This window comes from Manacus candei, unplaced genomic scaffold (genome assembly GCF_025592945.1).
Source record: "Manacus candei isolate 608988 ecotype Guabito, Panama unplaced genomic scaffold, ASM2559294v1 h1tg000046l, whole genome shotgun sequence".
In the NCBI taxonomy this organism is placed as follows: Eukaryota; Metazoa; Chordata; class Aves; order Passeriformes; family Pipridae; genus Manacus; species Manacus candei.
Window position 1 is genome coordinate 4,930,722 of NW_026138094.1, and position 144,179 is coordinate 5,074,900.

Consider the following 144,179-nt stretch of genomic DNA (forward strand, 5'->3'; position numbering starts at 1 on the left):
GTTTAGATCTATATTGAACTCCCATGAAATATGTACCATGGAGAAAGTGGATCATCACCAACAGTTTCGTTTTACAGATCTGCTCCCCTTGTACCACTGTGTTTGCCAATGCTGATATAGACTAACAGGAAAACAGTACCTTTGAAAAATTAGTTGAGTTTAATTAGTTCTAGGCATATAAGTATCTTGCTGTATTGGGATTATAACATTTATCACAGGATGAGAACTGTCTGATCCTTAGCTGCATGTCAGACCTCTTCCATAGAGCTCATGTTGAAGGAGTTTCATACAATTACTTTTAAGTTGCCTTTAAATTGTGGATTTCATTGCAAAGTCAGAAATTCTTTTCCCACCTGTTGAATATGTGGAACTACTGCAAAATTTGTTGCATTTGCATTGAATCTATTATAAGAACAATTTTAAAAAGTCAAATAATCTATGGGGTTTTTTTGTGTGGTTACATTCCTTTCAAAGAATTAATTTGAAGTGGATAATTATCATCAGGTGTAAAACATACATCACATCCTTGATAGAATGATTGTCTTGCCTTGAAAGTCTGTGGGGTTTTAAGCTGAGAACACCTCAGAAGCCTTTTCTAAACTTGAGTGCTTACCATTCCTTATAAACTGAGCAGTAAAATTACTCTGTAAGCATCAGATTGCATGTTTGTTTGCTACCTGGTATTCTGTGGTCTCTTCTAATGCTGTAATTCTCTCAGCATGCAATGGGGATGTCACAGAGAGCTTTCCATCACAATTTATTGCTTATCTGATATTGCATTATGCTTGTGATTTTTTTTTTCTTGGATTTGTAGTATTTTTTTCTTAATTATTTTTCACTTGCTTTGAATCTGTGTTTTAGTGACCTTATCCTTTGCTCCAGGTGGCATCTGTCACATTATATATGGGTTCATTTGCAATCACAGTGTGCAGAGCAGCCTTTTGAAAGTTAGGTGTTTATATTACTCTGTTTCTGAAAGCACTCTGGCTTATAGTTTAGGTCTATTTTCTACTTTCAACTCAATCTTCTGCAACTCAAAGGAAAGATAAATATGGTAAAATGTGAAAATTAGGGAATAAATCTCTTTTTCAACCATTTTTAGAGTTGGAGTCAGTGGGTTGGAATTTGTGTAGTTGTAGAGCTCTATCACATCTAATTACTATGGAAATGTATTCTAGCAGTGTTGAATGGTTATTATAGCCTTGAGGAATAATCCTGTACCACTTGATTACTATGAAATCTAATCTAAATAGTACTTACAAATTTATCTGTTGTTTAGGTTAGAAGAGGAGGAGGAGGAGGAGGGGAGGAAGAGGTGACAGCTTTCAGCAGAAGCTTGGAAGTGGGCATTTAGTAACAATTCTCCTGGCAATCTAAAGGGGCTCTTGACAAGTGAAGGAGGAGGTGGGAGCCTAATATTGTGTCAGAGGGCAAGTGAAACAAAAATACAGAACATGCCATTGTTTGTGGTGTTGAAAAAATATCTGTACCATGAGATAAGAAAGATCGTTACGTTTTATACCTCTGCTAATTTGGAATTGTGGCTTTCTTCATTTTAGTGAGCCTTCTTGTGACAGCTTTACTTTGTCTCTCAGCTGATCAGGATCTATCCCTAGAGGACGCTTCTCTGAGTTTTTAAATTCTGTCAGCTGCCTTTAGTAGCACTTACAAAGTGCTGCTGCATTGTTACGTGTTGGTGGTGGCTACAACTGTATCTGCTTTAGTGTCCAAAACACTTGATTTCTTGTCACCCCTCCAAGTGTACAGTGAGTTTCAAGGTGCAGAGAAATTTGGAGTTGCAGAACTTTTGTAAACATTGACACTCCTGTTGTCTGGAGTCAGTTTGGTCAATTAGTTTTCTTAGCACCACTTCTACTATCATGTGAGTGGGACTTCGCTGGTCAATGCAGAATAAACTCTTTGCCAGGGAAACAAATACATCAAAAATACCTTCTATAAGTGTAAGACTCCATTTGAATATTACTATTTGTTTGGATAACTGTAGTAAAGGTAGTGCCTCTTTTTTTGTGATTTACATAGTAGTTGATGTGTGATTTGGAAAAATCACTTGCCAGTTTTAGTGCCTTTTACAAGAAGTCTCACTGCTGCTTAGAAACTACCATAATGTCCATGAAAAGTATTATCTACGTTAGATGGTAAAGGAGTTTCATCTGAAACATTTCATCTCCTGAAGCAGCACAGGTGTGTCAGTGCTTGTGAGCCTCAGAAAGAGCTGTGGAGATGAGCAAACTTCTGCAGTATTGGTAAGACTGGATTTTACTGCCTGTCTACCTCAAAGTTTCCTTAGAACACCATAAGATCTAATTAACTCAAAACTAAACTAACCAGTTGTGGGAAGAAATTTCTCTCTAATCTGCTTTTTATCAGACACCCTTGTTGTGACCATGGCAAAGCAAACCTGTATGGGGAGGGTTTTCTGTATGTGGCTGCTATCAGTTTCTATTGCTGCTGGGTAGGGGGTTTTGTTTCTGATTTATCAAGTAAAAGGCAGCTCTCTCTACCATGATTATGTCTCTGCTATTGTAATTTTATTGCTAGCAAATACCTTGATCAATTGAAGCAACAATTTAGTTGACTTAGAAGGGATGACTCTCTAAGAAATATAAATTAATTTTTTTCAAGTATTATGTAGGATATTTAAATATCAATTATTCTATCAAAGTATGTCAATCGATTCTTAAGAAAAATGCGTCTGGGTATTTGAAAAAACAAGACTAAGGAGGAATGCATGACTACTCTCTAACCATTCTCCCTGCAAATGACTTCATTAACCAGAAATAATTGTTAACTAAGATACAGTAGCTAAAAGAAAGACAACACTTTTCTACAGCAAGCACCAAGAGAGATCAAGCTATGACAGAATAAAAAACTTCTCCAAGTCAGTTCCAGACTTGTTTTACATGATGGCCTTTTTTTGACCTCACTTACAATCCATTTTTTCCCTGCTGTGATAATGATGCTTGGAAATGTTGACTTGTCCAAATTCACTCACTTTCCAACCAGTTCTACATTGCTATACAGCAGCAGCTGGCAGTGTCCATCCCATGATATGTATTCTACCCTAAGTTTGTTGTGATACACACCAACAAAATTTTGAGAGTCAAAAGAATTAAATCAGAGACCACAGAAACAACGAATAAGTTTGGGGTTTTAATCAGGGGAGCTTGTATCTATAAAAACTAAAGTGATTTAGTATTTCTTAATGTAATATAAACAGTTTGAAAGGTTGAATGAAGTGGACACTTTCTAAGGATGACTATTCTGCAAGAACATTGTGCTATTTTTTCTTAAAATAAAACTTTGTAGAATACTTACAAAATACGTAACATATTACTGTTGTTTTAATACCAAGAATTTGGCTGAAGACCTGCAGATTTTCTACTAAAAAAAAATAAATCTCTCTTTAAATAGTGACAGCATGTAATTTACACAAAGATAATTACAGTAACTCAGATTAAAGCAGCTCCAGAAGGTGCACTTCCCACTCAGAAGCAAAATAAAAACCATTTATGTACTGTCCCACTGTCCCTACTGTTTGAAGAAAAATGTTATAATATGAATTGAAAATTTACCTGTGTCTTCTTGTTACTTCTGGATTTTAACCGGTGGAGAGTGCTATCCTTGTTACTGATGTGCTCCTTTTAAAGATCTGAATAGGTTTTCCGGTGATCACTCTCTGTAGCATCTTTTATGCAGGTGCTTCTTGTTGCTAAGAGATCAGTTGCTTGGAGATGGAAGTTTGTTTATTGTAATAGATCAGGGGCTGTTGCTTTGAAAAGAAAATGTTGTAATTTTACCTCTACATCTCAATGTGTCTGCTGCAAAATAGCCAATGATAGAGACACACATGCCTAATGCTGATGAGAACTGTGACTGGAGAGTAAAACAGAAAAGTAAACAAAGTTTATAATTACGTTTGTTGCCTCGGAACAAGGAAAGAGATCTGTCATTTAACTGGAGGTGCAACTAGCAGAAATTATATTAATTCTTTGCTTAGCATATTTAAATGTATTTTTAATTTCCAACAGCAAGGAAGTCCAAAAGTTTTATTCTAAAATTGGGATGCATAAAGTTGTCAATAACGTTGTAAGATACAATCCTGCACTGACACAGGAAAGGACTAATTGACTATCCTTTTTTGCTGTTTCCTTTGTGTTCCCAGTTGATTTGATAATATAGTCATTCAGAATGACTATACTAAACTAATAATGACTAAACTGTAGTCATTCAGAGTGACTAATGACTAAACTAAAGGCTGTTTTCTCTGCTTTGTGATGCTTCATTTTTATTTTTCTTTTTCTCTAGCTTTGGACAACTAACAAACTTAACTTACGAAAATCCAATTGTTTTTAAGAACTGCACTAAATGATTACAGGAAATATTAAAGTAATGATCAAAGACCTATAGGAAAAGGTGTTGATGTTATTAAAAGAGGAGACTAACACAGAAGCATGAATAAGGTACTTGTGCCTGTTACTTACTGGTTTGAAGCACCAAGAGAAGTCTAAATTATTTCAATGTCTGTTATGGGAAATCCTTAGCTGGCTCAGATGCCTCTTCTATAAATTTACTCCTATGAGTTCAAACAGACTGTTTTGTGAAATGGGTCAAAATCATCTTTTTTTTGCTTAGTACTCTCAAGTTTAGAAAATTGAGTCCCTCAATTCTGTTTTCAGCAAGGCTGTGTTACATCCTCTGGCAGCAAGACACGGGACTTCCTTGTCTCTCACTGTCAGGACACAAATGTAAAAGATTTCTGTAAAATGTTTTCATTCTTCTTTTTCTGAATTCACTCAAGGCTTTAGCATTAGCATGTAAAAAGAGTGAATGAAATAAATTAGAACAGTGTTAATAGGAAAAACCATCTAATGGGGAAAAGGGTCTTACATTTAGGGAACTATGATCTCACTTGGAGCAGAAAGTATTTAAGGTTATGTACAATAGTTCTAGTGATGGAATATTTTTAACTTGGGGAAGGATGGAAGAGCCCTAGAATTTTATTGAATGTGAAATCTCTTTTGAGAAGCCTTTCTTTAATTAATAAAATAAATTAATTAAATAAGTTTGGGGAGAAAAAGGACTGAATTCATGCAGAAATTCTTGTGGCATTACTGCAACCCTGCTGAAGAGACACAGCTTACACAACCACAAGCCAACGTAATTTCAATTTGACAATTGAACTCTTGTTCTTATTCCATGTGCACACACTCTTCCATATCTATTTATCATGCAGGGATTTGTTTACAGTACAAGAAAAATGGGCAGAACTTCAATTCTATTGTGTCCTGTATTTAGAACTAGGCACAGTAATAGCTGAAACCTGTTGCATACTATCTGATGTTCTGAAAGTGTTAAAATTACTTTATTTCAAAAAGAGAGGAGAGTTGGTTTTAATTTTTAAGCCTACCTAAATGTTTAGGGCAAAGTCACTCATTAATATTTTTTTGTTTTTACAAGTCACAAATGTATGGTTTTTTTCTGCTTGTAGACTGGGGATATTTACATTCTGCAGGAGCTCAGTGTTGAGGCTGGTTTAGGTCCATTTCTCAGGATGTTTCTTTTCAGTTGTTAATCTGGACCAACTATGAAGGATCAGTTCTGAAGCAGATGGGTAATTGTTTCACAGATACCAAACTAAGAAAGCTTTGTACAGCAGTATAAGAAAACCACCATAGAAAGTTTCCAGCTCTTTCCCATGGTTTGAAACTGTTCTATGGCATTTAGTGTTGCTGTGGTTTGAACTGGTGAGAGGAATAACAGCTTGTGTTGATCTTTCTGTGATGGTTTTCTTGTCGTGTTTTTCCTTTGTGTTCCCCACATATTTTTATCAAAAGCCAAACACATCGTTGTGTTTATGTTCTCCCTAGGAAGAATATAAAGGAAGTTAAGATGCTTCAAATTCCTGTGTGTGCAGCCATCCCTCAGTGACTTTGGAGATGATGTGTTGTTTTATAGGTGTTGAGTCAGGCTGTAGCATTAGAAAGTAACATGGCTATTGGTAAAAGAGCTCTCTGAGGCTTCCTTATTGCTAAATTGCAATTAAAACAAATAATAGCTTTATTTGGAAGCACCTTTATCCTTAGATATTCTTTATTATCCTTAGATATTTCTTATTACTGTATATATTATTACACTTGATAACACTAAATTACTTAGGTACTCATGTTAGTTTTAAAAGCCTCACAATGATAAGTTTCATAAAATAAGTTAATATAAGGAATGTGAAACCAATTTCTTTCTTTGTCAGCAAGTGTTGCTTGAGGTTTAGGGAGACCAAGAATAGCCAGTTTCTCACACAAACTCATTTTTATTCCTTGCTCCATCATAATTTATTTAATCAAAACTACACTTCTGAAATGAAGAATCTGGTACAGTTTTTGTTGGAGCTCCTTCTTCTGACAGTGTTGTTTATCTATTTACTGATGTAAAGAATTTGTGATTCAGAGGTAAGAAGCCAATTGAGTTGGTCATGAAATAGTCACAAAATGGGTTTAATAATGTGAAAATACTTGTTTATAGTTAAACTACGTTTGCCAAGACTGACTTCTGTGGGATATATCTTTAAATCAAGTACTATTTCCGTATAACAGAGAAAATGTATCTAAGTTCTTTCATGTCAAAGAATTCCTGGAACTTTGCATAATGCAACCAGAATGATTGGACTTGTTGTTCACTACAAAGGTCTATGGGTGAATGCTACAAATTCTTCAGAGCCTGAGTAGGCATTCACTGAATTAACAAAGTTGTTTTTTATACCATTAAAAAAAATAAAGCAGGATTTTTTGCTCTTCATAGTTGAGCTGAAGGGTACTCTGTAGGAACCCTGTGGCTTATATGATAAAATTGATTAGAGTTCTGTTTTAGTAATAAGGACTTGGATCTCACCTATTAACTGGGTTGAAAGAAAATAAAATCAATTAAATCAGTAGAAATTAAATCAGTGTAAGAATCAGTATTGTGAAACAAGTAGGATGGAATCAGGCTCAGATTTTTATTCTTTGTATGTCCTGGTGGTTTCACTGCAGTCTTGAGGGTATGAGAGAAATGCCTGCCTTTCTCCAAGGATAGATAGCCTCTGGTAAATCTGTCCCTAATATACTCCATGTTGTTTTAGGATTAAAGGAAACAAAGACATCTGTATGAACACAGACTGCCAGAACAAGGTCATGCTAAAGATCCATTTACCTTGGTGATCCATCTTGGATATTGGCCAAAACCAGATGCCAAGTGGGGAGTTTAAACTGGACAAATGTTTATGCTGTCCTCTCTGTGCCTTCCCTTCCCTACATAAAGCTACAGGAATTTGAAGTGACACTCTCAGTCATCCCTGTGTTTGCAATGATGGCCACCTGTCTTTTCAAGGAACTTGAAGAAAGACATTGTAGTAATTTAACCAGCCATTTTACCCCTACTGTTTCTTTTAACCTCCCATATGTGCTGTTTTCTGTTCCTCTTAACAAGTCAGTTGTCAAGTACTAAGAGACCTGAGACTACTGCAAGTATCTGTCTTCAGATAATTCCTGTACTACTTTATAATTTGGAAGTGTGTATCAGCCATGGGAACAGCTAATGTTCAAACTGTCAGGGTCTTGAACTCGTGAGCAAAATTGTCCAACAAAACATACACTATATATGTAAAAACTTATGAATCCCTTGAAATTGTATCAGTGAACTGCTTGCAGTTTTTGCTTATTTTGAGTCTGTTTCAGCCCCCTGTTAAAGTAGTAAGAACTAGTAAAGTACAGCAGAATGTTTGCTGGCAATCTGCTTTTAGCCATTGCCTTCATGACTTGCAGCAGTGCCTTGGTGGATGCCTGAGTGCTGCTTCTAAGCAGCTCCTTCACTTGGCCAGCATCCAGTGCCCTCTGAAATCTGTTCATATCTCCTCCATCAGTGTTTCTGTGAGTTACTCTTTCATCCATTTACAAGAATATATCTATTCATTGCCATAAATTCACCTGTTCAAAGAACAGTGTGTACATAGGCAGGTGTATTTGGAGGGATTTAGTAGCACACAGTACTGGAAATCACTCATTTCACATTTTGTGCTCGCATTTTTCTTTTGCAGTGTCTTGTAAGGAGCTGGCCTGTTTGGCTTTTCTAATATTACACTCAATGTAGAGACAATCTTTTTTTTGACTCCCTAGCAAAATTTTCTTAATGCAAACTAGAGTTTGACTTCTCTAGATAATGTCATTTTTAAAAAAGTCCCCTAGGTACTCTTACATCAAGGTAGTTGGTTGAATCCATTTATACTGCCCACGTTTTATCTTTTATGCCCACCTTCAGGGGATCCATACTGTTTGCACTTCTAACACTGGCCTGATTTGGCAACTGTTTAACAGATCTTCACAATTTGCTTTCTAGCTTATTGTCCAAACCCCCAAACTTTAGAGGGTGTTGGAATGTGTGGATGCTCAACATCTGGAATGTCGTGCTCATCAAAGTTTCAGTAAAGTGCTGTTATAACTTCAGCTGTTATTCTGGGTGTTAAAAGAAAGAAAAACTTCAGGAGAAGCTCCTCATACTGCCAGGTACAAAACAGTCAATAAGTGCCTCTTGAAAGTCTTTCTGCCTATACTGCCTGGAGATAGGTACAATTCTTCAGACAGTGTCACTTTTGGGGACTTGGGGTTTGGTGTTTATGTTTTTGTTGGGTTTCTTTGGTTGCATTTGTTGTTGATGGAAGGTGCCTTATAAAAGATATCTGTGTGGGCTTGAACAGTCAAAAAGATCTCTGCTGTAACTTCTTTTTTCTGGAACAAATGCAGGCAAAACTGTAAGAGGTATGACCAAATGCAGCCTCTTAATTAACGTACATGTGTTTTTATTTTCTTAAAATCAGGTCTCATATGATGTTGGTGTTCTCTGTGCTTCATTACAACCATTCTTTCCCTTAATCATACATTTGTGTGTAGGTGCACAGGAGTCAGTGGGCTACTTCAGCTTGGCTTTTGAGGGCAATTGTCACACCAAACCTGTAAGGAAGGATCTCCTAGTATTAGGTAAGGAAACTCTAATCTTGAGATGTGTCCCTGCTCAAGGGGAGACTCGCTTGGAGTGTAGTCTGAATTGGAGAAAGCTTGAATTGGGCTCATCCAAAGATCTGTCCTTAGCAGAAGGTCTCTCTGTCTTGAGGAGCAGCCTTGAGAAGTGTCCCAGCTCAAGGGGAGACCCCTGCCATTCAACCAGGCCTATATTCTTGGAATAAAGTGTTTGGCTCATAGTCAAATTGCTCACAGCAGAAAGGTGTGCATGAGACTCCTTATACCCACAGCTTGCTTTGTTTCTTGATAATGAGCCTTGGAAAAACCACCTGCCATTTATGTGTAAATGTGCATTGGTGCTCCCTGGGTCACTCCCCTCCTTTGTGGGTTTGCTGGAGGAGATCTGGGTCCAGCTTTGGTTCAGGTCTTTACCTCCTTCAGTGTCGGTAACCAAACTGCCTCTTAAGGGGTCAAGTGCATCTGTCCCATTTCCCCCAAAATCACTCTTCTCATTTTGTCCATATCAGATTGATAGAATAGCATTAAAAAAAAATTAATCAAAGTCAAAATGGAAAGAGTTAACAATATAGATATTTTTCTCATCTTAGTCTGCCTACACGAGTTCAAATCTTCAGACTATGGTAGACTACACTTGTTAGTTCAAGAAGTACTACCAATTTTGAAGATGAGGACAGTGTGTTCTTGTCCTAGGCAGAAGCAGCTCTAATGCAGCATTATAGGAACAGGTCACGGATGTGCCATCTAAAACTAACTCTGGATTTATTAAGTGCCTGAGCATCTACACTTTTCGCTTGTTAGCTGGTCAACTTGTCTACAATTTTCCTTCTGAACTGGCATTTCAGCTGGTGAGAAAAAGAGATGTGTAAAGGTTTTTGTCCTTGATGTGCAGGAACTAGTGAGGACACCTCAGATTTTCTGTCGTTTTCCATGGACATAAGACTAATTTGAGAGCAACTCATCAGGATAGGATGTGGAGAACTGTGCTTTGAGAGACAACCTGTTCTCTTGTCCTGGAAAAACGTGTGAGCTATTCAGAGTGGTTTAGGATGAGTCTTCAGATTGTCACAGGATTCTTTGTCAGTTAAGTACTTTGTTTTTCTCTCTTTTTTTTTTTTGAGTTAGCTCTGCTGCCACAGCTGTGTCTCTGAAAGTCTCATGCAGTGTTCTTTTACTCAATGTCTGCAATAAAGAGGATATCAAACTTTTACACTTCTAAACTACTTCTCCCATTTTTTTCATTTTAATTTATTTGAAGTAGTTGGTCAGGTGCTGTCACTACCCCCCTACTGCCTGGGATCATTCCAGATGCAGAAGGAGGCAATGGCTCCACTAAGGTCACTATACTTTTGTGCTCTTGTGGGGATTTCAGCAGCTCAAATACACCTGCTGTATATTGGTACCACTTTTAGAAAAATGCTTCAGTATCCACTTAATTTTCCCAAGCATATTTCTGTTATTTGGCTATTACAGCAGGAACATGAGTCCACTGGACTTTTGTTGTTTCACATAGAATTTTTTCTAATGGTCAGTTGGATATATTGTGGGATGTTTAAGGCTTTTTTTTTTTTTAACAAGTGTTTTGCATGAAAAGTTCAAAACAAATACGTTAAACTTCTGCTAAAAGGAAAGTATAACCAAACCTCTAGTGTATGTAATCCCAGCCAGTCAAAACAGCCACTGCAAGAGTGCAGAACAGACCATATTTAGTGCTGAAGGTGCTGTAGGCATTTCCTCAGTAGAATTAAAGCACTAAATACAATATTAAAGTTTTGCTTGGAAAAAAGGTATGTGGCAATCAAATGAAAATACTGCTAACTACTTCTAGTTGTTCTGAATCCTCTAATCTGCTTTTTCAAGTGCTGCTCAAACTCTGAAGTGAAGATGCTTCAGAGCAACCTCTTTGCACCTGCTTTTGAATCATCCAAAAACTACTTCTTGTAGGCTCGTGGTGCAACAGGTTTCCAAAACTATTTTCTGTGCACAGGACTCGTGGTTTATACAAAAGGGTTTTTCAGTGAGTGTTTTTGTAATGCTAAATAATTCTGTCTGTATATCAGACCAAGTTATGAAGTATTTTGTGGCTTATCAGCTTCTCATAAAATTCTGTGTTTTTTTCCATTTGTGCTGTTTGGGCAAATACAAGAAGCAAATGTTTTGAGATGGTCTGTGGAGAAAAAAATACCATAAGCATTAATGAATCCAACTTAAAGATGAAAATGTTCCTTTAAAAGAATTCTCTCTGTGTTGAAATGTATTGTTATAACCTCCTGTGTTATTAAGGCTTCACCTTGTACAGGTTGAAAGTCAGTTTTGTAGAAACACACATTATATGTTTAGGCCCTCTCATGTAAGTGATGGAATATTATATCTTCATGCTATACAACACAGTGTGATAATTGTAATCATCTGATGAAGAAACTGCTGTCAAAACCAAAATAGTTACTTGTGATTATATAGCAAAACAACCAAAATTGACTTTGGTTGTTGAGCTCAGAATTCACAATGCAGAATATATCACAAATATTGTGATCTGTAAAAAAAGTTATTTTTTACTTTAAAGTTACATGGGGAAAGTGTGTTTAATCCAGGGCCTTTCTGATAAACTCTGAAATGCAAACCAAGCAGGATGTATCACAGCCTGCTCAGGAAAGACTTCTGAATCACCTGTAATTATCTTTATCACCTACAATGAAATGTTAAGTTGTCCATTACAAAATTGCTTACAATTATGGATGTGTGTACACAAGTAAAAGACCATGTGTTTTCTAGAAACCTACTTATACCAAGCTAAACTCAAACTGAAGCAGTACTGAAATTTATTCACCTGAAGACACATGTTTGCAGAAGATTATGTCTAAGACAGCAGCATAATGGAAATGGTGCAAAATTCAGTTATTTTATTACCTGAAATGCTCAGAATTACTAGCAGTTCTGAATTAAGCTTTTGTAAATAGTCTCACAACATCACTGCACAGTGCAGTAGTCCACAGTAATAGCTAAGCTAAGGCTGGCAGGGCTGGCAGCTTGGCAGCAGAGTAACTGTGCTAGTTTAGTGCTCTGCCTGCTGGTCTGTATTTTTCTTAATGACTTAGATTATAATCTCAGGCTCAGGAGATTCCAGGTCCAGCAGATCTTCCATAAAAACTAGAAAAATAGTTGATCAAAGGCTTGAGTGATAAGCAGTAAAAATCAGGTTAGAGTGTTCTAGACTATGAATGTTCTTTTTTTAATGGATAACCAAACCAGTCATTGTGGCTTTGTTTCACATAAATATTTATATATTAAATAATCCTCATCTCTACTTGTCAGACATGTAATAACCACTGATCTAAATCTGTAGCACGTAAATCATAATGCATATGAGCATGAACTTGAAAATTAGTGTCTAAATAGGCAAACTGGGCAGCTTTGCATGCTAAATCTTTTTCAGCAGTTAGCTGTGCAAAAACACTCAACAACCTGCAAATAATATCAAAAATGGAAGATAAAAAAAAAAAATAAATCCTAGGGTTAACCCACAATCAGACTGCATCTCATCTCAGCTGCAAGAGCAATGGAGTGTGGTGAATCACAGTAGAATTGTCAATTTTTCATTATTTTTTCTTAGTAGCTGATTTGGCCGGGGAAATGCTACAGTTCTGCCTGACTGCTACACTTCCTTTAGTAACTTAAGCACTGATATCCAGCCTTCCCACCTGAAGGAGCTGGAGAATCATGCATAATTGCATTGAGATTAAACCTGTCCTAACATTAGTTGTAAACTCTACATTCAAATACACTAAATTTTGTGCTCATTTATGTTATGGAGAACAGGCTAAAACCTTTTTTAAGGAGATGTGGTGATCTTTTTTTTTCCCTTCAACTGTAGTTTGTGGGTGTAACAGGTGACAAGCAGGACATAATCCAAAACTGAGTGGAAAACAGTAAAGGAAAACATAATCAAATCTGTTACATGAAAATAGAAATCACTATCTGGTAGTAGTTTAACACCCATTTTACTTTTTGCATCATATTTATCCATACAGAGAAACAGTATTGCATCCCATACACCTGCTTTGTTTAAACAAACAGGAAAAACCAACCAAAACCAGAGTGGGACATGCTTGTGCTAAAGAGGGTTTATTGCAGTATGTGCATATGCCAGTTTATGCAGGAGCAATGCAAAATTTTCAAAGCTACAGTGCAAAAATAACCACACAATAATCAAACTGCGGGAACAGAGGAAACAAATAGAAGGGATAAATATCCAGGGCACTTCTTGTTTGCGAGGCAGCTCCTTTTTTTTTCTTCAAGAAAAAAACTAACCAACAGCAACAACCCTGATTAAAGGCAAGCAATAAAAAAGAGCTTGGGAAGTGTTTCTGAGAGGAGAATACTTTTTTTAGATCTATTTGTTATTTTTTACATAAGGATCCAAATCTTGATTTAGGAGTAAGAACAAAAGCAGAAAGAGCATGCAACTATATACCATAGGGATATAAACTATCAAAGAAGGGAATTCAAATTACCAATATGTTTCTGAGGATCATATACTCACTTTGCAGTGATTTCCACCAAAGTAATTCCTGAATGATCTACTAATTGGCTGTTACATTAGAAAATATAATTACAGTACTTAGGTGGAAATCAACAGGAATTGTGTTGCTGTGTCAGTTGCCTTTGTCCTGTAATTAAGTCCTTAGTTAATAATTTTTTGTTAAACTGTAAGTACATCCATTTTGCATCTTGGTTATTGAGATGCTGAACTAAGACTGGCAACTATAATTATGTCTCTACTGGTTCTTTTATGGAAACACTGAATAGCACAGCAGAGGTTACAGAGCAAAAAATGTTACCTTAAGTCTAAAAGACCACGTAGCCCAAAAGGCTGTAGAGCAGAAAAGTTTGAGCTCAGCTGCCCAGATTTTGCTGTTGTCTCTAATGTAAAATGTACCTGCCAGTACAACTTCTTACTGCTATCAAGGATATTGCTAGATCTGATTATTACATCCAACTTATTCCTCATATAAGAGGGCCTCTGCACCTGCAGAAAGTGCAGATGCTCAGCACCTTTGAGAATGCAGTCCTGTAGCATCCAGTCTGTCATTCACATTCAAAAGTCTCATAAAAATTACCCTTTTCTTGAGACTCTTGACTTGTTTAGAAAATTAGTGGGGTTTTCTTTTTTGAGTCACAAGTAGTGGCATTTCTTATCCTTTTGTGGTATCTTCAGATCTTTCACTGTGGAGACAAGGAACGTATATTCAGACAGCACAATCCGAGACGCTTCTTCCCAGACATGGAATGTGCCAAATTGCTTACTTGTTGACGTGGGCTGCAGCTACAATGCCTGTAAAGGAACTGAGTATTCTGCCAGTGCCCCCTCCATCCTGTATTCCCAGAACAATTTGAATGGTGTGTCATAGCCACGTGCCATTTCGAGATCTGCATAGACTTGCACATTTTCTGCTCTGAAAATTAAGACATGCACAGCTCTGAAACAAGGCTGCCTGGGGGAAGGGAACATGCCCCTTCCTTCACATGGGAAAACCTGAGTGCCTTCCACACTTTCTCCCTAAATAAGGCAAAATATGGAAAATATAGTTTGTACATTCTGTTATTGTTACTTGTGCAGCTTTTCTGAAAACTGTGCTTCTAGATAATTTCTAGTTTAAAAACCCTACCTGGAGTTAAAGAGTAATAATAAAAATCTAATATGTATTATCTCTTGCTTCTTGTCTTGATTCCTATTTCTGTTGTGTTATGGCTTGAGATGAGACAGTCATTTACAAAATGCATCTGAATAAGGTCTGGTTTAGTATCATGTTTTCCCTGAGTGGTAACAGTTCTATGAATATAATTTAGTTTCCTTAACTCTTGACCTATAGGTCTAAACCTTCCTTCTGGACTTGCTTTGTTAGCAGTAGAGGAAAAGCAGCCATTTCTAGGATGTTCTCAGGTAGAAGTCTGTGTGCTCACCTGGCTCTCATGTCTGTCTGTAAGAGGCACTGAGGTGTCATGCATAAGTTTGTTGAAGGTTCCTTTTTAGTTAATCTAGTGTATGTGATTTTTATCCTAATTATGGATAAATAGGTGATAATTATTTGGTTACTCATGGAAACCATAACTCTTCTAGCTCAAGAAAATCCAAATCTAGATTACTGGTAGACTTTAAAGATGAAAACAGAAGATTAATTAAATTGTTTTAATAAAGTTTTTTAAATGTCATTCTAATGCATGATTTTACTGTTCTCTTTAATCATCTTTCAATTACCTTTCAGTTATCTCACTATGTCTTTAAAATTACAATGGATTTTTCAATCAGGACCTCAAAGAATATGGTCTGTGGTTTTGATATGAGTTGACATAGTCAACTGCAATAACCTACCTAATATAGGCAACAGTTCTCTTGTGAATGTTCTGAGATCACATGCCATCCTCTCCATTTATAAATTATCCCAGTGCAGCTGGTTAGTTTCTTTTTCAGCTGTGTTTGTGGCTATTACTGTGTTCAGTTTTCTGAAAGTCATAGATACCAGTAGTAAATTCATTATTTGACATTTCTTCTGTATGATGTATTAAACAGATTATGTAGTGCTATTTCTTTCTCTTGGCTTTCTAATCTTACAATGTATATTTATGGTGCGTACAGTTATATATCAAATAAATATGTTAAAAGTGCTCAAAGAAGTTTAATTCTCTGTGAACCCCAATAGTAAATATGAATGACAAGAAGTTGAGGGGAAACAAGCTGGAATACTCTTTGTATTTGATGCTTCCTGATTGAAAATTACCAAGAGCCACAGGCAGTGCAATCTAACAAAGTGCTGACTAAAGCTCTGTGCAATAGTAAGGGGAATGGATGCAATGCACATATGACATAATGGAGAGGGAAGTTTCTGAAGTAGAGAGGCAATCTTACTGTTGCTCTACTCTATATACAATTATCTTTCTTCTTCCAGTCTGGTATACTGGGGCCACAGAGACATCCACTCTTTCTCCTTGGAGAGAATTCTGAACAGTGGATGATGTAAGAGAGTTTCCATAGTATACAAGCTCCAGTTTGTTTTCTCTGTTGTTGGAATACCTTTACCAAAAAATATTCTTTGTTGTTTTGCATCTCAATATGAAGAAAAATTTGAGTTTCATGGTTTGTTTGAAAATGAATATTTAGTATTTAGTTCCTGGCTGGGTTTCAGTTCCTTACTGAACTGCAGGATCCTTGGCAAAAAGCAAAGATTGATTTTCAAGGGTAGCTGTCTGTGGATTTATCCAGTTCTACTCATGGTTTTCAGATTTCAGTGATGGTACAAAGATCTGATAGATCTGTTGAGCCACTTACCATTTGTGCTGTGTTTTGATCAGTTGCTTTTGTTCTCATACTTTAAATTATGAATGGGTGGTTGCAGCCATGGTGTTTTCATAGGTTTCTTTGCTCCTCAAGTCATCTTTGTCTATGGTACAGCTTTGACTTTTTTCCTAATGTGTATTGGAGGAATTCTGAGCAGTTTTCTGGGAAAATATTCTTTAGTTGCCAGTGCCCTAATGATGCATCTTTAAGGCATCTTCCTCCAATGTTATTGAATGTTCATTCAAAGACAATGAAACATTCTGCTCATGCCATTGAATAGTGCTCTTTGTGCTGCACCATAAGCAGATATTTATGGGGTTTATTTTGAACTTTAAACACCAACTTGGCTTACCTACTAAGAAACATTTTTTCATTGGGTCTTAATTTATGATTTATCTTAAGACTGGATATTCCAAAATAACAGCTGGTATATCTTTTGCTCTGCATAAACTTGTTTACTCTTGCAACTCTGTATTAAGTAGGAATTTCCTGAAATCAGAGGTAGTTCTTAAGCTGTCTTTTGTTGATTCCTTGAGGAGCTTTATGTTCTTGTACCACTGGAAACATGTTAAGGAGTTGGGGCATAACTCCAGTTTTTCCAGATAGTAGTAGTCAAGCATTATCTAGCAATTCCAACTCTTTTCAAGCAGAATCTTTATTTGTCTGTGAAGTACTGCTTGAAAGGCTGTTGCCTTATCTAATTAAATATTCCAATCATTAATTTCACTTATTTTTGAATTTGTGTTTTAATTGCCTGCTGTTTTGGTAATAATACGCAATTGTTTAGGGCCCATCCATTTGCTGGAATTGAATTAATGTTTAAGCCTTCCTGCCAAAGTATAGTAATAAAAAAATAATCCCACACACACCTTTCTTCTCATTAATACCTTTCACCTCATGTCGACATACAAAACTAATTTTCTTAACCTTTCTGCAGTATTCCATAGGAGTATCCAAGGCTTCTTCCATGAAAAAACACATCTCCTCTGATATAAAATTGAGTTATGCTATTTTCTATATATTTTTATTTTCTTCTAGTTATTATTAATAGTTATTTTTTCCCTTGAAAAGCAAGCCTGTATCCAATATGCCAGAATCCGTGTGGAATGTACGTGCAGAAATGGCGTGGGTTGCATTCTGGTGTGTGTCACTGCCACCAGCCTGCAGTAATTCTGGGGGGTGATGTTGATCACACAGCTTAGTGTGCTCTGAATCACCAAGTCTGCTCTTCTGTCTGACCTACAGCTGCTGCAAAGGCATTTCAAACCTACGTGTTCCATTTTTTCCCAAACATGAATATACTGTGACCTAATATGAATTTCAAAATCAAGCCTCTCTTTTTTGCACGTGGTCAGGAGCCTCTTAACGCTTTAAAGCTAAGTCTTTGCTGCAGAAACAAAGTTGATTTCAGTGCCAATATTGAATTGCAACTGTGATTTGGATGGAGCAGGTCTGCAGCTGCTCAGCTGCTGGTGCATCACATGGTTTGAGCACTGATAACAGGGATGAGGAGAAAGGGCATTTGCAGCTCTTACTATGACTTGTCTTCCTTAGTACACCCACCCTGAAAAAAAGGTTGCAGCAGTTACCAGTATCAGCTGTTGCAAAGGAAAGCACAGGAAATTTACTGAGAAACATTAACTGTTCATCAGTTTGACAGTGTAAAGAATGATCTTCCCCTTCTACTTTGTAGGTTTGGAGAGTAGAGTAGGTTTGCAATTGTAAAATGAACGTATTAAACCTTTATTATATTTTCTGAGAAGAAGGGGTATTAGACAAAATCTGTCAATTACCATGGGAGGTTGTGAGAGTTTTAAAAGACCTTGTTTCCACTTCAACTAGTTCATGAAAAGAAATTACCTTCTTTCTAATAGCATTCATAAAGATTATAATCTGTATAATCTTGTCATGCCATGATCAGAGGCAGTTTGGTTAACTGTCTTATAAAAGCATCATCCGCAGCAACGTAGTCCATTGTTCAGCATTAGTTACCAACTCAAAATAAGGTGCCAATCTCCAGTGTGTTTTATCACTGGGGCAGCTGCCAAAATAGATGAGATTTCAGTAATAATTTCTACAAAGTAAAACATCAGTGGGAACATTAGTTAAGTGTGACACCATCTGAATGAATACATTCTGAGCTTCAGAATAATCAAGTGATATTCTTTATTATACACATAGTGAGCAATTTGGATACAAAAATATCTCTTGTGGTAAAGTTCTGTTGTATTTCCTAAAAATTCATTTCAACTGCAGAAAGCTGAAATTGTGAAAAGCATAAACATGATGTTGTATCTGCAGTTTGAATATTGATAGTTCCTTTCTAGTTCCCATGTTACTTGGGCAGATTTACATCATCTTTGTATGCCTGCTTCACTGCATGTCAGTTATGAGGGACACTTGTGTTAGGGCATCCTTTAGAGATACAGATTCTGGAAATGCCAGGAAATAATTGAAGTACTACTTGCTGGCATTGTGCCTACCTGAAAAAAAACCTGATGGACATAGGGGATAACAGTTTTCTCACATGGGTTTAAATAGCTACTGAGTATATTCTTTCTGTCCTTTTGGTAAGGAAATAGGATTTATCAGGAACATTTTCAAGCCTCAATTCTGCTTTGCTGCTCATCACTCTACCATTGGGACCTTTTGATTTTCATCATGAAGAAGGAACAGAGCCACTGAATGTGAAGCTGATTTGCAACTGATGACAAGTGTTATATGGAGAAGCCAAAATTTCAGGGGACAAGAGATCCAGAAGGTGACATAGGATTTTTGGGTGGTAGCAGAGGATGAGATATTTGAATGAAGTGCTGTTTCTATGGGATGGGGGAAGACTCAGTAGAAAGCTGGGACAGTATGTCCACAGTCCAGTAGGACAGCTGCTTCTGCCACTAGAGCAGCAGTAGAACTTCCTAAGAAGTCGTGGGAATGCCTTCACCACAAAATCGTGCTGTTAACTGGTGCCTGAATTTTGAGAACTGGGCGATTTCTTGCCAGAGGTGTAACTGCATCCTAGCAAACCAAGCACAGCACTGCACACACCTCCATTGAACCTGTGCTGCAGGGAGTGGCTCTGGAGCAATTAACAGCCTGGGAAAGAATCCTGCTACTCTGCCATCTAAGCAGGTTCCCTACTGCAGCCTTGGATAGGATGTTCATGATCCAATGGCCTGGGTTTTTTAATGAAAAATGGTCAGTTGTTTTTTGATTGCAATGCAGAGAAAACCTTGCAAGATTAGACAGAAGGGGAAGCAAGAGTGCTGTGTTGCTTTTGTTATTCTCTAAATTGTAGCTCATTATTATTATACTCTATTTTACTCAATCATTATGCTCTGAAATGGACAATAAAGATGAAGAATTACTGTTTGTTATGCTGTATGGTCTCCAGAGTGCAGTTCTATTTGTTTTTGTAAAGAAAGTTTTAGTTTGCTGGTGTGATAGATCCTTACTAGTTTTGTTATATCTCTGAATTATAAACTAAGCTTGCTTAAGATATACTGTCTTCTGCAAGGTCTTCTTTTTTTCTTCTTTTTCGTTCACAAGATTAATATTATAAGCAAAACTTAATTATGCACTTCTATGTTAAGCTAGGACATCAACAGCAGTCTCCTGGTTTTGGTTGGGATAAAGTTGATTTTCTTCCTGGTGGCTGGTGCAGTGCTGTGTTTTGGATTTAGTACGAAAATAATGTTGATAACACAGAGACATCTTGGTTGGTGCTGGGCAGTGCTTACCTGAGGTTCAGGACTTGTCAGATTCTCATGCTCTGCCAGTGAGCAGGTGCACAAGAAGCTGAGAGCCGGGACAGCTGACCCGAACTGGCCAGAGGGATTTTCCATACCATGGAACATCCTGCTCGTTGTAGATATTGGGGGAAGTGACTGAGCAACTGTGTGTTACTTAGTTTCCAACTGTGGTTAAACCACAATACATAGTAAACAATTACTCTTATAACCTTCATTGACATCAGAAAGGCTGTTTATGTATAGGTAGAACTTTGTGATAGTGTCGGGGCAGTCTGCCAAGGCATCAAATGATTTTTCAGGAGGTTTTACATATTTGGTTTTGTTATTATTCTTTAGAATATCTTAAAGTAGACTTAGACTAGATATAAGGAAGAAAGTTTTTATGATGAGAGTGGTGAAACACTGACACAGGTGGTAGATGTTCTGTCTGTGGAAACATTCAAGGCTGGGTTGGACAGGGCTCTGACATCCTGGTGTAGCTGAAGGTGTTCGTGCCCATTGCAGGGTGTTGGACTGGGTGACCTTTAAAGGTACCTTTTAACCCAGACTATTCTTTGCTTCTATGCTGGTGAGCCTTACACCTTTGGATGTAGGATGATTTTCTTCTATCTCATGGGATGGGGTGGAATGATGTTTGTTCCCTCTACTTTCACCCTGCTCCACTCACACCTCCCGTGACAGTTTCAGAAGGAGTCTCCAATGCAATCAATGCCTGAGGGCACCAACACTTTTTGCATAATTTTTTATTTTAGAGAGATGAGAACTTTATTATGATGAAATTGTTTTCTTGGCTTCTCTACTGTGTTTTACCAACTGCAGCAGAACTGTGTGTATGAAATTCATGTTTGATTTGACCTAATAGTTCATCCATCAGTGCACTGTGGGATTAGTGTGAATTACAGGCCAACAGAGACAAATGGAGACAAAACATTGTACTTGATCAGTTGCAGAGAACTGTCGTGTTGAGGATCAAGAACCCTCTCTTGTAGGAAAGCTGGTATTCAAAAGCTGTGAATTTCTTGAGGTCGATTTGAAGTGGTACCGATGTAAGAAAACACTCAGCTTTGGTTTGAAATTTAAATGTCAGCTTTTAAAATAACTTTTTAGAAGAAAGTTTCTGATTTCAGAAACTTCTATATTGCTAATGAAATCTTTATATTTGGTCTACTTCTGCTATTCCTTATAACAGTGAAATTCTGGATAATTAATCTTGGCTATGAATTATTCTGTAGCAAAATTTGTTGTCTTAGAGATATCCCATGTCACAGAAGGGTTAGAAGGAGTAAATGGGCAAAAGCCTGTGCTTGAACAACTAAAGCAACAGGTAAAGTGTTATTAGTGAAATACAAGTGATATTCTTACCTAATGAGTCAATATGATCTTAATATAGCAAAGTGTTGGTATGAGCTACAGAGTGACAGGATCTGTGTAATGGAGGGGCTTTTACCAGTGACTGTCACTGCTCGCACCACCACTTTGGGGGATGAAGTCAAGGAGAATCCTGATAGCTGGAAAAGGCCATGTGCAATGTAAAAGTCACGCCTGACCACGGGCTGTGACCGAGAGCAGCTTCCCAGTCCTGCCCGGCTTTGCGGGACGGATGCCAAGCCCTGGTGTGGGAGGGGACGGTGGCGGCCGGGCTTGGTGGCCCCGTGCCCCCTTCCCCTGCCCTGGGCCCCCTCCCGCAGCACCCCTGGGGATAAATGCTCGCCGGCGGCGGTCCGCCCGTGCCCGTGCGATGGAGGCGGCGGGTGGGCGGGCGCTGCTGGCGGCCGTGGGGCTGCTGTCGGCGCTGAGCGCGGCGGGCACGCTGTTCCTGCTGGCGCAGTGGCGGGAGCTCGGCGCGGCGCTGCGGGAGCTGGAGGCGGTGCGGGGGAACGGCTCCGTGCGGGGGCTGCCGGGCGAGCCCGGCCCCGCCGCCCCCGCCGCCCGCACCAAGCGGAGCCGCCGCGGGGAGCGCGGCCGCGGCACCGTGCGAGCCGAGAGCGACGAGATGCTGATGATGCTGACCTACTCCATGGTGCCGGTACGGCCCCGCCGGGATTGGGGTGCCGCCGGGGGATGGGGGATTTGGGGCAGTCGCTGGTCCCAGCTGTAGCCGGAGGATCCCGCCAGCCCCGCGGTTTGCCCTGCCGGGGCCGTCCCGCTCCGGCCGCGGCGGGGTTTACCTGGAGCGAACACACCCACCCGGTGCTTGGAATCTCGCACCAGAGGTTCCTACTGTTGTCTGTAAATGCTGAGACGACAGAGCTGATGGGCCACAGAGCTGAGGTTGCCCTTAAACTTTACAAGTCGAAGTTACACAGACAAATGGAGGGAACTTTTGGATTTCGTGTAACTTCAAAAACTTAGTTGCAATAAGTCAGTTTCTAAGTTATCAGTTTCCAAGGTTTCAGGTTTTTAAAACTAACACCACAAGCAGAACCCCCCTGTGTTTTCTGCTGTTCAGCATCTCACTGCAAGGTACAGGACATCACTTTATCAGTGAAATTTCATTTGATTTGATTTTGATTTCTTTGAAATTGATAGTGCTCTTTCAGTAAGGGTTAAATTTAGGGTGGTATTTGATGGGTCAGGAGAACTGTATGTCCTTTCTCTCTGGCAAAACTGGCATAGTTTTTTGCACGTCATTGAAAAGATTATCTTTTCTCAGTAGGAAACAGGTCACATAGCTGAAAAATTTTAAATAGATTGAAAAGCTTTTACGTTCTGAGTTAGAAGAAATGCAAGAAAAATATTGCTATTGAGAGAACCTTAATGGAAATTCTGTCCCAGTAAGGGCTGCAGGCATAGGTCCACAAAAAAAAAGCAAGAGAGGTTAACTCAGGCTCTTACTCGTGTCATTAATATTACTGGTTTTATAAATTATGTGCAGAAAATACCTCTTCAGTAATGTTTTGTTGGTGTGCTTTGTTAATAAATTATTGTAATCATCAGTTCATAATGATAACTACTCCTTTAATATTAGAGTTTACGAGACTGTAGAGCAGAGAGTTTTGATAGTGACTTTTTTGGATTTTTAGTGGCACTTGAATTTGACAGTGGCCATTAAATGTGCTATTTCACTGTCATTAGGTACCACACACAGATTACATTAATTTTATTACCCTCTCCAAATAGAACCAAGCACGTGCTGTGTATTTTAACAGCATGTGACCAGAATATGCACTTGTGCCTTTAAATGTCCACTGTGACTACTGCTGTGTGCATGTGCTTCATTTAAATGTATCCTGCAGGGAGTTGTTGGGGGGTGGTGGTCATGCCTTTTTGTTCTTACAAAGCTCCCATCAAACATTTTTCTGGCTGCTGCTCAGAGGAGTGTGTGACTGTGTGCAGACTCACTTGCTCAAGGGGAAAAAAGGTGCCCTTAGAAAAATTTTCAAGCACCCCCTCCTCCCACTCCTGCATTTCTGTGTTTTGAATATAACTCCCACTAAGTTAATTTCAAGGCTTGACTACTTTTGTACTGTGAGACAAAGTTCCTCAGAGTTGGTGAGATGACCCCTGTTACACTGGTGGGTCTTGGAACAACGTTCCAGCCCCTGCTGAATGTGGGCCCCGAATGGAGGTTTTGCCTGAGCGGGTTCTCTCTTGTGGTGGAAGCACCAATTTCTGCAGGTGTCAGTGTCCCACTGCTCACGGAGATCTGCTGTGGCCACTGCTCAAGGATCTTTAAAATAACCTTAGGCATCAAGCCCCATATTTTAGCTTTGATAACATGAGTATATTTTTCGTTCTGGGCCTATTGTTTCTGTATTTGTGTTTACATATACTTATTTTGTAAGAAAATAGGAAATTGGCAAATCTGTTGGTGCAGAAAGACTGACACAAAGGTAACAGTCCAGTAGGTTTCAAAGTGTGATTTAAGACAGTGCAAGAAGTGGTGGCTTATGGGGGCTACCAATTATCTGAGTAGTTGTTGCATAGTTTAGTCTTCTTTCTTTTTAATTTTTTTCAGTTTCTTTGTGAGAAAACTTAATTTCTAGCATTTGAATAAGCTACTTTCATTTGTAGCTTTTCTTAGTGATGATGCTGGCTGATTGAACAGTCTACTCATCTCTCATTGCTAAGCTGGAGGTTCTGATATAGTCTATTTGCACTTCCTGAGTGCCATGTCCTTTTAATTGTCACCTGAGTTGCACTGAATGGTAAAAGTAGTGCTGCTGAGGTAATTGGAGGGCCCCAAAGCAAGTTGTGATCACTTCATCAACCTCAACAGAGCTATTTTAATTAAAATGCAGTTAGAATTAGAGTACACATGGACAATGTATATTTTACAAATTAGAAGGTAGGAGACAAGTATTTTTGAGGAGTGTGAGGGGAAAGAGAACAAGTCTGATATTCAAAACTGGTTAGCACTTTTCAGCTAATTTAAATTGAATCTAAATTTCTAAATGTAAGAGCTTTTCCAGTCCAGTCTGGAATCCAGTACCTTCACAGTATGTGTCAGGCAGAACAGGAACCCATTCTCAAGTATGGTTTGGTTTTTCAGGAAAAGAATCCTTGCCATCAAAATAATTGTCCTTTCTTTGAGTCTGTTAGATTTGTCAGCTGAAACTAATGATGCATTAATTTTAAAAATTATGATTGACAGTGGCAAATAACCTTTCTAGGATTAAACTTCAATCTGCCTTTCAGATTGCCTTGCACTTATTTGTTCTGTCCTTTGGGACTAGTGTATTCCATTATTTGTAAATAGAGTAATTGTACAAAGATGAATAAATGTGAAACTCTTGGTAAATGGTTCATAAATTATTATATATTGCACAACCCTGAAGTAATGACCTTTTTATTTCCTGGTTGTAAACATTAGACTTTCCCACAAAAGAGCTGAGGCACTGTCAGTGCACATGTTCACGATATCCTTATTTCTGCTGGTTGTTTTGATGAGTTGCAAAATATTTTAGAGTGTTGACTCTCAGCATGCAGGACATGTAAAGTGAATATTTGCCCAGCCAAGAGCCGTGTATTTTGTAATGATGACTTTTTAATTGATACATTTTATTCCACTCTAGATTAAGAACATCTTTATGAATGTGTCTTCCAGCTTGGTTTTATAAAGTCTGTCATGGTTGTGATGAATTATTTTGAGTGGATGAAGGTCCATTTCAAATTTGCAGATCTTGGTTATTCAAAGATAGGAAATCACTTATTTGGAACATAGGACACCTTTCTGCCTTAATGTGCCATGTTGAAAAAGTTTCCATCATTTGATGCAAATATAAAATAAAATTAATGCAATTTTTATTGGCTGATGTTGGCTTTTAATACATGTTTTAATACATGTTTTACAGTAATGTGTGAAATTTCATGACTAGATGATGTACGGAGTTGTCTGGCCAATATTTTATTCATATTTTCAGTAAGGATTAATATGAGGTGTACTGAACAGATGCCTAAGAGAGAAACAATCTGATGAGGTGGATGGTGTTACAGTGTTAAGGTAATTCTGAAAAGTTTATTCTTATTAACAAAGTGGCCAGTTGTATCTTTGTTTTTGAAATTATTTCTGTAGGTAAAGTGAACCAGACACTTTTATGAAATACATTGTTTTCAACTTTACTTTCTTTGCAATATTAGGTCCGAGTGATGGTGGATTTATGTAACAGCACAAAAGGGATATGCTTAACAGGTATGTTTTTTGCCTTAAGCACTGCACCTCTGTGACCTTCAGGAACACAGAAATACAGTGTTTTCAAAGAACCTGAGGTCAATAACTGTGTCAAAGAACTATGCTATTTACTCTATCAGAATTTTGAAAAAAAGGTACTAGGTGACACTTTGGGACTTATCTGTACCCATTTAATACAAATGCTGGAATTTAAGGAGCTCTGCTGATGTTACTTGGAACTATTTCTTTTCCATGTAATTTTCATAAACAAATCTCTCAGACTTGGGTGTTTAAAATACTAACTGAGGTTTAATCATGGTATTTTTGTGTATGCCACACTTGAAACCTAACATGGGATGAACATAGGTGGTATAGAAACCCACTCCTGTTGTTGAAACTGCAGTGGAGCAGTGGGACTTGGATGAGCACCTTGTCTCAGCTACATTGGACCCATGGCTACAGGATGTTTCACATCTTACCAGGGAGGAGTGGAGCAGCTCATGGTTGGGACAAGAAAAGGTGTGAGAAGTTTTGATGTGATTTGGTGAGGAGCTCAGGGAGCAGCCAATTTAAGAGCAACTGTCCAGCTTTGAAGTCTATCACAGAATCAGTCATGTTATTTTTGAAAAGTAGATTAGGAAGAAGTCAATTTTTTATGAGTTAAAGATGCTTCATTTGCTGTCTGATTTGAGTTTTCAAATGGCTATAAGGTCCATTTGACTCCACTGATTCAACACAAATGAGAATTACATAGTACACACAGACATCAAATACTGCTTCTGAAGCTGTAGGTCAGTTCTGATTGTAACAGACTGAAACACAAACAGTCTAAAAGTTTGCTTCTTTGGGCTTAGGACTTGTAAATTCACATTACTGAGTGCCTTCTGTACCTTCTTGTCTCTGAACACCATTAAATGCTTGGCTTTCTCTGCTATAGGCCCTAGTGTCATTTGCTGCTTTTCAAGCACCTTTCTTATCTATTTTTTGCTTATACAAAGAGCCTCAGTTTTGTGGATGAGGAAGTAAGTGAATGCACTAATAGGATGTAACACTGTAGTGTGGAAAAAATGGCCATTTGCTAGAGAAATGGCAACGATGTTAACTGATGTTACTGCTTGTACTGATTAAAAGGGATAATTGTTATAATGGTATTGTAAGATGGTTTTCACTTTACTTTGTAATTAATGCTGAAAATGGTCATCTTTAGGGAAATCTAATAATTACTGTTATTTTCTGTTGTAGACAGTTTTGCTGAAGCAAGAGTACTTTGGCTGGATAACAATGTTCACAGAACTAATTTGGTTCTTTAATTGCAACTTCCACCTTTCTTCGTATTCTGCTAAAGCTTTTTTTTTTTTATAATGTGTACTGAGTATCATGGAAGATAAATCTTATTACAGAAACATCAGAAACATTTTCTCTTTTAGTCTTGCTTTACTTTTGCCTGCTATGCTTGCTTCTCATTAGGGCCCTTTATCTGAGCTATGTCAGAGACATTAAGACATTAAGGTTTCAGTGTTGTTGAATACCTGAAGTGAGTTCCAGTTCTAATGCACCAAGCAGTTTCTGTGGGAAGCTCAATCCAGGCTGGAGAACAATCACATGTGAAAAGCCTGATTGGGATTTAGATGTAGTTAATAGGAATGATGCAATCTCCCCTCCCCAAACATTCCCTTCCCCCTGCCTTTTTTTAAAATTTAAATAGCCTGAGTCCTGAGTGGCAATGAAATATCTGTAAAACACAGAGCAGTGTGGCATGTGGTGTATTTTTAACAAGATTTTTAATCGTCCCATTCAGCAGTATTGCAAAGCTACTAATCTTCTGCTATAACAGGTTGTTGGAGAACACTTAAGTGAAGGAAATGTAATAACTGTTAAGTGCCTTGCATCCATGGCTTTGTGCAGGCACTGAAGCCCCTGACAGTGAGATTTCACTGTAGAGGTTTTTTGTCAAACCTTTATCAACTGAAATCTGAAAAAAGCAAAATGTGCATATGTAATTGTGTTGAAGGATTCTCTTTCACTAAGTCTGAGCTACTGCTAATGCTCAGATAGTTATTTATAATACAAAGCAGTTAAATAGCTAGATGTTAATTTTGAAATTTGAGGAGTTTTCCTCCCCTTTTACTGTTCTGATCTAATGGTAATCAGTTCAATTTGGAATTGCTTTGTTTTCTTGGTGGGTTAAATTCACCATTTCTTCCTGTGTTGTTTTTTTTTTTTTCTTACTGCAGGCCCTCCAGGTCCCCCAGGTAAGATACTTGGATAATTTCAGTAACATTTTGAGGTAATTAAAACAGTTGCTGCTACAAAATGTTGAAATGTAGAAATGCATCTTTCACAACATACTTTTCCTTTTCTATTTAGCATGAGGGAAGGTTGAATGCCTGCCTTTATAGTTTTTGTATATAGGTCAGCTCGTGCCCCTTCTGAGGCAGGGGAGGTTTTAGAAATTCTAATTTTCTAGTGAAGGGAGTAGAATATTTAATCAAAACCAAATGGAATTAAGAGTGCTTAAGTAGCATTTAGTTGAAGAGAGGAGGCTATATATTAAAAAACTCAGAATAAACAGATATTGTAATTTAACATCTCTTTAAAAATATTGATTACTGACTACACACTTCCCCCATAGCTTTTCCTCCTTTCTTATTTAATTCTCTCTCCCTGTTCTCACTCAAGTGTTGCTGTATGAATGTGTACTTGCTTTCTTTGTGTGCTGCTTTACCTGTGAGTCTGCTTAGAGTAGTTCTCTGTATCAGAAAAGTATGAGTTATGTTTTTCCAGGTTTCAAGTATATATATAAAAACATACTGCATGTAAATATAGTAGATTTGAGGATAAATTGCATTTAGCAGTGAAAATTCAGTTGTGCTCTTTGGTTTCATCAGGGCCTCCTGGACTTGATGGACTGCCTGGCTACAATGGATCAGATGGAGTCCCAGGCATACCAGGACAAAAGGGAGAACCAGGACTAAATGGAAAAAGAGGAAAAATAGGTATTTTTTAAATGGTTATTTTAAAAAAAAAATCATTTTTTTTTTTACTGCTATATTCAGATGTTCTTTCTTGTAGACCTTTGTACAGGGAGAAGGGTTTCAAAGTTTACAAAGAAGGTGCATGTTACAGAATTCTGTAACATTCATTGTCTCATACTAAGCTTTGGCAGATTGTTCAGACTTACTCTACAGTTCTTGGTACTAAAATGCTTTTTATTTCTAGGTCTGCCAGGACCAAAAGGTGATCAAGGACAGAAAGGAGAACCTGGAGAAATGGGTTTACCTGGCAAGGATGGTATGCCAGGAGTAAAAGGTGCAAGAGGAGCCAAGGGGGAAAAGGGGGATGCAAGCAATGATGTGATATTAGAAGGTATGAAGAAGTGCTCTTGGGAGTTCTCTTGCAACAGTGTGCTTGACAGAAAAAGATACCTTCCACTTCTGAAGCGTGAATGTGATGTGCAAGAGCAGGGCCAACCAGTGTAAATATGGTATACACACACAGTGAAGTTTGAGTATTGCTGTGCCCAGGAGATTGTTCTCTTTGTAATGCAAGTCTTCACAAAAACTTTTCTGCTTGGGCTTTAGGCTGAGGTGTTTGTGAACTCCACCCTTTCCAATACACTTCCAGACAGCTGACCTTCTCCTGCTTTTTCTTTCAGTGTGGTTTTATTTCTCTATTAGAAAATGAGGATCAGATATCCACTCAGGAATACATGAAGCAGCCAAATATAAACTGTGTAAAATTATAGCAATGTAGCATCTGAAGTTGAGGTCTTAGAATACAGTGAGTAAAAGGCAGCAGTGCTTTACAGCTCTCTAATGTGCCTGTAATCCAGACAGATAAAATGCACTGATGACCTACACCTTGTGAAATTCTTTATGGTTCAGCTTCCAACAACCAGCATTCCAGTGTGTATTGCACCGTATTTCTGTACTCAGAAACCTCTTAAGAAAGAGAGAGGCTGTTTTAGAGATGTCTCCAAGTCTGCCACATGGTTCTCTGCAGGTTGCCTGTTGTCTGTGCAAGGCCTGTGACAGGACTCTGTTTTGTACACAGGTGCAAAAGGTGAGCCTGGACCACCAGGGCCCCCTGGACCACCTGGACCCCCGGGGCCTCCAGGTAAACGTAAAGGTAAAGCTAAAGCAGAGCTCCAGGAGAACACATGCAGCAGCACATGCACAGGTTAGTTCTCCCCAGTGTTCTTTTTTTGTATTATGAACTAGTTCAAGATTAAAACATTGCTTCAAGTGTCACAAAACAGTAAGCACAGGTTTAATTTTGCTTGGCATCAGTAAAACTGCAAACTGAAAGCTGAATATACATTTAAGTGTTTTACTGAAATATGGCTTGAATAAGGCAGCAAGTTACCACCTGTACAATATTAGTCTTTTCATTGTGCTATGCTAATGGTCAGGCAAAGCGTTTAAAAATACTGTTTTTCTGTTAGATGGGATACATATGGAAAGTATGAGAAATGCAGTCAAAATTTTTGGCTTTTAAGTGCTGACTCTTTAATTTTACATGTAAATACATCACCCTGATTCTGGATATTGAAGTATCTGAACAGAACCCAGAGGCACTCCCTACAACAGAAAGTAGAGAGCTGGAGCAGAAATCTCATCCTATTTGAAGTTCAGAAAGGCATGAAGTACTACAGGAGATAATTGGGCCATTTGCTCATGTGGCCTCTTCTCAAGTGTTGAAGCAGCCTGAAGTGCTTTGCAGGATAAGCCTTCTGATGGATTTATGATGGATTTGAAATCTCAGTGTGCAAATGGGAGTTACAGTCAAATACCTCTGCAAAGATGAGATCTTCCTCAGAGCTTTTATGTTTTATGACTTAGTAAGCCATGAGATCTTATTACCAAAATTCAAAGAATAATCCAGTTTTTATAATTAAATATTCATATCCTTTTCAAGGAAAGAGAATACACATACTGATTTACAACTGTAATTAACTTATTACATAAGAATACAAGACTGGTTTCTTCAAATTAAATTTTGAATTGGGTAAAACTTTTTTTTCTTCAAAAAAGAGAATAATTAGTTGAAAGCTCGGGTGTATTTTTTCTCAATGGTACTGTTAGTGAATTCTAAAAGAAACAAAACATCTCTACTCCAAACTGCCTTGCTCCATCCCTCCTCCAACAGACCAAATCAATAGTTTTAATGTCTTGTAAACTCCACTAACTCTCAACCAGAACATTTTATGATAGGAATCAGTAGGACATTTGTCTTGTTTTTTTGATGGAAAGAAAGTAATGAAAATTTCCCATAGGAGTCTCTGATTGAAAACTGTCTTTTTAATTTGAGTTGCTGTCTGATTGATGCAGCTGAAAGGCCCTCAGAGTACTGCAGCTATTCTCAAACACAAACAGTACACTCAGCTTTGCTGCACTGACCTGCTCCCTGACTGCTCTGCAGCCTTGGATAAAGGGAACCTGTACAGGGAACCGCTCATCCAGTCAACTGCATCTGTCAGACTCAGCCCAAGAAAATTAACTTGTGCACTGCAATTGACGATTTCTGCTGAGTGGGTTCCTTTTTTGAGATATTCTGACAGTATTTTGTGATCAGAAGCTGGAAAGGATCCAGAGGGATTGGTAGATTCCAGCTATAGGGCACTGAGCTTACCATGGTTGGGTTGACTGTTTAGGCCTTTTTTGGAGATACACTGTGATCGCTTGCAAACTTTCAATGTCATTTCACCAAATGCCTTAGATAAAAGGATGGGAGAAATACATCTTGTTCTTGCTTCATGTTGGAGTAGTTTTCTTCTGCATGAGCAAAGAGAGGACACAACCTAAAGGAAAAAACAACAATTCAGTATAATCTGTCCTTTCTTTCCTCAATGTCATGGTGCCCTTTCAGCACTACTTTATTTCATATTTTTACTATCTTTCTCACTTAAATTTCATCATGGATCTGTAAATCCCAGAAACATGTGGCAAAGAAACAAGAAGAATATGTGTCTAAAAAAATTTGCAACCTGTATATCAAGCAGTGTGCAATATGTAAGGAGATGAAAGTTAAGAATGGAATTAGAAAACAAGGTTACAACGAAATAAGGATATCTTCAGCAAAAAGCTGAGAACTGTTCTCTGTGGTTATTCCTGCTAAGCAAACTGAAATGTGTCGCGTTGTTTTAAGGGCAGAAGACGTACCTGGTTTTACAGAAAAAGGTCCATAAATAATTCATTTCAGGCCTTGTTTTAATGGTAAACTCAAAGGGAAAATCCAACCAATGCTCCTCATGCTGTTGAGGGGTGGGCAAAAATGTTTTCAGGTCTTTGTTTCTAATGTGAAACATTTCTATGCCTGTAAGTATCATAATGCATCATTTCCTTCAGTCTTTCACACTGCTGCTTCTGTGGCATGGGTGGCTGAGCTGCAATCTTATGCATCTTTGTGCTCAGTGTATGTGTTAGTGCTTTATTGCTGTCTTGGGCTGGAGTGTGGCTATCTGGGAATGATGCTTTTGAGTTTAACAATCACTCATTCCAAGAAAATGTTTTTGGTATTACTGTGAAAACAGCCGTTTTCCAGCTACCTCAGTTGTGTAAAGTTATCTAAGGAAAAAAGGGCAACTGTCTTTCTAAGCAGCTTCTCAGGAATTCATAGCTAAGGAATTAAATCTGTTGTTTTAATTAGTTACTCCTCAAAGTTCACTGTCAGCCCGACAACCTCAAGGAAACAAACCAACCCAAACATTTCATTTCCTTGAGAGGAGTGAGAGCAAATCTTTCCTAATCTCACTTTTTGATCAGACCAACCTAAGCAGACTTTTTTCTCAGGTGAAACAAAATCCCTTTATTTTAGTGGAGTCACTGATGTGCACATCTGTCATATGCATGTCAAACAGAGAAATGTCTATTGTCTGTCATGTCAAATAGAGAAAAATGACATATTTTACCATTTCTCCCTCAACTCCAGGTGAGTGTGCTGTACCAAATGATGACACCCTGGCTGGAAAAGCTGAAGACAGAACCCCTGGTCCTTCAAAAAAACCTGGTAACCTGCTGCAGAGCATGACTAAGTGCTACTTGCTGTTTTAGTGTCACAGATCATGGACATGTGCTTTTTTTTCTATTAGAATGCATCATAACATCTGTGGGAAGTCCTGTTCACTTTGTCAGCGTTCAGCAAACATTTGGAACTTGGATGCGGGAGCCTGCAAATATAAGTGATGAAAGGATTTGGCTTACCATGCATTTCTTAGGTATTTTTAGTAGTAGTCATAGTCAAAAATCCATTGTTATACTGGCACTGCTTCCTTAATCCCTTCAAACTAAAGTAATAAGTGTAATGGGGTTTTACCCATATCTTTTTCAGAGTATTTTCCATATTACCTGTATAAAACTTGACTATAAATATGGTTGTAGGCATTTGTAGTTTCAGACATCTTGAGAGCCAACGTCAGATTTTAAAAATAGTTTGAAGTTTTCAGTTTATTTTTTTTTTTAACAAATCCAAATAGAAATGCCTGTTGATCATGGTGTTTTATTCTTTTCTTTCAAGAGTTTCTCTTTTCTATGGCTTTACTTCCCTAAATTGTAGCTAGGAGTTTTGCCCTTTCATTTAGCCAGCATGAAAATGAATCAGTTTCTGCAGTAGCTACATTAAGAGCATGAAAATGCCCAGGACCTAAGTGGAAAAAGGAAATATTTCTACATATATATCAACTGTGTTTGGAATGAAGGTCCATTAAGTCTGTGGAAAACAGGCTCTTGCTCATCTCCTATATAGTTTTTTTTTTGTGTGTCTCTGGATTACTTCTTCACATTTCAGCAAGATGAATCATTATTGAAAACACACATACAATTGTTACCTGTCAGATTGATTGAGACTGACTTTTACTGAAGACTGAATTTTAGAATAGAGATTTCAAAATTAGATGAACCAGATGATAGTCCTTTATTTTTCTCATGTTTTCCCTTTTGTTTAGGAAACTCTATAAAAGAATATGAGAATTCCAATGCCTTGCTGAATGACAGCTACAGGATCATTAACATCACGGGATTCTTTTATGGATGTGGTCATGCAGTACAAAACAATCATCTGTACTATCAGAAGGGAGGAACCAATGTCATTCTGAAGTAAGTCAAACATAGTTGTCTTAAAGCAAGTGATGGTGTGGAAGGAGGAGCAGTGGGTTAAAGTGACAGAGGTGAACCTCAGAAAAGCAGACAACTTTCCTTGTACTGTTTTGTGTTTCTTTTTGATCCTAACTAGAATAGGAAGAATGGTGGAATGGCTCAGAACTCTTTCCAGAATAGAAAAACTCATTCTTTACAATCTGTAACTACAGTGTGGGCCACCAGCCTTCCATTTGTGTGTGCAGATGCAGCAAAAGGAGGGAAATTGGGAGGGTAGCCCAGGTCCACTACTCTGCTGTGACAGTTCTTTGGGCATCAGAGCTGAACTGTGTCTAAGGGGTTCACCTCTGCAGTTACTATGTGGAAGGGCAACTGACAACAGATTTTTCTCTTGGCTATCCTGGGGTCCAACATGTTTCTATTATACATTACATTGCTGTGGGTGTTCTTCAACTTGGATTCTTTCCTGTGTTCATAATTGCAAGAAAGAAATGAAACCTGACTAAGGAATTTGGATATCAGAAAAAGGCATTTGATTTAGAAAAATAACTTGTGCATCTACCTGCACCTGAGTAAGAACTGGTTCAGCTGCAGTCTGGGAGGCACAGGGGGTGGCTCTGCAAGCTGCTCTCCGGGCTGCCGTGTGCTCTGCTCTCGGCTGGCCCGGGAGTGGATGCTGCTGGATGCTGGAGCAGAGGAATGCACTGAGGCACCAGCTGAGGACGTGGTGACCTGGTGAATTGTACATTCCATTGGGGAGGAGTGGCTCCAATGTTTGATTTCCTTGTAATAAGAAGTTCCTACAACTCTCCCGATGTGTGTCCCTGAACTGGAACTGGGAATTACGTCTCTGTTTCGGTTTCTCCTGAGGATAGAGACAGACAATACAAATCAAAACCAAAATCTCACCTTGTGGGAAGAGCCAAAGACAGACAGTCCAAGGGCAAGTGAAAGATTGCGTGTGCTTTCAAGTTCTTACACGACCCTGATGTTTAAGCCAAGAACATTTACTATACTTTGATGTCTTTTCCCAAGCAGGTGTGAGTGCTGCCTTCCTATATTCATGTGGATGCCAAGGAATGTGAGCAAGCTCTGTGGATTCTATAATATTTATTCTGCAAAGACAAGCTCACTTTCTGGCAACCTCCTTTAAATACCTTTAGGCTTTTTTTCTGTAAAAGATCATCACAGTCTAAGCAATACATAGTGATAGGGCAGAGATTCCTCAGCTTTGCTTGGGTACCATTAATTGAGAAATGCTTTCATGTACAGAAGAACACAAACTATTTGTGGAATTTTTAAAACCTCTCTAAGGAGCTGCTGAGAAATGGCCTTTCTGTTCAGTTATTCACTCTGAGATTATTTGTCTTCAGCACAGATTGAATGAGGCACTATGAATTCTATGACAGTGAATTTTATGACAGTGAACTCCTTGAATTTGGGCTACGTAAAAGCTTTCTTTGTATTGATTTAATGGAAGGAATGGGTGAGGATCGGGTTGGCTCATCTTGCAAATGTTGAAAAAATATTTAAAAGGAGTTTCTTGTAATATTTAAAAACTAGCAAAACTAGGTTTGTCTGACCTTTGGCAGATTTTCTCATGATGGTCAGATCCCTGACATTGTTTCGTAACATGCTTTCTCACCTCTGGTATTTTTGGTTGACTTCACTGCTATTAGTGATCAGAAAAGTGTTTGCAGCTTGAGTTCTCTGCAGTTGATGAAAGTGTTACACTGTATGTTGTCATTGACCCCAAGGTGTCAGATGATTAAAGAATTTTGCAGACTGTCCTTGACTGGGGAGCCCAAGAGAATCCCAGGAATGAAACTTCACTTTTCTGCTCCTTTCAGGATTTTCCCATATAACAGGAAAAGACAGTTGTGTGTTGCAGATCTCGCACCTTGTACTTTTCTAATGAATCTTGAGGTGGGTTTTTTCTTGTTGGCTCTTTATAGAAAAAAATCCTGAAGAAAACCTCCATTTCTGAGTGACTATTCCTGTCAAGGCCTGTCCTTCTAGTCCTTGCATGAGGTTATTTACAAACAAGAAGCAACTAATAAGATTAACTGGGTTGACACACATTTCTCAAATCTTCTCCAGCCTTGAAGAGTTCTTTTATTGCACATAAATGCTGCTGGAATATGGAGTTGCTGTAGATGTGAGTTTTCCAAAGCTGAGGGAAAGTATCTAAGTTGGTCATTCTTTATTTTTCTTATGATGATTTTTCCAGTATATGCTATCAATGCCCTTTAGACTGAAAAATTATCCTTCCAGTATTCTTCCTTCTATTATAAGTTCCTGGATCTGAAATGTTCCTGTGATTAAGCCTGTCTTTTCAGAAAACTTGTAAGTGTAGCAGATTCCTGTATTGAGTAACGTTTTTCCTTCCTCTATTGGAAAAATGGAGCTATACAGTTAGATAGAAGTCAGACATGAAATGTGCTTCTTTATAGAGGGCACTATTTAAACAGATTAAATGTTCTCCCCCTGCCTTTGCTAAAGCATGGTGTTATTTGGTGGTTAAATGCTAACTGCAGATGTGTCTCAATGGAAGCTGATTAGCCTCTAGTAGAGGAACACAATTTAGTTGCTCACTGCTGCTGCCCTCAGATTATCATCATCCTAAGGAATTTCAAGGAATGAAAACAACTTTATAGAGATGAAGCATTCAGGCTGTCCTGTTGAGGCCAGCATGAGGTCAGAATTTTGGCTCTGCAAAAGTAGAATTTTTATTCCTTTGATGTCTATTTGACCAAATCACTGTGTTATCTGAACTGTTTTCAGAAGAGGAACTCTAAGACCAGGTGAACCTGCCCAGAATTTAAGCTGCTTTCATCACTCACATTTTCTCCCCTTAGTTCTAGTCAAAAGCAAACTTAGGTACAGATTCCATTTCACAAGTCTGGGCCTTCACTTGGTGTCCAATTCTTTTTCATATCCATTCCTTTTAGTTGCTTCTTTCATCCAAGTGATAATACAGCTCACAGACTAAATAAAGTGAAACCTACCAAAGCAAGTCCATGCTCTTATGCACCTCTCAGATTGGTTATAACTTTGGAATTTTCTCCTAGTGTTTTGGAAGGTTCTTTGAGAACTTAATCTTAAAAGACATCAGAATGGTCCTTGAACTCAAGTGCTTTCAACAACACTTCTATCAGTAGTAACGCACTTGGAATTGCTTCAGCCAACCCGTGTGCATGGCAATGAACTTTAACCCAGTGCACTGAGTCCTCACTGTATCTCATTGCAGATTTGGGCTCGACAGAGCATCGCTGGGCACTCTGCTCATTGAAAATGCCCTACACCACGGGCGCAACTACCTCTTCTCGAACTCCAAGACGTATTTCAACATAGCAGTGGATGAGAAGGGGCTCTGGATTATCTATGCCTCGAGCACTGATGAAAACATAATGGTAGCACATATTGATGAAGAAACGTTTTCAGTCATTCAGCACATCAACACCACGTATCCAAAGTCCAAGGCTGGTAATGCATTCATAGCATGTGGCATTATTTATGTTACTGACACTAAGGACATGACAGTAAGTTTTGCTTTTGATTTACTGCAAGGGAAGCAGGTTGATGCAAGGTTTGAATTACGGTCTTCACAGTCTGTTCTTGCTATGCTTTCATACAGCCTACGAGACAAGAACTTGTACACGTGGGAGAACGGGAGCTTAATGGTGTACCCTGTACATTTTGGGAGATGAAAATATTTTAACATGCCATGTATGGGAGCCATGCTTGTCTAAATAATCTATTTAAAGCTCTGTGACATACACATGTGGGTCTCTTCACTTGGCATCATTTTCTGTTTACTGATGGCGGTTTGTGAGTGTGTCTAAAAGTGAGATCAGGTGCCTTTGTATAAAACACACTTCAGTTACACAGGTCATCTTCATCTTTTTAAAAAATAGCTGTACACTATTGCAGCTGGCAAACAGTTAGCACAGACTTGCTTTTGTTTCTCCCCATTATTAGCTGATAATTGTATCTAATGTACATCGATTATTCCATGGTCATGTGCTCAGCAGGGACTATTTATAACTTTCAGTTGTGATCATCTTCTCTGCATCATTTTCTAGTCAGTGATTATGGTCTAGTATAAATATCTAAATAATGAACTTTTGTGTACAAATACCTTTGTCACTTTCATTTAATTTCCATGGATTCTCAGTGAAGATTTTTTTCTGAACAGAGGCTTACAGCTGTTAAAAATAAGGGGGATGGAAAGAGTTATTTAAATAGAAAAAAAAGCTGAAAAGCTTCCCCTTTAATGAGCTCAATCAACTGTTAATAATCAAAAGCAAAATCCAGCCAAAGTACAAGGAAAATAGGAATAATGACACGAAGTACTGAATATACATTTTGTTTCATAAATGAAGAATTGGCAGAAAAGTACCAAGGTTTAAAATTGAAGATGTAACATTTATGATTAAATTTTCATTTTTAACAGTGTTTGCATTTTGAATGTTGCTGCAGCCTCTTCCTTGCCCCTCACTGTCATGTAAACTATACCATTATAAGTTGTTTATAATTGTATTTAATTATAGTAAGGCATATTTCTAAAATAAAATGTCCCCATATTCATCCATACAAATGAAATCATAAAATGAAGGGTATATGTTTTTGCTGCTATTCTTAGAAAAATAAAGTAGCTTAAGCGGGAATACATGTATTCATCATACTGCTTAATGGCTTAATTTGTTGTTAACCTTAAGTCAGAGACCACATATTCACACTGAAATTTTTGAGAGCTAGAGCTGAGAAATAATAGGAACTTTTTAATTTTGTTCTGGTATTTCAGGTTTCTAAATTCAACATTGGGACATAAATCTCTACTGTTGTTTTGTGTATCTATATTCAAAATCGTGCTCTTGGGAAAACCCCTACTTGAATTTCTAAGCTGTCTGTGCATACTGCTGAAGTTCATGGAGCTCATCCAAATATTTAGAAGCAAAGTGTAATTTAAATCCTGAACTGCACTGAAGTGTTTAATACCTGTGTGACATCCAGACACTGTCAAAGGGATTAATGAATTTGGGAATGTCTGTGCCTGCAGAACCTTGTCTAGCTGAAAAAATTCCTCTGCTGCAGCTAAACTTCAGTGTGTGATACAGTGATGGTTGGGTCTCTTCTCAGCATACCTGCTGTTTTCACTAAGGCCTTGCAGACAAAGAAGAGAGAGATGCAGACAAAACAAAAAAACATAATTAATATTTTGAACTAGTATATGCACAAAAACTCATAGATTAACAGTTCTGTTTATACCTGTATAAAGAATGTGACACTTCACACTCCAGAGCTACAGTTCTATGGGCTGCTTTTGACTTCTGTGGGGTGTGGGTTTTTTTGGTAGTTTTTTCATGTTTATGTTTGTTTGTGGTGTTGTTTTAAAAACTGAGTTGTGGTACTAATAAAGTAAGCTTTTTTGGCTAACCCCTTCTCTAAAAGTCAGCAATATACTTGGGCAAACACAGTTCTAGATAGTGTGCCTATCTTAAAACATTGTGAACTTCTGCATGACGTTGTTGATCAACCTCTTGGAGGAGGAAGGCCAGGAAATTCTGCCTCTTTTCTCAGTGACAGGACCAGCCTGTGCTTCTTGCAGCTATGGAACTAAATCCCGTTAACCTTATGCTTTTCTAGAACAGCTGAAAATAAAATAGTTTTTAGCTCAGTACAGTTTGAGGTCAAGGTAAAGCTAGCTTAGGCAGCATCCAGTCAATCTACTGGAGATTTAGATAAATCTGTTTAAATATAAGCAAGAGTTCTGGAATGGGCTGTTCCATGAAATAAAAGTAATTTATTTAACTTACAAAGGCAAAACTAAACAATGACACTTACTCTTCTTTCTTCTCATAATTCTCATACTTCATAGGCTGCAATTTAAAATCACCTTTGGAGAAAGGTGCTTTTTATTCTAGAATATCTTACAATACAGCACAGACATCAAAATTTTCATTGGAGGAATAAGACAGTTTGTTAACATTTAAATACGCAGACATCCGTTCCAGTCATTGAAGAACATGGGTTTTGTTTACAACAGAAAAATACATCTGACAACAGTAGCTAGTTATATTACAAGCAAACAATATTGAACTCTGCATAGTTTATACAATATACTCTGGTAATAATTACCAGTTTTATCCACTATTTACTAGCTGGCCACATAAAGCCTGACATTCATCTGAAATGTGGCATTATATGTTCCATTGGTATTCTCTTAACAGCTTCATTTAATGAAGTATTTTCTGGACAAATGACTTCAAAAACTAAAAGCTGACTAGAATGATGGATGTCTTCACTACAAACATTTAGTGCTTACAATACATTCCTAAAGTAAAGGCAGGTGTCCAATAGAAAACATAGCTCTCAGAAAGAAAGGAAAATAGTGTGCAAAATTAAAAACCATCGCATTTAAAAATATGCTGATGTGCAAGTTACAGTATCAGCTGTGCAATAATACTAACTGGAAAAAAAAAATCTCAGCATAAAATGATACATCTCTCACAGTACGTCCTTGATTGCACATGTTCCACGGCATTTGCATCCATTACACTTTCTGGTGAAAATCAAATACACTGAGTACCCTTAATTAAAACTAAACTATTTTACAATGAGAAGTTGTACACATGCTTCAATTAGTGAGAAAAACTGGAATAAAAGTAATCAGAATCATGTCAGAAATGCTCACTGACTTGTAGAGCCACAGTGCTTGTTAAGTGACTGACAACTGTCAGAATCTTTGCAAGACACTTACTAAATGCAGCTTGTGGGTTACTGAAGTATAACCCCTCTCTGTCCAACTGTACTGAGTTGAATTCTTTGCTTTCACAATATAGTACATGCATTTCCACCCCACAGATCCTTATGGGCACATTCAAAATATACCCATTGTAAAAGCGTTGGTTTTCTTGGGTTTTTTTGTTGTTTGGGTTTTTTTTTAAATATCTTTTCCCCCACAATACTTAATGCTGCAGTAACTGCTTTGAAAGGAAACACGTTTTCTTTCCACAGTGCATATCACTGTGTTTTTAGCTACTTAAAGGGACATTATATAAAACCAGGATTAGCTCACATAACGCTACAGAATGTCAAAAATGCCTGAAGGTACGTTGAAAGCATTGGGAAGAACCCTCATTTTCAGAGTGCCATCTGCTCCACAGGAGAAGATTCGGTTGCCTTGCACAGTTTCAATCTGGGTGACACCAGCACCAATGTTTCTGAAAAGGGACTGCTTTGCGTGTTCATTTTTAAATGAGTGAATTAAATTGTAGCCAGTCAGTCTCCACACCTGTATCAAAAGAATGACAAAAGGAGATGAAAATTCAAGGATTTGTATTTTTCCCCCCTAATGTTTCAGATTCGTGGTTGTTCTAAATGCTATTTAGCAAAGATAAAGGATATTTATTGTTGTCTAGTAGCAACAATCACTACAAGTCCAAGACTCTTGGGAGGCTCTTGATGCAGTGTAAGGCTACCTTAGCATGGACCAGCTGGTCACTGGGCAGGGTGAAGCTGCCCTGTGGCACCTGATCAGAGTCCTACTCCCAGCTTCCCCCCATGAAAGCTGCAGAAATAAGGTTGCATTTTCATCCAAGATGTCTATGGACAGCTTTCCAGCTGCTGGAAGTGCTTTCCTGCTAAGGAATGCTGCAGGGAGTAAGCTTCACAATTATTAAGCATGCAGAGTCATAGGAAGCATGGCTGTGTGTTGTATCCTAAGCAGCAGGAGCCCTCATCAAGGCCAGGCCACAATCTGTGCAGAGGCACAGAAAGCACCTACTAAACACTTTGCAGCCCAGCTAAAAGGAAAGAAATCTTTTTCTCCTTCTCTTTATCATGTTCTTGTATTTCCTTCCTTTAGTATTCGTGAAAAGAGCCCTTTAAAACAGGGACTGTATTTCTGGTTAGTTTTTTTTGTTTTGATGTTGATGTTTGTTTCTTACTACTCTGACATCTTAGTAGTTGTCTGGGGCATCAAGAGAAAAAATACAACTTGGTGTTACAGAAACTTTATACAATGTTGAAGCTGCTGAGCGCCCCCTGTGTTACAAAGAATTGTCCAAAGGCAAAACCAGAACATTTTTAAGAGAGAGGGAAAAACAAACCTAGGATTTCAGAACCATGCACTTTGTTTATCCACTTAAAATTCAGTCTCACAACTTTAAAAAGACTAATATTTAGAGGAGGACAAAACCTACTTGCTTTAGAAGGCTACTAGTATATTTAAGTTTATATTATAAATGTAAGGCAAGCATCCTGTATATCAAGTGTAGCTTTGGGTTTTTTGGGTTTGTTTTTGTTTTGTTACTGCATTTATCTGGCTATTTGCAACATGCTGATCAACATATACACTACTTCAGCTCAACCCTCTCCTATAGAACCCAGCTTCTCCAATCCCTTACCTTCATGTTGCCTTCTGCTGAGCCTGTGACAAAATAGTCCTCAGAAGGATCCAGGGCAAGGGCCTTAACAGCTGACTCGTGGGCTTGGAAGGTAAAAAGGATTTGCCTCTGCCTGATGTCAAAGATGCAGATATATCCCTTCCTACCTCCAGAAATTAGCAGTTGATGCTTGGGTGCATACTGAAGTACTGTGGCACCGTGGTCATGACAAGTGAAGGCTGAAGAAGAAGGATGTCAGAATTTAATAGACTTGAAACTGTAAGTAGCTTTCACACTTAAGAAGCATTTCTTCTATAAATTCTTATCTGAATATTTTTTAATTTTACAGATACATTCCTTCATATAGGTACTGCCTTATCAGCTGATGTAAGAGCTATCTAGATCTAATGCACAAGAAAATATGATATGCAGTCTAATTTATTTTAGAATACAGATACACAGCTGAACTTATAATTTGAGATACATTAATTAAGTGCCAGTTTAAGTGAAAGCATAAGAGTTTGATAATGTAACCTTAATTAGTCTGCTGTTAGGTTTTGTTTTCAGGACTGTACCGAGATATTTTAGACTTTATTAATACTGTCATAAAAGGAGTTTTATGGATGACCTTATGGACTCTCCCATCTCTGGAAGTGTTCAAGGCCAGGATGGATTGGGTGCTTAGTAACCTGGTCTAGTGGAAAGTGTCCCTGCTCATGGTAGGGGGGTTGGAAAGGGATGATTTTTAAGGTCCTTTCCAAGCCAAACCTTTGCATGATTCTATGACCTAAGACTTTTCTATACAGAGGAGATTAACATCATGCTAGAGAATGTATAGTACCAGTTCTGGTTCATGCTTCCCTATGCAGTACATACTTAGACCTGTTCCCCAGTAAAGGTTTTTTCCTTTGCACTAAATACTTTCACAAACTGTATTTCCTTAGTCAGTAAGAAGCAGAGGTTTAATTTTCACTGCAGTACTTACCATGGATAAGACTGTTACCAGATGAAACCAAAGTGTCCCAGAGGCACACATTTCTGAGGGTGAGAAAAGAAAGTCATTATGGCCTGTTACTAAGTGATTCGTGGGGTGACATGACTCAGAAAAGGTTCACATTTAATGTCAGTCTAGAAAGTAAAACTGAACAAGCAGCTCTTGACACTCTGCAGTCATTGTAGAACATATGCAAAGAACTAAGAACTTTTAATTCCTTTCTCTGCTCTTTTATGCTTTTTAGTGGAACTATATGTTCTACCTTTAAGATGTGTACCAACCCCAGGTTGTACCAAGACATTACAGAAGTTTTTCTTTTTGGACAAAAAGAATTGTCCTCTTTGCTGAATATATTTGTCCCTCCAGCAACGGCATCACATCACACTGCATTTGGAATACAACTTGAAAAAACTGGTTAACTATTGACCCCTCCTCACAAAAATTAATTTTGAGAAGGAAGTAACTGAAAGAATGATGTTCAAAGAAATCATCTAGCAAGTTCAAGCTGTAACAAAGCTTAGAACACTGAGCCTTAGAATGTCAGTCACATGAATGCCCAAGAGCTATCACGTTAATGGAGATGCACAGGTAGTTTTGATGAAATTCCTCATTGTTTCTTTAAACACACCTGTTATCATTGGATTGTCCCGATGTAGCAACGAGGCTTGAAGAGGTTATAAATGCAAAGTCACTTGTGGTTTTACTGTGGCACTGCCAACTCTATTAAAATACAAAACAAACAAAAAAGGTGCAATTTTATCAGATGTTGTTTGCATCAAAAGTTACTACTATGACTCTGATGTCAGTGATAGCAAAACACAAGCAGTCTTTTACACAAAGCTCAAAACTGACAGTTTGAAACCTCAGAGAATGGAACAATGGATGAAAAATCCAGTATAAAATAAAAAGATACTAAAATTAGTGACCTTTAGCAAATCCACAATATAGTGTATGACAACAGCCTGAATTTCAAATTAAGCATGGTTTTCATGGACGGTTAAGAAGCAGTGAAAAGAATTGAAGAGTGTATTTCCACTAAGTTTTGGGGTTGTAAAGTCATTACCTGTAGCTCTGATTTTTAATTTAATCAAGGGTAATGCTGAAGTAGTATTTGTAATTACACTGCAGCTTACAGTTATTGTGCAATTAGTTTTCCAAAGATGTACTACTGGCACTCTACAGTTGTTTTGACAAAGTATGCCAAGTAAAAAGCAGCAAAATAAAAAATGTCTCAGTAAAGTCATATGCTCTTAGCCTTCTTAGTCTGAAGTCTCAGAGACTTCCCTTTCCCCTGTAATAAGAAAAAAATTAATTCTGTTTACTTACCAGATAGGGCTTAGGATTTGAGGTGGTTTGGTTTACTTGCCAAATACTTAGAAAACCTTCACCATCAGCAACACCACACTGTAAGGAATGAACTGCATTTATTATCATAATGTACTGGTTACTGGATGTTTACTTCATAATAATTAATAATAGTAAACTGCCAACTTCAGGAAAAAAAACACCTAAACCACCAAACCTTCACCTGTAAATGGAATATCAACAACAGTGATGGTCAGGTACAAAAAAATAGCGTAGAAGCCAAGTGAGTTCAGTGCTGATTGTTTAATGATTATTTAAGGATTGATGCTCTCCTGCATATGCAACTCTTTTCTGGAAATGAAGGCTTTGTAAGCATGGAAGCTTATCTTTCAAATCCTAATGTTAAATGCTAAGGCTTACAGAGGCATCATTACTCCATGGCTCTACTTGAAAGTGCTTAGAAAAGGAAAATGCATGACATACCATAAAAGCATGATGAGGACAATTGTGGAAGGACTGGGCTCTATCATGAATGGTAAAATGACAGAGTTATATTAATACTGTATATCCCACACAGCATATTCTGTATTTTACACAATAATTTTAGAAATATTTAGAATTATTTTTTATATTTTCTCCTTTTAGTTGGATTTCATGAGTCCCACCTGAGTGACCTTTGTGTGAAGCATGGCGACAACTAGTACATCTGAATTTCTGACTTAAGATTGATTCCCATGTGATGGTAAGACTGTAATATCTCAAAACACAATTTTAAAATCAGTTTAAATTACATTTTATGCAACTTGACAATCTTTGAGGTCTTTTCCAACCTTAACAATTCCACAATTCTATTACTGATACAAGTGTGCTTCTGTAAAATAAGGATGCCCAATAGTTTTTTTAAATATTTAATTTAAAAAGGTTACCACATGGGAACACAGATTTCAGAACAGAGAGAATAAACAGTGTGAAAATGCAGCAAATGGGATATGGGATAGCAGTGTGAAGTGACAGAAGAGAAAGGAGAACAAGGGTCAGTGTTTGTTACAAAGCTCCCACATGCAGACAAAATGAATGATACTGCTCATGTCCTCATTGGAGGACACCATAACAGTTCTGCATGCCACCAGTTACAACTGATTTAGAGGTCACAGCACAATCAAATGTTGCCTTATGAATAAAAACCCAACATCCCCCCAAAACCCCTAAACGTTGTACTTACCTTATTGCCCTGGGAATTGAAATACATCCTGGTAACCCTGGCATTCCCAGCCTGTCGGAAGCAAACCAGCTGCTGTGGTCTTGTCCATTCGAACATTCGGACACTGCCATCCTGTGCTCCTGTAAGGTCTAAGATGAAAGATGTTTATTAATACTACAGTATTTTGTAGAAAGTTGTTTATTCCATACTAGTAAGCGTGATTCACTTACAATACTGGTGGACTGGATGTGAAGCCATTCTCTTGACGTTATTCAGATTTCTTTTAATAAGCTTAATATAAAACAAAGAAAAATCAGAATAATTTTGGAAAAAGACACAAATGCACTCTTCAGTTTTGTTTATACTACTACATGGTGAGTGTCCCCCAGCTAAAAAAAGTTAAGCTAACGTTATTTGCGTGGTCCTACATCAAAGCTCCCATAAGAAAGAAAAATGATGTATCATTGTTTTCTGTATCACAATAATTCTGTGCCACAGTATACAAGAAAATGCTTAGTTTGGCCTTATTTTTGGCCAGTTATTGGTCACCATTGGCCTTTTATGCCAACGTTAAATTAACAGTAAGATGACTAATATGCACTAGGTCTCTCTACTAAACAGCACACAAAAAAAGTGATGCTCTCCTGAGTTGAATGCACAGAAAAGTACCTACCACACCAGCTCCAGTGCTGGTTTGACCAGTGCCCAACCATGGCATAGATGGAGATGGTTGTATCTGACTCACTCCAAACGACGGGGCAGTTGACTGAGTGAGTGTTGTGGTGGAACCACGGAAGTCAATGTCATCAGAACTGTGAAAGAACAGCAATGTTCTGCTTTAAACAATGTTTCTTTGCTTCTAATGCTCTTTGCTTATTTGTCAAGAGCCTAAGGGCAGTGGGTAGAGAAGTGATTATAATAAGACTATAAATTGATAATTCCTCCACTTATATAGTACAAATTCCTTCCAAATGCTCCAAAGCTATTCATTTTTAATCTCAAGAGATGATCCTAATATAAAGATATAAGCTCTCTTGAGAAGAATATTGTTGTACTATTCCTGACCTGTGTGTGCAGCGTGCAAGGGAATGTGGTACAGAGGAGTGCTCACAGATCTCAGCACAGTAATGGAGCAGGCAGTAATCCAGGCTGTTGTATTATACAGCCAGCATCAGCTACCACAACTACCCTCCACACTGAAATGATGCAAAAGAACTACAGTGTTTCTAAGGTATTCCTTTATTAGCTTATGCACCATGGAATTTGACTTCACTGTGCAGTGCAAACATGCCTAAAGACACTAATTATTCTCTTGCATTCCCTCACCCATTTGTAAAGCAACCTGAAACTTACTGAAGAAGAATAAATAACTTTTTTGGTAGGCTCCATTTGTGCCTACACAGGTATTATATATTCAGCCTCACAGTAAACCAATACTCTTATTAATATAACCACAAAGAAACAATCTTACCTTTTAGATTCTCTGTCATATTCTTCCCCAATCCATATAAACGACTGAGCAGCCAGTAGAGCTGAAATATCAAGTTCCTGAACATCATGTGTAGATGCCAAAACAATTTCATTGCTGTTTGCCTATGCAGCACAAATACAAAATTTATACTAACTATAATTAGGATCTTTTTATTACACTTCTTGTAGTACTTGAGGCTTACCTTGTTAACTGCAAATGCCATTATCATATCTGATTCTTTGTGAATGATTTTTGCTTTTCCTCCAGGGTAGCCAAGATCTGCTTCAACCTACAAAACATTTATAAACAACTTCAGTTAGTACGAAAATCCATTTTGTAGCGGTACATTCAGAGCGCAAAAATCTATACAAAATTCATGCAAGAAAAGTTCAGTGGCCTCAGCATTGTTTCGGAAGCTAAACTTTAGACTTCTCATACTCTTTGGTGTTCTAGAAGCCAAAAGTTGTGTTTGAGCGTAAGAAACAGAAGTTGTGTGTGCAACACTATTTACGAGGTGTTCACTCATCCCAATTATCAGGACATCTGAAGTTAGTTCAGTGATTAAAAGCCTGCCACACAGACTACACAGAACATACAGCTTCTGTTAGTCACATTAGAGAAAGAAAGCCAGTTCCACAGAACTTTTAAGAATGTGCCAGAGGTTTGGGAGAAGGGATACTACCTTGTTTTTGTGATCTTCTGCTACGCAGTTTTGTTTGACCTGCTCCACACGATCTTCTACAGACTACATAACATCACACAGTCACAAACACAAAACACATGCACAAACAAATATAAAAAAAGAATGAAACATTCCAAACTAGATTTTAAAGGCCACTCTGTCAGTAAATGATGACAAATGTATTTTTAACTTTTTATAAAAGGCACAGAAACTAAGACAGGAATCTAAACAAACTCACTTAAAATGTAATGCCTCCTAGATGAACACAAGATGTATGATATAGTAAATAAATGGAGGAGTAATACACACACAAACTCCATACTTACAGGAATTCTTAAAGATACTACATCATATACTTATTTCCCATGATAGTTATGTGATGGTTTAAGTTTTCAGTTAGAACTTACAGCAGCTGTAACTGGTACAATTTGTAAAGCCCCATATTATATATTACTATATAATATTACTCTTATATGTATATATTACTCATGCATATATACATATACACAAATTAATAGAGCATTTAAATTTCTTTTCCTGTATGACACACCAAAAAAATATTACATGAATATTCAAATTCATTTGCTTATTACCATTATCACAAATGTTCTGTTTATTAGGACAGTATTCAGATATACAAAGGTGAGCTATGTCTTGTCTAAACATATTCTGTTCAGTTGATATTCCAATCAACAACATGGCAGTCATGTTGATTTTGAAAAAAAATCCAAACACTTTTAAATGAAAGAAGGGAAACTGAAATGTTAACGAAAAATGGAAAGAAAAAATAAAATTAATACTGGGGAGACTGAGGAACAGTTATAATTGAAGTTTCTTTTAAAAAAAAGTTACATCCTTTGTTTACCTCACTCTGCTTTCTTTTCTTTGTGAATATATATCTTATAAAAGTCTCCTGAAGAAGTTCTTGCTTCACAAGAAAATGCCAGAGCCTTTTTGCTGGAAGAGCTGAGTAATCCTTTGATCTGGATAAAACAGAAGGAGGAAAGAAACAGAGAATATGCTAAGTTGGAAGGGACCCATCAGGATCATCGAAGTCTAACTCCTGGCCCTGCACAGGACAGCCCCAAGAGTCACACTGTGTGCCTGAGAGCATTGTCCAAACACTTCTTGAACTCAGACAGGTCTGGTGCTGTGACCACTGCCCCGGAGCACCTGTTCCAGCACCAAAACACCCTTTGGGTGAAGAAACTTTTCCTGATACCCAACCTAAGCCTTCCCTGACTCAGCTTCATGCCGTTCCGTCGGGTCCTGCCTCTGGTCACCACAGAGAAGAAATCAGTGCCTGCCCCTCCTCTTCCCCTCACGAGGAAGTTGTAACAGCAATGAGGTCTCCCCTCAGTCTCCTCTTCTCCAGGATGAACAGACCAAGTGCCCTCAGCCACTCCTCATATGGCTTCCCCTCAAGGCCCTTCAGCATCCTCGTTGCCCTCCTTTGGACACTCTCTAACAGCTTTATATCCTTTCTATACTGTGACACCCAAAACTGCCCCAATATTCCAGGTGAGGCCACCCCAGTGCAGAGCAGAGTGGGACAATCCCCTCTCTGCCCGGTGATGCTGTGCCTGATGGCCTCCAGGACACAGTTGGCCCTCCTGGCTGCCATGTTTAACATTAGTAGGAAATACTCTTTAGAATTTCTGTGATCAGAGAAGGTGTCTTTGCTAAGAAAAGAATACTTACTTGAACGGTGTGTTTTCAGGTTCAATCATTGCTTTGTTGCGGAGAATAGCTGGTCCTGCACCCACACCAAGGTCACTGGGGTAAGTATTGATGTAGTTTGGTGGTGGGCCTTCAAATTGGTCCATTCTGTCTTGAAGAATCTGTTCCCAGTGTTCCAAATTTTTTATTACAGCAATGCCCAATGGTGATGTTACAGGCAGATCTAAACAGAAATATTACTCAATTAAGGCTTAAGAGACAAAAAATAATCTAAGTTATGGTGTGTATAAAAACCCCAGAATAATACAGCCATCCAAAAAAATAAACCTGAAAGGAAATGTATGTGTTGGCTATTGTAAAATATAAGGTATTTAGTTATTTAAATTTTAAAATTAAAATTAAAAAGCAAAGTCTTACAGAGCCACATATACAGAAAAATAAAATGTAAAGCAGGATTTAACATACCAGTGAATTCCAGACCAGCAATGGGAAAGAAATTCTTAATGTTGTGCAGAACTAATTTTACCATTGTCAGATGTAAAAGAGCCCAGCTGTATGAAAAGAATAGATTTAGTTATGTTAAAATAACATTAAGAGCTATCTACAGAATATTTTTCTTCAATCAGGGTTAGAGTAACAGTGTAGATGTGTTATATTTAATCTACACCTCGTTCAAAACCTACATGCTTGAATCAGTAGCCTAAAACATTGTTTTGGAGCTGGCATTGGGGTACCTTATGCTCTTTGTGTCTTAAAAATGAAGATAGGGGATTCTTATTTGTTTTCCCTTCCCCAAAAAACCGCAAACCACACAGCTTTGACTTCCCAATCTCTTTTTTTGGCAAGCAAATGGGAAACTGTGATGAGAATCTGTCACTTCAGAAATCCTATTGCCACAGATAAATCTATCCACAGTACTAAAGTTATTTGACTTAAAACTGGATGGTGCTGAAGACCTGTATTTTTTTTTTAGCTTTGGAAGCAAAGATAAGCACATGACATAATTGTTCTAAAACACTGACAATTTCTGCTAACCTGTAAGAATTGGCATCTGTGTGTTCCTGGATCTGTACATCAGAGAGGAAAGCGTCATCCTCCTCCTCATCACTGTGAATGCTTTCATCAGAATCATATATAACACCACTGTCTGATAAAGGAAGAAATGGCTGCAATGCAAAGTAAAAGTCTGCTATGAAAGCTATTTTCTGATTTCTTAATATTCAACTCTTATTTCAATTATCACTGTCATTGAGTTTAAATGACAGCAATTTAACCTATAAATAAATTTCCCTATACTATAAGCAAATAGCAAAGGGAAAAGTGTTAATCTGTACTATTGACAAGAGACACATTTTGAAGGTGAAGTAATAGACTTGTAGGCTCTTCATCTTTTATTAACAAGATAATATTCTGCATCTTACAAGAAAGAGCACTCAGAATTTTCACATTATTTTTATCCTTTAAAACTTAATGGAAGTAATATCCTGCTACGAACTGTAACTTTCGTTTTCCATTTTAAATTACCTTTGCCATAAAATAGTCCCACATGCTGAGTTCTGGAGGAATAAACTTTTCTTTGTAAGAGGGTCTTTCTGCAGGTACAGGAGGTGGTACATTGCTATCTTTCACTGGTCTTCCTGGCACCAGCATTCTCATATTAAACCGGCGGCGATGTTTATCCATTTCTTCGGATGGAAGAGGAGGTGCTAAATTCAGGTCATTAAAAAAGCTGATATTAATATTGCATCTTTAAAATGGCTGTATTTTGTAACTGAAGCAACTAACACCACTGTTATTGGTACTAATTTCTACTGACTCAGAATCAAAGGCAGCCTAAATAAAGTAAGTGTGATCATAAAAAAGTTCACTTACGATAAATTCAATAACTGTGGCATTTAGACACTGGACATGTTATGAGAAGTACATTTTATTTTACATTTATATACTGGATTAAGTTCTCAGGAGATGTACCTTTTAAGAAAAAATCTTTTATCTAAAAATTTCTCAAGAAAGAAATTAAGAAACTCAGAAATTTTATTGAGAAAGAAAGCAATATATAAAATATCACTAAACAGTAAGCTGCACTACTAGCAGTAGTTATCAAAATATAAGGCAAGGAATTCCTAGGATAGAGAAGAAAATTTGAATAGAGACAAGCTTTTTGACACCTGAAGTCTGTTTTAAAGTGTTATGACTTAAACTGCCATAACACTTATCAAAATTTTACTGTGGAATTTGTTCTTCGAAGTCTTATTGGCCAGGCAACATTGAAGATCACACTTACTTTATTACAAGGGAACTAGATACTTAAAAACTTTTTTTTTTTTTCCAAAAAGCCACTACCAACACTCATCTACACTGCAAGTCTTTACAAACCTTCGTTACCATCCTCTGAAACATCAGAAGCTGTAGCAGCTTGTAGGTTAAAGGAAAACAGAATACATCTCAAATAAACACAACTTATATAACTTATTCATATTAACACCTTGTGAAAATAACTGCCCTAAATGAGTTCAAGTTATTCCATGAATGACAAAAACCTGTTGTGCATACTTATAATGGTGCAATGCCTTATTACTATTTGGGTTTATATCTTGGATACGGAATGTCTAATTTTTGCATAACTTTCAAGCCTATTGTTGATATGAAAGTTTATGTGACATGATTTGCAGTATTGCTGCAGTGCGAAGTCCTATGACAAATGGTTGTATTTTTCTTTGTCTTCAGAGCCTGAATTCAATCTCCACTTTTGCTTTTCCTCAAGCAGTATATTAAGACTTGCTCATCTGTCTTTGTAAAAATCCTGGGGTTAGCTGGAGCTTACATATGCATAACCTGTTTTTCTGACAGATGAAGTTGATATTTCTCCTCTGTGGTTTGTGCTAGGTGAAATCCTACCTTGCTATAGAAACTGGTTTCAGAAATACTGTTTCCAACTTACTGCAGTCATTAAACAGTAACACTCATCTCACAAACAAAACCCCAGAGGTATTAACACTGATTTATATAGTCTGTTTTTCACTAAAAATCATGGCTGAATGTCCTGAAAAGGTTATAAGTAAGCATTTAATAGTAATATTAGTAATATAACAACTGTGCAGTTTTTATGGCAAATTTAAAATGTGCTGGGTGCCATTACAAATGACAACTGCAAGGCTAATATTTCTTTCTGCTTTTTGGTTAATGTAACAGTTTTCTTGCCAGTACATTCTTAAATCCTGCTTGCTTGGTTTTGGTCTTTAAAAGGAAAGAAACCTTTCCTACCAGGCTACTAAAAGGTATAAAATGCAAATCATTAGTATGACCTTCAGAGAAGGATGTACCTGGAATATTTTCTGACTGCCTTCGAGGTTTGACAAGAAGCTTCACTCCCCCGCCAAAAACAGCCGCCCACATGCGACTGTTCAAAGGGTGGGCGGCCAGTCGGAACAACTCATTGCAGGAATTGGTTGCAAGGGCGTGGATGAGGAGGCTCAGGTAGACAGCTACCACAGCTTCACAAAGGAGGATGTTGAGCTTTGGCTGATCTTCATCCTGAGCTGAACTTAACAGATTGATAAGCGAACTCACGCCTGCAAAGAGAAAAAGAGGAAAAATTCTGCGTTAAATGAGTAGGAGGACAAATGGGGGAAAAAGGAAGTGTTTCACCTCTACATTTTATGGTAAATATCCACTGATACATGATGCTTTTATTCAGACAAAACATACTAAAATATACTTAGTATATACATATATATATATATACACACATACTAATACATTATATGCTAATAGTTTTTTTTAAATAATAAAGATCAAAATGACAAAAAGTCTTCTTGGGTCTGGGACTTCTGCATTGAACTTCTCTGCCAATACTATGGGCAGCTCAGCATACCTATGAAATTCCTGCACTGTTTCTACAGTTCACCTTAAAAAACTAAATTTATGTTCATACATTGGAATTAGCTATTCTGATAGCTATACCAGCTACAGCATATATTTAAGACAGTACTGCAGAGACAGCTAACAGAAATAGCTTTGCTAGAGGGTTAGGCAGGCTGGAGGAAAACATTTTAGAATGACAAATGATCATTGATTTTATCCTGAAGATCACAGTTTCTTCTTCAAGCAAGATGTCTGCCATATAGAAAATTTATTTTAATTAGTTTTGATACGTGAAAAAGTTAAAGGTTGTCATTAATTTGAGAACTAAATCAGAAACATCATATTACAGGACAGTGAAGTAATTTTGAAATGTGGAGCTGGTCCAGTGGTGCTAAAAATAACCTTATATTTGTCTCACCAGGCCACTGAGCAGGAGATGAGTTTGGAGTTGCATGCTCTTCGATACTTTCTGTCCTCAGCCTGCGTCGATCACTCAAAAGCAGTCCTTGGTAAACCATCCCAGTAAACTGATTGGCTTCTGCTTGACTGCTAAACACAAATGCATTTTTTTCTGATGAGAAAGTGAGTGTCCCAAGTGACAGTGACATCAGGTTTTCCTATTGTTTATTGACAAAACCTGAATGGCTGGTGTTATTTGTGTAAAACTGATCGTGGGTATCAAAGCTAGCAGTGTGTAAACTGTGTAAGTATATCCACACACAAACATTTAATCCCTTTTTTAGACACATGCAGGAAGAATTTCCATTTAGGATTTATAAAGTATACTCCAAAGGTAGGACTGTAAGAAAATTTCCCTCTTTACCTGTAGCTGTGGCTGTCACATAGTGCTTGATAAATGGATGCAGAAAGTGAAGCTGCTAAAGAATGAAGTGTGTACACCTAAAATAAAAAGAACCAATAAGCTACATGTTTTATATAAAATGTGATCAAACTACAATTCTTTTTAAAGAACATTGGAAATGTGTTCTGCAGGGCTGTCCTAGTTTTAAACCAAGTGCAACAAATAGTAACTGAACATTACTTTAAGTTTACAGTGTAGTGCTAAGAAAATCACAACTGTTTGTTCGAGATAATTTGATGGCAGTCACAACCTTCTAGTATTATGTCAAGATAATTAACTTGATTATAATACAGAACAGCCGCAGTAAATGAGCACACTGAAGGAGTGATTAAGTATGTCCTCTTATGATAATGAATTTGATGGAATGGTTCCTGGAAGCTGTACTATATAACATTGCAGTTCAATGTAGTAATAGTTGCTCAATATGCATAAAATACAAAAATTTGTGTAGTCATTATATAATTATTTTATCTAAAATCTCTTTTTTACCTCAGTTATGTGCTTATAAATTTCCGTAAGTCTCCAGGAGTAACAAGAATAACTCCATTTTTGCCTCACAATGCAACAGAAACAGTCCAGTTCTTAAACAGAAGAAATGCAAGGATTTCTTGGAAAGCTCAATGAAATCCACAGTGTGAAGAAAATGGTACTGTCAAACTGTTAAAAAAGTAAACTTTTTTAAACTCACCCTCTGTTTGTTCCTATCTTTCCTACTATCTTTCCATTTAATCAAATATTAGGTCCTAGATTAAAACTATGAATTATTTAAATGGCTGTCTTGCAGTTAGGAAGTGTCAGCTCTTCTTTCTGAATTCTCTTTTAAGAATTTATGAGTTTTTAGAGTAAGAAAGATGCTTGCTGTAACATAATGCAGAATGGAGAAGAAGTCAAGATGTAAGAGAGAAAATGAGATGTAAATGAGCTTGGGTTACAGTTTTAGAACTTAACTGCCTTGCAGTGGGACATCCCATTTACTTTCCTGTTTTTCCTTACTTTCATTTAGTCAAATTAATTTAGATTGGTAGTCATGTTCATTAAATATACAAAATAATGATTTAGGTTCTTGCTAATTAACTGTGTCCTAGTCTCATGCTCTTTGGTTTTTTCCCCTCCTGTATTTACTGAATTTGAATAGAATTTATTCATCCCTAAGTACACAGTTAGATAAAGTATTTCACCACAGTTCTGTAAAAAACCCTTGTACAGTTGGGGAAATCTGCACTACAGTAAGGTTTATAGTATCTATATTAATAGAATACTATAATATAACTTACAGTCTCATCTCTACTTTCATTAGTCTCCCTACAGGATTCGATCAGAATGAGAATAATTAGTTAACTTCCATGATCATGCTGTTTTAAGAGCCAAGAATTTGTGTTTCAGTGAACATTCAAATTTGGAATAGTTTCCTGAGAAAAACCAGAATTTGGATGAAAGGGAACTAACTAGACCCAAAAAGATGTCAGAAAGCAATTAGTTAACCAGCATGTTCACTTCACCAGACTTAAAGGAGAAGGTCAGTATTGTAAAAAGGTAAGTGCTGAAAAATAAACACTACATTTTATTTTTCACATGCTCACTCCCCATTTTATAAAAAAACTCATTCAGCATCTCCTGAAAGCTTTTCATTACCTTGACATCTTCAACATTAGGATGTGGTGGTGATTTCATCTGCACGATAGTGTAAAGAATATCATGAATGTGGTTGTTTAAATACAGCACAGGATTAGCTATCACAGTTTTTGTGGATGCTATGCTTGCAGAAAGCAGGGGTAGTGTTGTGGGTAGTGGAAGTGGAGACTGAAGTTGTTTCACAGTAGTTTCCTGTTTAAGAGAAAAGACTGCATTTAAAATTATTGCTTTGAGAAAAACAAGTTTAGAAATAGATATAATTTTACATATTTTATTTATGTAATTTATTTATTTACATAATTTTACATCTTAAATATATTTCCCAGGTTATTTGTCCTCTTCCACTGCTGTCCACTCAGTACAGATGGAATTTTACTGTCAAAAGTAAGTTCTTATTTACTATAATAACAAGGTTCAGACCTGATAGCCATGTTTGCTTTTTGATTAAGTGCAGGAAGAGTACTTTCATGTAGTTCATGAGGAAGTGTTGAGATTGTCTATTAAGGGCTATTAACTAAAACTGTACTTGCATTAGCATAAATTGACATGATACTCACTGATCTGAGTTTAGTAACAAAGTCAAATTTGCACTCATCTGAGTTTCTCAAGGGGAAATGAACAGAACTTTTTTTTATTCTTAAAAGTACTAAGAATGTACTAAAAAATACTAAAATGCTAAGCCAAGTACCACCAAAGCAGCTGTCTATTGCTTCTATTTGAAATACGAGAAATCTAGCATTAGAGCATGTTAAATTACTTGCCCAGTATCAGATTATCTGCTGTAGCTCAGGTTAGTCATTAAAATTTGCTATAAAATATCTCTTTTTGTATGAAATAAATGTAGAAAATGCCATAATATAGTACCCTGTCTGACTTTATATTATTTGTTGAACTTTGCAGCTAAAACCCCATTTCTTGTAGCATCCTTGGATGATTTGCAGAGGTGTAGGGAATGAGATTTTATTGTATTTCAGTAAGTGTGAATTTGATTTATTATATAGGTACCTAGAATACTGTGACCAAAATGATGCCATTGTAACACAGATATAATGCTGCAACTATAATATAAACAGCAACTTTTATATTCCACAATCATAAGTAGCCTGATCCTCAGTGTCACCTAACAGGTTCTTAAGAACCAAGTAATCAGGATGTGGAACAGCAGCACACTTAGATACAAAGTTCTTTCTCCGAGAACATTAAAATGACCTTGATCATTAGGCTTGCAGAACACAAGCAGCATCTATCTAGGCACAAACTCAGGCATTTGACATAACTGACAGTCTGGAACTGTTCACATTCATGAATAGAAATTAGTTGAATTCGTTTTACCTGCTGTGACTCTTGCAGCAAGAACTTCAGCTCCATTCTTACAGATGCTAAGCCTCCACCTTGTGCCCCATGAAGACTACAGTAACTTAGAAAAACTCTCAGCAGAGCTTGGTTCTTCTGCAGCCACCACTTCCTTCTTTCAGCATGTTCTCGTTTTGCCTGTAACCTCCGTCTCTCTATCTGGTGCCGTTCATAGGAACCAATATCTGGCTTATCCATAATATCTTCGTGGTCAAGTAGATCCCCATTTACTTTGGTATAGGTTTTACAATAGTCTTTGTCCCCTGCATCATGGTTGCATATTTCATGCATAGCAGCAATCTCTTTTTCCAGCCAGTTGTACAGCTGAAACCTGAGCTTTCCTCCGTCCACTTCGTAACCTGTAGCCAAAGTCCTCAGCTCAGTCATAAGGATCTTCAAACAGGCTCTGAACTTCAATTGTTCAGCAATAACATCAACCTCAGTGTCTCCTGCATCAGAAACCTCCCCACGTGGTGTTTGTGCCATGCTTGTGTCTGGGGTTCTCTCATCTTCTCCACTCTTAGAATCGGATTTTTTCATCATTAAACCAACATCCTTGTCCTCTTCATCTGACCCATTTTTGTCTTCACCCCAATCAAGAGTAAGGGGCTCATCATCAAATTTTACTGCTGGTTGACTCCAGTCAAATTGTGCTGAAGATTCAGCAGTATTATCCAAAGCAAAGGAAGTTGAAATGGGCTTTGACCAGTCTATATCACCAATACCAGCACCATCCTGTAGGGCTTTGGAATCTGAAACACCATCCTGTATAGGAGGACCGGATGAATCTTTTTCTGCATCTACAGTAGACTTTTTTCTTACTTTTGGAATTTTGGAAAGAACTTCAAGAGCTAGCACAGGGCAGCCCACTTTGAAATGAGCATTTGCAGTAGTGAAGAATAATTTTCTTTCTATAAGATTAATTTTATCCACAAAGCTTTTCTCAGTTGTTAGACCTAAGGTGGCCAAGGTTCCTTCTGGGGAGCTGAAATATCTTCTGATGAGCAAAGGGTGGGTCCGAAGATAATTGTAAAAACTGAATACCATAGGGTTGCATGATTTGACGATAACTAAGGAATTAAACAGATAAGACACCTTTTGAAAATGGCTTTAAAATGGTATTATTCTGTTTTGCAGTATTTCCTGCATTAGACATTTGCCAAAACACAAGAACATAGACAGCTTTGGGTCTAGTTACCAAAACAAAATGAAAGAATTACTTACTCCCCACAAAAAGATTAAGGGTATGAGCTGAATGAGTAGAAAGATACTAAATTCTCTCATTTGTCTCACTGTTATATTGCATTCACTAAGCCTAAACACAGCTGAGATTATCAGCCAAATAGAGATTTCCCCAAGAAAATATGAAACCTATCATTTAAACATTAATCTTGAAGACATGAGATAGGAAATCCTGCTAGAATACTGCTAATTCCTAGAAGCAAGAACGAGAATTTAAGTCCACTGGAATAAAGACCAGCCAGCATTCAGTACTAGAGAAGTATTGTAAGGAAGTATGAAACAAAGACAGCCCTCCCGAGCTTAGCTGACACCAGGAACCAAGTCTGGTGTTAGAGGGTTGGAGAGAATCCTCAGAAAAAAATTGGAAAAAGATTTTTATATTTTTCTTTAGTATTTCTCCTTCTCCTCTTAAAAAGTTTGTCCCAACACACTAATGTTATTCCTTACCTGGGTTTTCATCATCATCTTTAGGTGTTTGTTCCAATAATGTATCCAGGGCTCGTGTGTAATCTTTCATTATCCAGTATGCAATGCTTCTCAGAAACGGATCAGGATGCAGTTTAGTACAACTAAACCCGGTTCCATCCTTCTGGCAACCCAAAATCTTTTCATAAAGGATGGAGGTGTATGTGACAGAGGTTTCAAACTCTGATTCATACAGACGAGCAATGACCATAGCCAGCTGGATGTCTTCCATTTTCTCAAGGCACACCTATGATAAGCAGTAGGGAAAAAGTTGTTTTATGAGGAAAAGGTTGTTTTATAAAATAAAGTGAATAGCAATATATGTTTACAAGACAGATTTTTTTTTTTTCTCATCATATCTGTTCTTTAAAGTATAAATTAATCTTTGGGTCAAAAATGTGACAAGTACTCTATATCCAAGTAAGATATTTTCTTCTGTTTGGAAAGAGGTGTACTTTTCCCTATTTCAGGAATTGTGACAGGTGTAGTGGTACATCAGCATGTAAAAAATTAATATGGCAGAAGTAAAAATGTCTATTTTTATTCTATCTACTATTATAATTGTACCCTCCAACTTTAATGTTATTACATCACTGGTAAGATATTTTTCACACTGTCTTGTGTGCAGAATTACATCTCAGAGGAAAATACATTCTCCAGTGAAAACAAACATACTGCATAGAAATAGGCAGGATAACTAAAGATTCTCTAATTGCCATACTCTCCTGAGAGGTACTGCTTAGCTTATGATCCTGGTTACAGCTCCCACCTCCCACGCGACAAGAACATCACAGCTGCACTGAAAAGGGATCCCTGGGCTGCTTCAAGAGAACTCTTGACTTCTTTTTCTACTCAATGTAGTATCAATAGGTCATGCAGAATAGCTGGAGGCTGAACACACTGCCACAGTTTAACTGTGTTGATCAAACTGAGTTTTGCCAGAAAGGTCACTACTAGTATTCCCAAGAGTGCTTCCACTGAGCACTGATGTATCTGAACAATTATTCCGGCCTTCAGATCGGCTTCCATGACACTTTTCACAGTAGTGTGGAGGTAAATGGTATGTCTGCAGGGCACAAGGGGCTCCTGTGTGGACATACCATCCCATTTTGTGCTGCTGCAATTTGTGAAAACTTCATCAGAGAACAGCGTGCAAGGATGTAGCTACACAGGTCAAATTAGAAATTGAAACTTAATTTCTCAAAAGCAGATACCTCTATAGCATCTTTTAGTGAACCTGCCAGCAAGAAAAATGCAGCTGACTGCTCAAAACGTTGTTTTCCCAACAAAGCAAAAGCATTTTTTAAAGCAGCTTTACGCCATCGATCTTCATTGAAGTTGTGGCTGAAAAAGGCAGTCATCTTTTCATCATGCTGGGACCTGCATAGAGAAATGCAATGTATACAGCTATTTATTACGTAACCTTAGCATACTATCACTTGAGCAACATTACTTGAAATTAAACTCTAATCTTGAATGAATTCTGCTTTGCATTCCTGGTTCCATTAAGATTTTACCAAACTTACAGTTAGCAGAACTCACCTGAACAGACCCCACACCACTGCCTTTTTCTTCATAGCAAGGTAAAAAAGTGCAGCATCTAAGGCATCATTGTTCCTCTGGAATGAAGCTTTTGCAACCTGTAGTAAACAAAGCCTACTATTACTAATGGAAATACAAAAGGTTGCCTTTACCTACATAACTCGTGTTCTTTAGCTGTTTAACAGGGAGGATGGTTTAGTGACTGCATTATCTCTACAAACCAACAAAGTAACTTCTGTGAGAATGTTTTACTCACATGTAACAGAGCTCTCTACTGTAAATACTTTTAAGAGTCAGAAAACCAGCACTATTGCAGAGAGCAATAGTGGGATATGAATGTGCAAATAAAAATATTTTCTTCAAAAGTGTTACAGTAACTAATACTATTAGGTGAAATTCATCTGGCAAGGCATTATTTAAAAATACTTAAGCTAATAACAGTATTAGCTTAAAGAACAGTTTGGGTTTTATACAGGAATCAGATGTAATTGCATTTGATTTGGAGTACTAGGATAATTGTTTTGCTCCTGGATTCTTTGATTTCCTGTAACTTAAAAAAATGTATTTTTTTCATTAGATGAACTTGCAAATTTAATAGAGTAGTAAGTAGTGTTCCACAGATATTTTAAAGATTGCATTTCTTGCTGTAATTCAAAGCAAATGTAGTAACTGTACAAATCCATCAAACATCAAGTTATAAGAAAGCTGAAATTTGTATTATTTAATGAGATTTCAACTTTGTTGGTAGCTGTGGGAGGTGGTTTTAGCTATTATTTCGAAAATACATTACACTTTATCCATTTTAGACCTCTCACAAGAAAACTCTGCACACAAATGAGATTTAGTGTTATTTTGGTTTTACATAATATAGGTATATATTGCCAAAACCCAGTAATTTTGTAACTCTTCAGAAGAGTAAAATCTGTATTTATTTGCAGTTCAGTTATTTTATGTTCTATAGGACTTCATTATAAACAATACAACACTTGCAAAAAAATCCTTTATATAGGTTTTTATTGACTAATATTTTTAGATAGATACATTTCTCATAGAAAACCTACTGCTGAACTGAAAGCATTATTACCTGTTTAAATCTGTAGACTGTCTCATACCTGAAAGCAAGATTTTTCTTGAAACAGAGTACCTAATATGATCTTTAACATACTATAAAATATGTGGGGGAGAGAATTTAGGCGTTTCAAAAATGGCTTTTCCCAAGATCAGTTGAATTTTATCTTACTACTGAATAATGACATTTGTAAGGCAGGACTGCCAACATCAGCTGGCATAGAAAAACTAATTATGTAGTCTCCTGCTGGGCTGGAGTACAAAGGAACCTGCTTACACAACTCACCATGCACACCTGTGAAGGCACAACTAACAGCATGTAAGGAAAATTTGTGAGCAATAAAAAGTACCTTCTCAATGCACCTTCGGAGCGTGTTGATATTCCTGACCCACCAACCAATACCCATAGCTCTTAATTCAGACCACTGTGGGTCTCCCTTCTGGATAGCAGGAATCATATTGATCAACTCCTCCTCGGCCTCAGAGTGAAAAGCCCATGCAAAATGGCAAGTAGACAGGCCTAAACAATAACACAAACCAATAACATTCAGAAGACTGACTTGTTAACAAGCAAATGGAATATGTCAGAGAGGAAAAATGGGATCTCCAGCCCAAGAGTTGGGTAGAGTTGAGAGAGACTGTTTTCCTCAACAGGAGGTAGAGCTGTTAAAGGAACAGCTGAAATATCTTTTTTGCCTGTTAGGGATAACCTCTCTGCAGTGCTTCTTTTGTAACCTTCCAGCACCCCACTCATAAATGTACTAAACTTACATGTTGAAAGACTGAAGGAAAAGCATTCTGTTATCACAGAAGCAGACCCATTCTGGGCCAGAAATGCTTGTATCTCCTTTTTAGGTGGTAACTACTTTTCTTTCCTGTATTTTACAACAGCGTTTACTCGTATTGAGCAAGGGAAAAAAAGGCAGTGATGAAAATGATAAAACAATCTTTAAGGTAAGATAAAACCAAGCTAATGTAAAGAAGTGTTCATTCCTCCAGCACAAACACTGAATTACGTACACAATCTGTATTTTCTCTGGTTGGAGAACTTATGCCTCAAACTGAACAGGCCAGAATCTGCTCTAGAGTTATCCTTTTTTTGCTATTTACAGTGCACATAGGGAAGTCTGTACTAAGCCTTTGCAAGATAATGGCCTTAACGAAATAGAAAATTAATATGCAGATAATATAAATATATTATAAATAAAACATTACCAGAGCCTGTCAGCTCAAGGGGATCAAATGGAAGCAATACTTTCTCTGAGGATTACCTTGGTGAAGCAGTTGAACTCGGTACAGAGGTGGCAGCGATGTCAGAAGGCAAGTGTGCAAGCGCATCGCCAACAAGTATCGTAAGCCACATTCATCTAAGGTATCTCTTCCTGTGAAATACAAAATACTGACTTTTGAACTACAAGAGACATATATACAAGTTATCATATACAGTGTATGAGGAATGTATGTTTCTAAGCTTGCCAAGAGCCTGAACCACAGGTTATTTATTATGCATGAAATATAAGTAGAGATTCGTATTTTATTTTCTTTCTTACAGTATCTAATCTGAATAACTGATGCTAGATTTCAGGTGTGTTATCCCCAAATACCCAAGGACTAAGTTTACCTTTGCTGAGGTTTATTGAATTAACAAGAATGTTAATTCAATAATGTCAGTTACTAACCTGAGTAATTTTTATCTCTGTTCTCATCTAGTTCAGTGCTCGTTGTGGCCACAGTGTCTGCCAGAGCTACAAGGAACATCTGCTCCAGTCGAGTGAGGCCTGGTAGACTGGAGTGCATCAGGTGGCTTGAAAGGACACTCGCGTGTTCTCGGCCAAAGTAAGTTGGACCGTACTGTGACAGATTAATAACTTTGGATTTACTCTCCCTCTTCTCAGGCTCAAAATCTATGAAGTCTTCGGTTGTAACAGGTTGAATCTGGAACAGATCCGAGTACTGATCCTCTGTTTTTCTCTTAGCCTGGTCTTCAGAGCCCTGAGGTATTTTAGAAGTTTCTTCAGACACATAGGTGGCATCCTGATCTGCAGCCAGCAGTGCATACAGTGGCAGTGGGGGGATCGAGTCTATCTCGGTGTAGTCTCGAGTGCCATCTTTGCCAGCAGTGATGGTGTCCTTTGCAGTACTGCCACTGACGCTGATGGTGCGAGACAGGTGGCGTTTAGTACCAGTCCCTTCTCCAGCTTCTGTGTCTTTAACTATTGCAACTTCTCCCGCAATACATTTAACTAAGTGGGATAGAATGGCTTTGGCTCGGCGAACTTTACCCAGATCCATAAGTTCTAATAACTGGGTTGGATGATACTGGGGTAGAGTAGGTGAAAGAACATGAGCAGCTTCAAAGAGGCCTCCATCCTGAATTACTGTTGGAGTGCCAAAAACATCATCCACAACACCTGCCCCATCAATTACACTGGTCTTCTTCATTATCAAGCTTGTTTTAAGTGGATCTTGTGTTGTTGAGTCTTCAGCAGTAAAAACATCACTTTCTCCATCACCAAACTTGACAGCGTGTTTCCACTGGGCATAAACGTGCATTTCACAGTCCATCCCCACTACCAGGATGCCATCTCTCACCCAGGACAAGGAAACAGGCAGTGAAGGAGTGCCATCCACAGATGATACCAAATCAATGGACCTAAGCAACACCCACTTTGACTTTACACCTTGTTTTATGCTCCCACCTAGTGGCAAGGTAATGACAGCTACTCCCTCTTTGCTGCTCGTTTGATCTGTTACAATTCCTGAAAGTCTTCCATACATGAAGATGTTGGCACCAACTCCAACTGTCAGTATATGTGAACCATCTTCTTTTGAAACCCAGTCCAAATGCACCAAATGCTTGATACTGGGCACCAGGTATCTGTCTTTATTCAAAAATGCATCTGATTTACTGTAAACAAATAAATTACTATCTACACTGATCCTTGAATCAAGTACACTTCCAACCTTAACTAAATCATCCAGATGAATTGTCTGTTCCAAAACCCATTCTGATCCTCCTGTAGACTCACATTCAAGTATACAAACATGCATGGAAAATTCTTTGGAAACAAAGCCATTATGCTGTATGGGCTGTTTGTAGGCTACTGCGAGACGTCCCGTGTAAGAACAGCTCACAGCAACCGGCCTTCCTACTAAGCTCACTGTGCTGCTGTTGTCTTCTCCTTCATCATTCATCAAAGGCCATTTTCTCCAGTGATATGTTTCCTTTTCTTCATTGTTGCTGTTCAGGTCTGTCTCTACAGTGCATCTCCAGAACCGCACTTTGTTGTCTGAACACGACGTTACTATCAAATAAGGTGCAAGGCAGACTGGGTATATTGATGAAGAACTCAAGTGACCTGAAGTTGGAACAAACACATTTACTTTTAGTAATATATAGTAGGATGCCTTCATGAATAAGGCAGACATAACACTGTCTACCTACTGCAAGAGATCTTACAACCTGGTATTAGTTTTTTAATTTGGAGTTGGGTAAGGGCAAGTAACATTAAGGCTGGTAATAGTCTTGCAGCTTGAACAATACTTATTGTCTGCATTTTTGGTCACTATTCAAATATGATAAATTGGAATTGAACAACAAAATGAATACAAAGCCTTAATCAGATGAGATTAAGGATATTAAGATTAGTCTTATATAGCCTACCAAAATGGAACAAAAGAGGGAAAGGGAAAAAACCACAACAGGAGAGACAGAAAGACAGACAAACAGAAGAAGCTGTAAGTGTATCAGGTGAAAAAAAGCACTACCTACCAAACACAGTAACGCTGACAGATGAACAAGCAGGTATAAATTGTTTATTAACAAATTAAGGTTAAAAGTTACTTTTCTAACTATTAGAGCAGTAAGTTTCAAGAATAGCTCTCCTGTGGGGTCTTGAAACCTTTATTGAAGAAGAACATGACATGGGCACAATGATTTGAAAGCACATTTTTAGTCCTGAACTTCCTGTATCAGTAACTCAGAATGTGACAGGCTGGGGAGATACAATCCTATAAACTAGGAGGTAAATCAGTGGATCAACTGGATAGAAAAAAATGTTAAAGCTACCTGCTGAAGGAGTTGCTCTCACTACTTCTACACCAACAGGAAGATCCAGAGGTTGGCTGTACACGAGTCTGGAGCTCAGGATGAGTTTACTAGCAGTCTGAAGATTAGCAATGGATGAAGATCGTGGAATGGGACTTATGCCAGGTGATACATCTGGAGAAGAATCCACAGTCTTTTGCTCAGGTACACTAAGCTTATTATCTGATGAAGATGTTTCGGTTGGTTTTGCTGTATAAAAAAAAAATGCTAAGAATGTTAAAAAAATTGTTTATAAGGACAAGACATGAATACCCTTTAATCAAATTTATTTGTTTTTATCAGTGCTTGAGTTACACAGAAAATTATATGATGTGTGCAGGCAGTGTCAGTTTTATTGCATGCTGTGACTAATAATTCTAAGATATCCATAACATTCTGAAATTCTGATAGTCTGAAATAAAGATTTCAGTGCTTAAGTACATTACTCACTCCATCAAAAAATTTACAGATTGTCATTGGCATAGAATGCAATCAGTGTTTGTAAGAAATCTCATTGCTTCTACTGCATTGATTAATGGTTTTAAAATAAACCACCAATCTTTAAGTTTTACTTGAAATAATATGAAAGAAATGTCTCTCTAAAAATATTACAGTCACTCCCTCACCTAAACAGGCTTGCACAGACTTGAGATGAAGATGCCACATCTGAAGAACAGAACAGCCATTACTATCTTTTTCAATTACTACAAGGTAAAACTTCTCTGAGAAAGGTGGTGGACGATACCCTGTAATTTAAACATATTATCACTGTCATGAATTTTACATTCAACCTAAATAATTTTTCCATAACAAAAGATTCTCTACAAACTATTAATAATAAAACCCCCCTGTTTTCATCTTTGAAAGAAATTGTTTGATTATAAAACTAAATACTCAAACAGTACCATTAGTAATGTACTTTAATTGACATTTTGTTTGCTTATGGCCACAGAAGAATTACAAAAATAGATACTGACTTACAGACAATCTGAGTATTAGTGACAAATCTAATTTATTAGATATTTGCCTTCCCGGTCAGTTTGAATTATTTTGCCAGATTGTAAAGACTCCTTTCACCCACCTGCTTTCTTCCTTTTTCTTTTAAAGTTTTAAGTCTATAACCAAATTACCCAGTGACTTTCTATTGCATTAACTCGAAAGTCAGATATATTCCCATCATGACCTGGAACTACATATTGATGCAGAAAATATGCTTCTGTTCTATTTTGTTCCTATTTTTGTATAAAACATACAGCACTTCGAAAAATGTACTTTTTCATACAGGTTAAAATGTTCTTAGAATTCAAAATTCTTCAATTAGAATGCTTTTGTTTAATTCCATGTAAACAGTAATTCATATGAAAAAGACAAAACAGCCATTTTACTGAATTCTACAGATCCTCATTAAAAAGTAAATTAGCACATGCTAGCTAGATTTCAGTATTCTTTAAGAACATTTTTGGTACCTCCTTAATTCATATTAGTTATAGTTTATGCTATACCTTGTGATGGCTGGAAAAATATCTCAGTTTCCTTCCCTTCCACATCTTCCTTATGTGGCTTGTATCCCAAAATGAAGTCTTCTTGGAAGACATGAAGCAACTGTGTGTTTGAGCCACACTGAAACATTGAGCAATAGTTATGCTTCCAGTACAGTACAGAAACATTTTGTACTCATGCAATTATTTCCTTCGTGCAATCCAGCTAATAATGAGGAACACTTTCTTTTATAATGTTGAAAATTATGTTAATGCATCAGAAAAACTAAACATTTTCATTTTATATTAAGAATGTTCTACGTATATTCTAGAACCTATTATTTGTATATTCAATTCCACCCAGATGTACCGTGCCAGATGAATTTTGTAATAATACTTTTATCAAAGTTATTGACAGATTAATTAGTATTGGTTTGGTTTTTATTCTTTGGCCTTGAAGAAATGACAGTGGCAAAAACTCTTAGACTTTTATCCCTCTTCAGTAGGAAGACATGTCTGCAGTGAATTGCTTGGGAAATCTGAAAAAGGGAACAAATTGCAGATTTTCTTTCTGTCAAATATCTTGACATCTGTCCTTTCTGACAGCAACAGATTTCTTTGCAGTAACTCTAGCTCCCTACAAAAAGGCTGCTCACACTGAAATCCTTCCCTGCTGGCAAGGAAAAATATGCTCCCCAAAAACAGTGATGACGAAGTTTTCATGTTGCAAAACACCCTCTATTTTCCAGAGAAACAAGGGTAGACAATATTCCCTGTACTCATTTATAAAAATTCTAGGAAAATATTTTGTTATTAGTACTTAAAAGACATGGAAATTTATTGACAATAGAAAAATATACATGTCAAAACCCCACAGCTGTGTAATTAAGAAACGGTAAAACTCATTGTTTTCACAGGCTGCTTCCTAACACGAAACAGCACTGGAAATGTATGATCAAAATAACTGAGTATGAACAAGGTTTAATTACACCTGTTCACTGTTTGAAAAGTATAGCTGTATTAGTTAATAGATATAAATTTGTCTTACAAGACAAACAAAAAAACTTAAGTCATATCTGGCTAACATTCATACATTTTGGAATAGTTAGATCTAGTTTTTAGGTTTGGGCTTTTTAATGTTGTTATTTTTTTGTTGTTGTTTGTTTGGGTTTGATGGGATTGTAATTATTTTCCTTTAAATTATGATGGCTTGGAAAACAGTCTTTAGTTAAGTTTTGCTTTCATCAAGACTTGTGCTTAGAAAATATTGTCAAACTCTAAAAATGAGCTTTGAGCTCTTAGCAGCTAACAGGAAGTTGGCTTACCAAAATGTTCAAAGTATCTCAATATTCACAGAAATTCAATGCAGTCATTATCACCATAAAGAAATGTCATCTCTTTTACCTCTTTCCAACAGATTAGGTTAATTAACAAAGGTATTAAACACCTTTATGTGATACTCTTAAAGAGTTAACCATTTATTTACTTTGTTAGTTATTGCATCGAGTTCAATAATACATCCTGGACGAGCAGTTGATTGTTGGCTCACAATATTAAACACCTCCCCAATAAGTTTCTGAAACAGAGGAAAATGTGAAAAAATTAGTGTATTTTTCCTTTGGACAGAAGAAAATTGCAGTCACTTATGATAAACTGATGCTTCAATTTTCCTTGCTGGTAGAAACTGTAACAGACTTCTTCCTGTTGTCACTTTATCACTCAAGAATAATATGTTTAGACATTCGCACTGTTGTGAGTTGGCAGCTCCTCATGGGGATGATACATCAGTTTTTATGGAAGCTAAGTGTTATTTACTTAAAGATTTATCCTTTCATAACACAGTATAAAATATCTGTGCAATGAGAAACAAATATATTGATTCATTTCTTTTTCAAGCTTCAGGTTTTGTTGCCACATATGAAAAAATAAATGAGTACAGCTCATATATAAGCTGAAGGCTGTATTGATTTTTGCTGGAATGTTCATAGTCATTGCTCCTAGAACAAATTTCTCAGACTGATCTAAATGCTGACAGGCTCTGTCTTGCAGGATGGCTTATAAAAGAACAGAGAAACGGGGGAAAAGGGATAAAGATGTGTTTATACAATAGCAGTGTAAGGTCAGGTTTTGCTTAAAGTCACAGAAATTAAAGACAAAAAGGATGAAAAATTGCTTCTTACAGAAAAAAAATAACAGCTAATATTACCCTTAGCAATAACCTGCCAATTTCTTTATATTCCATCATCTCTGTCCTTCCTCATATATAGATGTAACTTAGGTGGATACACTTTTGTCTTGCTCATCTGTCCTTCACCTTCCCCCTTGCTCTAGGCTCCTCTTTTGAGAAGTCAAAGAGAGAAATTCTATTTTTCCTTTCCCCTCCTGCCACAGGTTGGGAAAACTTGTCTGGGAAATTTTGTTTCGATCCAGACACTATTAGTAGCAACAGTTGCCTTTCTGTCTGCTAATGCTTACCCACAGTGCAAAACCTGCAACTATGCAAGGTATAACATATATGATCCTGTACATGGAATGGTACAAAAATCACACACAGCTAACTGAAGACAAACCACTGGAAGGGAGGGGGGGAAATAAGTTAACTTTAGTTTTATTTTAATACTTTCAAATCATGCTATTTTTGGATTTTAGATTTCTAATGTGGCTCAAACTGCCACAAACTTACAGATGATTCAGGGTCAGATAATTCATCCAGAAGTTTTCGTGCATCTACAACAGCTTGATAGAGCCTGAGGTTTTTGCCATCTGATGCAACAAAGCAAGCACTGGCAGAGTTGCAATATGTACCTGACAGAAAACACAATATATGCATAAAGAAAAAAGTGCCAGTCAGTGACATCAGGTAATCTATTACAATCCACAATATCTGAGTATGATTCAGATATAATTTTCATGAAGTACTGAAGCAAAAAACCTAAGCAAATGTGGTATTAAAACACCATTATTTAACTTTGAAATAACTCCATTTCTTCTCATTTATGTAAATGAAACTCCTCATTAAAGTTCAATAACCTAAGCTGAATTCACATATGTTACTGTTCACACATGCAATGCCCAGTCTGTAATACACCTAAAGGAAGGGGCTGTCAGAGACAATTCAGAGTATGACTCTAAAGGTAAAGTGCTCAGAAATGTTACATCAGCCACTGCTTTTTTCCTTGTTTATTGTCTCTAGGTACTTTCCATAAAATTAACCTCTATGAATATTCCCTTCTGCCCTGCAGTTAAAAGTGCAGATATAAAAGTAGAGGGAGAAATAGATTTGTAGTTCTGAATAACATATGAAAAATTGTGTATTTTTTGCTTCCCTACAGCAAATACGACAGGCTTGACACGAGATTGTCTATTCTGATATACATTTTCCTCTAGAAGAAAGCAGCTCGTTATTTGTGTTTAGAACACTGTGTGGGACTCAGACAGCACAGAATGTTACTATGTAAGCAGAGAAAACCAAATATATTTATTTTAAATCAGAGATATGTTATGCATTTATTAAGCATATTTAACATATTTAGGATTTTTGGATTGTATATCATCTTTGACACCCATTTAATCATTGCAAAGGCAAGTCTGGCCTGAGCATAACAAAATCACCTGGCATTAGTATAAAATGTAATATTACATCCACAGCGCAAATGGCATTTAGTACTGTCTACAAAGATGACAACTACTATAACAACATCTTTGTGATAGTTAATAAGTATGTGAGTGGCTGAATAGAGTAATGAGATAGTTTTCCTAACTGCAATGGAAAGCCCCAAAATTAAAACCAAAAAGTAAAGAATTGTCCTGGGCATCACACATCAGATGTACTGTCGGACATCTGAAAAAGTATTGCTTGCAGTTCTGTAAAGTTAATGTAGTCTATTTATTTAAAAATATTCTGTGTTCTGACTGGGCTTTTGTAAACCCTTGATGGTCTGAAGAATTTCAGTGTTGTTTCAGGATCTTCTAAGCAGAATTTTTAGTTGACATGATAAAAGAATTTGATAATGCAGATTTTGGCTGAAAATCTTTCTCGATAATTCTGATGTTCAAATGGTCCAACTACAAATTCTGTTCAACCCAGTGCCTCCTGCAGCTGCATGTGGTCAGCAACCCAGACACCTAAGCCATCAGAAAGAACATCTGCATTTTTAATACTGTGTCAATGCAGAGAACACTCAGGGAAGCTGCCTAAAGCTCTGAGGAAAGGCATCATCTTGTTCTTTGCGAGAGTAATGAGTGCTTAGTCACAGAGAGGAGTTACTGAATGTCAGTAACTGATCCACAGTGACTGCAGACACACTCAGACCACAGGAAGTGTTTTGCAGTATCTTAGCCTCAAATGAAATAAAAATACTTGATCTGCACAATACCAGGAAATTTTTGAAAAGTTAATATAAACATAGTCCAAATAAAATAGTAATTTATTTTAACAAATTAATTCTAGCAACTGCCAATGTTAACCCTATACAGAAACATGCCACATATACTCACCAAGGCAATAGCTGGGAATGAGTGTTGGAAGCCAGGCTACATTAGAGAAAGCAGAGGTGTGGAGAGAGTTAATTCGAGCCAATTCAGACACTCCTCCAGTGTAGGATAAAGGCCCTATGGGGTCCACACGCCACAGAATCAGCTCACTGTAGATGGCATTTGGGTCATGGAATGTACGGGTTGCTGCGTTTTTAAGTTGCTGCTTAGAAGAACCTTTCTTATGTTTGATGGGATCCATCATTCTGGTTATCCTGTCAGAGTCCCAGGAACTGTCTGACTCAGGAGTTAACAGAGCATTATGGTGAGAAGATGTGAGCAGCAAAGGTAACACAGAATGGCAAGCGAGATCATTGAGATGGAAGCGGTGTCCACAGTACCTAAATTTATGGGATACAGTGAGCACAGTAGTGAAGGCTGATTTATCAGCAAAAGTAACTGCCCACTGATTTAGAGAGCCATCTATATGTTTGGAAATCATCATTACTATGGGAGAAATTATATTCACATTTGCACTGTCCCGGGAAAAGCTTTTACTTGCTAGAGTATTATCTGGAAAGTCCATTGTCTTCTGTTGTGCAGCACTACTGGCATCTTTTACAAAGATAGGGCAAGCATACATCATAATATTTTTGCTAAGGGAACTAGCATCTCCTGAGGGAAATGCAACAGGAATCCTAGAAGAAAATGAAACCTAAAAAAGAAATAAAAAAGGAAAAAATTAGAATATACAAACTCAGGAAGTACTTAATTAAATTCATACTGATGTATGAAAGGACACGCTGTTTGTTGATTAAGATCATAAATAATAAAACCATCTCAAATATATAATACCTGAACTTGTCGGAAGATGCCTGGATTGTATTCATCTAAATATTTCACATGCCACACCAGAAAGGTCCCATCAACAGGATGGATAGTAAAAAGCATGTCTGGATTCCTGTTCCATTCCGTCAGGAGCAAATCAATTTTCCGATCTAACAAAACTGTTGGAAGAGGCATTCGTGGCCCTGCCAGCAGGGAGGTTTTGGGGCTTCCCTCTCTTTCTCCATCTTCATGTTCTGAGGAGCCTGTACCAGTTCCTGTCTCTGATTCTCTGTCTATAGACAAGTCTGCAACAGAAAAGAATTGTGCCATTTTATCCATTGCAAAGATTTTTCCATCACTTTCCATCCAAAACACAATATATTTTTAACCTGTGAGCAGGACAATCTGATAAGAACTAACCATGGTCTAATTTCATATGTAAACCTCTTTCTTTTTCTTCCACTTCTTCTTCCTCTTCAACTTCAACATCAAAATCTTGTTCTAGTTGTTGTTCAGAAATTTTTCTTAAATGCTGCATAAATACTTCAATGGAGGATGTGAAACTAAATTCTTTATTATTCAACCAGTGGACAACGAAGCCATTTCCTTCATCTATATTAAAAGCTGTTCCAGCCAAGACTGATGGAATATCTGTGGACATTTTAAAACAAATAAAAAAGCTATATATTAAACTGTTTATCTTTTATACATATATATATACACACAAACACACATTTAACTTATTTTAGGTATAACATCATTTGTGCCCATAAGATTAGAATAGGCAGGTGGCAGATCAAGTTTCTACATGCAATTGTAATAAAAAAAGTAAAGGTATTTTAATGGCAATAAATTTACATGAAAATTTATTTTTATGTGAATGGTAAATGATATTCAACAGGCCTAATTGCTCAGTTTCATATTTTGCAGTGTTGTCATTCATGTACAGATTTTTTAAAATATTATGCAATATTCTATAAAACCCTACTATATATTCTGTAGAATACAATTACTCTATTCATCATATACCATGGGCTCCCAAAACCCAAGAATCAAACACCAAGCAAATTGGAAATTTAGGTTTCTTTTCCTTCTGACATGCAAAAATGAATTTAATTGTCTTGTAAAAGTGCTGAAGGTATTCAGAATAAATTCAGCTTCATTTGTCTTACAAAACTCTATGCCAAGTAACAGACTTGTGAAATAAGAGTCTTCCTACAAATTCTCTTTATTCAGTTAGGCAAAGCAAAGAATGTGCATTTCAATTCCCTTTATTTTTTTCATTTTGTGCAAATATTTTAGAGTTTAATAAGTGGTTGTATTTCACCTGTGTTAGGGTTGATGCTTGCTGCTATGTGGAAGTGACCCAGTGCATTTGCATGGTGTGAAATGTGACGCTGAACTTCATGAGTCCCCTGCTGATCTGGCAGCACATCCGTGTGGGTAACAAGAACTGAAGATCTCCTTTGTCCTTTTCTCATATTTTTCAACTGGTGAATTGTCTGTTATAGTTATAAAAAATAAACTGAGAAATACTGAAAAAAAAAGTAAGGTAAAAATTCACACTTACGTAAAGCTAAAGCTTTTTATGTTTCTTCTACGAAAGAAATGATGAGTGAGTTCAAAAAGATTATTTTAAATAGATTTCAACAGAGATTAGTAACACTTAATGTACATTGTTTTTGGCTAAAGGCAAAGCTCTTCTAACAGTCTCCAGGAAATTTCTTTAATATCAGCTCCAACAACAACATAAAAATACCCACTATTTTGCATAACATTAATAAATATGATTAGAACAATCTAAAAACAGTAACTTTTGCAATATAATTTTATAATGAATTATTTTTGTACAACTGAGAATTTCTGAGAGCACGTGGAGAGCACAACTGTTTCAGCAGCCCAAAGTGTACTTGATTCCAATCTTCCTATTTGTTGATGACCATGACATGTAAGAAGTAAAACCTTGGTCTGACTGTAATAGTTACAAATAAGGGGTGACTGTTTTCTTTTCTTTTCTTGTTTTTATATTCACAGGTTTTCTCTTACTGTAAACTTAATAGTCTTGATAAAACTGCCACTGAAACGAAATTTAGAGCCCCATAATACCATTTTTTTGAAATGCAATTATGAAACGAGGTAACTAAAAGTTCAAAGAGTTTATTTACTCCTTCCACTGTTTTTATAATTACAGACCTTCAGACCCAATCAGAATGAAACTATCACTACTATTCCATATTAATCATTGTCTCTTCCCATCACTGTTAGTTAGCTAAAGAAAAAGTAAACTGAGTTTTAAAACCATGGAGCTTGAATGTAGAGTTGCAGTCTCAGATTTTTTCAATGTTTAGTAACAGACTTCAAAAACTGATACGAAATAATTCAGCCTATTCTATTATGCACGTAAAGACTACGTAATACACATTCTTAGAGTTTTACATCCTTAAGTATTTAAAGTTTTAAGAATCCTGAAATTAAAACTCGACAAATCCAGTATTTACTTGTACCTCTAGTGCTTGTTGTATTTTGTCCTTTTGCTTTCCAGACTGAGAGACGGTGCTGCTAATGCTGGAAGTGCTCGTTTCACAGATCTGCTCCCCCAGAAGAGTATCTTCTGGTAACAGCGTCTCTGCCCACAGCCGACAGATGCCATCGAGACACGACGTGAGTAACACATTGCACACCAAACCCCTAAGGCAGACACATCCAGATTACTGCCAGTGGAATTAATTTAGCTATGTGAACACAGCAGAAATTAGGGGAGTTTACATGTATTGAGTAGTTATTGTTTCATCTCAATTTCTGCTTCTCCCCCAACTAAATGTTAACACGACTATCACTGCTGTAAGAGGTAATACCAAAGCTTATGGGAAGCTTGACAGAAGCTTGTTTCTTGACAGAATAAGAAGAGAAATGTCATGTTCTTGATGGCAAAACATTAATCAGAGTATTAAAAAAAAAATTTGATCAAAGGTTGCTTGTTTTTTTTAAAAAAAAAGAAAGCTTTCAAACCTGGGCATGTACTTGCTAATGTTCCGCCACGAAAACCCCGTCACTGCTCGAGGATGTGCCAAATAAACAAATGAGAATTGGACATCCTCTGAGCATCTTCTCTTTTCTTCATTCTCTTGGGGCAGAAGAGATGATTTCCAACCAGTCATAGGATACCAAACCTTTAAGAGGCAGTCATCCTAGAAAAAGCAACAGAACCACGGGGTTAGCTAGCTATAATTCAAAATGTTACAAAAGGAAAACCTCAAATAATAAGGAAACTGCCATTCTGGTAGCATTCATGAAAACTTGGCCCAGAACTAAAATTCATCTCATTGTTTAACTAAGATTAAGTGCAAGCAACATATGCTTACCTGTCCAGACTTGTAAACCAACAGGAATCATTGAATGAGAGGGTGGTATTGAAGAGAATTATTAATTGAAAACCTTTCTTGAATAAAGGATTTGACAAAAAAACATTGCAAACTGAAATAGAAGTTAAGAATTGACAATTGAACCCAGAATTCACTAAATAGAAAACCTTATCTAATTTATCCAGACATCTGCATATTATACTAGTTTAAATGTGTATGTGTTCTATCATAATGATCTGATATTTATTCTCATTATTTTCAGCAGAACTAGAAAAATATGTTTATGCATATCTAAAAATACATCTAAGTATACTTTATCAAAAATATATATGTGTATATATATACACACACAAGTCTGTATCACTATATTCAGTAAGACTACATAACTAAATCCAATTTCTTGCTCTGAAATTCATGCAATTCCACAAAAACACAGCATTACACATGAGATCATAATTTACCTTTGCTTAGACTATAATAGAGTGTATGGTCCAGGACTATTCATATTACTTATTTCTGTCAAATAAATGCAAAACATTGCAAAAACTTATTTAATTATCCTTTTTGACCCTTACCTTCCCAGCTGTTGCAAAGTATTCACCATCAGGAGACCATGACATCAAATGTACTGATGTTGCAGTCCTACAGAACACAAGAGCAAATTAGGTAAGGTCTATTTATTCTAGAGTATTATTCCATAGGTTTTCAGTTGATTAAGTGTTACTGTTCATTATTTAAATGAAATATATTAGTATTTTATAGTTGTTGCTTTAAGCATACTTTACAAATAGCAGAAGCATAAAAATATTTGCTATAATGAAACAAAATAGTATTTTCACAGTTTTACAGAAAAACAGCTCATAAAATAAATTGTTTTAAGTACAGCAAGCCTGGGTACAGCAAGCCTAGGTTAGATCTAATGAGATCCTAGAAGTGAAGTTTGTCCCACCTGCTCCTCTACGCCCAGTGAAACCAAGACGAATAGTAGGAAGAAACGAAAGTAAATATCTTTCCCATAAATGTGATGCTATTTGTGATTACAGGTTATGGTCAGATGTCTTTAAGAGGAAAGCTCCCTATGCAGTGCTTTGTGGGTAAAATCTGAAATGGCTTCAGAAAACTACACAGAAAACAGGTTCAGAGGCAGCTACTTCCCAAGTCTGCATATATTTGGAAATGGATGATCAGGAAACAATTCTGTAACATGAAGCTCCAATAGAACTAAATAGAAAGTTTCAGGACCCCCTCTCCTAAGATTCAGGAAGCAGCTCTTATCTCTCTCAGTGTAGCTTATCTGCCTGTTACTGCTCCTCTACTCAGTCTCATCCAATATTCAGCATTACTCTCACAGATGAGAAAACAGATGATTCTGATACATTTTCAGTGGTACAGTTTGGATAAGCCTTTGATTAGGTTTTATTCAACCATCTCATGATAGATCACTTGAAAAAGTGAGGATTTCTTATTTGGAGTGACTTATATTCTTTGAATTTTATGATATTTAACAGCACATTTAAAAATACAGTTTTGGAGAGAAGATATTGCTGATATGTGAGGTAGAATTGCAATTTGTCTTAGAATAAAAATTATCTCACTTGCACTGCCAGACACATTTCCAGTCATTTAGAACTGGGAGAACTTTATCATCTTTGATCTGATTGTTGGGATCATCATCTTCATCTTCTTCTAGAATGTCATTAGATGGAGGGGCCCACAATTGCAAATAGTCAGTTGCTGTCAGCAGCCTGTTACCTGAAAGTGAGAAATAACAAAGCTAGGAAACAAGATGATGAAGGGATATGCAAAGACGAAGCCTATCATCACATTTTGTTGTAAATTATTCAAAACAGATTGAAAACTAAATTTTATCAAGTCCATTTTAAATATGATAGGGTATTCAATCAAATTATACAGCTGGTTTTATCAAAACATTTTGAATTTATAATACCTTTCAAGAAAGAACATCAAGGAGTTTTTTGTGACTTTGAATCACAGAATCATATTTACTAATGAATATTGCAGATGCTAAATAGCTATTCACACCTCAAATAAATACACAAACATCTTATAAAGATCTGTGTCTGGGCACACTGCTGACTTTAATTATGATAGAATTCTGTCTAAATGATTATTATTAGTAATTTAAGTCAGTTAGCAATTTAACACTGCGATTCCCAAACCAGGATCTTGCATAAGAGACTCAAAAAAACACTTGGCACAGTATCTTAACAAATCTTAACTGTAGCCTCACATTTTATGCAACACTGCCTGAAAACAGGTAATCTAATATTTCCATATTCATGCTCTCACTTTGTTACAATAAAAATATTTTGTGTCCAAGTTGTTCTAACTAAAAATGTTGAACAAGCTGCGCATTACCTTGAGGATCCCATGCCAGGTTGTAAGTCATAGAACTGAGGAAGAATTGCCCAGTTTTAAGCCACTGACACTTCAGTTGCTGTAGTTTAAAAACAGTAAAGGATTAATTCTCATATCAACAGCAAAACACACTTCTTTCTCTAAGAAATTGCTATTAAGCCTGTTGCAAAAACAATCAGTGGTAGGGTGCTAAATCCAGTTTTGTTAAGTTTTACCAACTTCTCACCATGTCATTCCAGTATGAGATTCAAAAACAAGATGTTGTGAACTTAGGAGAAGTGCAGTCCACAGTCCAAGTCATGCAGTGGAAGATTCTGCCCACCCAATTTTATTAGGAATGGTGGAAAATTGTTTATCCATTTATCTTTGGTGTGCCAACATAATTTAATAAAAGCCAGACTTCTACTTCTTCTAAGAGTCTAGACCAAATTACAATTATGAAATACATACTTACACAATTTCTTTTATGAGAATTTATACCAAGTGGTTCAAAAATGCAAACAGCATTTCCATATGATGCTGCAATCTGGGGGAGGGAAAAAAAAAAAGAAGTTGAAGACTCCAAATGAATGATTAGGAGGTAAGCAGAATAAGCGTTCCTTAGTATTCCAAAATAGCTGAAGAATTTCCAGTACTACTTCTGTGTGCCATGCTCAAGAAAAGTGAAATTAATACAAATGTAATTAACTGTTATAGGTATATTTTCTTAAGGCAGTTAAGAAATACATACTTCTGAATAAGCCCACCTTTAAGATTTTAACTCTAAGCATCTTGTTCAGCAGCATAAACACTGTCAATCAGATAGAGAATATTCTTCTAGGGCAACTGCTGTTCATGTATAAGGGAAAGCTGATGCCTTCACTGCTTCTGCTCATGTTCTGTCTACTTCACAGCTAACTAATGCATTAATTATTAGTGTCTGTGTCTCTGCATGTTCCTAGATCCCATCTTGTATCACTAAATCACTAAATAATAGTTACAAGAAACAGCAAGAAATGTAATTCTATTTTTAATATTTAAATACAGACCTGTGACTGCAGGTCCCAGAAAGGAGTAAAAATCATTGTTACAAGATGACTTCTGCTTTCTCTACCCCCTTCCCTTTCCCTGCCCCACCCCGCAAATTACTATTAAATTGAAAGAATTCATAGAGTAACACACACTCTGAAAGTCACAGATTAGTAAAACGTGATCTTTGTCATAAAATTGACTCTTTAATTCTATTAATGTATTATGTTGCTGTTTAATTATTTAATTTATTCAATTTTTAAAAAATTCTTTACAGATTTATTAAGATCCTTACCCTGCCTTGTCGTTGGGAACACTCCACACAACTGACCTGGATGTTTCCATGTTTAGCACCAGGAATAATTTGCACACATTCAAAGTCATCTGCCAGAATAACAATGTCACAACCAGAGCCATATGCCTGAAACATTTTTTAAAAGAAATACAATTAAGTATTTACTTTCAAAACCAACTGAATATCTGTTACAGGACTGATGTTTCCAGAGAGCTGTGAAAATCCCCATTAAAACAAGCTGTTACTGTGTAGTGGGTTTGTTCCTCATCAATTCAGCCACAGAAGGAGCAACAAGTAGAAACAAAGTAGCAAAGGAGATTGTACCTCTACCGGATCACCAGACAGAAACTGTAAATAAACCCCATCAAAACCCAAACCCCAACTTTAATCTAGAACTTGAACTCTGTGTGTACTTTCTGTTAGGTTTAGGTTTTAGTTGTTGTTTTATTTCTCCCCTCCAATTCTTGTTGCCTTTTAGAGCAAGGCAGACAAGAGTTTACTATTCAGGAGCATTTATAAATGAATTTGCATGTAAGTTCCTAAAGAAGTGTGTGCTGTGCCTCTCTGCCCCCACCCTTTTTTTTTTTTTTTTTTTTTGTAAGAATAGTAAGTGATTCTTTTCTATAAGAATCCAATTGCAGGGCTTTTATGTTTGTTTGTTTGTTTTTTTCTGGATATATTTTATGTTGTGCAGCACACACTATAGCCTAACTAATATGTTTATGAATTAGCTACAGAACAATGATAGCCTGCAGCACTTTTTATTGACAGGATAAATACATATCTGTCTGCCACCTTTTCACCTGTTCTAAAAAATTTAATCACTCCAGATTATCTGTGCAACTGAGCTCCCACATTCAGGCACAGAAATCCCTCCCTAGCATCAATCTACCACTAAGCCTTTTACAGTCACCAGTCTCTTTCCTTAAAGTCAGTTTTCCACTGATTCCAATACAGCCAGCAGAAATTTTACAGCTGAGTTAAGCAGAGAGTGCAAGTCCTCAACAGTCAATTTGAGGTGGTACAAAATTACTTTATAATTTTAACTTGCCCCTTGGTTCTTTTAAAATAATTTCCAAAATACTGAGTCAGTCCTTGTCCTCTCCTTTGAGGTCAATTTTAAAGCTATTCAAATTTTTGAGAAGCATATGAGAATTTGTGAGTATTTCTAGAGATTTACATGATCAACCCCCATTGGTGGACACATTGAGATAATGGCACAAGATAACAATTGGAATGGATATTTTAGGTCTCATGACTTTCTGTATCTAGTTCTGATCCTCCTGGGAAGGAGCAACAAGTGAGAAAGGCTGAAGAAAAGGGCTTAATTTAGTGAAAATACAGTCAGTGCATGAACCAAGAAAGGAACAGCAACACAAGCAGCAAAGCAGAAGCTCAGTCCTCAGATATGAACACACCACACAACTGCCCACACAAAAATGAGAACTGTGGATAAAGCAGTTTGTCTCAAAGATTTCCAAAGTCATCTCAAGAAAATAAAGTGACACAATGCTGTCTGAGACCTCAAGCCCACAGCTGTTGTTCTGGGAAGCTCTGAGGAACTGATACTGGAGTGATTCACAAGGTAAGCAGGATTGCTAGAACGTTGTTGGGGGTAGATTATCTGTGTAACAGAATATCCCCGCTGCTTGATGACTAGGCTATGCAATTATTAGATCCAGCCTGGAAGAGAATAAGTTATTATTAAAATTGAATAGGATTATTTCCAGAAATAAGAGAAAGAAAGCTGAGATTGAGATAAGTTCTCACATTGAACAGAAAGTCGTTTTGTTGTTTTCCTATATTTTATAATGGAATTTGTTGCAAAACAAACTCCACCAGTGGTGTGGAATTCTGGACAGGATGGTATAGGCTGATAAGTAGGAAGGAAGAAGATGGAGACCAGGATGTGAATGTCCAGAAGTACATAGGAAAATAGAAGCAGGTCCTCTTGTTCCAATAATTTATTCAGAATTCTAATATTCACAGGCAATTGGTTCTCCTACTTTTACTTCATAAGGTAAGCAGTTAAAACAGCAAAGAATTGACTCACCTTCCTTCAATGTAGTAGTTATCTCATAACTACTAATACAAACCTACTAAATGATTTAAGTTGTTATCTAACTGTTTAAATTGTTATCTAATACAGTAAAAAGAGGTACTTATCTACTTCAAACAAGGACTTAATCCTTTTGGTTACCCTGATTTTTCATTGTTGGTATTGCAAATTTCAAACTAAATTAAACATAACTCATAACTAGTTGCAGGTTTGTTAGCAGGGGACATGTACATGTGTCTCAAATTATAAAAGGAAAAGATTTCTCAACTTCAATTTCCTTTTGCTCACTGTTCTTAAACATGCACATTTGTATGTGTGTGTAAAGCTGACAATGCACGAAACAGAAAATATTTTAGACTTGGCTATGTGTGCTTATTCTGTGAAGCAAAAGGATTTAGTGCCTTCCTCTTTAAACACTTCAGCTTTTCATCTCTCTTGTCCCTACCTACACTTCTTATTCTAGAAACAAAGCAGTACTTTTCCAGCTAATTATACTATTTAGCATGTTTTTGTAAAGTTAAGTAAAAAGGTGGTTGTGAATTAAAAGTGTGGTTTACAGGAGAATGTTTTTTTTCCTGAAAGAATCATCGAAATGCTCTTGATCAAGGAAGGAGATATTTTTCCTTTGTGAAATCTTATTGTCACCTGTACCCATCCTACTCTTTGCCTGTGTTTACCACTGCACCAACAAGTGACTCAGCACACCCAAGTGTCCTGTGCCAACAGAGGATCCAGTCCATTATGTACAGACCTTAGAACACATTCCCAATAGCAGGGCACCAGCTTTCAGCTCCAGGTTCTTTGAGCAAGTGCTGCTATCTCTTGGTTCTGGAGTAATTTTCCAAGTATGGATATTTATGCTGAAAATGTGCCTTATTTCTTGAAAGTATAATAAAGTATATTACCTTAAATCTTAAAATTATTTTAAGAAGTACATTTATTACAACTCAACCTTTAAGAAAAGGTCAATATACTTTCATGTACTAAAAGATATTTCCATATTTCACATTATATGGTTAAATACAAGTTTTCCATTTGATAACTTTTATGCAGCTTTTCTAATGTACTCAATTTATTACCATGTTTATACTTGAACAGAACACATTTCTGTTAAATCCTCTTTTCTTTTGTCCTTTATCTCCATAAGCTGGTGATGCAGTAGAAATACCCTACATTGACAAAAAATAGGGAAGTGTCATAACATTTAACATCAGTAGTTCCTTTTAAGGATTCAGCTGACAACATCGGTAGTTCCCTCTTAAGGCTTTAGCTGGCAACATGTTCACAAGATCATTCATGCCACCTCAGGTCTCTCCTGCCAGAAAAACAGTGGCCACAGCATTGGTGATAAAAGGAATGGAATAAGATGCTGAGATATTGTAATGGATGAGAGGAGCACAGAGCTCTTAAATAAACGGAATTATAAGCAGTGACTGAACAAAACAAGTGCAGTAAAAACCACCCACATGGAGTATCTGCCAAGCTCCATTTCTAATGTCACTGATAACTTCAAGGAGAAAATTAAATGGAGTTGCAAAACCCTCAGAATGACAGGATGACTTGCAGGATCCATAAGCAACTAATAAGCTGTAGTTTGCCAATGTCTGCTCTAACTGTCAGGATCTGGGACCACTGAAATGAGCAATGACAAAGCTCTAATTGAATGCAGGAGCACCACACAGAAGTAGGACATTATGTCCTACTCTAAGAGTTTATGCTATATCCTCACTTTTCAGATAATATGAAAGCAGCACATGCATCTGTCTTTTTCAGCTGACCATGTTTTCCAGTAAAACAACGCTCATCCTTAAGTTTCTGGTTATGGATAGTAAACATAAGATGCAGAAATTCCTCCACCTTCCTGCTAGTGATGGAGACACCTGAATTCTGAACCATTTCCAAACTCTGATCAATGGACACAACACTTACACTTCCTTCCCTTCCTTCCTCAAAGTAGTAGTAGAATTACATACACTTAATGCAAATTAGCAATATAACTGAGAAACAACTCCCAACCTACTACCAGCCTTTGGTCTGTAAAAGAGGCTTTCCTAAATTGACATTTGAGACAAATTCAATATATTGTAATACTTTACAATATGCTTACATATAGTGCTCCAGAGAAAAAAGAACCTAGTAAGAATTCAGATGTTAAGCATCTGTAATCCAGTTTACATAAAGACAGCAGAGAACATATAGATATATGTACGTAGTAATAACTAAAAGGGATTCATAAGTAAGTGTTTTAAGAAGGAAGAAGTAGAGAAGAAGTAGAAGGACAACCCTACACAGCAGGGAAAAGCTATTCTCAGTTGCTGTATCTTGTGGACATCTGTGTGGATGAAGATTTCGCTGTGTTCAATGAGGTCAAAAAAAGTCTACATGGATGTAGGAGACTTGTCTGCAACAGCTTCTGAAATTCATTCCACACAGCTCCAGTGTCAGTACTAGCATGGAAGATGTCAAGAAGCTTGTCTTTTTCAAAAATAGAATATAATAATTTTTTTCACTTTTTATCAGAAAAGTTCTTATGTACAAATACACCTAAAATCTAATATACTAGTTTTTAATTAAAAATGTTTAGAGTTACGTATTTTGTGCATTTAATGGTAGCTCTTACAAAAAGTAAATATTCATTATCTGCTGTTTGTGGGACGCTTGGAATTTTTATACTCATAGAATCCAGCCTTTAGGTAATTGACATAGTTATTTATATATTTTTAAACCTAGACTAACCTTAGAAACAGCTACATTCTGTCCACAGTTTCAGGGGGAAAAAGACAACCCTGAGCTTGGTACTAAGGGCAGAAGTCAAAGAAACAGAATCAGAACAACTTGACATCTCTCTGAAACCACCTTACTTCCCTCACAGCAAGTCAGGTTGGTAGCACACATCCCACACAGAGGTAGGGTCAGTGACTGAAACTGGCTCAACATAAAAGAGCTGCTTAAGAACAAAAGCTTAGTTAAATCAACTATGGTTTGAAAAATGCAGTTTACTACCTTGAAAAACTTATTAGCTGCCAGTCAGACTATGAGGCACAAACACCAAACCCTCTGTCCAGGCAGGGTGTGTGCTGTAAGGCCCTTCTGCTTAAAGCTCAGCTCAACCTTCTGTAAACTCGCTTGTGAAACACCATTAACAATATTTGCTAAAATGAGAACATGAAGTAACAGAAAGTTGAAAAGTGCACAGAATTATTACCAGAACTTCTGTCATTTAGTACTTAAATCCTTGGCTTATGCAGTGTCTTCTTTGGAGCTCAGACGAAGGGAGGCTGAAGGGACTGTCTGGTACAAGACAGTTTTATGAAGTTATTTTGCTTCTAATCACCCTTGAAACAGTTTTTCCTGTCTATCACCCACTCTACCAGACTGGGCACAACACAGCTACAGTGTCCACCAGGCAGTTTGCTCACCAAACCTCTCTGTGCTTCATCCCTCACTTGGGAAAGGCTGGATATATGTCAGGATTGCTGAAGGCCCATGTGGGAGCACAGGAAGGAAAGAGCACTGTGAGCATTTCAGATAAAGGACTGGCAAAACCTTTGTAGCCAACCCACAGCAAGCGCCTCTATTCCTTTGGATTTTTTAGCTTTATGGAGACACTAATACTTGTTTTTAGCAGAGAAAGAATAAAATAGTAGAAAAATTATTTCTTTTCCTGTCTTATTCTCAGAATAAGTAGATGACTATTACCAAAGCTTTAAAAGAGCTGAGGCAGAACATGTTATCACCTTAGCTCTACCTACACAGACTGGGAAATAAAAAGCTTACCTTTATCCCCAGTAAGGAGTCATGTAAACAAGCCAAGGACAAACCATAGAGGAAAGGAAGAATGAAGAACCTGACAATTGCGATATTCCTAACCAGGGCAGAAAAAAATGCATTTCTTGTCTCAGAATCATAAGTTTGCTGGAGTTAGATATCTAAGGCACATTTATCTTTAGAGGAAGTTTCTCTTTCCCCTACTCCTCCTCAAAAAAAGGGAAACAGCTCCAAGACTGTTAACTAGTAGATACATATATACACGTCCCCAAGCCATTATTCTGCTGTTAAGTGGAATATTTTTAACATGAGTGATTCATTCCTGCACACAAAAAAAGCTGTATTTTCAAGTCCCTGTGATGAATCAGTTGTAGCAATTGTGAACTAGTTCTCACGCATTTTAAATGCCCAAACACCGACCAAAAAATAAGTGAGCACGTGAGCACACAAACAGCTGCCCATGAATTCACAGACAGCATATGCTGTGCAGATCTGCCCTGACCCCCTGCCCTTTCACTGCTCTGCTGTTGCTGTGTTCTAGACGTTGACAGGTACTTGGTCGCAAGAGCAGGTCTACAGAGTGAGGCTCTGTGACCAATACTGATGGCCTGCTGCCTAAACTGCAGAACTTGCTTCAGGATCTGAGTTGAAGTTATGACTCCCAACAGCTGAATGGTTTGGGGCCCGGAGCTCTGTCCATACAGGTGATGCTGAGCAACAGAATTTAAGGGTAGGTACTAATGAACTTGCCACCTGCAGTGGAGGATGGTCTGTGATGCTGTTATGGCACAGAGGTGACTGATGTCCAAAGGATCTGGATATAAGGCTCCAAATTGTTTGCAGGAAGATGTTTTTAACCATATAGTTAGGTCTAAAAGAGCAGGAAATACCACAAATACAGAGAATGAAGAAAAAGCAAAGAAGAAAGGTACAGTTATGGAAGGCCAGAAGATATATTTAGTAAAACAGACTTATCTCCTTAATTCCTTGTGTACTGTATTATGAAAAATTGGATGCAGCAGCCAGAGAAGACAGTGAGGTCTGTTACATGCAGTTCCATAATTAACTTGCTACCAAACAATTCTGAATTGTTTTGGAAAACGTTAGTTTTGCTCTCGGAAAATCCTTGTATAAACCATAACACATATTCATTACTGATGTTATCAAAAGCATTGCAAGAATTAGCATAAAATTGTCTTTCATAATACCAGTTGATTGACTTTAAATTGTCACAGTAAAAAGAAACATTAGAATACAAGTAAATTACTTCTTATATAAATATCAAAAGTATCTGAGGTCCCTTTAATAGCAGTATGGCTGCATAGCAGCAGAACAGGGAAAATAAAGACAAACATGGCACCTTCTATTTCTTAAGACTTTCCAGCATTCATTACTGAAATTATAACATCTGTGATAATCTAAAGTAAGCTTTAAATGTCTGACAAGTCTGCTGACAGTTATCTTTTACCAAAAAGGATGCTCTGCATCATTTTGCTTGGAACTGTTTTGTGGCTAGGACATAATCTCGTAAACGTTAATATAAAATGTAATGAGACAATTTATTTGCAAATAATAACATAGTGATTAGATGTCAGTATGCAAAACACTGTAGAAGCTGATCACTCGTTAAAATCAGAGCAGCAGATCATGAGCTAAAGAAGTGGAAATTGACACTGGAATAAACAAAAATAGCCTGTGGATGATAAACAGATTTTATTTTGTAAACTACCGGCCTCGTGAAATTTACTCAGTGTATTTCTTTATATCCTTGTGTTTCTTCTCCCTTCCCGTTCGAGAGGTGCATTTGGCACATTTGTGTTTTATCAACCATAGTAATTGAAGGGAAACGCTCGCCGAGAGCGGGCGGGCTCGGTCTGAACCCCGGTGCGACCTACCCCCTGCGCTTTGCAGATGAGCCATAAACACACACAAGGGGGGGGAAAAAGAAAAAAAAAAAAGAAGGGGGGGAAGGAAGCACTCAGGGAAATTTGAGGACGCAGAACCGGGGCTTCCCGGGCTGGGTTCAGGCACCGGCGGAGCGCTCGCTGGCGGTGATGGGCGGTCCCCGCATCCCCCCGGGTCCCCCCGGCGCCCCCCTCCCGGCGGGTCCCTCTCGTCCCCCCCGCTCTCCCCGGGCCTACCGCCGCCGTGCCGGGGCCTCGCCAGCCCGCGGCCCCCCCTTCCCGCCGCTTACCGTGAAGGGGGTGTCGTCCACGCTGCCCACCGAGTACCCGTTGTCGCCGGGGTTCACGGCGCCCGTGAGCACCTGGTGCAGATGCATCGCGGCCGCGCTGCCCCCGCGGCGCCGGGGCCGGGAGCGGGGCCCGCGCTCGGTGCCCGGATGGCTCCGCGGGAGCGCGCGCGGGAGGGGGGGGGGCGCGGCGCCCGAATCAGGTGAGGGGCCGGGGGCGCGCGCGCGGGCACCGCCCTCTGCGCGAGCGGCGGGGAGGGAGGGGCCGGGCCGCGCGCGCGCCCGCGCGAGGCGGCGGTTAAAGGGCGCGCGCGGGAGCGGGGGGGAGAGAAGAGAGCGATAGTGGGATGGGCCGGGCCGGGCTCCGGGAGCGCCCCCGGCGGCGGGAGGAGGGACCGCGGGCAGCGAGCACAGGCAGGGACGGCCCCGCGGAGACGGAGGTGAGGGTGAGCCGGCGGCAGGACACGCCTCCCGGGGCGGGAGGGGAGAGAAAAGGAAGGGAAGAGGAGCCGCCGGGGTTGATCGGCGGCGGTGGCGCTCCGGGCGCGAGACGGGATGGGGAGGCGTGTCCCGGGAATCGGGGCGGGCGGAGCGCTCGGGGCAGCGCCGCCAGGTACGGGCGGGCTCGCACCTCCGCCTTTTGTTAGTTACACATAAATATATACCTATATGTACATATAGCGCTCCTGAGGATGGTTTGAGTGTTTTTCGCTAAGGGTCCTCTCGTTTGGTCCCATCCCAAAGAGCTTAGGCAGCTCCTGGGAGCGCAGGGCAGTCGCTCCAGCTGCCCCGGCGCTGCAGGGACCTGCCCGCAGGTGAAGGTGTTTAGTTGAATTCTCTGCACGTGAAGTGACCTCGCTGAAAACATGGTGAGCGTTTTGCTGCTTTGTTTGCGATAACTGCCGAACACTCTTGAAAACTAAAGCCTTTAAATGCGCCTTCTCTGTCTCAGAGGTGTGAAGAAGACTGGACCTTGAAAATTGTTTGGAAGGGATTCGAGGAAAAAAACGCTCTGTGTACAGTGTGTATACATAAAGAAAACTCTCCACTTTCCTGTACTAGGTCAATACAGTAGTCTTGCAGTTGTAACACTGTTGCTAATGATTGAAGCTGCAAAACTCAACCTCCTTCAAAGTCTACCTCAGTTTTGACTGAGACTACAAGATTCATCTTGCCTTGGCCTGCTTCTTAAAAGTGTACATCTCTTAGTGAATAAATGAATGCTACTCAAAGTGTAGTGGTAAATGAAGACATAGTCAAGGTACATTTGAATGGAAAAAATATTGTCATCACAATACTTTTGATTTTGTCTACTCCCATACTTGTTAAAGGCAATCCCTTTTTGAAGAGAACAGTAGCTGGGGTAAAAGGTGAAAAAAACCCATTTTGATCTTCAGTTGACTCAGTTTCATATGAAACCACTCATATACTTTTCTGATTGAAGGCTCTTCCACAGAAGATGTGTAATAACTAGCAACTGATTTTTATTTTCAATAAGATTATTTTTCTTTAAATGCATGCCACAGGACTTAGAGGTAAAAGTAGCATGGTGAGGCTTTTTTGGTTTGTTTGGGGTTTTGTTTGTTTGTTTTAATGAGTGGAACAAAGTCCAACTAATGCCTGAAAAAGCTAGTTGGCTTTTGAATTGGCCAATAATGACAATGATAGGAGCATGGTATGATCTAAAGGAAAGTGTTTTCCTTTCTTAGGTGTAGTAAAACTACCCAGTTTTGGTGGCAAAAAGCCTTAGGTGAAAGCAGAGTACTGCAGGATTGGTTCAGTCTTTCTGGGTACAGATATGATGAGGGAGAGTTTTGGTTTTCAGCTCAGAGCTCTGTTCCCTAATGAGGGTCAGACTGTCAGTAGCTCATGTGTGGCCAATTGAGAGAGAAATTCCCAGCTTATTGCTTGGGTTGGTCAGAAACTTGAGAGTTTGTCTTGTGTGGTACTTTAATTCCACTGAGCCTTTGCTGTGGGAACAGAATGCATGTTGTCCTGAAGCAAGTAAACTTCCTTTTTAAAGTAAAAGTTAAGCAAAATTATGGGTTTAATAGTAAAATACTCCGTTTGTGGCTGTGGAAACCTATAGACATGGCCAGCTTTGTGCACAGAACTTTGAGCAGAATGCTGCAAGTATCTGCAGATAATGCCTTCACATTCTTCCTGAAAGCAAATATTTTCCCCTGAGTTTTGCTGACCAATTGTTTTACTTACTTGAAATCATTATTCCTTGTTAGTGGCTTAAATATCCCACATTGAAGTAATTTTTAGTGCATGTAAATGTGATTTCTATTTGTGAGACCACAAAGTAACCTCTCTCTCACATATATATTTATACTTACATATACATATAAAATACACAAAGTAATAATAATAATAATAAAATCCAAGGGGCCTTCATTCTTTTCATTTCCCCTTTCATTCCTGACTATCTTGTTGCTTAATTCAGTTACTTTATTTTCTTTTTAACTCTATGCAAAAGTACCTGCAGTACCTCTGCTGGAGTCTGTTTGCCCAGGAATTCCCTGATTTTGCTCCAAGTTGTGAGAAGGGAAGTTCTATTACCTCAGGCTGCTCTGAAGAACCAAAAGACCTATTTAATTTATGGTAATAAGCTGCAGTTGGAGCTGCCTTAAGTGGTGTTTAAGGATGTGTCAGGAATGCTGAGAGGATTTTTTCTTGGCTTGGTCCAGCAGGATGGATTACATGACCTATCAAGACTTTGTGTGCATCACGTATGAGGATGACTCTGTTTTGCCTTCTGCTTCTCCAACTACAAATCTATCTTTTCTGCTGCTTCCAGGAAGAGAGGGAAGGAAAGGAAGGGGATCCAAATTTAGAAAACAGACACTGAACTACACAGATGCTGTGGAGAGATAACTTGGTTCCATTCGTCATAGGAAGAAGTATTTTCACTTAGCTAAAAAAAGGTGGTGTTATACAAAATAATCAGAAATAAGTACAATGTTTTTACATAGAAATCATGATTACATATAAGAAATCAAACCATTTTATGTACTTTTGCTTAGCGGTAAAAGATAGGGGGTTTTTTGTTTTGTTGGTTTTGGTTTTGTTTAACTTCTGGCGAAAGGAGGACTGTTTTTTGGGAAGGGAGAAAATTCAGAAGACTTTACTGTGAGATTTGCATAGGGAAGAAATCCTAAAGCACGTCAAAGAAATGTGCTAAACACAACCTAGAGAAAGAAAACAACACTTGTAAGAGGCATCGTGCCAGATAAATAGATATTCTGGACTGTCTTTTATTTCAAAGGGGAAATGCTGCACTCCAGCCTTGGTATCTTGATACCTGCAGGACACACCCTGTTTCAACCACCTTGTTGGTTTTCTGTGCTTCTGAAGGCTTTACCTTTCCAAAAGATGCAGAGAGGTTCTGAGCACTGTGTTTTTATAATTCTGTGAATATTTTCCTCATGATCCATGATGGTTGTCTCAGATCTTCACTGGGTTCTTGAATGAATTGTATTTTTCCCTGAAGAAAAGCTACTTGCCTGTTTTTTCTCTAGAACCCAAACCAGGTGTTAGCTTGGAGACAGTCATGTTCCTCAATCCATAAGATGCAACATCTGTTCTCTGCTATTAATTTCTGAACTGTAATGTGATCTTTTTCTGTACCTTTGTTATTACTGATAGAACAAGATTGCCCTCATAATGATCTTAATCTGTAAACTGTTGTTCATTTCTGTTGTTTTTTTTCTCTGTATGTTTCTCTGGAAGACCATAAAGGCATTTATTCACCTCTGAGGGATGGGCACTTCTTCAATACTTCTGAAAAGGCCTTGCTATGGCACAACTTTTGCTTGGATATTTATAAATGATCATGTTCATGGAAACTGCCAGTCTTGCTTCCCCAGAGGTATCCAAATGCTGAACACTTTTGGCAGTGTATAGGTGTCAAAACATTTCCCTGTCGGGACCCTTACTGTCCTGAAGAATAATGGCCCACAATTCCAATTATAAAGAATAAAAAAGTAAAAAACAATAGCATTAAAATTTGCACCAAACCTGAAACTTTTCCCTAATTATTTTAAACCATGGTCAGGTACTTGTGGAGGGAAAAAACTAATGATTAAAAATTCTAATTTGTGAAATAGTGGAGAAGGGATAAGAACAGATAGTTTAAACAGCACAGAGGAGCTGAGGCACTGGAATGTGCTGGTGTTTTTTGTGATTAGGGAGAAGGTCTAGTAGTGCTGTCTCTTAATTCTTTTCATAAGCTTCAAGGTTTTGTTTTCTTGCCAGTCTGTCTAATCGTGATGGCAGTTCCAGACCAGTAGAGTTTTTCTGGTGGGGAGTGGGATAGGATTTTTCTTAAGACAGGATTGAGTTCTTCAGCAATTGTTTAGTTGCAAATATTTGAATGTTAAGAAAGCAGAGACAGAATAAATTACTTCTAGAACTGATATGTGGCATGACATTGGACTTTAATGACATAGGATTAAGTTTAACTTAACTAGTTCTGTTGGCTGAATTTATTCTGTGTGCTCCCTGTTAAATACTTATCCTACACAGATATTTAGTGAAACTTTCAGTGAACAAACATGCTCAGAATAATTATCTGAGTGTCTGGATCCTAATATTTGGTAGGAGGCACTGTTCTTTTAATGTAAATATTTTTCTTCAAGTGGAAGAATTAATACTTTGTACCCTTTCAGTTCTGATTATCTGTGTATCTTGCCTTTCCATACATCTTTCATATACCTGGGAAATAGCATTCAGAGCAAGTGTTCTGATGGCAGTAGGTGTACATGGAAGATGTTCTGGGAATTTCCCCTGTTTTTTTTTTATTGAGGAAAAAACCCAACTCAAATCCCTGACACCTGCTGAGTCATATGGTGTTGCAGTAAGGATTTCAGTTCTTCATCTCTCCAAGGCAGACATTTCTGTCCTTGAGGTAGGCAATGAAGGGTGTGCATGGGGTTGTTTATAGCACAGACTCCTGTCTAGGAACTGGAGGACCCCAGAAGAAGATTCCAATTATGAACTGCTATGACTGTTTCCAGGCCCAGACCAGCTCTGCGACACCAACAGTTTTATAAGCACCACAGGAAGTATTCTGCAGTGAAGGCTGAGGAAGACTTGAATTAAAAGCCCTTCTGAGAAACTTAAGCCAAAATATTTTGGACTGACATTTGACATGTTGTCAGTTTAGGTCTGTGTTGCTTTCTTAGTAGCTCTTGTGTGGTGTATTTCTTCAGCTTCAAGGTGCCCTGTCACTAATACATCCTAGCTTTAGAACTATTTTTCTTCTAATAAGAAAAAGAATCTGTAAGGGAATAATTTTTCTTTTGTGCTGTTTTCTTTTTACGTTCCATATGGTATCATTCTTACATTTCACTGGCACCTGTGTAGACTGTTTTTAAAACAACACACACGTCTGCACGTTACATTTTTGCCTAACGTTTTCGGGTGCCTGAATGTATCCTAATTCAACCTATTTTTAAGACTCACTGGCTTTTGGTAAGACTTTAACTACTTTGAGCCTATTGGAATACTTTCTATGCTTCCAAAGATTGTAGTATGTTGTAAGTAAAGCCAACCAACCTTGTAAGATTATTGCTGTCAGTTTTGTTTCCTTTGAACTGCATTTGCAAATAAAGTATGCAATCAGGTGCATTTAGCTTCCTAAAGTCACTATGAACCTCTTATTATTTTCTTCTGTTTGCAATATTAAACATTGTCTTTCATTCTAAAGGTACATTTGCATTTGGTGAGGAAGAGGAGTGAAAACAGTATCCTCACTGTTTATTTGTTTGGTTCCCAACATGTGCAGCAGAAGCTTTGAAAAGAACACGTGAGTGACAGCTTGTGTAGACAACCCACCTTGGTCATCAAACTGCCTTCTGGAACATCTTATTGGTTTCTTGTCAATACAGGGAACACATTGTCAAAAGAGGTGTGTAAAATAAGACTAAATTTGCCCCTTGTGCAACATGTCAGTTTGGTGTAATTGATGCACTATGTGCCAAGTGCTGGGGTTTAATTTGGTTTGGTAATTTTTTGAGGCTCTAATCATTAAGTCTTAAGTACTCATGTCTGTAGCACAAATACTCAAGCTGAACCACTGCTAATTAACCCAAGGGCATTGTCTTGTGTTGAGCTCACCAGTGCAATTTATCTGTCTGGGCTGTGGCTTGGGCAGTGTGAATGTGTTTACTGTGGGTAATTTTGGGACCACAAGTATTTCATTTGCTTTATGCATTTCCAGGCAGCCTGTCAAGACAGATATGAATCATTTGAAGTGAAGTAAAATAGTTATCAATATTCCATCTTGCATAACTCTGAGGCATCTCTCATCAACTCTGCTTAGTATAGAAGTTTAATTTTAGAATTAAGGGAGTTTCTCATGTCTAATTGACTTTTAAAAAGCTGAGGATGTAGAACACATAGTTAATAATAACTAGGACTGTATAAGAGTCTGATATTCTCTCCCCTCCTCCTCCAATCAAAGTTGAAAATACAAAATCTGCCGTGAAATGGAAAATTAAAATAGATGGAGAAACTTTTTTAATTCCACTCCCCCCTGCCAAATACCTTCACTTTGGCTGCCTTGTTGCAGGTCTTGGCTTAATATCTGCTCATAATTTGTGTCCACAGAAAAGCCTTTGAAAATTTCTTGCAGTAATACATAAAGAGATTAATATTTAAGGTATATGGAGTATTATTTGTAAATTACATTCTAAAAGTGGTGTCTAAGGAGGATTTCTCAAGGGCAAAGTGCTACCTATGTATTCAGTTGCTGAAATAATGAACTGTAAGTTTTCTAAGATGCGAGTTTAAGGATGGCACATGTGATGTGCAAAGCTCTGTAGACTTCATAGTTTCAAACTGGTGACTGAATTATTTGGGATTTGTATTACTGGTATTAAAAAGTAAATTATTGTTGACAATAAACTAAATACTTTTCCAAGAGGATTATATGTGGAACAACTCAGTTCTTGGCACCTTCTTTCCAAGGAATGCAGGATGTCTGTACAGGTTTCTAACTGTGGAGATTCTCAGTGCAGAGACAGTGCAGAGGAACATGTGGATTTTCTCTGATCTTCAAACTGATTTGCAGAGTGCTGCAATACATGTTAAAGTGAAATGTGTTTGACTCCTTGTATTATATAGCACTGAGAGTCTCTAGGGTTATTTTGGGATGTGAACTGTGTGTTCTGGTCTTGCAGACCATTCGGAGATTGTAATAAAGATGTATCCTTATAAAAAACATCCTCTTCATCCTACAACTGCACACAGGATATGAGAAATGATTGTAATGCTGGCCATGGTTAATTGTGCCATGCAATGAATACACTGAATGTGCACTCTGGCTATCCAGTCATACACCTTAAGCCAAGATAAAGAGGGAAATTTGTGCCTACATAAACTAATAGTTTTACCAGTGACTTGGTTGTTGGGAAGAGTGTATCAGGTTTCTTTTAATTTGTGTTTATTTCTTTGAGGTTTTGTTGTGCTTACTTAGTTTGTGTCACATCCACTTCCTAGTTTCCTCTTTTCTGTCATGTTTCCTCTTTCCATCTCCACAAACTTTTGAATTCCCTAGCTCAGATTAATCAAATGCTGAAGTCCCTTGTACATAATATGGAAATTCTTAACAGGATAGAGAAAAGAGACTTTAATTAGGCCACCACTGATGGAAAAACTGCAGTTGCAGTTTGGCACAGGAGGAAAATGGTTGTCAGTACCTTCAGTGAGAGGAAGTGGTGCCGTTAAAGAGAAAGGGGGTGTCACAAGGGCCATGGCAGGGCAGTAAGGAGGGGACTGAGCAGGTGGCAGCCCATGGGTTTAATTCAACCTACTGCTCATGTAACACTTCCCAGGAAAGGGGTCCTCTGGTGTTTCCAGCCTAATGCACACGGGAGCTGCTTTTTTGACCTGTCTCAACCTCTTTTTTATTTTTTTTGTGGCTCAACAAGAAGGGGTGAATTGGGGTTATTTGCTTTAGCCTGAAAAGCAGAGGGCAACGTTTATTTTGTAGTAGTTGAAGGAGTGATAAAAAGCTGTTACTTCTTTGTGTACAATACAAGGAGAAGCTTGAACTCAGCCCTCCTTACTCTGGAGTGGGATGTGCCGAGCTCCTCTGACAGGTAGGGATGTGTCTGTGTGTTCTGGGTGTGCACAGGAGCAAATGAGTTAAGTGGTGGTGATATTTGCCAGCAGCGTGATATGGAAATGCTGCCCACTGCCTCACACAGATCTGCTGCCATCTGTTCACATAGGTTGGCTGCATTAAGGGGAGCAGAAAATTGTATAATTTTCCTTGTGGAAAAACTTGCTTTTGTTTTTTGTCTGGATATTTGTTTTCTCTGAATTCAGGTCAAATCTCTTTACTCTTAATATTTAGAAATTCCATGGATGTTATAAATTTAAGCAAAGGAGCCTCACCTACAGAAGTAATACTTTCTTTTATATCTCATCAACATTAATTTTTTTTTCCAATTCCAGCAAATACATAAATGCAGTGATGCAGGCAGCAGGACAGGCAATCTGTTATGTGGATCATAGAGTATTTTTTATATCTTATTGGTAAGATAACCACCCACAAGGGATCATTTCAGAATGACCTTGTAGTCACAGTTACCAGACAGTCCCTATTTTGATTTTTAGAGTTAAGCAGATCAAATAGAATAATTACAATTGCTGCCACGTTTGTTACTTAGCTAAAGGATCTGTCAGTGTTTTGCTGGTGATGAGAAAAATAGTTGCTAACTCTTACCTTCTGCCTCTCCTCTCTGGGGATCCCTGGAGCAGGAGACATCGGGGATGAACTGTTGTGTTTTCTAACAGTTTTTTGCCACCAGCACCGCAGTCCAACTCAGCTGTTGCTGCAATAGTGGATTAGGTCAACCTTGAATCTGGCCTGCTTTGTATAAAGAGTCAAAGTAGCCCTGGCAGGCTCCAAAGCAGCAAAGTGGTTTCCATTTGGTTCTTGAACTGGGCCCAGTGCCAGCACAAAGATTAATTATTCCCATTATGTCTTAGTCCTAAGTAAATAAATGAATAAAACATGGAAAAGAGAGATGCTTAGGAGAGATGGGTCAGCACTGCAAATGCTTAGATTTTTTGGTCTTGCCATCACCAAGAAATGCAGTAGATATAAATAATCCACTTTGCAATCCAGTTGTGTAGTAATTTGTTAGGGTTTATACAGCTTAATTTGATGCTTGGGTGCTCAGACCTCTAGCACCAATGTAAATTCTCTGTCTGTGCAGTTGTAGTAATGTGAAGAACTGCCAGTTGAGTGGAATTCCTGTTCTGAAGAAAACGGAAACATTTTATTGAAAAATATTCCAGAATAACTATGGAGCAGGAATTTAAAAACTCAAAGGACTGTGGACTAATAATTATTTTTAGTATTTGGGAGTATCAGACACTGAGCTGAAATGTGGTTTCCCCACCACCACCACCTAAGGTGGCTAACTTGGGAAACCTGGGAGCTGATGCTGCAAAACCACCAGGTATCATTTCCAACTTCAGAGATTAAAATTGAGTCTAATATTTCTTTTTTGAATTCAGAAAAGATGTTAGAGAGTTTATGTTTTTTGCATTGTAGAGCCCAAAGGCCTAAGGGAATTATCCTTTTATCTGCACTTTTGTTCAGTCATTTTACAGTCATGTTCACGTGGTGATACAATCATGATTTTTTTGGTGGTAAAAGACATATATACAATATAAATGTAATTTGCTAATGCATTTAAAAAACGTATGTACAATATGAGTCCGTTTTTAAATGGTGTCTTGACTGCTCCAACTTCAGGAACAGAATGGTTGAATGTTGCTGGTTTTTTCTCTTGTTTACAGCTGAGTGCAACTGAACAGATGGGAGTGGGAGAAAAAATGACAAGCCAGTGCAGACAGTGTGATTAATTTGTTGGGGTTTAGTGTGAGAATTTTTGGTTGTGGTTTTCTTTTTTGGTTTGTTTGGGTTTTTTTAATTGGTGAGGACAGTGCACTTACTGCAGAAAGAGCAGCAAAAATACACAGGTATGTTTTGAGTGTTGTTTGTCCATGCCTCAAAAATTTCTTCAGTTGCTACCTGAATGTAGTGGGAAGGGGAATAGTCTTTGCTGCTGTATTTAGAAAGGGTGGTATCCATAAGGTATTACAACCACCAGTGTTTCAGAACTCTGCCAGATGGCGTTGGCTGTGAGTAAGTTCCGTGATTCATTTGGTAAAATATTTGTCATGGCAACTGAGGAGCCTCTGACTCATTGCTCCAGCCAGTGGTAGGAACCACCATTGGCCTCACCAGATGTGATGCTGGATGTGAGGGAACATCCCATGATGCTACTTTTCAGCCTGGTTATGTTGCCCAGTGAGGTGTAATTGTAAATTCTTTTTGCTTGTATTTCTGTCTCAGCATTCAGCAGACCTTAAATTTTCTATTTCAAAAACCTAACATACCTACTAAAAATATCAAAATATTCGCTATATTTTTCTTGTGATTGCAGTAACTGATTAAAGGAGAAATGAGTTTTCACTTCCATTAAATTCTCCCCATTTTGGAACAAGCAGTAGGAAGATTAGCCCAGGAGTGGAATATCCAGGAGAAGAACTGAAAAAAGGTGTGAGGAAAGGCTGGAACAATGCTGGATTTGATTCCTCTAGTAACTGTTTGGGGGCAAGGTCTGCCAGGTGCTGTCCTGACAATCTATACCAGTCAAAAAAAACCCCCAAAACTCAAGCCCTTTGTATAGCTTTGATCTCAGTTCTGCTGCTCTCAAACATTTACTCTTCAGTTTCTAGTTTAGTGTCCCAAAGTTCTTATTTGTCCCTCCTTGCTAGTAATTAGTAAGTAGCAATTCTGGGGAATAGATCAGAATGATTTCCCAAGGAATACTCTGGTAGCTGCCTTGGAAAAATGACTAAGCATCCTTGGAGGCAACATCACCTAATGTGTTATGTGCTAGGAAGGACATATCCTGTCAGAATGGGTGTCTAGAGAGACACAACAGAAGCCTTTCAGACATTTTATGAGCTTTTATAAGTTAAAGAAAATATCCAGGGACACAGATGGTTGCAAAACAACTCCTCTCCCACCTGTAAAACTGAAAGAGTACAAGCCCCATAGAATACACAAGGCTATTGCCATTTACATGGCCAGAATCACCTCTTTAGGCACAGGGCTTTCTATGTCAACAACTGATTATGGAAGATTTCTGCCTTCCTCAGTCTCAAGAGGGAGACAAGATCTTCAGCTTTCTCTATAGGTACCAGCCAGGCTTTTAGCTCGCTTTCTTTCCAGAAGTATGTGGGTTTTGCTGTTTTGGAATGGACAGATGCCAGAGAACTTTCAGTTATAAAGTAATTTTTCTTGTCTCAGCGTATCTTTCTTCATACTCTAATCAAGAAAAATGTATTTAGAAAGAATGTGTGCCAAAGAGTTACTTTTGACCTTAGTCAATGTGCACCACTTTGTTGTATTTGACTGACCTATATCTACTTACAGCATTAAAGGATCATTCTCTATCTCATAGAAATGTGCTTCAGATATGTATCTATATACCTGTATTTTCTTTATACGTACGTATGTATCTCTTCTGTGTAACAGAAACATAACCAAAATATTTTAGTATCTAATGACAAATACAAGTATGGAGAAAAATTGCAAGACAACTTTGCTGCATGCCTGTGCTTTATTTTGACCAGGCTGCCTCTGTTGGTGTCACCTTGCAGGGTTTCTGCAAGGTGAGTGACACACACTGAATGTTGGAGAAGGAAGCAGTGCCATAGATAGATGGTTGGTGTACATGTACTTTTCATATGTGTTGGTTAGTTATGGCCCTGTAGAGTTGCATGTTAACTACCTGATGCTAAAATTAAATCATAGAGGAAAGGGAAGGAAACATTCTGTCTTCTGTCAGTCAGCACAGTGTTTTCGTAAAGGCAAGCCTTTTTTAAGTAGGATCTGAGCAGTTTGGAGTGATGTATGAAAGAAACAGAACCACTGGTGATGGCATAAAACTATACTGAAGTGTATTGTTGTCAGTGTAACATTTCTTATTCCTTATGTCCAATGTGTTCTTGAATGATTGTGAAAAAAGTAGAAAAGTGATTCATTTTGAATAATAATCAATTTTCAAGAATCGAGGGAATGGGTAATGCTCTACTTTTACTGACTGAAAAGATCAAAGAGAATAAAAATCAGAATTACTAATAAGAAAAGAAAGTGTTTAAGCTGCAGTAGTTTTAGATTTGATGTTTTCACAGCTGATCCTTCCAATATAGAATCGAAGGAACTGTTTAGGTATTGCACTTAAAAAACTGAATGGTAAATATAGTTCTACTCTGGCAGAAACTATATCTTATTTTATAGTGCAAACACTTAAAAAAGGTTGATTTTGTCCTGAGTGATTTGTTGTTTATGTATCTTTTGTTAAGTAATTAGAGAGCTGCCAATCTGATACTTGACAAACCCCTTTCTTAAACAAGATGAAAGGAAATCCTTTTAATTTATTTGCTTTATTCAGGCTAAAATAGAGAATTGATAGTGGAAAGTTAATTTACTGGCAGCAAAAAATAGAACTAGTTTATAGAATCTCACAGATCAATCACACAACATACAAAGCACAGTGACTAGTTCATGTCGGTGCTGGATTATAGTATCAGTTGATAAAAACTGATAACAAAGGATCTGTTGATTTTTACTGTAGGAGCACATTGGCTTTGTTGTTCTGCTTGACACCAATTAATGAGGTTGTTCTGTTCTCAGTGACTGCATAGAAACAGTTGCTTTCATGTATTGTTGTTCTCTGGCAGGATTTTGTCTCTTGCTAAATTGAATCCTGTTCAGTCAGAGTGGAGGCAGAGGTGCTATTGATTCTCAGGGAATCACAGACCTCTCGAGATTCTGTACTCCTGTTTAGTCATCTGTTTAAATTTAATGCTGCTCCTAAATATGTGGATATTTTATGAAGGCTTGGGGATTGCCAAGGCATGTGGCAATATTTCCACCAGAAAATACTTTGGAAATGCAATAACTTACTGCCTTTTTTTATAGAACATTAGTGACACCCAGTGGTTATATTCGGTTATGGACTAATAAACATTATAAAATTTATTCTAAGCCTTTTTCTCTTATGAAAACTGGAGCTCACAGAACCCATGGAAAACCTGTTTGAAGTCTGTGGGCCTTTGGTATATATTCTGCTATACTTTAGGTTCAAAAACTTGAGTAAGCTTAAGTAAAGGAAATGAAGGGGGGGAGAAAAGCACTTCAAACTTGTTCTGAAATGGTTCTCACTTTAAAACAGCTTTAATGACAGTGGGAAAATGGCTTTTGTGCTGTAAGGAATGCACTCCTTTTCCTTCTTCTTTCTTCCTCTTTTCTACCTCCCCTGTTTATTTCACATTTTAAATAGTACACTGTATTGACATGATTTATTCTTTTCTGCTGCAGTTAGTTAAGTCTGTACAGAAAGTTTGGCTTACTGTTTTAGACTATTGTCATTCCTCTTTTGTACCTTGCTTGTTTTAACAGGATGCAAATTGTTGTTTTTCAAAGACATTTAGAAATTGATTAATGTTGATGTTTTGAAATTACAGGTTGTAAACAATTTGTCTTTTTATTATGTCAATATTGTTGCCTTAATCATGAGCAAAACCTGCTCCTGAAGTCAGTCCTACTAAATTCCTTAGGATTAATTATTTTGGTTCAACCTGTAGCAGGAGGTCTGAGCATTTGTCTGAAAAGTCAGACATGGAAATAACTCTCCTAAATATGGATGGTCACAAGGACAGTTATTCCAGCAGAGGATACGGAGGGTCAGACAGCAAGATTTCATACCCCAGTGACACAAAGGTGGCACATCTCTTACTTGTACCCTTCTGGGCTTTAGAAAGTTGAAGGAAAAAAGGAAAAGATGAGTTGGGGTGGGGGCAAGGTAATCTAATGCAGATAGAAATTTAGCTTATGAGCCTATCTATGTAGGGGATGATGTAGACTTAAAGCTTCATGAGGGAAACCTGGTTTCAGTTTCTTAGTTTTAAGCATACTTGGGCAAGTTTTATAGTTCTAAATATGCCTGTTCTTCATATATAAAATGGTGATATCAGTGTTTTCCTGGCTTGGAGAATAAATATACTGAAGCCTAAAGACAGTATTTTTTAAGGGCGCCAGGTCAGTGCAGTGTGCAGGGCTTGATTAAACTGTGCCTTCTCTTTCACTGAGAAAGGAAAATTAATCTTTTACTGGGGGGGTAGAGGGTGGATTTATGGAAGAGAAAGTATGTTTTTATTGATTTTCATAGGATGAAATCCTACTATTGTTAGGGAAGATTTGCCTGGCAGTGTGCTAGTCCCTTTTGAGGAGATGCTAAGGGCAGTCTCAGAGAGCATGGCTGCATTTTTCAGCATCTGTTTCACGAGAGATGCTGTTGTTGTGAAGGGACTGATTTCATGTCCTGAAATGGGCAGCAAAATGCACTGACCATAAACCATAAAGTCACTCAGATCTCAAAGTTTGTGTCTTGAGCACACAGTATCTATAACCATTGCTGTCCATTTCTGTATAATATTGATCATTTTAGAACAGGTAATATTTCCATTCAGATTGGCCAGTACTCTGCTTTATGATTGCAGAGGAGAATCCATGAAATTGAAATGAGACCAGCGTGGGATTGATTTTCTTATATCTGTCTTACTTTATCAAGACTTGAGCTGAAATATTCAAATATCATGGTTTTTTCAGATTCATGCCTTTGACTACAGAATATATTTATCATATCTCCCAGAGAAATGAATAATACCATGAGAAGCTATTTAATCATGAGCATGGAGATTGCTCTGCAGATTGCAGTGCTCTGACAGGGACAGTCAACATGGAATAAGAAAAATAATGCTGGGAAACAAGGTATCAAATTCATAGTTACTTGCAAAGCAGTAAGCGTAGCCTGTACTTTCTAAACAACACAAACAGAATGTAGTGAGAGAAGTAACACCATCTGTTCTTATTAACACCAGTTAGAAATACAAAATTGAAAATTTAACTTATAGTTCTTTGTGATGTCTGATACCTCTCACGTTACCAATATGGGGATCTAGCCTTGTTGAGGAGACTGGATTTAGGAATATTCTAAAGGAGACTGAGCTTTTTAATCCTCTTTTACTTTTAAAGTACTGAGCATATATTCAGTTGAGTATGTGCAGGCTATGAAACTTGATAGACAGTCATAGTCAGTCAGCTCCAAACCTCTAAAAACTTGGTATCTTGAGCCTATTCTGTGTTTTAGCAGTTCTTGGTATAGCTGCACAATGTGTCTTGTTTCGCTGCCAGATAAAATCAAGCTGGTATGAGCTGAACTTGTGAAGGTGTAGTGTGTCTATGTGTGTTCCAGTGTGGCAACATTAACACAGTTGTTACGAGGCATATTTCTTTCACACAGACATGGCCTGAGGCTACCAGCCTTTAGCTGACAAATGTGAGGACTCCTGTGCGAAACAGGAGTTTTACTGAAAAAATGGTGCTTTTTGGGAGCCACTTAAAGACATGGGGGAAGTGGGAAATCAAGTGTGACAGTATGGCTGCACACCTCAGCAGAATACACTGCTCCCAGGGACAGCAACAGGACTTTGGTGCTCAGTGGGACATCTCTGTGTTACAAAGACTGTCTGTGGTCTGGTTATGTACAAATTCTATCTGGTTGGCACATCTTTCAAGGGACATCTTTCTAAATGAAATATCTGCCTGCTGTTGTTCACTTGGCATCACCAGAAGAGTGTATGGATGTGTGGAGGCCACCAGTTTTGTGGGCTTAAATATTTTTGCCTTATCCAGTGGCTGAGTACAGGTTTGTACCAAGAGAGTTTAGCTGCAAAGCAAAGCTTGGATTGGAGCACAGCTCTCAGTTCAGGCAGCATAGACTTATCTCCATTAGTGAAATAACATGGTTTGCTCTGGCTCATTGTGTGTATACTTTGTAAGCTTAAATCACATTTTAATGACTCTAAATAAGAGTCTTTCTCTTCTCACATCATGACTGATAAGAAAAATTTCAATAAACTGACAAGGGAGTTTCTTCTCCTTTTGCATGAAAAACCTTCAGCTGAGGAGGTGTATTTAAAATTCTTGACTGGCTTCAGCTGTTTGGAAGAATGCAACGTGTATAAGAGACTTTTGGCAACTGAATCTGCATTCACAGAAGCCAATGTAAGAAATGCAAGAACATGAATGTGAAGAGGAACAACTGCAAGGAGGAGTTAAGCATCTTCAACAGCACTTCTACAGCAACCACTTTCTCTCTAAAACAAAAAAAACGTCTGAGTGGCATGGTCTGAATAACTTTCTTATAAAGAAGTTGTGGGTTATTTCAAGAATTTGTTGGACTTTACCAAAATTTTAAGTCTTAACTAATGATACTCAGAACATAGTTTTGAAATGTTGTTACTTTTTTTGGAGTACAAATCAGACACAGGCACCAGCCAGCAGAGATGATGAGGTTGGTACCAAGGATCCAGTTTTCAAGCGGTTGTATTTTTCTGTAGAGAAGTGTTTACAGTTTCTTGGCATTAGCAGGTGGATAAAGAAACTGGCTGAGGCAGCAAGGTGGGGTTTTTTTGGCCAGACTTCATTTTTGGATCTAGAGAATGTCTAAAAAATTTCATCCCCGTGCCTAAAAAAAAATGATGCTTAAAAGAAATGTGATATGTAAGTCAAATGGTTAGAGCTGTTCTGCTGGGTGGGGAGTAATACAACACAGGCTTTTCAAGTTCACTTGAATTCTAAACAGCTGTTTGGCTTGGGCTTGGATAGGACATTTGTATTTGTTATTTCTACCTTTGGATATGGGAGTTTCCAGTCCTAATTGTAAGAAAAAGAAACACACGTGTGCACAGAACGTGGTTCAGTTACCTTTTTTGAAACTATTTTTCTTATTATCACTCTGAATTCAGAAGAATAAATCATATTGTCAAGGGGCAAGTTAGATAAAAATTACGCCATTCTGAAAGGGAGAGAATGAAAAGCACACAATTCTTAATCAACCTTTTGGCTCACATATATTCCTGCAAATATTCATTCATTATCATGGTTAATAGTTGCTCAAATTAATGATATTCAACATAAACAATTCAGGAAAAGATTGGGTTAAACTTAGCAAAGTGTTTATTACAAATAATAGTATTTGTAATTTCAGATGTGTAGAAATTGTTTCCAAACATAACAGTCACTGCCAGAGACTGCTGAGGTACTTATTCACATTTAATATATATTTTTCAAGATGAAGCAGTGTGATAAGTTATAAAATCACAGCTTTATATATTTTTAAAAAGAAAAATTAGCATTTATAAAACACAGCAGTAAATTCTAACTAAATATGCTGTGATGAAATTAAAAATAAAAATCAACCTCAGGATTCAGATGTGAAGTAATCCTTAAAAAAAACTACTTCCGAAGCTGTTCATGCATACACAATCTCCTACTGGAGTTCATAATTATGCAATAAGCCCTGCTGCTGCTTCTGAGTTTCTTCTGTGCACATTATGAAAAGAAAATATATGAGATTTAAACAGGCACATAGTCAGAGATTTACCCAGCATGGGAGTAGGAACTGAGTGCACAGGTGCTTTTATGGAAAAAAATATTTCCAGATTTGAAAATGTAACACAGGAAGCAAAATTATGGCACTTGCAATTAAGGTACCATTTATAGATATTCTGCTATTAAATAAGAGATTCAGCAAATAATTTGTCTTATTTATATTTTATTTTAAAATACTTACTGAAACTGTTGAAAAGTACTTATTGGTAGGACAAAATCCATTAATGTGATGTATTTTTATGGGCCATTGTAACACATCTTACAATGATATTAGGAAAAAGCTCAGAAAATTTTTTTATATTGGACCTTGATCCAAGGACTATTTAAATAACAAAGATTGATTAGTCATTTGATAGGACTGTGGTTTTTATACTTAAATTTCCGTCATCAACCCAGAAATTATTAAAAGCTCTAAAAATATTATTTCACACATTTGAATTGTTACTTATTTAAATGGAAGAGCTGCCACTATAATAATCCCTTGAGAAGAATCATACTTGTAATAAATATAGTGCTTATATAAGGTTGCTAAATTGATTAAACTGCTAATACCTGGTAGCTATTCTATGTCCTCCAACAAAGAATCCTTGGAAAAAGAGCCCAAGTTAAAAGTGACCATCTCTTTTTAATTCAGTGCTCACCTGGCTGTGCTTCAAGATAAAACCCTTTAAAAAAGGTCATCTACAGGAAATGATCAGATTGCTGAGGAGGATATCTGTGCTACTTATGCAATCTGAAAAAGATTGGTTTGAAGTATAATTGATTTTATTTTTTAAATGACAAAACCTTGAAGTAATGTATGGGAACACATTATCAGAAAAAGCAAATCAGATGCAAGGGAGCATTGAGCAGATTTTTAATTTATTTTATCTCTATTTAAAAAGTGCTGTACTTCATTGGTGGGCTCAGTAGACATTCCATGAAGAAAAAGGTCGCTAAAAAGTTCTTCCATGTTCAGTTCTTGCTGTAGTAAGACAGCACAGCAGTGAAAAGGATCTTAATGTTTTTAAAATCTCAAGAGAAGCTCAAGATATAGGACAGGAGAAACATGAAAACTGCTGGATTTTTACTTCCAATTCAGCATAACCTGCAAGGTCCAGATTATGCAGAATCCCAGCCATCCTTGATGCTCATTTTCCATTCTCCTCCTCACCACTTACACTCTGTCTTCACAAAGTTAGCTTGCCATTTTCTTGCTGAGGAATGACAAAGAAATGAAAATCATTAGTGCTGTTCATTTGAAGAAGTAGCTCGTTGGTTTTTGGGTTTTCCTTGTGACAGTCGTTAGGTCAGTGTAGCTGACAGACACCGTGTGGTGAATGCAGGCCATGCTTAGACCAGTCATGTTTCCCAGCTACTGTTTTAAGTACCCTTTTTGTTCTTGGGTTTATTCACATTTTAGTCAGAGATGTATGGCAGCTTAATGCAGTTTTTCATGTCAAAGCACTAATATTGTTTATTGAGTTTTCATTCCCAGTCTAATACCTTACTTGAACAGATCTGTGGGGATTTCATTTAAAAAAGGAGACTGCCCCGAAGAGCAGCTATAGAAACATCTTTTGTGATCACATTTGAAGGTGGCAGAAAATACTGTATTCTCTTATATTCTTTAAATTAAAACTTAAAAATTCTAACCTCTGAGATGCTGCATTCCAGAGCTGGGATTTGCTCTGATACAGCTCTCCAAAAGTATCCCCTGCTCACAGGTTTCTGTTTTTAACATTGTACAGCTGTGTGTGAAATTTGCAGGGTAATTTGGTTCCTGTTCATCTCTGGTTTGATTTACTTTGCACATTTCTGTTAATGTTATCTCAATTTTCCGATCTTCTGCATTAATTTTTGAGTTCTCTTACTTATTTCTTCAGTTGAATGAGTCTGGGAATACCTTTTCATTTGTTGTTGTTTTTTGTTTCCAGTCCATCATATTTCCAAAAGTCATCTGTTTGAAACTCGTGCTTAAGAGCCTTGCCTTAAGAGCCTTGAAAAAGTAGTAATTGCAAAGATGCCAAGATTCTTGCATGTCCCCAGGAACTTCTGTGGTATTGTCATGTGTTTGTTCTGGGGGGAGCTTGTTTGTCAGTCTTCAGCATCGCTTACTTCATGTGCCTTGTGGGGATCAGCCACTTGCAAGGGATAACCAGTGATTCAGACAGGCTTAAGATGTAATTTTGTATTGTTTGATGGTTACTGCTAGACTATAAGCATTTTCCTTTTAAGGCTCCTGGAGCAGAGATGAGATGTTCTACCTGGTTTCAGTTGAGCAAGATTGCTGTGCTAAATACAGGTTGGCATTCACCTGAAGGGTCACAGTAATTGTCAGTGTGTCAATGTAGGTGACACCCTGGCCTGAGTTAGTCCATCCTGTTTGGCTGTTGACACTCCTGCTGCCATGGCCCAGGCCAGCTGCCCTCACCACTGTTCAGGGAGGGCACAGGGAGGTGCCAGTCCCGACAGGCAGCACTGACAAAGCTCGGCAGTAGGAACCCATGATGTGTGTGCTGGAGAGCACAGGCCCTTTTATGTGCTGGATACACACAGACTGAGCAAGGGTTGGGACACACAACAAGATTTGAGCTCCCAAAGTGTGACAATTTTGTCTTATAAATGGTTTTCAGGATTATCCCCAGTCCAGAGACTTGGGATTGTCACAGGATGTGTGTGATCTAGCTTGAATTTATGTCCTGCTTCTTTTTTGGTGGAAAGTAGACAATAGTGAGATTGGAGAAAGGTGAAAATAATTGAAAGTGTTTGTCTCTTAGGGCCAAAGTCCTTCTGCCCTTTTAACCTCCCAGCAACAGGCGTGGTAGATGTGGGCTTTGTCTCAGCTGGCTGCATACCACAGACCCCAGGTGCCAACCAAAGGGTCTAAAGTACCGGAGAGCTGGAAGGGCAATAATTTTTTTTAATTATTATTTTTTTTTCCCCACCAGAGACTCAGCATAGGAGGGTGTCTGAATTAGGCCTTGCTGGTTGAAAGCAATTCTGGGGAATTCATGGGGGACTACTCTTCCATTTAATAAGATCTTATTTTTTTGACTTACAAGTAGGCTGCTGTTTTGTAAAGCTCATTACAGTTTGTTATTTTCAGAAAATGGGTTCAATCATGATGCAATTTGGAAAACTAAGTTGAAGACTGTCATCCTAAAGTATATGATGTAGCTATTAAACAAAATAAGTGTGCACTTAAGGAATTGCTTTTTGATGTGTTGTTTGTTCCTTCTCTGATTGTTCTTCTGATGACTTGAGTGGAATTTTGGTAATTGGTTTTTGGGAACATTGGAATGGTTTGAATCTGAATACATATCCAGCCCAAATTCACCTCTATCTGTCAGTTATATTTTGGCAGCAGACACTTCCAGCAACACAGATGTGTCTTAAAAAATTAATGTATGGATATGTATTTCACCTGTACCGAGGTTTGCTTGCACATGGTCACCCCAAAACCTCTCTACTTTAATAATTTAGGGGAACCTCTGTGCATTGTTAAATAGTGGCATGAGTTATGCTAGTTGTGAAAAGTTGTATGCAACTAATCCCACCAGTTCTTCATCTTAGTAAACAGTTTTCTCCAAATTAGGTTGGTTACTTGCTGCACTTGTTACTGGTTCCAACCATCAGTTGGCATCTAAGCATTAATTTCAGCATCTCTAGAAGCTAAAATTATGAGTTTATCCTGTATGTATCTGTGTGTGTAAGTTCATAGAAATGAATTGCATACAGACTCATTTTTTCTCCATTTAGAGAAACAATAGACTTATAGAATTTTTCTCAAATACAACATTCCTTCCCCCCTTTCTGAAAAAAAACTGTCTGAAAGGAAAACAATATATGCACTAACCATGAAAATTCAAGTATGATAATTTTTAAAGTTATCATCAGCTAAGTTTAACTATTAACTTGAGATTGCAAGTCATGCACAAAAATGAAGTGCTTACTCAAATTATTGAGGCAGTGCAGCATTCATGATAAAAAAACCTGAGTTGTGTTTAGGTTTAAGTCTTGACCTCTCCCAGCAGGAGGAGTCAGAGAAGTATGTTATGATAATACTTCATCTCTGTAGTTTTTGGATTGTGTAGTAGGATGGATTTTCCAGCAGAGGGAGAAGCATACTGCATTATTGGGAACTGAGCTATAATTTTTGCAACTTTAATGAAAATTCCTATTACTTTTCTTAGAAGACACACTTATTTGTTCTGACTGCTGTTCTTTTGAAATGTCGATGTATCTTTCTGCCAAATTTGTTATCAGTAGTTTTTATATAATCATAGTTTTGGTATTTTTTAAAACACAATCAAATAGCTAAGTGCCTGTTTTATAGGCACTTTTTTCCCCCCCATCCATAGTAGTCTGACCTAATGAGTTGCACTTGTCATTAATTGTAGCAATAGCTGTTCCTCTATTGTTAATTAAACTGTGTTAAAATATGCTTTAAGTGACATGTGTGATAACATTCTTTGTCTAGTCATTGTCAGGGTAATCTATGTATAACAGCTGTAAAAACCAGAAACAAATCAGAGTTCTCTGTGTTAGAACAGGGTGTTATTTGAAGAGAAATGTGGGTGAAGAGTACAGCATATTCCAGATAAAGAGCAAGTCCCTTGATGTGCCAAACTCAATGTATGTGTTTTGTCACTACTGTTCTTCCTTCACTGGCCTCAGATCTGTTCTCTTCCTTGGTCCTTGCTCAGTAAAGCACTTTAGCCCTGTGCTGAGTGTTGCTGATGGTTAGTGATTTGTTGGCAATGTGTGGTTCAAAGTCTTTGCTTTAGTCTCTGGGGCTACTGTAAGAAGTCTTTTAGGTGCTCTTTTATGAGAAAGAGTACTGTCATCCCCAAAGACTTTTCAGCAATAGAACGTTTTGTTGCAGAACATGATAAATTTTGATCACTGCTGTCTCAGCAATTTCAGCTTTGTTTTAAGAGGCAGTCAGAGAAAGAGGGGTGGTGGAGGTTGTTTAAGCTTTAGTGAGGCCATTTTTACTGTCTATAACAAAATTAACCAATATGGAAATAATTATTCAGCAATAACTACATCCTCTGTCCTTCTGGTGAGAGTGGCCATGTTCAGCAGTGAAACGAACGGCTCTGGGAATATTACTGGATAACTCGTCCTCGGAGAGCAATTCATGTAACACTGTCAAATTACACAATGTCAGTGCAAGGTATTGAAGAACACATTACAATGACAAATTAGAAGTGCAAGGTCCTTTGAATAATGTAGTTCCTGTGAAGGTGGAAACTCATTTCAGAGGAGCTCTTGGGATTCACAGGCTATCTGGGATTTATGAATATGGCAGATATTTTGCTTTTCAGGTCTGGGGGAGGGGGCACTGTAGCTCTGTAGTGAGGCTCTTGTTTATATCAGATGAATTTGCTTGTTCCTAAAAAATGGCAATACATGCCACTGCCTCCCTTCTATTGGGAATTTACATATAACAACTGTTTAGGTAATTCCAGGCCTTTGCAGAGTTATTGCCTTCTTTTGCTGACACTGAGTGTAGTAGCACTGAGAGGTTTTGGATCTCTGTGAGAGAACACTGAAAACTTTCCTAACCAAATCGTACTGAGGGCTGGGATTGCACAAAATAAGATAAAAATCTGGATACATAAAAGGATTTGGGAGCCCAGTCCAGAATTGCAGTCCTTAAAAGAAATATCTCATTTGCTTCTCAAGCTTGGAACAGTCACCAGAAGCCCAGAGACATGAAATTCTTCTCAGTAATGTTTCTTAAGCGTCCTTCGTCATGTTTTTAGTTCAGGGTTCTTGATAAAGGAAAGCAATCTGGTGCCTATTCCTAGTGGCTTGCCATCATTTGGGCCTTTTGAGCCTTATATTCTCAGATTATACCTAGCAGATCATGCTTCTTAGTGTTTCAAAATATTTTCCAGGATGATAATTTCCCTAGTGAGTTAGCATTTGCTGTACACACACAGTAAGCTAGGAAGAAACTATAGTGCAAGAATTCAACAATAATCCTGATTTTTCAGAAGGTGGAAGTTTAGGCTGTTAGTATCTGCAATATGATGAAGCTTTGGACAGTACAAAGACCAAGATGTCTATGCTTAGGCAGCTTTTTAATCTGGAGAAGTACTCTTTGTCTGTTCCTTTCTCAAAGATGATGTATCATTAAATATTGTGAATTTAAGTTTTTACTAGCAAGTTTAAGGATTTTTCCTGAAATGTTCGAGTGGTCTTTATGAAGGCTTTTTTTCTTAGAAGTCTTCTGAAGTTTGGGACAGAGTGGTTTTCTCAGTGATTTAGATGTGTGCAAAGCAGTATGTTTTCTTTTTAGAGACCAGGTGGTTAGTGGTTTGTTTGTTTGTTTGTTTTTGTTGGGGTTATTTGTTTGGTTTTGTGGGGGTTTTTTTGTTTTGTTTTTTGTTTGGTTGGGTTTTTTTTTCCCCTTTTAAAGCCTGATTCCATGCTAATGAGCATGGATGTGCTTTAGTAACATATATGTACCTCTATCAGCAAAATTGAGTGAAACTTGGAACTTCAGCTCTTCACCACTGAAAGCAGGTGAAATGGCAAATTGCTTGTGATGGTATTACAAAACTGTAATTCTGCTGTGGTTCACTTCACAACTGACCTGGAGCATCAGAAGATTTATCCTACCATGATCTGGATTCTAGGCTGATTGCAAAACCTAAAAATAGGCCAACTTGCATGATTTCTTGCTTTAATATAAATATTTCAAGAAGAGCAGCTTTGGTTCAGTGGTCAGCAAATGGTTTGATAAACAGTGGGTGCATTTTTACATTGGTGGGTTCATTGCTGTGACATCTGCAGTGCTATTTGAAAAGGCAAGATTATTTGCTGAAAGCTGCCTGTGAATTTTTAAGTGCTTATGTTTTAACAATCTAAGGATATCAAAGTATTCTCCACTTTCATTTCTTGGTAGTCCTGTGAGCAAAGATGCAAGAGCCTCTACCAGCCACACATCTCTGCTGAACTGAGTGGTTCCCAGTGACCCTAACTCAGCAGCAATGAGGTTGTCACTTTACTCCTTTGGAGAGCTGGCAGCAATATCACTGAAGCAGCAGCAGGATGCCTTGGCCAAACCACACACCTCAGTGTGAAGAGTCCTCTGGCCTTCTCCTTTCTCCATGGGCAAAGGGATGCTGAACAGCATGGCACTGCTGAGCTCTGTTTTATAAATGGACTGAGTGAGGGTTAGACTGTGCTGGAGAAGTCTTAAACAGAAACACGTAGGCACAGAGTCCTGAGACCTGCCCCAGATATTACCCCAGCAAGGAGGTGCAGTCAAGCAGGACACTTGCTCTGACTTCTCTCAGTGTAAGGTTCCAGTGGCAGCTCAGTGTCTATCTGTAACTGTGTTACCTTGCACACTGTTTCAATGAGATGACAGGTATTTGCACAGCAGCTCTGTACCTTCCTCCAGGTTTTTCAGTATGCAGGTGTCAGCACAGACTGCTGATCACATATCTTGCTGGTAGCAATAGTGCAACATTCCAGCAATTTCAGGTATTCTCCTGTCTCTTGTTAACCCACAAGTCCTACCATGGCCCATTATACTCAATTTTAGCTGTGTTGTCCTACTGGCCATGGCTCGTTATTCTCAAGGCCTCTTTGCATTGTCCTGTCATTCATGGATCAGTCAGTAACTCAACTCCGTGCAGACAAAGCTGCTGTGACACCCTTTGTCAAACAATGGCAATGCTCAGGCTGTCTGTAGTTGTAAGTAGAGGCTTGTAGTTCTTTGGGCTGCATTTATTTTCACTTGAAGGTACCAACTTGAATTCTGTTGGCCAGACCTAGATCTTCAAAAATTAAAGTAACATCTACATAGATGTTATTGAAGTAATTGTAGGAAATACTGCATATTAATCTCAGCAATAGAAACTATATTTAGGTAGAAATTATGTGTAAATCAGATTTGTAATAAGATGAGGAAAAGGTAGGAAAACCTAAGAATTTATTTTAGTTTAGCACAGATCAGCAATATCTAAAGGTCAATGGGAGGATGTTTATAATAACAAAATGCCTTTCTCTTTGAATTCTTGATAGTATTTGTTAACTTATTTCAGAAAAAAACCCTGGATTATTTTATGTCATGAAACAGCTCAATGAATTCTAAGGACAGTATCATCCTCAGTGTGTGGGCAGCTCATATGATTGATAAAAGAAGTTGAACAGCTTTTTGGATTCTGTGTTACAACATTGACTCGCAATGTTCATTTGTGGAAAGCAGAGGTTTTTGTCAGTGGACAAGTGTAAAATTAAAATATACAAAATTGCCTTACTCAACAAAAATGTTTTGTTTTATTTAATTAAATTGTGGAACCCTGTTTAAAATATTAGATCAACTGAAATATTTGACATAGTATTTTCATTCTTAGGCCACACATTTTTCCTCCTTTGGCCAAAACTATTTGTTCTATTCACAAATAGTTTTGATTGACTTAAAACTGGCTTTTACCAGTGACTCTCTTCCTTTGTGCAGTGAGGTATTTTCTGATTTCACTCAGCCTGCTCAGTAAAAGGATAGACTCATGCAGAGTCAAGCTTGGCCTAAATGCTGTTTGGCAAGGCAGTTCCCTTTAGGATCAGTCTGCACTACTGAAAATTTAAAGGGAAAGTGAAACAAAAGGTGAAAAGAGTGAAATACCAATCATGCTAGGGAAAACAGGAGGAAAGGAAGGAAGGAAGTAAAGGGGAGATGCACTTTTTAGCAGCCTTAGTGCTGTCTTAAATATTTGGTAGGCATTGCCAGGAAGCAGAAGTGGCCTGAATACCTTGGTAATACTCAAAGAAGATAGATAGCCCTGCCTCTCTGAACTCCTTCTCTTTTCTTCTCTAACCTCCAAGCTTTTATTTAAGCCCAGTAACTCCTGCCAGGGCTTGCTGAGCTCACCATTTGATCTCATATTCTCTCTCCCTCTCTTTTATTACAGCACAGCTTCACTAAACCTGGAATAAAATCTTGTTTCATCTGTGCTGCATATGGTGGCAGGCATGGCAAGAACTGATTGTGTGGAAAGGTGTGAGTGTCATTTCCTTACCCTGGTGTGCTGTTCAAGTGAGGAATACTGGGGTCATGGTAAAACTTTGTTATTCTTTGTCAGGCATTACCTGGTTTCCTCTGAATTTCCAATATGTTGTTGTTACTGGTATTACAACTGTTATTGTTCAGTTAATTTCTTTAGTGTTACTAATACATTACTGTATCCAGATTTACAGTTGTAGCTGGGAATGTTTCTGGGCTTTCATTTTGAAAATCTGCTTTTATATGCTTGGTTTTGCTGCTTTCCTTTCTTGCACAATATAGAACAATCTGCAGCTATTTCTGCCTAGAGTCACACTGACTGCCAACCAATTAAACTCTGGCAGCGTTATTCTAGTTAGCATCTGTATGTGTTGTCATGTTTCATGTACTTCATCTGTACATCTAAATCTGTATTGTAGTCTGACCTAGAATTTTCTTAGGTATTTTGGCTGTTTTATACGTGGAGATACAATTTCCAGCTTGATCTGCTGTGAGATACAGTACCTGGCATTTGCATTTTGAAGTCTTGGCTAAAAAGGCATAATGAACATTTAGCCAAATGTCCACCAGTCACATCAGATACTGCTCCAGAGAGGTTACATGTAGCCTTTGCTTTCTCTCTTATCAGGAGACACAAAGACCTCTGACACTGCCAGACTGTCTGACTGCCAGCTGGCAGTGCAGTCCTATCACCTCAATTCGAGTGAGCTTCAATGTGCTTTATTAATGCTTTGTGCCTTCCCTTCTCTGTGTCTGTTATGTGTCTGATTTCACGCACTGCAGAGAGGAAATGCACCCACAGGCACCTCCTTCTAAAAATGCACATTATGTAGTAATTCTGTAAATAATCCCAGGAACAGTTTTCCCCTTTACTGATCTCCCTTCCTGCTCTCCCGGAGGGAAAGTGAAGGGAACACTTGCAGAATGGGGAAATGCTCATGTTTCCTGTGGTCAATGTGGGTGGACAGAAGGGGCTGCCACCCTGGGCTGAGAGATGGGAGTAAAAGAAGGCATTTTGTGGGCTGTCCCTGGCTAGAACCAGTAGTCCCCTGCTCCCTCTGGAGAAAAACAAGGCCTGGATGAGGGCAGTAAGGTCAATCAGGACTGGAGGACTTCACGAGGTCCATGTTATTTTATTTAGACCTAATCTTCTGTTCTTGTGTGTTGAGTGATCCTTGAGAGGACTGCATACAGACTGCAAAGGACTTGTTCCAGGTGCTATTGCTAAACAGTTAAACAGCTTCTGGTCTGATTTGATGCATTTGTGGGTACTTGGAACTAAAAGAATCTAATTTGGTATATGTATAGCTGTGGTGACTGCAATTTGTATTAATTTATCTGAATTATCTTAGATTACAGCTGTGTGGCAGCACAGAGCTCAAGGCAGGCTACAGGCTCCTTAAGCACTTTAGTTGTCCATTTTCTTGCACTAATTCTGCACTTACACTCAGGCCCTTGGCAATTGCAGAAACTGAACTCTAGGTACCTACCAAGTTACTACATGTGCTGGCTGGAAAAGCAGCTCTGTGCCAGCCAGAGATTTCCTCTGTGCTACAGGAATGCTCAGGGTTGAGAAGGCTGAACACATTTCTTCTAGCTGCTTTTTGCCATTTGTGTAGGGTAAAACTCTTGGAACTAAATTGAGTCTTCTTGTCACGGACTCTCGTTGTTGCACTGTTGTGAGCAAAGCAGTTTTTCTTAGCTTAAATTCAGACTAGACAAAATTTTACAGTAAGGGAAAGGGAAGTTTTTCAATAGAATTGCTTGGTCATATTTTTAATGGGATATTTCACTCTTGCATATGGCTGAATAGGTATTAAAAGCTGGGAGGTAATAAAGTATGAATGAAGTAATTTTGACTGCAAGAGCTATAGTAGGAGCAGGCTATCAAGTTGTATTTCCTGAGAAAAGGATTAACTTCATGAGAAAAGCCAGGAGTGATCTCAGTGGTTAAAAGGTGTTTGCTGGTGCAAAACTTTCTGTATCAGTTACTCTTGCAAGTTTTCTCTCCTTAGGGTGCTGGTTTACCTCTGCACACAGCCTCTTTTTGCAGTTTCTTCATCCTTGGCTCACAAGCTGTGAGTATATTATACATGGGATAAAAGGAAGGAGATTTCAGATAAGTTTAAGATATGAGAAAATGTTTTGGGTTTTTTTCTGGTGTTTCCCTCACTGATCTAACACTTTGGTTAGTGAGTGAATTAGTACTAATCAGTTGTCTAGTGCATTAGTTACTATGTGAATATGATAAGATAAACTAATCTAATGTACATTTGAAATTGCAGCTCTTGGGATTTAAGTTGAATCGTCTCTGGTGTAATAACTTACTCCCTGGTACTTGGTGCAAAGTAAACTTGTTTTGTTTCCTATTTTTGAGAACGCCCACTCCTTGTTCAGCTGAGGGTAAATATCTCTGAATCAAACTGGATTGCTCTTTCCATGTTCTTCAGTTAGCATTTAAAAAAGAGAAGAGTAACAAATAATGAGGGGAGAAAAAAATGTGTAAGAAAGGTGAATAAAGAACATGAAAAACAAAGTTTACTTATGACAAATACATGGACTCTCTTCAGTTCATTTCTCACTGGCATCTCAGAAAGAACAGGACTCCTGGGGCCTTGATTTTTGTCTTGTGCTTATATAGAGTTCACAAGCTGGATGCTTAGATAGTGTAAATCAGTATAGTGCTGCTGAAGACAGGAGATGTGGCTGAGAAACTACTCTGGGAGGAATTATTCTGATGCAAATGTGGTGTAAGCAAGATGGAAATGATGTGTGCCTTTATTAACTCAGGTTCTTGAACGCAGGGATGGACAATAGACAAATAAAATCCTTAGTAGTGCCTTCAGCAATGCTTGGTCTGAAGGACAATCAAAGTTATCAGAAGAGCAGAAACATGGAAGAAGCAGGCAATGAATGGGGTAGAATCACTAAGCAAGAAACACTTTGGTGAAGACAATAAATGCCTTAAGGTAAATTACAGCCAATATAAAGGAGCCAGACCTTGGGAAAGCAGTGTTCTTAATCCAGTGGTATTGTCTCTTTGAAGCAGCTGGTCTTTTGCTTATCCCAGAGCTTGTAATGTGATCTGCCTCTGTTGAAAAAATGTTCCCCATACAATTATGTATCACAAACCAATTTTCATATAACAAGATCTACATTTCAAGTGCATCTGAAGGGCTAACTGTGCTGTTTGAATGTATTTAAATGATCCTTCATCTATAATTTATGTACATTGCTTGTGTCAGGTATGTATTGATTACCATTCTATTGGATGTCAGCTCTCTCTCTCCAGAGATGTGTGGAGCAAAGCAGGGAGCTGGTCCTCCTGTTAGAGCTCTATTAGGGTGTAATGATTTGCAGTCTTGCGTAGCACAGGAGCTGTGTAAGGTCATGGACTCCGGGACTAGAGCAGGCTGACCTGTGCAGGATGGAGTTTGGCCTCTCTGTGGGAACACTTGGCTGTTTCTTTTCCCATATGATGGGCATGCAGATCTGTAGGGGCATTTTGCTCCAGAAATTCAGTTGTGGTACATACCTATGTTACTCGAAGATTTTAAATGTGGGCATCTACTCCTTGGAGTTATAAGAGTAGAGGGTATACCCATATCTGCCTAGGCAGCTTTATGACCTGGATCATCACATCCTTTCCCTTTCCACTCCCCTTCCCTGGTTAGTCACAAAATGTGAGATTAACAGTCTTAGGTCATTTCTTTTCCCTTCTTTTTTTTTCAGAGGCAGGAAAGGTTAAATGTCTTCAAGACATCATTTGTTTAAAAGCTTTTTTAAAGTTGCTTTAAATAGTTGTTACTGTTGATCCTTACTGTTACTACTGGTTCTTATTATGTGCAGTAACCTGCAGGGTTTAAATGAAAATCAGGGATCCAATGTGCGAACTTGTGTATAAACACAAGCAAACCTCAGCTGAGTAGCTTTAAAGAATTTACTATCTGGATGGAATGACAAATTGGCATTGTAGGTGCTCTTCCTGAAATGACACAAACCAGTTTGTTGCCAGCTGCTTATGATCAATGTGTCCACTGTAGAGCTGTGGTGGGTGACTGCAGTTACAGTTTTATTTTGAGGATACATCACCTGAGGAACCAAGCTCAGCCTTGTGTGGCCCTGTGTGCCAAAACTGAAAGGAGGTATTATGATAGAAATTCTGGATGGATGTTTTACCGTATCCCATTATACCAGGGACACAACAACTTTGGATGGCTTTTTTATCCTCTTTAGCCAAGCTAGAGAAATATCTCTGAACTCTGTGAAGCAGGTTTCTTTGGCAGTGGGAAGTTGTGCAGGTGATGCATCTTACAGAGCTCAGCAGGACCTGTTACCCTGAGTGCAGAGCTGCCCTGGTGTTCCCTTGCAGGGTGGCCAAGTGCTGTGCTGTGCTGTGTAGAAGTGCTGCTTGGAGCATTCACAACTGGCCATCCATCCCATACAACATACCTTGAGCTTCCTGCTCCTCACTCCTTTGAGTCTGGTAGGAAATTTCTCGGACTCAGCTTGTCAAGGAAGAAAAGCAGGTCCTGTCAGGTGTTTGTGAGCACTTTGTGCCTTTCCACAGATGAATTTTTAGTATCTGTACTGCTGAGTCATGAAATGTGATAGCTCAGTACAATCAGAGCTAATTTTGTTTTGCCTCCAGTCTTTGACTGCCATCCTGAAAAGAAAGGTTGGATTAAAAGGATTTTTCAAAAACAAATTCAAAGGGAACAAATACCACTGATTAACTTAATAGGTGAATGAGCATTATTGCACTATAGAATTATACCTCTAAATTGGATTCTCAGTGCTAGAAATCCAAGGGAAGGAGCTTGACAATGACAGATATTTTCTCTCTGTGATTTATTTGTAGACAATGAAGCAGGTGGTTTGTAGTTGTTTTTTTGTTTTGTTTCTTGGATGGCTTTGTTGGGGGTTTTGTTGGCTTTTTATTTTTTTATTCTCTTCTTAAATGCCTAAGGAAAGTCTAGGTATTTTTATTAATTTTTGTCCACTTATTTATGCTTTAGATATTCAAAGTCAGACTGCTATTTAAAATGAATCAGTATAAGGGGGTGGGTGTAGGGAAAGTGGGGAAAATGCCAATTTTTCTTTGGTACCATTTTTGCTGTTTCTGAGACTCACATCATTCCCTGCAGCACGGACTGGGTTTGTGTTCAAGTTCTTCTGCTGTCTCTGTCTTTCACACCAGGCAGCTGAGCTCATGCTCTGACTTTCCTGAGCCTATTTGAGAGCCCATCCAAGGATGCAGCATTTAAGTTTGCAAGTGTCAATCTGGGTGATTCTATGATTCTAACATATATTTTTTGTCAGAAGCATGATCTGAGTGTACATCGTGAAACCTTCACAGAAAAAGAGCTCTGACTTCTAAAATTTCCTCTCTTGGTGGCTTCCTAAGACAAAGGGATGCTAATTTCTGTGTTTCAGACAGCTTCTAGGCAGGAGGCAACAACTGCATGTCCCACATGTCCTGATACTGGCACAGAAAACATTAAGTAAAGCAGAAAGACTTTTATAGAATTATGTACCAAGTTAAAATCTGACTTCTGGGCTTATGTTCTTTACTGCATCCAGCCCTCCATCTCCTGTAAACAGTGAATTATATGCACTGAAACATATTACAATTTCCTAATTTTCAGTACCTTAGAGACTACTGAATTATTTCAGAGAGAAATTGTCTCTGCATCAAACAGTTGGGGGTTTTGTGTGTGTGTGTGTTATTTTTTTCTTTTTTTCCCTCTCCAGATATAACTGTAAATATCTGTATAAATTGATCGATGATATAGAAATTTGTGTTTCTGGTACCCTATACTGAAGTATCACTGTTTCTTACTGTGATCAACAAAACCTTTATTTCATGCCTGAAAAGCGCCTGGGACAACACATGAGAAATGCCAACAGAGCTCTAACTTGTTCAAAATTTGCCCTTGACTTTTTTGTTGTACATCGACAGGCAGTTTTCTCTGCTTCAGGGAACTCAAGCAAGTGGCTTGTAGAAATCAAAGTTAATTTTTTTTTTCCCTTTCACACTAAGCTTTTGGGATAATATACCTTGTACTTGTGGAATCCAGTGAAGAATTTCCCTTTTTGCCACAGAAGTTTTATCTTCAGCCTACCTGAGCAAAGATGTATGTTGATAATTTCTGGTATTTCTGCACCAGTAAACACCCTAGTTAATGCTGCAAGCAGCCTTTTATTAAAGCCCTCTTTTTATACCATCAACTACATTTTTTAAATATTCTGCTGTCTCAAAGCTGCCATCATTAGTCTCAGCTCAAATGTTTCCAGGAAGGTTTCAATTAAATGCAGTCAGCTATTATGCAAGTGGGAGGAGAATATAAAATTTCCATTACTTTTGTTTTGCACACAATCACTTGGAAATAGTTACTTCTGTACTTAAATTGTGGTGAAGCATGATTTACACACACAGACCTGCTCATCCTTGAAAAGCTTAGGGTTGGATTTTCTTTCTTCCTATCATAATAATTAAGAACTAAACTAACCTAGAATCCTATTGACTTCTTTCTCCCCATTTTAGAAGCATTGTTATGGAATGGGAAATGGCTTGTTCTTTCTATTGTATGGGTGGATTACATTCCAGTGTATACAAATTTATTTTCTCATGGTATACTACTGAGTCGGTATTATTGGGACAGGAGATCATGTAACCTATTATGTCCCACGATTTCCCTTCATTTTTAATATGACATCAGTGTTGATAATGATAGTGGAGTATTCCATCCATCTGCTTTAAAATTAATAGTATTTACATTATTGAAGGTGGCGGGGTTTTTTTTAAGAAAGTGAGTTTGCAGTAAACCCATTAATTTATCTTGAACATTTTTGATGGTTTTAGTGTGTAATGTGTACCTGTATAACAAATACAGCTGTTTTTAAATCTGGCAATGTTTTCTATAGTGCCCAAAACTTCTGCTGCAAGAAGAGCATGGTAGTCAATTGAGGGAAGGGACCTCTGTGAATCTCTGCACCATATGACATAGACCTTGCTCAGTGTAGTAATAAGCTGAGACCTTTCTTCAGATCCTGAATGTAAAGCTGTTTGCAGAGCAGATCTTTTCCCCCTTCATCACCTGTCTGCCTTTTTCTTTGATTAATGTCATGGTCAGTCGGTATCTTCCGTGATGACAATTTTTTTTACTAATCTGAGCATGGTCTTGCATTCAATTTTCGGTTCCTTAGACTCTCAAAAGTCTTTTAATTAGTTGCTGTCCTTGGGCTGATAAGTGACAGGAAATATTACCTATGTGTCCTTTCATCAGTGCCATCAGTGTGTTTCCCCAGGACTTGCAGAAGGAATCTGCCAAGTGGCCAAAGCAGGATGGATAAATAGACAGATAGATAGATAGACAGATAGTTGACTGCAAGTGCTTCTTCTTTTGCTTCAGAACTATGAGAACCAATGCTGTTGGTAGTTTCATATGTGATTGCTGCTCTATTCCTCTTTTAGGGTTTCCTGATGAAATTTGACTCACAAAAATAAAATTATACTTCATTAATACATTTCAAAATATGATCTATGCCCTTCAAATGAATCTGCATTTCAAGTACATCTAAACAGAAAGTGTTTTCCAGATGCAGTGCATTTCTGCAGGTCAGACAGTCCTCAGCTCCACTGCTGAAATAGCTCCCACATGCTGGGACTGGAGCAGGTGTTTCTCTCTTCACTCAAAGCCACCCACTTGACATCTGATTTCCAGATGCTCTAAAATGGAACCTTGTAACAGTCTGTTTTGTGCAGTCCTGCTTATCGTATCTTATTCTTGTCTTTTGTTCAATGTTTTCAGGACATATATTAGTCTCCTCTCACAAAAAAAGAAAAAAATAAGAAGGTTGGATTTGAAATGAGCTCATGCAACTTTTTAGGTGTTATAGGATGTTATAAGATGTATATGACCAAGTTTACATCAGGCTGCAACTTTTGAAGCCTATTTTTGTGGCTACAAATAATTATACTCATGGGGTGGCCATCTCAGCAGTGCTTATCTACAAGCTTTTAATTTCATCTGTCTGATTAGCACTGTTTATTTTTTCTCTTGACACCCTGTTACTTTTCTAGCTTTCACCTGTGTTTGTCTTCTCATATGTCCCTAATTTCTCTTGATTTTCTTGACATCTACAGCAGGTGTCTTTGGCCTGAATGCTCCTCCACACCTGCTGCCTTCTTGCTGATTCCCTTTCAATACGTATCTCAACTGATGTTTTAGCAGGGGAGAAAAGTAATTGTTTATACATTGTGTGAAAAGTTGTTGTGATTTTTTTATACAAGCTAATCTTCCAGTGGAAAAAAAATATATTCCTTTCCTCACCTCATTTTCACTGGTTTTTTTCTTTTTTTTTTTCTGTGTGTTTGAGAAGAACCCCCCAACACTTACCATTCTTATCCTACGAAATAAATGGGCAATGACCAGTGAGAAATGAGAGAAGATGCTGAGAAAGACTTACTTTCTTCTACAGGAATGAAATGTCAGTATTACTTTGTTTTGCCTTTTCTTGTTTAAGAGATAAAATGTAAAACATACTGGTTTTTGAAATGCCTTTTTCCTTGTATTGCAGTAAGTGAAGAAACAAAAGCTGAGGCATTGGGTTTCTATCTGCTTCACCAAAAATAGACAATATGATGATGTAACACAGGGAGGGTTACTATACTAGCCTGAGATTCTGAACATACAGTTGTTTCTCTGTGAAACAAGAAGACATCAAAAGAAAGTTACTGCTTGTTCTGGACATGGTAGTGATGTTGTGTCAGTGATGGCTTAGGATTTAAGAATTGCACTGTTCATAGGGGCAGATAAAGTCTTCTATGAGATCAGCTGGAATATTTTCCCTGTGCATCTGCCTCTCATGGCTGATCTAATAACAGGTAGCTTGTTATTACAAGTCTCTAGACTTATGCCTTTTTCCAGGTTGGTTTTTTTTCCATCAAATTCGTTTATCCCTGGATTCAACATGTCATGAACCCTTTCTCTTAGAGGAGTGTTTTTCAGAGAAAGAGCAATTATGACTCCCACTGATTTCAGTGAAAACTTTGTCTGTCCATCACCTCTGCAAAGCAGTTGTGTCCCTTCTGTCCCAGGCTGATCACTTGGGAGCCTAAACCTTGTGCTCCTCAGTTTGAGAAGAATTATGACATTCCTTTCAATGGGAAAGCTTCCATCTCAGAGGAATTTCACATACCACCCCACTTGCCCACCCCTTGGGATACTCTCAAGCTCGAACAGAGAACAGGGACAGTCAGTTCCAAGGTAAACTTGATCTGAAGTTAATTGTAATGACAGATTTATATGAATAATTTCATCTCTTTTCAGTTTAGGAGTTTTGACTTTTGGGGCCTTTGGCTTTGGGGGCCATGTGTTTGTTTGTAGCTGGGGTATATAAAAATAACGGGAATCACAAAAAAATTTTTTTTACTTAAAAAAATTTGCTTTTACATTCTAGTCACTTGGGTTTTTTGTCTACTGAATCCTGCAAAAGTCCTTTGAATACTAAATCTCTAATCTGTGCCCAATGCCTTTTATTTCAAAGTTAGCAGACATATGGGATAGTAGTTTCAACAATCAATGATGAGGGAGAATCATTAAAGATCTGTTCCTAGGGAAGCATTTCATGGTACACAGAGTTTTCTTTAAAAGGAAAGAGAGAGAGAGAGAGAGAGAGAGAGAGAGAGAGAGAGAGAGAGAGAGAGAGAGAGAGAGGCTATAGTTTTAGAAAAAGTCAACCTCTCCTTCCCAAACCAAAGCTGGGAAGGGGGAGATGGGCATCTTTTATTTTTATCTGACACAGACATCCCTGGAAACCTTGTTACAGAGTTTTTTGAGTTCCCTATTTTCTCACAACGAATATTTTGATTCACAACAATAGACATACAACCAGTACAGTAGGAGAGAGAAATAAGTTGAAGAAGTGTGGGAAATATATCCTTTATAACAGTGTTGTGGTTTGAACAACGTATCTGACTGGTACCTATGTGCTAAATAAAGTTTGTTTCCTAGATGTTTACAAAGAAGTAACATGGCTGATTTATTTTGTGAAGCCATGGTAGTTGCTCTACCTTGTCATCAGAGTCCTCATGGGCATGCAATATTAGGTCATGAATGAAGAATGTTTTCTGATGGGCCTTGAAGTAAAACATAACAAACAAAAAAACCAGCAGTGTGTGATTTGCACTCCTGGAAGGTCTAAACTCTGTGAGATGTCATTTAAAAATATTTCCTGTTTTCTCTTACTTAGTCTCAATACGTTCAGGCTCAGCTAAACGAAGAACTAAATTAAAACTGTCATTTCAACTCATAAATAACAGATGTCTCACCCAGTTAATTATTTATAGTCTTGAATCTTTCAAAAATGAAAATGGCTATACACATTTTTAATGTAGTTCTTGGTAATTTGCTGCATGAATGATAAGATTGCAGATAATCCCAGCACACAAACATGAAAAATAAAACTTTGACTGACTCGCTTATCTTATGTGACTGCTTCTTCGATCCCCTGTGACTTTTTTTAAATTAAAATTTAAGTGAAATTTAATCACAACAAAATGATGTTCATACACTTGCATTAATAATTTATCTGCTAGAGATCACAGTGAAGGTAGTATGGACATTAGAGATTCATTTGCTGCCTGAAAATCAATGCTTTCTCTTTTTGCTAAGATTTATCTTTTCATCTGTGTGAACTGTGTTTGGATAGATCACAAGTCTGAAATAACAACTGTGAAAGAAATTAAGACTGTGCTGACATTAAGAAACCAATACCCCACCCCAGAAAAACCACCAAACCCCCCTCTCCTGTATTCCTTAGCTAATGATAAAATTATGTCACTTGATTTAATGACTTACTCTCTTTTTATGAACATAGCTAATCTAGTGAAAGATGAATTTGGTGGGTTAACAAAGATTCACTGGTGTAGCCCTGTGTGTGAAGTGAAAGAGGAAACATATGGGTGTGAACTCTAAAATTCATCTTGGCGAAAACAGTCCCTCCCAAGGAAATACACCTATTCTTCTCACCTCCTAAGCAGCACATTTTAAGTTTCTTGATGAAAAATAAAAGAAAATCATTGAAAATCCTCAAATAAGGGAAAAGTGTATGGCTTGTCTGCAATCTGTGCTATGTGGCTTAAGAGTCTTTTATTTAGGAACTGAAGAGGTTGAGTATCATTCCTTGGGTGGAAGAAGGGCTCTTTTGGGTGGGGGTAAACTGAGAGAGGCAAAAACTCCAAAATGTGATTATGAAGGAACTATATGTACGGTTCGAAAAGCATTTATAGAGCAACCATAGGAAAAAAAAAAGAATTGGGCAAGTTAGAGGCTGCCAAAAGACTTAGAACACTGACTAAAGAAATTGTGCTGTTGCTTGATTCACAATGTGTTCAGGAACACAAAATCTGCTTACACTCTTTCAGGGAACAGAAGCATATCCAACACTTGATCATGTATTTCTAGTTGAAGCAATCTTTGAGGCCCAAATCTTTCAAAAATGCTTGCATGCTTGAAGATCAAGGTGACTGTGGTTGTTCAAGCTTAACACTTCGATCTTTGTCAGGAGGAATTGTGCCTTTGCAGTCTCCCATCCTGATGCAGAGGGGAGCGTTCTGAGAAGCTCAGCTTCCAAGGAGAAGGTGGAGTCACTGTAATCTGGGTTTGTGGGAAGTGACAGGTAAGAAATCCACAGTGGAGCTTGAGAAGATTTAAGCGCTGATGTTCCTGTTGGTAGGGAGATGGGGCTGCACAGTTTGGGGAGAGAGAAGTAGAGGGTGGGGAAAACACAACTGCTGTGGCCTGAGAGACAAATGGGTAAGAAGTGTTTCTGGCAGTTCAGTAAGGATCTGGGTATATAGGACAGGCAAACTGGCCTCCTTGGGTGTCAGGAGCCACCAGCTGTGGGACAGAGAGGAAAAGCAAAAGATGCAGGTGGTGGAGTGACTAGAAAAAAATGCAACCTGAGTGCTATGAGGACGGTGAGATTACCAAGGACAGGAGAAAGATGTCAAGTCACTGAGCTGAGGAGCTGATGGGCCTGGCTTTTGATGTAAAAGGCAGCTTATGTTTCAAATGTGAGTGACTGGAATACCCACATAAAGTGATTAAGACTTCCTTGGTGCTTAGTCAGCTGAACCAATATTGGTGAATAAATATATAAAAGCACTTTTATGCATGCCAGGTAACAGAGCCAGAGAAATCAATCTTTTGCAAACACCACCCATCCAAACTTGGCTTCCAGCTCGTTGTGTTTTGTAAATATTTTGTCAACATGATACTGTGTAACAAAGGAAAAATAATATACTGGCATCCATTTTCTCAGCTGCAGGGAAACCTAACTGGCTGTTGTAATTGAAGAATGACAATTCAGAATTACAAAGAGATTTCTGTTCTCAGGTTGTGTAAGGATTGACAAAGTTAGGTAAAATAATGATTTTAAAAATCTGATTCAAGCTGTGGCAGTGTCCCTTTACTTCTGCACCAGGGCAGAATTACGTATTGCAGCTTTTTAGTAGATACTGCCCTTTGCAAACTTTCTGGAAAATATTTTCCATCATTTTGACATTTCATTTAAAATGAAATATAGAAGATATTAGAAATTCATGTTCATGACAGGTATTATTTGTTTGACTTTGAAATATACAGAGAACACACATTAATGCACAGTGACTGCAGTGTTACAGGGGTGTGTGTCTGCATATTCATGGGACTCTTCTTTACTCCACAAGAAAGTGTTGCAGAATCAGAAGAGGACTGACCTTTTATAGTACTAAAAATGTGTGTATACAACAATGAATAATTTAAAAAGGGGCCAGCTGAAATGGCCTTCCCTGTATAGACACGTGTGTGCATAACCAAGTAAGAGTGTTATTTTTCCTTACAAAGGTGCACAGTTCCATAATGTTTTCTAAGTTGCCTCTGTTTACACATTCAGCACAGAAATTCTTGTCCAAACTCCTTTAGTCATATAGGTATATCTACTCATTTTGGATCTCCACTTGGGGAATATGAAGGCATTATATGCCAGGGCTGGGAGAGGGCTGAGGGCTACTAAGGTTGTTGACTTTCGTACTTCCTTTTTTCCAGTTCTTTGAAAAAGTATATTTGGTTAGGAGTCCTTTTAACATGAGGCAAATTATATTCTTTTTATGCTAGAGAGGAAACAGGGGTGGGAGTTCTTGCACACACGTACATGTGTGATCAGAGCAGTGAATAAGTTTTGATTGACAACCCCTGTTTGTTGACCAGAGGAAGATAAAATCTGCTTGCATTTGGATTGACAGTTGCCTTCCTTCATGGTTTAACTGCTGTGTGAAGAGCTTCTCTTCATGGGTTTTGATTAACTGTTGTACAAATACAACACACATTGTAGCATGGTGAGGGAGGTGTTTTAATCCTTCCTTTTTTTTCATATCAAATATTTTGTAAAGAATATACTGTTACTGAGGAGAGTTATTTTGATTTATACAACCTCTTCTAAGGTGGGGTTTGTCAAAAATTTGTTTTGAACCTTGAGCTCATCTGAATTCTACATTCAATGCAGTCACAAACTTTAATATATAATTGTAAAGCTTTCATAATTCCAATCCTGGGCTTGCACCCGTGAGTGCTGAACTGTGTGGCAGAGCATCTGTAGTCTTTGGAAAACTGAGAGTTGGAAGTTTTTTTATATAGCTGGAAGAATCACAGACTTTCCTCTATTGCTGAGGTGTTACTACTTTTTCCTCCAGAAAGCCTGGAGACTTTCACCTGTTGAAGGGGAAATTCTAATTGTAACTGATCAGCACTAAAAAAAAATAAAATAATTCTGTTTCTCCTTAACTATTAACACTGGAACTTTGTTAGTTACCAGAAAAAGTACAAGACTTTCTTGTTTGTATTAGGAATTGACTCAACCTGGTGACACTTCTTGTTCTTTGGTCCCAAAAATGTCTGTTTGATCATAGTGATTGCCATATTTTTAACGACAGCCAGGTTTCATTCTCCTCTGTATATTCATTTGCCTGTGCAGTCATTGCAAGTGCACATGAATATCAAGGAATTACCTAAGTCAATTATTAACTGAATTTACATGTACAATTGTACAGTCAGGCAATACCCAAGTTTTGGTAATGTAGATAACATTTGCTGATGACGTGCATCATAGGAGAGAGTATATGAACTAATGCAGAATAGCTGATTGTATCATTACAAGGATCTAAAATCCTTCTCAAACAGGATTAGTAAGTAGATATCTTCTTATTAGGATATGCTTTTTAAGATGTTTGATGGAGAATGAACTGGACTGTTTCCCAGCCTGACTTATAATCTGGAACTGATATCTGTCTTTAGTTCTTACATCATATTTGTAGGGTCCCCAGTAAGTGCTGAATAAAACAAAGAGAGTCAGCAGGGGAGAGACAACCTTGTGTATATGCATCTGTCTGATACCTTGGGAAAAGCCAAAGAAAAAAAAAATCTATTCAGGGAATTTGCAACAAACATCCATAGACCAAACCACCTGATTAAGTCAGTAATCCCTTCTCAGTCTGAGGCGTATAAAGCTTGTATGATTGTATTATTTTGTTCAAATTCAAATAGAATAATTTTCCAACTTCCCTTTTATATTTTCCCCACAACTTTAGTTTCCAGTTGCAATTGTCACAGACCTTACACTTTTGAAAGCCAGTGCTAGATTATTTTCTCAGGCAAAATGGTCTGTGATCAAGAGCAACCGATTATGTACTCTCTCCACATGCTTCAGCATGTTGATTATGTGAAATCTCATGAAGTATTACAGTCAATGCCAATCACTGTCTAGCTGAAGGTCAAATTTTACATTCCTCTACTGATGTCATCACTTTTTTTTTATAGTAATCTATAAGCCATGTAAGTAAACCTTGGATACATGCTCTCAATAAAATGTATTTATGCTTTCAACAGCTGTTTTAGCATGCAAAACCAGAGTTCTGTTCTTGTTCAGCATGCTATTTCTCTAATGTTTATTGATACTGGAGAAAGGAAACACTAAGAAGAGCCTGAGGGCAAGGAGTGTTTAAAGCTGCAGAGGGATGCTGAGCTATTATGCCTGTGCAAGGTTTGCATGTGGGTGCTACAGAGGGATGTATCTTGCTCAGTGCACTTCCCATGTCATTATTCACATTCCTTGTTGACTCTCCTCCTGCTTTGGAGCATCTGGATGGTGTCACCACTGCAGATGATTCCTTGACGGGTCAGTGCCATGTCTGTGCCTCCAGCTCAGCTCACTGTGTCAAAAGATAGTTGTTTAAATATCCTTAATTGGAGTTGTATGTTTTCTGATTTATTTCATTTACAGTTAGCATATCTGATTGATTGCTTCTTAATGATGAAACAACATTTTATGAATCTAATACAAAGGTACTTAGCTAAAAATGCTGTTCTAAAAGTGCTAAAAAGCTATACTAAAATCTGTATAATATGTATTTTAAGGCATTGCTACCTAGCAATTGCTTTGTATTAGGTTCCCATATGAAGCAGTCATATATATGGCAGATTTAGGTAATTAATAAATAATTTAATAAGTTTGATTCATAGAAGTGTATCTTTGAGGAAATAGCTATGCAGTGTAGGGAGGCACTGTGAAAACATGAAATGTTTGCCCAGTTAAGCTTGTAATAAATATAAATTGAAAAGTCAAAAAAAAAATGCAGAATAACAAACTCACTCCCAAAATGAAAAGATACTGGAGTATTCATTTCATGTCAGTTCCCTGCATTTGAACTGTCAAGGCTAGAGATTTTGAAAAGGCAGTTAAGCTATATCATATATATGATATCTACATGTCTGCAAGTTACCTACAGACAGGTTATCTTGCATTAATGTTGTTCAGTATGGGGGCTGTATATGTAGGATAGAAAGATTTCCCTCTTACATGTTAATTCTGCTAATTTGAGATAAAAGTCTGCTCTGTCCCCTAGCCCCATTCCCAGCTTAAGAACTTAAGGATATCCCCTGCTTAACAACTAAGCCTTCACTTCCAGATTCTAATATAATAACATCTACCAGTTTTCAGAGTACAAAATAAGTAGTAAATCAATTTAGCACTCTTTTTCATAATTCTGTACTAACCCCACTGGGTGTATGTGGTAAAAGGGCAACAGTTTCCCTGGCAAAATAGGTCTGCTTTTATTTTGCTGTCTGTCCTCAGGTACAGCTGTGGACAATGGGAAACTCACTTAAAGGACTGGCTGGAAATATTTTCCTAACAAGATTACATAAAGCTAAACTCTTTGTACTCTAAGTCATGTCTCTGCACGTATGGGGACATACACATTGACACAACTGGATGCAAAAGGTAACAATCAATTTTTGCAGTGGGCTATGATGAATTCAGCAGCTGGGAAAGTAGAGGTGAATAAAGGTTGTTATGCCTGGTACTACCATGGGAGTCACACATCTCGGTCAGAAATGGAATTTTTTTTCAACAACCTGATTATTATTTTACTAGCAGATCATTGACATATATTTTCACCTTAGATGCTTTAATGTTGCCAATAAGGAAGAAGCTTGAAGTATTTGAAATAGCTCCTTTGAAATAGTTCTTAATGGAAGAATGGGGTTTTATTATTTTGTATTTTTAGATCATTTTCAGTATGTGCTGGAAGTAAACTTTAAAAAAAAAGGGAAAAGTATAGATGCTCTTTAATTTTGCTTTTAATGAAACCTGAAATCCATTTGAATTTTGACTGACTGCTGCTCTAATATATTGAAATTGTAAGTTGCATTTTTTTTTCTATCCCTGGTAGATTTTATTCCTCAGATTTCAGTGTGAGCTCAGCTGGTCAGAGCATGGTGGTGATAATACCAATGTCAGGGTTTCAGTCCCTGTAAGGGCCATTCACTTACAAATTGGACTTGATGATCCTTGTGGGTCCCTTCCAACTCAGAATATTCTGTGATTCTGAGCTCAGAGACCCAGCCATTGATTCCTTTATTAGAATGGAAAGTGGGGTATTGTGGGAGGTAAAGTCCATCTGGACCCATCCATATTTGCTTGTGCATCCTCATAGTGCCCATAGTACATCAGTGGTGAGGCTCTAATAAACATTTTTCCAGTGCTCAGTAGTGGAGATGAATAGGGATTTTGCTGAAAAGTCAAGATTTCATGAAGAAGGTACATCTTACAGATTTTACATATACCTGGTGTTTTGGTGTTACTTAAAGGAGGACATGGTGAGAGAAATAGTTATGAGATTTCTATGGGACCAAAGTCCTCAGAAATACAGGTGCTGTTCTGCTTTGGCCAGATTAATTTCAAAGCTGTTTTCCTGCAGTTCTAAAAATAAACTAGGATTTTGCAAACAGGAGACATTTGTACATTTATAGAGTTTTTTTCCCCGATGTGATTTGTGCCAGTGTGATTCTTAGCACTGAACTGATTTTCAGTGCAGAATCTCTTTTCTTGTTAATATTTAATGCTGGTATGAGAGGAAGACAGAAATAGTAATTCTCGTTCATTATGTTGTATGGTCAAATTGATGCCATTCTAAGAGAGATGGCATTTCTCATTTAATTTCTTGATTTGCATAATTTAGATATAAAAAGTCAATGTGGTAAAGAGTGTTGTACATTAGTGTGGTCTCTTTTGGGAGCTCTCTGTCCACTGTCAGTCAGTAGGACGATAGATATGTCTGTTCAGTACAGAACTGGGAATTCAATATTATGGATTTCTTTCAATTTAACCATTCCCAGGATTACATTGTACCTAGCCCCAGTATCACAGCTTCATGATTGAAAAATTACATTTGAATTCTTAATCTTTGGATGGAGCCAACAATAAAATGTTGTGTATAAGCTTCGGAAAAAATCAAACTGTGAATATGCAATGAATATACTTTTTTACAGGATTAAGCAAGTCGCAATAAAAATATATTTTGAATGCTAGGAAAAAAAAAGATCAAAATATAGAAGTAAGAACAGCCTATGCATAGTATGCCTGTAAGCAATTCAATAAGTTGAATTGTTCAGTAAGTTATTTCATCAAAAATTGTTTCTTTGTTGGAATTTAAAATTGCTGCTTCTGTACTGTAAATGAGCATGTACCTTGTGGCTTCATAATACACTCATCAATTTGACTTAAAAGAAAGTGATTATAGCAGATGGCAGATCAAAGGCTCCCAGAGATATTCCGGTATTACCCACAGAAGATGGGTAAGAGGAGAAAAACATCACTAGGTCACACCAAAGATCTATCTAGTCCAGGAGCAGATTTTTACAGAAAAACTATTGAAAGACCCTTTTGAGGAAAGGGTCATTTTATATTCTTGCAACTTGTGGCAATCAATAGTTTAAGGACTTCTAAGTCAAAAGTTATATTCTAACTGTCATTTCAAATATCCAGTGATAGACCCATCCTTCAGGAATTTGTCTAAGCCTTTTTCAAGACGTTTATCGTTTAGCCTTTGCAACACCTGTGGCACAGATGCGATTTTTCACAGTTTGGTTGTATGATGTGTGAAGAAATATTTCTTTTGGTATGTTCTATGATTAATACCTGATAATACAGCTACATAGCCCTGTTTGTGCTGTCTGTGCTCGTTTCCTTGCTCTGCTTTCAGTGTGAGCCAGCCCAGCACTTGAGGGCTGGTGGTTTTAGCTGCTGAACCAACAGTGCTGAACCTTTAAGCCTGACTTTTCATCACAGCTGAAGTCTCACTGAGCAACTTTTCTCATTCTTCATAAATAGACCTGTTGCTGCCGGGTTGTGACATTAGTCTTGAGCATGATTATTAAGGATGAAGGTCTGAAAATTCTGAGCTTGTGAAAACAGTGTCTGTGATTTCCATATTGTTCAGTAAGCTTCATTATACAGCATTAGAAACACTAAGCTGAATATTTGCACCGTAGACACTCTGTGATGGTTGTCCCGTGGGACACTTCATCCCCACAGCCTATCTGATCATTTAGACTGGACAACCCTTAAGCATTTATTTTTGCAAATATGCAAGTTTTGCCTTCTGAGGCATTATTTCCCTTGAGGCTGCTTTCCCTCACAGAGGAAATTATTTATGGCTACAGTAGCTTTGATGAGTGTTAATGACATATTCTGCTTTTATAGAATGATTTTTTTTTTTCCCCACAAAACATTGCAGGATAAATTGTTCATAGCTCCAAAGCTCCCTACCATTCTCCCTGTGCCAGGAAGACTCAGAGAAGAGTCAGTATTTCTCAGTAGCAGCTTGTGTGAAGCTGAGGATGGAGGAGACAATAATGTACCATTCTAGTTCTGGGCCACCAGGCATATTTAAGCAGCTGACAAAATCCTTACTCAAGCCACTTTGGGTTTGACTCAAATCCTTCTAGAGAATGATTTCACAATTTAGATGGCATTTAAATTTATCCTTGCTCTTATTCCATGACATATTTGGTTTGGCCCACTGTTTCCACCTCCAGATAGTCAGGTTCATTCCAGGAAAATACTATTTTACAAGAGAAAGCACCCAAAGCAGGCCAACAATATTGATATTGAGATGAGTTGCTATCTCAGTATTTAGCCAGAGGAGGATTATCCATCGAATTGGAAGTGAGATAGTTTTTTACAGGCTCACTGCTGGCTTTAGCATGAATGCCTCTTGCTGTGCTCTTCAGAGAGATCTCTGAGGATTTCTATTCCATTCTAGAGTATTAAAAATGAACAGAAAGTGTGAGTCTGTCAAAATAATGCCATACCAGGAATATGCCTGGTGTTCACCTTAATAATTTAAAACTTTCAACATATGTTTTTCCATTTTTTGTTTTATATGGTATACCCTGGCTTCTAATTAAGAGATGTTTCTTTTCTAGTATATGTGGATAACAGCTGAGATACAGCCACTGGCTTGTGGTATGTACTGTTTAAAATTGCATTAGATTCATCAGATGCATCAAAATTGCAAAAGTTTCATCAGATTTATGTCTGTTTTGTTTGGGGATTTTTTGATGAGTTTTTTTGTTGTTGATCATTCCATAAGTATCTTCATTCCATAAATTACTTCATAATCCAGGGAATCTGAGAGACAGTTCAAGTTAACATAAACTTTATATGTTGGAAAATAGCAGATAGGGACTGTATAACACTGTTATGGCAGCATGGAACAAGGAGTGAATTAAAAATCTGAATGTAAAATAAGTAAATTTTTCAGTATTTATGCTTTGCTAGTGGGTAATTTGAAACATTACTTATTTATTGCCATAATAATTTATTAATATAAATATTATTTATTTATTACATATCCATGCCTGTGCTAGGCAACTCATAAAATAAGACTGATATTTACTAAGAAGAGCTTCAATGCTTAAATGGGATAAAATCTCATGGTGATAAATGGCAATATATCATCTGTAAGTCCAGGATTTTGGTGATGGAAAACTCTTGGAAAATGCAGGGAAAATGTAATTTTTTCTTTTTTTATGTCTTCTTATTTGACCTCTTCTGGAATTTTTCTGAATACAATACTTGACTGTCATCTTTGCAGTGTACGTTGTGGGGGGCATGTGAAAAAGGGACGGTCATTTTCATATTGGAAGGTAGAAATGCCTTAAAAATTGCTACATATTTGGATGAAAAGTGAGTTCAACTGATATTATATTCAATACTTTTGAATCTTAGCACTTTGGGCACAAATTTGAGAGCAAATATATTCCTTTCTCTTCAAAACAAAAGAAGTTTAAAAGCTGTCAGGTGGGGGTTTTTGTTTGTTTGTTTTGTGGGGGATTTTTTGTTTGTTTGGTTTTTTTATTGGTTTCATTTGGTTGGTTTTGTTTGGTGTTTTTTTTTGGTTGATTTTGTTTGGGCTTTTGTTTGGTTTTCTTTGGCATGTCCTACAGTTTATTTTGGGCAAAGGACTAGAAAAGTGGAAGTAAAGGCTTATGATGCTGATTCTTTTGTGTTTCAGAAAATAGAGTGTTCTTTTTGCTAAGCCAGCTTTGGTCCAGGGAAATGAATGCTGTGAGAATTTACTTAAACTTTACATATCTGCTGTTTTCAACTGCTAAGAACACTGGGATTGCTAAAATCAGACTTCCCTTCCTGTGGCTCAAGAAATATCCTGTAACAGCAGATCTCTACCTTGATCTTTAGATGATTAGTTTTTTATGTTTCAAAAACTACAGTAGAAAATGCTGTTTATTTCAAACTAAGTTTCTTAGTAAGAATGTAGATTTTTTCAGAAGTTTCTTAAATCCACAGTGCAACTGTTGGTGAGAAGCACAGGGAAATGGTAGCCACAGGGCAGAGTAGCCAGTAGCTTTCCAGTTAGGATACTAAAATACAGGCTCTTGGATCAAACCTTATTAGTTATGCTTTGTTTAAGGATCTTTAACACAGATCTTCACATTTCGGGTAAATCCTCCAACTCTGGCCAGTTTCTGTGTTTACAGCACTGAAGGAATGATCCACCTGAGCTACTCTTAAATGTTTACTTTAGGATGAAATGAATTGCTAAACTTCATTGACTATTAACTAGATTTCTATTTATTTTGAAGGGTACTGAGGGTGAAAGAATGTATAGCCTGTTTACAGAATATTAAAGGTATTCTTAAGTAGCCTTAATTCTGACCTGTAAGTCACAAACTGTGGAGTTTTTTGTGTAACAAATACCATGTATTTTAAATCCTATAAATCTTCCATTTCCTTCAGGTTGATAACCACGTAAGTACCCAGGGATGTATTTTAGGTATTGACACATTTCTAATTCAGGTGTGGCCACCTGAAGACATATTGACTGAATCAAACCCCACTGTTTCATGACATGGACACTCCTGTATGCTGATAATGTAATTGGGTGCCTGCAACTCTGGAGGGACACAGGGCTTGCTCCTGTTCTGGCAACATGAGTTACCACATTTGGTCATGTAATAACATGGTCAACTGATGTGGTACCTTCAGTCAGTGCAGTTATAGGAAACTTTGGGACTGGACCTGTAGGGAAACAGGAGACATTATTCTGGTTTTGGGAAAAGACTGGAGAATGGAAGTTGCTGAATCAGTATTGGTCTATCCTTTATTAAATATGCTTTCATGATATTGCAGTTTACACAGTTTTTTAATCTGCCATTACGGACATTAGCTTTTAATTTTTTATTTTATCCAAATTAATGATAAAACTAATTTAAATCCACAGAATCTATCCTTGCCTGTTTTCCTTGCTGAAGTTAAATTTATCAAGAACCAAAAAGATACACAGTTAAATGCAATCTTATTCTAAGTGCTTTTGCAAATAGGTATTTGTTTTCATGACTGAAGTGGTTGCCTGAAGCCCAAGATAATCATAATCTGAAATTAAGGAGTAGTTGGTTTCTTTCTTGATGAGGTGGGAATTCATTAACACTATTAACAGACTTTCTACCTACTAAACTTACTCTAAAATGATAAACTCTTTTAAATGTCTTCCTTAACCCATGAATGCATGACACAGTCTGACTTAAAAGGCATTCTAGTGAAAGGAAATTCTTCTCCAGTGTGTTGTACCTTGTGAACAAGTGACTATAATAAATTGATGTATTTTATATTTATATGACTTTAAAGATCTGTACCGTTATGAAAGAAGTTAGAACCCAAATGAAGGAGAAAACAGATAGAAAGGATAGGAAAAGAACAGAATCACTGATGTCAGAGAGAGAACGAATGTGCATTTTGTGTAGCTTTCTTAATATTTGACCTAGATTTTGATTGTTTTCTGACACCTTTGCAGCTTCCAGCCACCTCATGTTATTTACAATGTGACACTTGATAGGGAATTTATATAATAAATGCAATTCATTTAATCATTGACTATGCTAATGCAAAAACAAATCCACCTTACAACTGTGAATCACAAACCCGCTGGGATGTATAAGTCTATCCCTGCCACGAAGCTCACAGGAAAGATGGCCTCTGCAAATGCCTTGAATATTAATGAACAAAGCCCTGAATTTTCCAAAGCCAGCGCAATTGGAACTGAACATCATCCTTGACTGACACAAATCTGCTCAGCCTTAGAAGTCTGTTCTCACCAAATGAGAGTTTGACTCCCCGAACACGGTTTGTGACCAAACATCTCATCTGCTGCATAAAAAAAGTTTTCCCTCTTGCCCTACTGGGATCTGCCTATGTATCTTTTCCTGATACAATTCCAGTCTTCAAATATTTATAGGCTCAAATAATCTCCTTTGTGGAAGACTTTGTGGAATCCTCCCCTGGCAATTGCCAAAACCGGTACTTGGTCTTAAGTTCTGGTCTTAAGCCACACTGGGGAAGTTAAACAGAAAGAATGAGATCCCCTGGTCTGGTGCTGGGCCTGGTGTGCTGCTACAGTGTGTGCCAGGGGTGAGAGTTGGATGAAGAGGAAGAGAGAGAAAACTGCAGCTGCATGGGGCTTTTGAGGTACCAAAGAACAGCAAATAGAAAAAACATAAGAGATTTCTACCCCATCCTCATAAGATGTCAAACTCACTAAATGGCAGCAGGATTCAGTAATCTGTGTTATCAAAGCATGTGTCACTTTGATGTTGTGTCTGTGAACAGAATTGCTCAGTACTGCCAGAATCACAATGGTCCTTCAGCCATGGCAGGGCTGTGTGAGCAGCTTGACCAAAGCATGTGCAGGGTGAAGGGAATTGCATCCCTCCTTACACACTGAATTTCACACTGCAGAGTTCTTTCTGATGGTTTCCATCTTCCTTTCTACAATCAGCATTGGGTCATAAGGCTGTTTTTAGGGGTTGTAGTTTGTGAGGGAGTTTCATCCAAACCTTAGAAGAATTTTTGTGTATTTAAAAGCAGCTATCTTAATAATAACGTGTACTTTATTGGAGTTCTTGCAGCCATTCTCTTTTTCCTCGGTTGTTCATTTTTGTGTTAGAATGACAGCCCTGTCTGAGATGTAAATTAGATGCAAAGGAAGCAAAGCATAATTTCTGAATTCCTGACTGGCAAGCAGAGTAATAATGCAGAGGGTAAAGAAATTTTGAGGGCCATGACATTGAGATTCTTCTGGGGCCTCTGTCAGTACTTCACAGTGTTAGCTGTCAAGACTGCAAATCTGATTGTCTTAGCTTTTAGTCCTCATTCTGGACAGAACTGGATGGTACAGGAGGATAAAATCAACCAGTTTCTCTATGGTTCAGTTGTGGTGGGATGAAATAATCTTTGATATTCCTGCTCTATGTAAGGTTTTATGTTGCATTCATCCTTTTTCAGCCCGAGTACATAGAGGACATGTACTCATGTAGAACATAGACTCTGATCATGGATGACAGAGGTGTCTGATGAGAATGTGTACTGCTAAAATGTAAGATGTAATTAAAACAAATCTGCCTTCACTGAAGTCATACAAGTGCAAAATAAAAGCTGCTCATGAAAACATTTCATCTTTTTAAATCGTTCATTCATGTCCAAAGGCTAATGGAGCAGAGCCAGGGATAAGGGGCAGGGTACAGGAGGACAGGGTGTTAAAAAAGACATTGCAAAGACTTTTCTTCCCCCCTTCTTTTTTGCACAGTGACACCACAAGGCTGGGCCTTGTTTATTGGCAGGTAGTAAGATACTTTGCCATTGGAACATTGACATGTTCAGTTTCCCAGTTATCATAAAATTGCCAACTTGTTCTTTCTGGAAATTCACTGCTTGTTTTATCTGCAAGACACACACTTTGAAATTTCTGTCAGTGGTCACACCGTGCTAACAAGAACCCTCCACCACAGGCACTCAGAGTTACCCACAGTAACAAACACCAGCAGAATTACCCTGAAGATACTTAGACCTTCTTCCTTTTTAGGCCCTATACAAGGATAGAAAGATGAACTAAGCACTGCTTGTCTTTGCTTTCTCACACAAGTGAATGACATCTCTAATGTGAGCAGCAAAGGCAATGCTGAAATTATTACAATTAATCAGTCATTCAATCTGTGCTGAAGGAGGGGAGGCATTTCAGAAGAAAAGGGAGAAAGCAGAATGTGAGGGTGTCAAGAACTGAGGACACGGGTTCATTGAATGATCTTACTGAAGAGTCACATGTACAGTGGAGATGCAGCCACTGCATGGGAGGCAGTATCTGAAATTTTCCTGCTCAGCAGTTGCCACGTAAGGAAGCTGCAACTGTTACTGGTTTTTGTGTAATCCCTTAATCTTTTCTGTTTATCATTACTCTTCTGTATTATTAAGAGGCCTCAATCAGGACCCAATTACACTGGATACTTACATAAACACACACCACCCCCCTTCCTTTTTGTGGGAAGACCTTATTATAGTGAAATACGGAAGGGCTGGAAGGAATGTCCTATAAGGAGCAGGTAAGGACTTGGGCTTATCTAGTTTGGAGAAAAGCAGACTGACAGGTGATCTCATTGCTCTCTACAGCTTCCTGAGGAGGGAGGTGGAGGTGGATGTGCTGAGCTCTTCCTGATATTGAGTAATAGGATATGTGGGAATTGTTCAAACTGTGCCAGGGGAGGTTTAGACTGGACATTAGGAAGAATTTCTTTACCAAGGGGGTGGTCAAACATTGTAACAGGCTTCCAGAGAGGTGTTCAATGTCTCAAGCCTGTCAGTGTTTGAGAGGCACTTGGGCAATGCCCTGAATCACATGGTCAGACAGTAGCACTAGAGCCCAAAGGTGCCTTTATTTCAAATTTCATGAGCAGATACAGGTTCCTCTCTGAAGGCAGAAGAGCCCCCTGCAGATACAGCCCAAGATGATGAGGGCAGAAGTGCAGTAGTCAATGTGACTGGTTGAGAATGCAGCACCATCTTCTGTGTACTTTTTTTTATTGTGATAGGGAAAGCTGGTATTGCAGTATATGAGATGCTGGGAAAAGGCATCCTAAAAAAAGAATTTAGGAAGATAAGCAGGAAAAATAGATCATGGCTATATTATGTAGAAATAATCTTTGAGACTGTCAAGCACCAAATAACTGTTGTGTATTTCCCTAAACATTTTCTAGGATGAATGAATTCCTGTTGAAGTCAATGGAATATCTTAATCTGGCCATTTTTGGGGGATGTGTCAGAGCAATAAAACATTGTAGCTGCCACCAGCAGTGTAGCTAAAAATAATCAGCCAGATCTCCCTGCTATTGTGGCAAAATAATTTATCACTTTTGCCTTTCCTCTGGCTGTGTTTTCTGATTTGGTTTCAATGCTACTGCAGCAATACCATTTGCAGTGAAATGCAACATACTGCAATTAAATCTTCTTTTTTTCAAATATTATTCAGAACCTGCCAATTAAGAATATCCACAAACAGGAGCAGATGTTAATGTTTTCGGTACCAAGAAAGTTCATCTCAGTTCATTTTTGAACCTTTTTCCAGGTTTTTTAATTATCTGTGCTTCATCAGAGGTGGAATTCTTGGATTTCTAATGTGCACTGCCATACTGTATTATTTTTACAATACCCAGTGAAGTGGACTCCTGGTGGAGTGTATACAATATTGAGAATATTTGGAAATATTCCAACATAGGCTAAGGACGAAAAAGTTAGGAGCTCTATATATCTAGCCATCCATCCAGTTGTTGAAGGTAGTTTGTGAATTCCACATTCTCAGTTTCTTCCCTGAGCTCCTTGAAGGTTGGATGACCTGTACCCTGAGCTGTGTTACACACTGGCAGTCACACTGGTGAGCGTTTGCCTTGGTCTTCTCTGGTAGTAAGACTTCTGTGCAACACTTCATACTGTGAAGTCAGCGCAGAGCTGTTCTGAGATCAGTCTATTTGTTAATCTTTATTTCACAAATTAGATGGTTTTTTTATAAACTCGATAGAGAGCAAGCTTTTGTAATGCTTGCTGTATATTTTGGAGCGTTGTTCTCTGACCTTGTGAGTGGATTTCTTAGATAATTCTATAATTATGTAATCAGGGTTTGGGAATGCCCTGCGAAAAACTGTGTCAACATAAAGGAAGATTGTTAGTTTATTTAAATTTCACCAGAATCCTACTACATAACTACAGGCAGAGGATGAGTCTGAGATCTAATCTGAAATTGCTTATGACCTTGTTTGGGGGAAGACAAAGGAAAATGAATGTTTTTATTAGTTTACCAAGAAGAACCTGATGTCTAGCAGATTAATAATGTAATTTCTGAACATCCATAACATAAAAAAGTACAAAATTCAATGAGACCTCTGATTTTTCTAGATTTTTTCCAGTGTCAATGTCACCTTCAGTCACTGATTGCAGGGAAAATGCCAGATGCCCAGCAAGTAAATAATTTAGCTCAGGCTGTGATTGTTAATTACAATCAGTACTAAAGAATTTGGTAGAGATGATGATCTCTTCAACCCATGAGGAAAAAAAAAAATCAAAGGGATTAGACAAAGAATGTTCAGTTAAGGAGAATAAAAGAAAAAATCCCAGAACTTTCATCTGTGAAAAATCATTGCAATGAACTTTTTATTATAAAGCACTGAGGGACAAGTGTTAAGGGGTAATTTCCTGGAGGACTGTTCCTGAACTCTAAATTCTTTATGCAGAAGATGGTGCTAAAAGGTAATAATTAATCATTTCCATTCAAATCTTCCAGGCATTGCGTGAACAAGATTTAGCTGCATGAGTCCTGTGGCTAAATCCCATGCAGTGTTGAAAATGTAGATGATAATATCTCCATCAAAAAACCCAGTGCCATGGCAGAAATATTGGAGCCAGTCCCTGTAGGAAAATGGGAGTGATCTAATGGCTGTCAACTGCTCTAAGATATCATTCTCATTTGTGTGTCTTTGCATTTCTCTCAGGTTTTGGCTACAGCACAATGTGGTTCATGTTTTCTGTTTACTCAGTAGCCTTTGATCACAAAGGAAAAGGAAGGTAACTAGTAAGTATATGATGAGCCTTTTCCCGAGAAGACCCTTAGTTGGAGGGTAATCACACTAAGAATGATTATTTCATCATGTGACTCCCTGAAAGATTGATGTCATGTGACCTCAGAAATGCCTACAATTCCATAACATGAAACGGGGGATTTTGCTATTATGAACTGGAATTTTTGCCTTTTAAAATGGTTGTGCTCTGTTTTGGGGGTGGTTTTTTTGTATATTCCAAGACAAATATGCGATATAATATTGTGATTAAAATATCTAAAAGTCATGTTCCTGACATGTTACTGGCATGTTACTGTAGAACTACTACAATAGAATACTGTAATGCTGCTTTTTTTTTGGTCAAAATGTCTTATTCCATTAGGAAAAGTAAAACCTATACTTTCCTGCTGCTGGAAGTTCACTATCCCTGTGGACTCACAAGGAAGGTGCTAATGCCTCCAGACAGAAAACTTAGTGATGTCTATCGTGCTTCACTCTCTCTCACTTGTTGCCACAAAAATGTTTTTGGATCTTTTACTTTGTTGTTTGAATCACCATGGAGAAGGAGTAATTGTGAATTGCCACCATTCATGAAGGTGTGTTTCCTGATGGGAATGCACACTGGGACAGCACCACCAAGATAGTGCCTAATCTGATTCTATGAGAAAGGGTCCTTTGAAAAGGGTTCTAGTAAACCTGAGATGTGGAGTTCCTGTCATCAGATGGGGACAGTCTTCTGCAAATGATATATTTAGTCTTTTAAAATTGTGGGTTTACATCACCAAATTAGGCAGGAAAGATTGTGCCACTTAAAAAATAATGCCCACAGTTAATGGATATACAGGCTGAACTTTGAGTCCGTAGGATCTTAAAATCCCTATAAAATGTCAGATTAATATTAGTGTCTGACTGCTAATTGCTTATTTAGTATTGAAGTATAACCTTGATTATAGCTTTCAGTATTTAAAATGACATAAATGTAAGAGAAATAATAATGAGGCTGGTAATGGTGAATAGACCGGATAACTCACTAAGGGTAGACACTTTATTTTGGTGAGGCAGTTAAAATGAGAACAAGTTTCCTCACTACACTTCCTAAACGCTTCCTTCCTCTTTAAAACAATTATTAGCTTTACTTCCAGTTAGTATCTTTCTAGATATTGTACCCCTTTGTCTCTTACTTCACATAATTTAACTCAGTTTTATGAAGGAAATACATAATAGAGGTTATTTTCACATGGTCTGTAAGCACGTTGCTCTGTTTGACCTTAGTGGTTTCCTCTGCCTAGGTAATACTAACTTTACTTTGCAGTGTGTTTGAGCTTGGGAGTGACAGAGGGGCCTGGTTTGAACTGAACTTCAATGACTTCATTCTGTGTGAATTCTGTTCATTACTCTCCTTAGGGTGCAGGGACAGGTGAGAGTGAACTGACTAAGAAATGACTGCATAAGTAATGTTTGTGTGGGTCCTTAACTACCTGGAGACAAACCTTCCCGTCCCATGAAGACTGATGGGCATCAAAGCTGTGTGTCCTTTTCTACCTGGGACTCTGATAAGTGTCTCCCACTCTGCTGCTTAAGAGCTGGTGGGCAGAGCCAGAATTGGACCCTTTGCCATTGTGCTCTCGAAGGTGGCACCAGCCAACAGTCCTTCAGAAGTGGTACTTTGTGTTTAACAGCCACCCAGGCTCTGCTGAGATTCTGGGAGGTTTTCGAATGAGGGATCGAAGGGAAGCTGTTCTAGAGGCTTCTACAGAAGTCATGAATGAGGAGGGCACTGTAGTAGTAGGGCTGAGACTTGTACAGGAAAGCAAAGCTGGATCTCCAGGAGTCAAAGCACTGAGATAATTGGTGACACTGCATCCTGTCCCTCATCTGCTTGTGCCACAGTGCAGCTGTGGGCTGTCACCTACACAGAGCAGATTGCAGTGTGCTGCAGGTTTGACCAAGCTGCAAAGCTTTGACTATCCCTGTGGGAAGCCTTGCCCTCAGGAGACACCCATTTGCTTCTTGAGTGCAGTATACAGACTACAAAGTTGTGTTTGTTCTTTTTTACAGAGTTCTGGTCTGCAGACATTCTCTAAAGAAAGTGCTGAGCAGTATGATGGTAGTATGAGTTCAGACCGAAGTCATCAAGTAAAAGAAAATTTAGTAGAAAACCTTTAATGGTGCTTTTTATTTCATTAGAAGGAAAACACTGTGTCAGCACTTTTAAGATTTTTGAAAGTATGGTAGAAAACAGTGTAGTACTTCTTTCTGCAGGTTCTTTCAGAGTGAATTGTGGACTCCTTTGAGCAGATAAAATAAATCTATCTCTGTTGTTGTCTCAATGTTAAAATATGGGG

General features: G+C 37.8%; 3 protein-coding genes across 6 annotated transcripts in view; 1 reads left to right on the top strand and 2 right to left on the bottom strand.

Moving 5' to 3' along the window:
* LOC127475374 (aromatase) overlaps positions 1-3,675 on the bottom strand; it is a 20,242-nt gene extending 16,567 nt beyond the window's left edge. The window contains exon 1 of the mRNA XM_051797158.1: positions 3,594-3,675. The gene's annotated coding sequence lies outside the window, so the exon portion shown is untranslated. The remainder of the gene's footprint in view (positions 1-3,593) is intronic.
* An 18,240-nt stretch (positions 3,676-21,915) lies between these two features.
* Positions 21,916-39,503, top strand: GLDN (gliomedin). The gene is made up of 10 exons (XM_051797157.1): positions 21,916-22,134; positions 25,689-25,740; positions 27,954-27,971; positions 28,608-28,715; positions 28,939-29,085; positions 29,773-29,898; positions 32,650-32,727; positions 32,810-32,935; positions 33,662-33,812; positions 37,063-39,503. The coding sequence occupies exons 1-10, from the start codon at positions 22,102-22,104 to the stop codon at positions 37,520-37,522; spliced, it is 1,299 nt and encodes a 432-aa protein (XP_051653117.1). The 5' UTR covers positions 21,916-22,101; the 3' UTR covers positions 37,523-39,503.
* An 88-nt stretch (positions 39,504-39,591) lies between these two features.
* DMXL2 (Dmx like 2) lies at positions 39,592-87,734 on the bottom strand. 4 transcript variants are annotated; one of them, XM_051797134.1, is made up of 44 exons: positions 87,495-87,734; positions 79,474-79,599; positions 78,625-78,696; positions 78,171-78,249; positions 77,387-77,543; positions 76,367-76,433; positions 75,439-75,617; positions 74,934-75,117; positions 73,757-73,931; positions 72,850-73,080; positions 72,457-72,734; positions 71,626-72,316; positions 69,812-69,933; positions 68,615-68,704; positions 67,153-67,270; positions 66,277-66,396; positions 65,633-65,860; positions 63,243-64,922; positions 62,835-62,945; positions 61,914-62,083; positions 60,496-60,593; positions 60,168-60,333; positions 58,936-59,200; positions 57,226-58,316; positions 55,894-56,085; positions 54,223-54,299; positions 53,818-53,945; positions 52,859-53,107; positions 51,060-51,241; positions 50,571-50,701; positions 50,001-50,086; positions 49,557-49,758; positions 48,721-48,838; positions 47,856-47,918; positions 47,376-47,462; positions 47,174-47,295; positions 46,376-46,514; positions 45,933-45,993; positions 45,724-45,851; positions 44,523-44,600; positions 43,825-43,916; positions 43,188-43,240; positions 42,224-42,441; positions 39,592-41,109 (listed from the first exon to the last, which is right to left on the bottom strand). In XM_051797134.1, exons 1-44 carry the CDS (start codon positions 87,579-87,581, stop codon positions 40,900-40,902), a joined length of 9,201 nt encoding a protein of 3,066 aa, XP_051653094.1. In that variant the 5' UTR covers positions 87,582-87,734; the 3' UTR covers positions 39,592-40,899. The 4 variants fall into 4 exon arrangements, with proteins under 4 accessions (XP_051653094.1, XP_051653092.1, XP_051653096.1 ...); XM_051797132.1 differs by having other exon boundaries at positions 53,818-53,948; XM_051797136.1 differs by lacking the exon at positions 47,856-47,918.
* Between the last annotated feature and the right edge of the window lie 56,445 nt (positions 87,735-144,179).

Excerpts from the sequence above, each read along its gene's own strand:
- GLDN (XM_051797157.1), top strand. The coding sequence starts at position 22,102 with ATGCTGATGATGCTGACCTACTCCATGGTGCCG. Across the intron at positions 28,716-28,938 it reads TGGAAAAAGAGGAAAAATAG|GTCTGCCAGGACCAAAAGGT; the intron begins GTATTTTTTAAA and ends TTTTATTTCTAG. Across the intron at positions 32,936-33,661 it reads GCTTACCATGCATTTCTTAG|GAAACTCTATAAAAGAATAT; the intron begins GTATTTTTAGTA and ends CCTTTTGTTTAG.
- DMXL2 (XM_051797132.1), bottom strand. The coding sequence starts at position 87,581 with ATGCATCTGCACCAGGTGCTCACGGGCGCCGTGAACCCCGGCGACAAC. Across the intron at positions 62,946-63,242 it reads CAGAGATAAAAATTACTCAG|GAAGAGATACCTTAGATGAA; the intron begins GTTAGTAACTGA and ends TGTATTTCACAG. Across the intron at positions 44,601-45,723 it reads TCAATTCCCAGGGCAATAAG|TGTGGTGTTGCTGATGGTGA; the intron begins GTAAGTACAACG and ends CATTCCTTACAG.